This window comes from Leopardus geoffroyi, chromosome X (assembly GCF_018350155.1).
Source record: "Leopardus geoffroyi isolate Oge1 chromosome X, O.geoffroyi_Oge1_pat1.0, whole genome shotgun sequence".
Lineage (NCBI taxonomy): Eukaryota > Metazoa > Chordata > Mammalia > Carnivora > Felidae > Leopardus > Leopardus geoffroyi.
The window spans coordinates 96,232,450-96,376,628 of record NC_059343.1 but is presented as its reverse complement, the minus strand read 5'-3'; the positions used below and the strand labels follow the sequence as shown (position 1 = coordinate 96,376,628).

Below are 144,179 nucleotides of genomic sequence, written 5' to 3'. Positions count from 1 at the left end.
GCTGAATACAGCATCTATTGCTTTCTGTTTTTTTTTTTTTTTTTTTTTTTCTGCCTCTCTCTGACCCTGTATATAAAGAATAGATAGCTGGGTTTCAAATAGAACTTCAGCATTTCTGAAGGATCCGATGTTTGCCGACCCTACTGAAGTACCCCAGAAATCTGGACCAAAGCTCCACTTAACTTTTGCCCCCTTTCAGGACCAAGAAGGCACAAGGGAGGGTTCATTCCACTGGACTTCCGGTGATCACGCTGGATTTTAACAAGTAGAATTGCTCTTCAACTCTCTCCATGTAAGCACACATTTTCTTGGCTCCCTCCTCCTTGAGCTTCCTTTTTGTGAATGCAGAGCTTCATTATTCAAATTCAGACAGATGCATAGAGCTGAATAGTTCTTTGGAGACTTGAAAGTCTAGCCTTTTGCTTATTCTGGAATCCTCATTATAAACCAGACATCACAGCTTAAGAAATATCATAAATGCTCTGTCTCCATGTAAGAGCATCATGAATATTGATGTTTGGTTTCCTTCAATCCTGTGGCTCTTTTTTATTTCATTCAAGCGATAGGATAAAGAGATGGTTCTGCTATGATATACGTAGAATCACAGACTAAAAGTTTATGTATAAGACTTTCCTGGGCTTTACCTTGCCCTGGATTGGAAATACTAGGCAAAAGTTTCTTTGTTCTTATAGTAGCGATTCCCATCTTTAAGAAGAGAAAATTGGGGGGTGCCTGGGTGGCTCAGTCGGTTAAGCGTCTGACTTTGGCTCAGGTCATGATCTCACGGTTAGTGGGTTCGAGCCCCATGTTGGGCTCTGTGCTGACAGCTCAGAGCCTGGAGCCTGTTTCAGATTCCGTGTCTCCCTCTCTCTCTCTGCCCCTCCCTTGCTCACTCTTTATCTCTCTCTGTCTCAAAAATAAATAAACATTAAAAAAAAAAAAGAAGAGGAAATTGAGTCTCGCAGTGTTGGTTTGTCCAAAATCTCACTAGCTAATAAGTAGAAGAGCCACTCTTTGAATCCAGACTTTAACTAACTAAAAGTTAAAAAAAGAAAAGAAAAGAAAGTAATGTGACTTCTCTATGTCTAATATTATGTTAGTATTTTCTCAATAAATGGTGTACGAATAAATAATCGAATAAAGGAACAACTGATCACCCCATGCTGATGGCCTGGGTTGCAAACCAACCAACCAACCAACAAAAACAAATTACAAAAGGTTTTTCCGAGAATTAGGGGATCTTTGGGTGCTGGGTACCTAATTCACACACCATGGCAATGCAGCTCTATCGGCAAGTAATGTATTCAGGCTGTGTATCTTTCTGCCAAAGGATAGCAGTTCTACGCTCTGGGGACGGCCAAGTCCTAGAGGGTATGCCCAAATGGGAACTGATTTGCTATCACTTAGTTTCAAGACAGTAGAACGATTCAGACATTAAATGGAAAATGATAGCTTTTATTAACGAGCGAAATTTGCTCCAAATCAGTTGACTCTGTAGAAACTTACCACATCCAAACTAAAGTCAGCGGTGAAACATTTGTTTTCCAAAACGTTATGTGATTCAAAGCAGTGGATTAAAACCGTGTTTATTTATGTCGAATGCTGCACGGTAGGAAACATTCTAAACGGTAGGTACCGACCGATCAAATTGCACTACTCACCCCAGAGGGACTGGTTGGGACAGGCTCTGAGCGCGCTATGTTTTAGATAGTTTGACACCCTCCCAGCCCCTATAACTAGTATGCTAGAACATCACATTAATTTCCAAGTGCACTTTTGAAGGAAAGTGTATCTACCTATCCTCAATTTGTCCGAGAAAGCAACCTTGGGATTAGTGCCTATTCGTCTAAAAATGTGGAATCTACTTTAGACAAGATCTACCGCGCAGGATCCGAAAGATGACAAGATTAACATTCCAGACCGTTCAGGAGGATTAGAGATTGGGTCTTGAAGCTTCTTGGCGCAAAAAATCCTTACACAGTTAAGTAGGCTTGGGTAGCATAGGAATGTAAAGTAACTGGAGGTTATATATAATGACATCAGATTTTCCCAAGAGATTTGAAAGACCTACACATTAAGCTTGGAGCTCAAAACATTTGGAAACCAAAGGCTACAGTCATTGAACTAGGTCACTAATTCATCTGTGAAATTATGTGCTCCTGTTTCTCCAATAAGGTGAGTTGGAGTAAATGGTTGGAAAAGTCTCTTCTAGCCCAATATTGCTATACTCTAGATCTTTTTTTTTTTTAGATATTTTTAAAAGTATTTATTTATTTATTTTAGAGAGAGAGAGAGAGAGAGAGAGAGGGGAAGGGGCAGAGAGAGGGGGAGACACAGAATCCAAAGCAAGCTCCGAGTGTTATAGTCTAGATCTTTATGCGTGAGGACCCCTTTGGAGTTTAGGTTGGGCTTGATATCAAAATAGTTTGTCTACTCGTTTGCCTTTTCAGGTGCTTCCCATTCCTTCCCAGGGTTCTTTCCTTCTCCCTGGAATCATTTCCTCCGTCTCAAGAACCTCGTTCAGTATCACTGGAAATACAAGTGTGCTGTCAGTGAATTCTTTTGTCTTTTGTGTGTTTGCTAATGCCCTTATTTTCATTTATTTTGAGGGCCACGCTTCTTAGGTTTAGAATTCTGCGTTAGAAGAGTTTCTCTCTCTTGGGGCGCCTGGGTGGCTCAGTCGGTTAGGCGTCCGACTTCAGCTCAGGTCATGATCTCACGGTCCGTGAGTTCGAGCCCCGCGTCGGGCTCTCTGCTGACAGCTCAGAGCCTGGGGCCTGTTTCCGATTCTGTGTCTCCCTCTCTCTCTGACCCTCCCCCGTTCATGCTCTGTCTCTCTCTGTCTCAAAAATAAATAAACACTTAAAAAAAAAAAAAAGAAGAGTTTCTCTCTGCATTTTTAACGATGTTATTGCATTGGCCCTTGGCTCTCATAGTTTCTACTGAGATGTCATTTTTCCATCTTTCTGTTCTTCTGAAGGTCATCTTTTCTCCAAATTCGTTGAAGATTTTACCTTCATCACTGGTTCTCAGCAGTACGACTGGGATAAACGTAAGTTTTTTATTTGCATTTATCCTGCTCCGCGTTTGCAGAGTGTTATAAATCTGGAGAGTGAGGCTTCTTGTCATCTTTGGAAAATTTGGGGCCGCGATCTCCACAAATACTGTTCCTTTCTTATCTTTTCGGTCTCCTCTGTAGGACAATCATACGTATTTTGACAATGTGATTATCTTCTACCTGCCCTGTGTCCTTCCCCCACTCCTCATTCTTTGTTTGTTTCCTTGATTCTGTTCAAATGTAGTATGCTGTGAAACTATCTAATGATTTCCTAATTTAGACATTTTTTTTCACTTCTAGTATGTCCATTTGATTTTTTTTAATATAGATTCCCATTCTCTGTGTAATTATCCATCTTTTCTTCCCTTTCCATCTCTTCCCCCCGCCCCCATCTGCTTTAACCATTCACTCATAGTTACTTTAAAATGCTTGTCCACTGAAACTAACATCTGGAGCCTCTGCAGTTCCACTGTAATTGCCATGTAATTTTCTCTGTTTGCAGAAATAACAAAACATTTTGAGCGCCATTAAAGAAGATTTCAAAAATAGCTATATCGTGCTGATGGGTATATTGAGAATCATCAACATTTCAGTTCTCCTGAATTTGATCTATAGATTCCGTCCGACCCTGTTTAAAATTCCATTAACAATTTTAGTGGCGCTTACTGAGTTACTTCATGTGCCTCGGTGCATATACAAGGCCATGAATGAAAGGCTAAAGATAGCGAAGACATTTGAAAAAAAGGAATGAGATGGAAAATCGTGCACAGTGCGAAGAAATAAAACCCTAACAGATTAGAGAAACCAGGTTATAATAATTGGTGTTCTACCCAGAAACATGAAATTGGACCCTTCCTTACATCATTCACAAAAATCAGTTTCAGATCAACTAATGACTCAAACGTGAATGCCAGCATGTGAAAGTAGTTAGAAGAAAATATAGGAGAATAAATTTCTCAACTCAATACAACCCGCTGATGGTTCCTTTCAAAAAATGATAAACTTGATCGCATCAAAGTAAGAACATTAGGGGTGCCTGGGTGGCTCAGTCGGTGAGGCATCTGACTTCGGGTCAGGTCATGACCTCGTGATTCATGAGTTGGAGCCCCACATCAGGCTGTCGGCTGTCACTACAGAGCCTGCTTCGGGTCTCTCTGCCCCCTCCCCGGCTCACGTGCTCTCTCTCTCAAAAATAAACATTAGAAAAATAATTAATTAATTATGAACATTAGTGTATTTTGGTACATCGAAGTTAATTTTATTTATCAAATTGCATCCTAAAAAGAGCGAAAAAAACAAGCCACTACCCGAGAGAAGATATATGCTACGTAGCTTGATGGGAATGACCGTTATTGTGAATATATTTATAATATGTAAAAATCAACGTAGAAAAGAAAGAACAACACAGTAGAACGCAGGAAAAGATATTAGCGTGCATTTTGCAGATCAAGAAACAGAATGACAGATTGACTTGTGAAGATACGCTCAACTGTGTTAGTAAACAATGAGATACAAATTAAGACCATTACACCTACTAGACTGGTAAAAAATGAAAGAAAGTATGACAATACCCACGGCAAGTGGTATTTCCAGCAGCTTGGTACCATTTTGTAAAGCTGCTCTAAAGCCAAGCTTTCCTTTGCACGTTCATACTTTGGAGAAACGCTTGCACATGTGAACCTAAAGAAATGTACAATTATGCTTCCAACACTCCTGCTCATAAAAGCAAAAAATAAAAACCTAGAGTAGCCCTGATATCTCTCTTTTTCAATGTTCGTTTTTATTTTCGAGAGAGAGAAAGCAGGCAAGGGAGGGGCAGAAAAGAGAGGAAGACAGAGTCCAAAGCGGGTTCTTCACTGACAGCAGAGCGTGCGATGCGGGGCTCAGACTCACGAACCACCGGATCACGAATTGAGCCGAAGTCCGATTCTCAACCTACTGAGCCACCCAGGTGCCCCTGACCGTGATATCTCTTAACAATAGACTAGACAAAGACATTGTAGCATATTAATAATTAAGTGTTGTGCAGCAGAAAAAAAAAAATAAATGAAGAATTACTACACACAAAAGCATAGATGGAACTTAGAAATATCCTACTTCATGAAAAAAAGAAGGCACAGCATAAATTATTTCAAACACTGAAACATATGCAAAACTACATATTTGGGGCATGAATGCAAAGTGGGCAGGAGAATATGAAGTGAAAATTCAGGATCATGGTTCTTTCTTTTTTTTTTTTTTAATGTTTATTTTTGGCAGAGAGAGAGAGAGAGCATGCGCGGGGGAGGAGCAGAGAGAGAGGGAGACACAGACTGGGAAGCAGGCTCCAGGCTCTGAGCTGTCAGCACGGAGCCCGACGCGGGGCTCGAACTCACGGACCTCGAGATCATGACCTGAGCCGAAGTTGGACGCCCAACCGACTGAGCCGCCCAGGCGCCCTGATCATGGTTATTTCTTATGGCAGAAGCAAGGGAAAAAGGTGGAGGAGGACTCATAGGTAGACATGTTGATAATACATTCTAGTTCTTAGAATGGGGTTAGCTCTTAGTTGAGGGTACAAGGGTTTTCATTTTATTGTGCTTTATAACTTACATGTGTTTATATGTACATATTTTGTACGAAGTACTCTGTCAAAACAGTCATTTAAAAAGTCAAACCCTTTAAAAAAAAACAATCTGCAGATACTCATACGTTCGAATGTGGGCTTCCTTAAAAGACAGCTAAGAATAAGGTCTTTGCTGGAAGGGAGCAAAGGACATAATATAGAGGTAGCTAGCTAGCTGGTAAAGGGGTCCATCACAGCCCCCCACCCCAGGCTACACCTCCTTGTTATGCGGACTATTTTGAGCTGAAGGCAATCAAGACCCTGTGAGCTCCAGCGAAACTTTGCCCTTTCCTTAACTACCTGGAAGAATCTACAGTGGGGGTCTGTCCCCAAATAAAGGTTATTACCAGTGATCTGGTTCGTCTGAGTGACCCATCTGCATGATATCTGATAGGACAAACGTTTAATGACCAAGCATTTGCTCTTTATTGCCCCGTGAATTGCCCTCTTCCCCTTTGAAACTCCAAGCCCCTAACCCGTTCCTTAGCTCAGGATGGCATATATACCTCATTTTACCTGTCTGTCTTGGAACCTCTCACGTATGTGGAATGCTCATCTGTACAAAATTAAATTTAATTCCCTCCCGTTCATCTGTCTCACGTCAGTTTCATTCTTAGGCCAGCCGGTACAACTTTGGAAGGGTAGAGGAAAGTCTTTCCTCCCCAACACTAGATAGAGAGGTAGAGAGAGAGTGATAGAGAGATAAGAAACAGGAGGGAAGGAAGAAGAATAGAAAGGGTAATAGGGGACCAATAAAAAGCATTGAGTAAAGAATTTGGAAGGCACCAAGGCCAATTTGCCTCCCATTCCAACCTCCAGTAAGAGCATTATAATTAATTATAATTAATAATTCCACAATTATTAATGGCAAATGAGAACAGTGAGATGCCAGCAAAGAAGATGCATTGTTCAAGAATATAATTAGAAAGAGCTAAATTTAAGGAGATAGAGGAAGACGGCAATGTCGAGCTGTCTTGAATTTTCAATCTGTTGAAACTTCTGAAAATGTGCTTAAGCTCCCAAATGACTTTAATTAGTGAAATGCCAAACTCGATTAGCCTGAAACGAGTGGAGTTAAACAGCAGAGTGTCTTCTAAACTAGACAGAAATCTGTTTTACCAAACTCGTTTCTTAATCAGAAGTTCTTAAAAATCAATCCTGCTGACTTTTCAGAGCTTCTCAGGATTTTGAAATTCTATGTCTTCAAACGTATCTGGGCTTATTTTAGGCCGGGCATAATAGCAGCACACCCACGCACAGATTGCTTTGTGTTATCACGCAGCTCAGCTCTAGGGTGAGAAAACAAGAATGTTCCAGTGACAGGCAAAACCCACCTCTCTTTCTCGCTCTGTCTTCCTCTTTCTCTTGATTTCTGTGTGTGTGTGTGTGTGTGTGTGTGTGTGCACGCACCTCTCTCCTGATGTACCATAAGGATTTTAAAAACTGACTATAATCGGTAACGGAGCAGTGGGGAGAATCGATCTATGCAGTCAATGCTGGTTTAGCCTGCTATTATTCATAACTCCCTGTTGATAGTAGCATGTATTAATCTAAGACAAGATAATGGGTCTCTTTATATTTCTATATTCCCTGAAGACCCACGAACGTGAAGGGAAACTGCCTGGTTAAATATTCAACCTACAAAGGACACCTCTTGGTTAACTTCTGTCCTTTGAACAGTCCCAAATCATTGATTTCTCTCACAGTAGTTGTCACAATCAGGACTCATTCAAATGAGCAGGCGCATGTTTTGGGGTGGCAACTTTTGCCAACTGTTTTAGGCTGATCGGTATATTTTTTAATGTCTATTTATTTTGAGAGAGAGAGAGAGAGAAAGCAAGGAGGGGAGGGGCAGAGCGAGAGAGGGAGACAGAGAATCCCAAGCAGGCTCAGCACTGTCAGTGTGGAGCCAGGGGCGGGGCTCACGAACTGTGAGATCGTGACCTGAGCCGAAGTCGGACACTTAACCCACTGAGCCACTCAGGTGCCCCTGGGCCGATTATTTTTAAGAAATAGTGGACAAAGGAGAAATTCCAGAAAGTGAGTAGAAGTGACCTTTTGTAGGAGACATTTACACTCACAAGGGCAATCTCCATTTGTAAGGGTGTCTTTCCAGTTGTACCAGGAAGAGGAGAAGGACTCTAAGTCTCTAGAAACTCCTATCAGTGGAGAAGACAATTGACTTAAGTCCGCCTAACAACCTTACCCTTGTTTACTGTCTTTTCCTGACAGAAGGCTCTCAGCCAAGAACCTAGAAGGGTAGAGGGAAAACCATGTTTCCTTCCTAAGCAACATGGGCAGATTTCCGGGATCTGCCTCTTGCCACGTCACGCATGTGAAAAGGTGCTCTTGTCACTGTCCAGAAAAAGGCCAGATTGCACCATTTCAGGGTCCACTTGTGTTTTTCTCTACCCTTTTGCAAGATCTGTTTCCAGCTCTAGGTTCAGTTTTCTGCTGTGGAGGGTCTCATCTCATTCCCGTGGAACTTCAAGGCAAATCAATAAAATGTCATGTTCACAGAAAAAAGAAAAAAAAAAGCTTTTCCATGCAAACGGATTATAAATGATTTATACTTTGAGGAGAAATGCCATAAGAAAAATCGCCATTCTGAATACGTAACAATATGTTGCCTTTATCAGACACAGCAACAACATGTAATATTTACAAGGCCTTTTTCCTTTCCCTTCGGCATTGGAAAATCAGCAAACCCAGCTCAGCTCGTTCCTTCTCCTTTTCATTTATTTGGATGCTATCAATTTTATATCTATTGCAAAATAACAACTGTTAAGTCTCTGTGTGCATTTGCTATCAAGAAACTAAATCATGCATATGTATCAGAAATATTACACCCGGGAAGATTAATTGGATCATTTGGCTCTTTTTTGTGTTTGGGGTCAGCAGCAACCAGGGCTGTATAGAAAGGACACAAACTGCATTTATGCGTCCTTAGTGATCTCTGCTGTAGTGGGAGATAAGCAGTTAGAAGAGTGTTCTCTGTCTCCACCCAATTTTATCAGTTTCTCTTTCTCCGCTGGTTCCTTCCACCTTCAAACATATCCAAGCTTCCTCATTCTGTAATTTGTTTCCTTGACCCTAATCTCCCACCTGGTGATTGTTCTAGTTTTCTACGATAAATCTTCATTTCGTCATGATCTATTCCTTTTCAAAAATTGAAACGTGGGGTGCCTGGGTGGCTCCGTCGACTTCGGCTCAGGTCATGATCTCGCGGTTGGCGAGTTCGAGCCCCACATCGGGCTCTGTGCCGACAGCTCAGAGCCCGGCGCCTGCTTCGGATTCTGTGTCTCCCTCTCTCTCTGCCCCTCCCCAGCTTGTACTCTGTCTGTCTCTCTCTCAAAACAAACAGACACTAAAAAAAATTTTTTAAATAAACATTGAGATGTAATTTATTATAACGTTTGCCATTTTAAAGCGTACAATTAATTCAATGGTACAATTCTGGACGTTTCGAATACATGGAATCACACAATATGTGGCCTTCTGTGTTTGGCTTCTTTGACTTAGCATAGTGTTTTCAAGGTTCACCCCTGTTGTAACACCAATCAATACTTCATTCCTTTCACGGTTGAATAATATTCCATCTTACGCATACACGGTATTTTGTTTGTATGTTTATCAGCTGATGACGGTAGGATTGTTTCCACATTTTGGCTGTTGTGCGTAATGCTACTATGAATCTTTGTGGACATGTTTTTGGGTGGACGTGTTTTCAATTCTCTTGGCTGTCATGTGCTAACCAGGTTGAAAATTTAAGGAACGGCCAAACTGTTTTCCTAAGTGTTTGCACATTTTTACATCCCCATCAGCTATATATATGAGAGTTCCAATGTCTCCACATCCTTGGCAGTGTTTTTTATTTGTCATTTTGACAGACGTGCCTGGCAGGTGTGAAGTGAATCCCGTGGTGGTTTTGATTTACACTTTTCTGATGACTAATGATATTGAGCATCTTTTTGTGTGTTTATTGGATATTTGTATAATCTGCTTTGGAGAAATGTCTACTTGAACCCTATGCCCATTGTCAGATCGGGTTATTTGCCTTATCATTATTGAGTTGTAAGAGTTCTTTATATACTCTGGATACTAGATTCTTACTGGATATATGATTTGCAAATATTTTCTACCATCCCAGGGGTTGCCTTTTCACTTTTGTAATAGTGTCCTTCGAAGCACAAAACTTTTAATTTTGAGAAATCCCAATTTATCTATTTTTTTCTTCTGTTATTTGCGCTTTTGGTGTCGAATCTAAGAATTCATTGCCAAAGAAATACATTGCTAAGTCCAAGTTCATGATGATTTCGACTTACTTTTTTTTATTTTTTAAATGTTTAATGTTTGTTTGTTTATTTATTGAGAAAGGGAGAGAAAGAGAGCACAAGTGGGAGAGGGGCAGAGAGAGAGGGAGACACGGAATCCGAAGCAGGCTCCAGGCTCTGAGCTGTCAGCACAGAGCCTGACGTGGGGCTCGAACTCATGAACTGTGAGATCATGACCTGAGCTGAAGTTGGATGTTTAACTGACTGAGCCCTCCAGGCGCCCCGACCCTTATGTTTTCTTATAGTTTTAACTCTTACATTTAGATCTTTGATGCAAATTGAGTCAATTATTGTATATTGTATAGTAATTAATTTTTTAATTTTTTTAATGTTTATTTATTTTTGAGAGCGAAGGAGCACACCCGCATGCAAGTGGAGGAGGGGCAGAGAGAGAGGAGGGCAGACAGAGGATCCGAAGAGGGCTCTGCCCTGACAGTAGAGAGCCCGATGCAGGGCTCGAACTAGGGAACTATGAGATCATGACCTGAAGTGGAATCTGACACCCAACTGACTGAGCCACTCAGGAGCCCTGAGAATATTGTAATTTTTTTTTTAATTTTTTTTTTGACGTTTATTTATTTTTGAGACAGAGAGAGATAGAGCATGAATGGGGTGGGTCAGAGAGAGAGGGAGACACAGAATCTGAAACAGGTTCCAGGCTCTGAGCTGTCAGCACAGAGCCCGACGCGGGGCTCGAACCTACGAACTGTGAGATCGTGACCTGAGCTGAAGTCGGACGCTTAGCCGACTGAGCCACCCGGGCGCCCCCCGAGAATATTGTAATCTTAACAATATTAGTCTTTTAGTCCTTGATTCACAAGCTGGTTTTACATTTACATGTATCTTTAATTTATCTCAATGATGTATTACTGTGTAAGTTTTACATCTCCTTAGTTAAATTCATTTCAAGTATTTCACGCTTTTTGATTTCTTAAAATTTTTTTTTTTTCGACGTTTATTTATTTTTGGGACAGAGACAGACAGAGCATGAACGGGGGAGGGTCAGAGAGAGAGGGAGACACAGAATCGGAAACAGGCTCCAGGCTCTGAGCCATCAGCCCAGAGCCCGACGCGGGGCTCGAACTCACGGACCGCGAGATCGTGACCTGGCTGAAGTCGGACGCTTAACCGACTGCGCCACCCAGGCGCCCCATGATTTCTTAAAATTTTTTTAATGTTTATTTATTTTTGAGAGAGAGAGAGAGAGAGACAGAGCGCGAATGGGGGAGGGGCAGAGAGAGAGGGAGACACAGAATCGGAAGCAGGCTCCAGGCTCCAAGCTGTCAGCACAGAGCCCGACGCGGGGCTTGAACTCAGGAACTGTGAGATCATGACCTGAGACGAGGTCAGACACTTAACTGACTGAGCCACCTAGGCGCCCCCTTTTTGATATTTTTAAATAGAATTTTCATTGTATAGGACTCACACTGGAATACAGTATCGTTGCATACAATTGTATATAGTTGCATAATTTTTTTGTGTATATTGATCTCGTGTCTTGACACTTTGCTGAACTTGTTTATGAGTTCTAATAGATTTTTGTGTGGATTTCTTATGGTTTTTTTTTTTTTTTTTTTTTTTTTGGATACGAGTTCCCGTAATCTATGAACAGAGATAGTTTTACTTTTCTGTGTCCAATTTGGATGCTTTTTATTTATTTTTATTTCCTAATTCTTTCCAATGTGGATGCCTTTCATTTATTTTTATCTCCTAACGCTCTGGCTGGAGCCTCCAGGACAATGTTGAATAGAAGTGTGAAGAATGGGCACCCTTGTCTTTTCTCTGATCTTGGGGGGAACGCTTTTGGCCCTTCACCATTAATTGTGATGGTATCTCTGGGTTTTCCATAGATGCCTTGTATCGGGTAGAAGAAGTTTTCCTTTTATTCCTAGTTTGTCGAATGTTTTTATGACAAAAGAACGTTGGATTTTGTTAAATGCAGTTTCTGAGTTTGCATTACTGAATGCAATAGATCCTGTGTGGCTGTGGTATACAGTCCTTTTTTTTTTTTTTTTTTTTGCATGTTGCATAATTCGGTTTTCTAGAATTTTGTTTAGGATTTTTATGTCTATATTCATAGCGGATATTGGTCTAGAGTTTGCTTTTTTTTCTACTGTGATGTCTTTGTTTGGTTTTGGTACATTCATTCTCTTTTAACCTTCCACTAATAGGTAGCAAAGTTCACCTTTCCATTGAAATTGCTCTAGCAAAGATGATCAAGTTGAATGTCCGCATCCTTTGTCACTGTCTCCGAAGCATGTGTCCTTATGAAACATTATTCGTTTTCACCTCCTCAGAACCTTCTCTTCCATCAGCATTTACCCCGTGGAGAACTGAGCGCAGGGATGCTTCTTACTTGTTCCTCCTCACAAGGAAGGAAGTGGGGGGCGTTGGTATTTAGGGTTAGGAAGGCTTTTTGCGGACCTCCAACCAAATCAAAGGGTCTCTGCAACTATTCTGACCATCAGAACCAAACAGAAAACAAAACGAAAGATGCTTTTATTAGGCAATGACTTCTGCTCCTTCCACACCATGCTATGGAATCGAATTGCCTGGATTCACACCCTGCTTCCTTATGTCTGGGCCGTGTCGCAAGTTATTTGACCTTCGAGTCTTCATCTCTCTCTCATTGGTGAAATGGGAATGATGATAGTGCGTATGTTACAGTGCTGGAAATGTCTTACAAGATGATGCATGCAAGGTCCCCATCGCGCACCAAACACTTCATAAATGATGGCTACCGTTCTCGTAAACACAATCTAAGAGAGACGCGCACGTGTGTGTGGCGCAAATGATGCGATTCAAATGTTCCGCCGTTGCTTCGGTTGCTTCTCCAGCACTGAGTCTCTTCCAGTCTTCTTGTTCAGGCTTCATGACTTAAGTGTCTCAAAAATGTAGGATCACTGTAGTTTTTGCCAGCATGGAGAGAGAGACTGCATGCCTTCACGTGCTCAGGGTAACATTCATTCACTCATTCGTTCAACCGATATTTATCGAGCATCAATTGCGTCCCAGACATTGTGTGAAGGGGAGGGAATACAGGAATGGACGAGATGTATATGGTCCGTGCTGCCATGGAACTGACTTTCTGGAGGGGCAGGACAAGGGTATTATCACGTAGTGTGGAGACAAGGAAGGAAAATATTTTCAGTGTTGCCGGCTAGACGGTCTCTGTCCCAACTACTAAAAAAACCACGCGGTTGTGGCGCGAAAGCAGCCAGAAAGAATACGTAAGTGAACGGCATGGCTGTGTTCCGATAAAACTTTACGCAAACAGGTGGTGGGCTGGATTTCGCCTGGGCTGCAGTTTGCCAATCCTGGCCTAAATACATAATCGTTAAGTAAAGGGAATGGCAGGGAAACAAAATAGAGCTTTTTTTTTTTTTTTTTTTTTCCTTTTCTTTTCTCCATGACGAAAGCAGGGTTACATTTAGCTCATCCTTCGCTCTCTATTTCAAAACCAGAATGGGCCTGCAAAGTCTAGTTCCTTCAGGGCTCTGAATCTTGCGCGGTGGTCGCAAATATAAAACCGCATACTTTTTCAGGATTTAGGGAATGATTTGTGACTAAGGTATGTAAAGCTGGTCACAGAAGATTTACTTTTGTGTTCTTACTACCAAACAAATCGGTCTCAAACTTTTAATAGTCTGAGTCAAAATACTGGTGGCTTTTCACCTTTGCCTTTATGTAGCAAAGTATTATAATGTCTACTCCCTGGGGTGCCTGGGTGGCTCAGTGAGCATCCGACTTCCACTCAGGTCATGATTTCACAGTCCAAGAGTTCGAGCCCCGTGTGGGGCTCTGTGCCGACAGCTCGGAGCCTGGAGCCTGCTTCGGATTCTGGGTCTCCCTTCCTCTCTGCCCCTCCCCCACTTGCTCTCTCTCAAAAAAATAAATAAATAAATAAAAATAAAAACATAAAAAATTTATAATGTCTACTCCCCACCCTAAAACTGGCCTCTGCCCTTTTGTTCCTTTGTGGGCCAGCGGAGACAAAACTCATGTTACATCCAGGGTTAGCTTCGAGAGTACATAAAGTTTAGATTTGCTTTTATTTTTTTCCCACTGGTTATATAAAATACATTATTTGAGTACAGCCGGGAAGAAACAAGCTACCTGACACTTCTGAGATTTTTTGGAAACACTAAAAGTCGCTCTTTGCCCAGAACTGTTGCAGATGATGTGGAGTGTCTGTAAAGGGACATTTTAAGTAAGGGGACCGCAATCATAATTGTAAGATAATTTCTTCTTCAGGGCTTTCTTCTAGATGCTGTCCTTTTGAAGCCACGTGCTTTGTTCTCTGGTAGCTCCTTTCCACACACAGGTCCTATTAGCATGCACAAGTTTCGAAGCATTGCACTTCGTTCTTTGATAAAGCAGGAAAGTCTTTAAGGCACGATCGTCTTTGTTGATCTGTTCTCATTCTTGTTAAAGGTTTGGCTCTCCAGCTGTAGGAGATTTTCTTTCCCCTGTCTCGTTTTCTCTTTTGGTTGTCCTCTTTGAGATGAGCATAAAGCATCTGAATTTTCTTGTTTGATATATTGTGTGATGTAGGGTGGTTTTCTGTAGTGGTTTGACCTTTTCAGTGTTAGGTCTGCTGGTAAAGGTGGGAGCTGCCTACCTTTCAGGGTCCCGAGGAATTAGTTTGTGGAAAGGGTGCCACCTTCAGGTAATGGTAAGGAACAGAAAGAAAGCCTTCCTATCCTAACAGCACACGGGGAAGGGGGGGGGGGACTGTCTATCTGCAGCAAACTTTGATATGAATTCAGGTTTTGTTTTAAGTAATGGTGGTGACCCTAGGCTCCCCATCCTCCAGGCTGCGATTAAAACTTTTTTATTTCTAAAGAAAAGATTGATCTTCCAGTGAATAAGTATTTGTGCCTGTGCTTTGCACATGATGTAAATTGAGGAGACCGTAGACAGGTCTACCCACAGCTACACCCACATAAGTATGAATAATGAACCGCTGAATTTTCTACGCTGTGCCCACTGCCAACATATTAAGAGAGGAAGAATTCAGAAAGTGATTCCAATTGCTTCCTTCCACCTCCTCTGATATTTACCCTCAGAAGAATCCTAATTTTAAATTCCTTATCTGAGACCAGTAATCAGCAGGGAGATTCCCGGGAAGGCAGACACGATCAGTGTGATTAACGAGAAAAAAAAGGTCATGTTGCCTACAATGGACAGCAGAGAAAACAATTTGTAATTAGCCATACGTAGTAGGTGGACTAAAGACAAACGAATGGGACATGGAAGATGAAGAGAGTGCGGGCTCGTAGAGCACATGGAAAGGCCCTGTGTGTATAAGGAAGAGGGGAATGAATTTCCCTCCCACTACAAACCTCACTGTAAACAGTGGCAATCCCAATGGAATTTCCTTCTGAGCAACCTGTCCTCACTTTCTCTTGCTAAACCAGAGGGAATGGAGAAGGAGGGAAATGATCCGTTTTCAGGTCACAGTTGTCCAAATACGAAATGAGTTCCTTCTAAAAGGGGTTGAATTGCCTGTTACCAGTGGGTCCAGCTGTAGGTCGGTGAGAAGCCACTTGGGGGTAGTAAGAGCACATGGCCCGATCAAGCTCACCTCTAGTCTCGGCAACATGAGGGAGAAGCAGCGAATCGGCTACAATCAGAAAGTGGTGGGAGTGAAGTCTTTTCTTAATAGCGACAGGCACTGGATACATTTAAGACTGAATTTAGTTGGTTGGTCCCGAGTAATTTCCTCATGTTCTTTAAGATAGTGGATCGTGAAAAACAAAGAAAAAAACGTGTCTTGCTCCATATAGATTCAGTCTTCTCCTGGGTTAAAAATGAATTTGGGGCCACCTGGGTGGCTCGCTCAGTTGAGCGTCCAACTCGGCTCAGCTCACGATATCGGGGTTCATAGTTCGAGCCCCACGTCGGGCTGGCTGCTATCAACTCAGAGCCTGCTTCGGACCCTCTGTCTCCCTCTCTCTGCCCCTTCCCAGTTCACATTCTCTCTCTCTGTCAAGAATCAATAAAACCTTAAAAAACAGAAAAATGAATTTGATTTAGAAAACCAACCAGTTTTTAAAATTTACTTTCTAATTTAAATTCACGATAAAATCTAATGCACTTTCTAGTCTGATTCTGCTTTTTATCTAGATAACATAAATAAAGAGATCTTAACATCAGCAGACAAATATAATTAGGAATGTAGGATGTAAGAGAGGATGTTTTCCAGTGATCTCACAGGGTATCTCTGATAAGGTTTCGTCTGTACAGAGAGAATCTCAGAATGCAATAAACAGAAAGATGTGATGCACTTAGCGTTTTATTTTTCAAGTATTTTCCAGGTATCTTTTCACCCGTGGTACCGACAATAAATACCATACCATGTAAAAATTCTCTTCTGCTGACATGAAAAGACAATTCTCCAGGGCAGATGCATACATGGCCAAGAAACGCACCAGAAGATGCTCAACATCACTAGTCATCGGGGAAATGCAAACCAAAGGTACAATGAGTTAGCACTTCACACACGCTAAAGACGTGGTGAATTTAGAACAAAAGACAAAAAGACAGACAGGGAGAAAGGAAGAAAGAAAGAAAGGAGAGAAGGAAGGAAGGAAGGAAGGAAGGAAGGAAGGAAGGAAGGAAGAAGAAAAGGAGGGAAGGAAGGAAGGAAGGAAAGGAAGGAAGGAAGGAAAGGAAGGAAGGAAGGAAGGAGAAAAGGAGGGAAGGAAGGAAGGAAGGAAGGAAGGAAGGAAGGAAAGGAAGCAAGGAAGGAAGGAAGGAAGAAAAAATAACAAATGTTGGCAAAGTTGTGGAGAAATTGATAACCTCTTACCTTGCTGGTGGGGATGTAAATTAGCGAGGCCACTGTCAAAAACAGTTTGGCAGGTCCTCAAAGTTAACTGTAAAGTTGCCATGTGACCCAGCAGTTCCATTCTTTGTAGATTTTGGATACTAACCCTTTTTCCGATATGTCATTTGCAAATATCTTCTCCCATTCCATTGGTTGCCTTTTAGTCTTGTGGACTGCCTCCTTTTCTGGGCAGAAGCTTTGTATCTTGATGAGGTCCCAATAGTTCATTTTTGCTTTTGCTTCCCTTGCCTTCGGAGACGTGTCAAGTAAGAAGTTGCTGCAGCTGGGGTCGAAGAGGTCGTTGCCTGTTTTCTCCTCGAGGATTTTGATGGCTTCCCGTCTTACATTCAGGTCTTTCATCCATTTTGAGTTTCTGTTCAGGTATGGTGTAAGAAAGTGGTCCAGGTTCATTCTTGATGTTGCTGGCTAGTTCTCCCAGCACCATTTGCTAGAGACTGCTTTTTTTCCTTTGGATACTTTCTGGTTTGTCGAAGATTACTTGGCCATATATTTGTGGGTCCATTTCTGGGTTCTCTATTCTATTCCATTGGTCTGTGTGTCTGTTTTTGTGTCAATGCCATACTGTCTTGATGATTAAACCTTTGTAGTACAAGATACAGTCCGAGATTGTGATGCCTCCAGCTTTGGTTTTCTTTTCCAACATTACTTTGGCTTTTTGGGTCTTCTGTGGTTCCATAGAAATTTTAGGATTGTTTGTTTGGGCTCTGTGGAGAATGCTGGTGCTATTTTTAACTTTTTTTATGTTTTTATTTTATTTTTGAGAGAGACAGAGAAAGGGAGAGAGACAGAGAGAGAGAGAGAGAGAGAGAGCATGAGCAGGACATGAGCAGGGACAGAGAGAGAATGAGGCACAGAATCTGAAGCAGGCGCCAGGCTCCGAGCTGTCAGCACTGAGCCTGGCCTGGGGCTCAAACCCACGAACTGTGATCATGACCTGAGCTGAAGTCGGACGCTTAACCCACTGAGCCACCCAGGCACCCCGGGAGTAGACATTATAATACTTTGCTACATAAAGGCAAAGGTGAAAAGCCACCAGTATTTTGACTCAGGGCATGGCATGTTTTTCCATTTCTTTGCGTCTTCATCAATTTCTTTCATAAGCTTTCTATAATTTTCAGTGTACAGATCTTTTACCTCTTTGGTTAGGTTTATTCCTGGGTATTTTATAGTTCTTGGTGCAATTGTAAACGAGATCAATTCTTTGATATCTCTTTCGGTTGCCTCATTGTTGGTGCATGGATACGCAACTGATTTCTGTACCTTGATTTTGTATCCTGCAACTTTGCTGAATTCATGTATCAGTTCTAGCAGACTTTTGGTGGAGTCTTTCGGGTTTTCCACGTATTGTATCATCTGTGAAGAGTGAAAGTTTGACTTCTTCTTTGCCAAGTTGGATGCCTTTTATTTCATTTTATTGTCTGACTGCTGATGCTAGAACTTCCAACACTATGTTGAACAACAGTGGTGAGAGTGGACACCCCTGTCGTGTTCCTGATCTCGGGGGAAAACTCTCAGTTTTTCCCCCTTGAGGATGATATTAGCTGTGTGCCTTTCATGTATGGCTTTTATGATGTTATGTTCCTTCTATCCCGACTTTCTTGAGGGTTTTTATTAAGAAAGGATGCTGTATTTTGTCAAATGTTTTTTCTGCATCCATTGATGGGATCCTATGGTTCTTATCCTTTCTTCTATTAATGTGATGTCTCACATTGATTTGCGAATATTGAACCAGCCCTGCAGCCCAGGAATGAATCCCACTTGATCATGGTGAATAACTCTTTTTATATGCTGTTGAATTCGATTTGCTAGTATCTTATTGAGAATTTTTGCATCCGTGTTCATCAGGGAAATTGGCCTGTAATTCTCCTTTTTTTGTGGGGTCTCTGTCTGGTTTGGGAATCAAGGTAATGCTGGCTTCATAGAATGAGTCCAGAAACTTGCCTTCCGTATCTATCTTTTGGAACAGCTTGAGAAGAATAGGTATTAACTCTGCTTTGAATGTCAGGTAGAATTGCCCTGGGAAGCCGTCTTGCCCACGACTCTTAATTGTTGGGAGATTTTTGATAACCGATGTAATTTCTTTGCCGGTTATGGGTCTATTCAAATTTTCTACCTCTTCCCTTTTGAGTTTTGGTAGTGTGTGGGTGTCTAGGAATTTGTCCATTTCTTCCAGGCTGTCCAGCTTGTTGGCATATAATTTTCCATAGTATTCTCTAATAATTGTTTGTATTTCTGTGGGGTTGGTTGTGATCTCTCCTCTTTCATTCATGGTTTAATCGATTTAGGTCCTCTCTTATCAAGTTTTTTTCAAATTTTACTGGGATGATTAGGGATGACTTAGCAACCAATTGACCCATAATTATTTTCTTTTAATTTTTTTTTGTTTGTTTAGAGAGAGAGAGCACTAGTGGAGGAGAGGGGTGGAGGGGGGGAGAGAGAGAGAGAGAGAGAGAGAGAGAGAGAGAATATCTCAAACAGGCTTCATGCTCAGCGCAAAGCCTGACTTACGACCCTGGGACCAGGACCTGAACTGGAAATCGAGTTGATCAACCAACTGACTGAGCCACCCAGGTGCCCCCCATCATTTTTTTCTAATTTGGCATAGACCTCAATAAAGGTACAGATTATATAGATAAACAGAAGATAAACATTCTTCTTTCAGTTACACATGGATTTATTTTAGTTCCACAATACATAAATATTTTCAGTCCGGTATCACAAGGTCCCTTCATTGTTATTTTATTTTTTTCCCTTTCATTATCATCTTCAAAATGATCTTAGCAACGCAACGAAATTAGCACTTAGAGATAATATTTATAACCTGCTCGTCACATTCTCTTCCTGTCAAACAATGTCATACATCTTTTGATTTATTAAGCATTTTCTCTTTTATTTACCAAAAATAAAGTTTGATGGTTTACAGAGAATCCTACACAGTTTCCCAAGTTATTCTGAGGTATTTTGTAATTTTTGTTGCTGGTGTAGTTATTTTTTAAAAATATGTCCTTTTCTGTTGATATTTAATATTTGAACAGAATATGTGTTTTCTGGGACAATATTGTATATTTTAGAACAAGATGATTAAATTAATTTTCTAAAAGCACAAAAATCTTATGCATTTTTAGTTACCTTGATGTGTTCAATTCTAAGAAAAAAATCTATCCCCTGATGTAGCTTTTTCTGCTGTTTCTTCTTGTATATTCACCTGTATTTTTTTATGTAATCTGAAGTGTATTTTCTATCTATAATGTTTTTTTTTCTTATGAACTTGAAATATGGCTTTTGGCCCAGTTTACTCTTTGACTTTTTTGGATACTAACATCACAACACCTGCTTTCTTTGTGTTGTCAATTTGTTTGTACTTTTCTCACCCCTTTATTTTAAAACTTTTTGTTTATCATGCTTTAAGTATTTATTCTTTATTAAAGAAGAGAAGGAGATAGATTCACTGTGCCATTCGAGGGAAAGATATTAATAAAAATGACTTTTGGTTTTTAGACCGACTAATTGGGTTAATGCGACACCAGTTACTAAGCGAGGGGACACTTCTAGAACAATAGGTTTTGGAAGGCCAGATATAAGACTGTTTGGGACACTCTAAGCTGGCGACAGAGATGTTGAGTAGACAATTAGATCAATCTGGTGTTCGAGGTTAGAGGTTAGGGCAGGAGATATAATGGCTGTTATTTGAACACACGAGACTTCGTGTGATCACCTAAGGTAAGGTATAGAGTGAAAGGAACAGAGGTTTTGGGATTAAGCTATAAGACATTCTAACATTTTTATGATGGAAAGAAAAGACTCCACCAGCAGAGACCATGAACAGGCAGCAGTAAAGTAAGAGGAAAACCAGGAGAGTATATTTTCGTAGAAGCGAGGAGGGGAAACTTTCTTTTATTTTTATTTAATGTATTTATTTTAAAATTAATTAATTCATTATTATTTTCCTTTTTTTTAGAGAGAGAGCATGAAAGTGGGGGAGAGAGGCATACAGAGAGAGAGAGAGAGAGAGAGAGAGAGAGAGAGAGAATCTCAAGCAGGCTCCACACTCAGTTTGGAGCCCACATGGTACTTGATCTCAGGACCCTGGGATCATGACCTGAGCTGAAATCAAGAGTCAGATGCTTAACCCCCTGAGCCACCCAGGTGGCCCAGGTTTGTTATTGTCATTGGAATGATGGAAAGCTGGAGTAGAGTGGGCTGAGGTGTGAATAAGAGGGAAGGCACAAATTCAATGTCACCTGAAGAAACAAAAGCTGAGATGGAAAACTATGTGCAGAGAAAGCTCTCCATTTTCGAATAGCATAGAAAAGTACAGAAAAGCTGAAAAAGAGATATAATATACTAAAAATCAACAGGGGTTATGTTATCTCTGAGTAGCGGGATAATGCTTGATTTCTATTTTCTTCTTCACACAATTTTCATATTTTCTAAATTTTTACAACAGTTAGGTGTTATTTGTGTCACTCTGAAAATGCAATAAATAGTATTTGAGATGCAAATCTCAGACATTGAACAATTTGAACGAATTATTTCATGTTTGATGAAATTGAGGTATTTGAATATGATTATGTCAATGATCCTAAATGTATTAGGCCAACACATTATGCTTTTAGAAAAGAGAACTAGAGAGAAATTCAAACACATGGTAAGATCTTTGACCCGTCATTAAATCATTAGCTGAACAGAGTATGAATCTTTCTGAAGTGAAAAGGCTATTAATGGACATTTTTGTACATAGATTCAGTATAATTAAATTTTATAGTTCCCCTGACAATTTTTACTCTAGATCTAACTTGTGGTGGTTTTATTTTTCTTTTTCTTTTTCTTTCTTTCTTCCTTTCCTTTTTTCTTTCTTTCTTTCTTTCTTTCTTTCTTTCCTTCTTTCTTTCTTTTTCTTTTTCTTTTTCTTTTTCTTTCTCTCTTTCTTTTTCTTTTTCTTTTTTTTTACAAATATGATGGTTTAGGAACTGATCCCATATTTAAATGTATTTAAATATAATTACAATTTTCAATTCCTGAGAATTCTTGACAACTCTTAAATATGAAGTAAGGTTAATATCCCCATAAATTATGGAGGCTGCTTTTAAACAAGACTACAGCTGATTAGCAGTTATCACCAGAGACCAAAAATGTCTAAATACCCTAAGACTGGTATTCTATACACAGACGTTACTGTTGATTAAACTCTAATCTTTTCCTACTTTTTTTTTTTTTCAGTTTTATATTTGTCTCCATTTCCCTGAGCACTGGTATACTTTTATACGAAGTGTAATATTGCTTTATTGCCTATGATATGAAAAGGAAAAAATTGAGATTTGATTAATTTTGTGGCCTTTTCCTTTGCGAATCTGCCATAGGGGTTGTTCTGAGATTGTGGGCAAAAGATGTTTGGCTTCTGAATATTCCGAAAGATTTTGGTTTCAAAGCCATTGAATTCATTTTCTCTTTTTTACATGCTTATTTATTTATTTTGAGAGAGAGAGAGAGAGACAGAGAGAGAGAGAGAGAGAGAGAGAGAATCCCAAGCAGGCTCCACAGTATCAGTGCAGAGCCCAACAAGGAGCTCGAACTCACGAACTGTGAGATCATGATCTGAGCTGAAATCAAGAGTCGGACTCTTAACTGAGCCACTCGGGCCCCCCTCATCTTCTGTTTATGGTCATTTTAGGCAGAAATGAGAGAATGGCATCAATTCGGGTCCAATAAAGGAAAAGTTTAGACCACTTCGTTGTGCTTGTGCACAGCATGGCAAATGTAAGTTAACTTTGTCATCATTCTTCACATTCAAACTCCAGAATCCTCACTGCTACTCTGGCTGGATCCTAAATTGCACAGGAAAGGGGAGTGCTGTCCATGACTTCTCAAGAGAAATCTCCTCACAGATTGTTAGACGTGAGATAGAAGAAAGAGCACCATCCTAGGGGTAAGGACACCCAGATTATGTTGCTGTGCTTCGGCTTGCTTCAAGCGTATGTGACGATGGGCACGTGATTAGATCTCTTGGCACTTTGGTTTCCTCATAGAAATATATGTGCCTGTGAAACGGAGGCCATAATGTTTCTTACTTCATGAACCACGGTGATGATGAAATTTGGAGACGATTTTGTAATATACCTAACAAGAGTTTCTACCTGGGGCATCTGGGTGGCTCAATCAGTTAAGAGTCCAACTCTTGGGGTGCCTGGGTGGCTCAGTCGGTCAAGCGTCCGACTTCGGCTTGGGTCATGATCCTGTGGTTCATGAGTTGGAGCCCCGTGTCGGGCTCTGTGCTGACGGCTCGGAGCCTGGAGCCTGCTTCGGGTTCTGTGTCTCCCTCTCTCTCTGCCCCTCCCCCCCCCAAATAAATAAACATTAAACAAGTTAAAAAAAAAAAAAGAGTCCAACTCTTGATTTTGGCTCAGGTCATGATCTCATGGATCAGATCATGGGATCAAGCCCCACGTTGGGCTCTGCACTGACAGCATGGAGCCCGCTTGGGATTCTCTCTCTCTCTCTCTCTCTCTCTCTCTTCACCCCTTCCCTCCCTTGGCCCTGCTCACACACACTCTCTCTCTCTCAAAATAAATAAACTTAAAAAAAAAAAGCCCAGAGTTTCTAACTTATAAGAGGTGTTAAATAAACATCATCTCGCTCCTGCGAGAAAGACCCATGGAGCTCATCAAATCCAGGATCCACTCCCACTGTGCCCCTTTCAGCTCCTGTGGTTGAGTAACTATTTAAGTTGAGCTATTTAGCTATTTACGTTGAGCTATTTAACTCCTCCAGCCCCAAGCATTCTGTTAAAAGAAGATAATACGGTTACCTACCCATTGACACTCTCCTGAGGATTTCAGCATAGTGTGGTATAACATATATATAACATGTATCGCCAAGTTTCTCGCAAGGCGATAAGTACAAAATATTATTATTAATGGTTTATCTAAAGCTTCCTTTAAATAGGTACCAACACTAATATATGCAGGCTGTGAGCTATCACAATTGTTCCCATTCCGCCTTCTTTGTTTTTTTCAGCAAACATTGTGAAGCCACCCCAAAGCTTCACGGAAAGGCACAAAAGAGCCGTCACAGTGTATCGATTTGGGCTGGATGGGGACAATACTTTACAGATGATTGTCATGATCCAAGGAGAGAAAGGTACAGAAAATAAGTTAGCGATAGGAAACTCAAAACCCTTCCTCTTCCTTTGAAAGATCAAATACGTTCCCATTTTGAGTGAATACAATGGGACGAATGGGTCAACTTCCCGGTTTATTCATATTCTATGACAAAGTGTTTCTCGTAAAAGGCTGTGTGCCCCGGGGCACCTGGGTGACTCATTCGGTTAAGCCTCGGACTCTTGATTTCAGCTCAGGTCATGATCTCCCGGTTCCTGAGTTCAAGCCCCCATGCTGGGCTTGAAACAGTGCAGACCCTGTTTGGGATTCTCTCTCTCCCCTCTCTCTATGCCCCTCCTCCCCCACCTCTCTCTCAAAATAAATAAATGAACTTTAAAAAAGAAAAGTTGGGATGCCTGGGTGGCTCAGTCAGTTGACCGTCCGGCTCTTCATTTTGGCTCAGGTTGTGATCTCATGGGTTCATGAGTTCAAGCCCCGTGTTGTTTTCTGTGCTAACTGCAGAGCCTCTTTGGGATTCTCTCTCTCTCCCTCTCTCTCTGCCCCTCCCCACCTCTCTCTCTCAAAATAAATAAACTTAAAGTAAGAAAAAGGGTATATGCCCATATATGTCACATATGCAGTCAAGTGAAATGCTGAAGTACTTACATGGAGCATTCTGGCCCATTCTCTTATGTCATTAAAAAAAAATAAATATATAGCTACTAACTTAAAGGGAAATCTTTCAACCTGAACTTTGTAAAAGTCTGCCTCAATTTTTTCTTTTAATTTGCACGTTCAGATACTTCATAATGAAAAGTGGCTTTAAAATACTGACACTGCGGAATGACAGAGATTTTAAAAGGATGAGTTCGACGGCAAAATGAAAAAGAAATTCAGCAATTTGATTTTTCTCCAGCTTTGCTGAGGTATAATTGACCAAAAAAAAAAAAAAAGGTATTTATTTGAGGCATGCAATGTAATGGTTTGATATGTGTATACACTGTGAAATGATTACTACAATCATGTTGACTGACACATTCATCACCTTACATAGTTACTGCTTGGGGTGTGTGTGTGTGTGTGTGTGTGTGTGTGTGTGTGGTGTGGTGAGAACACTTAAGAAGTACTCTCTTAGCAAATTTCAAGTATGCAATCGAGTATTGTTAATTACAATCACCATGCTGTAGATTAGATTTTCAGAACTTACTCATCTTATAACTGTAAATCTGTACCCTTTGACCAACATCTGCCCATTTCCCTGCCCCCAATCCCTGGTAACTACTGTTTTGCTCTCTGATTCAACATGGTTGACTTTTGCACCTTCCACCTATGAGATCATCCAGTATTTATCTTTCTCCGTTTGACTTATTTAATTGAACTTAATGTCCCCGTATTTATCCATGTGGTCACAAATATATATATATATATATATATATATATATATATATAATTTTATCCATAAAAAAAGGAAAAAATCCTTCTATTTTTTATGCAGGATTATATTATATATATATATATATATATATATATACATATCACATTTTCTTTATTCAGACACGTAAGTTGATTCTGTATCTTGGCGGTTTTGCATAAGGCTGCAGCGAACGTAGAAAGGCAGTTATCACTCTGAGATATTGATTCTATTTTCTTTAAATTTTTTTAATGTTTTATTTTATTTTTGAGAGACAGAGACAGAGACAGAGCATAAGCAGGGGAGGGGCAGAGAGAGAGCAAGAGACCCAGAATCCGAAGCAGGCTCCAGGCTCTGAGCTGTCAGCCCAGAGCCCGACGTGGGGCTCGAACTCACGGACCGTGAGAACATGACCTGAGCCGAAGTCGGACACTTAACCGACTAAGCCACCCAGGCACCCCTGCTTTTATTTTCTTGAAATAAATACCCAGGAGCACTTGGGTGGCTCAGTCAGTCAGTTGAGCGTCTGGCTCTTGATTTGGGCTCAGGTCGGGATCCCATGGGTTCACGAGTTGAAGCCCCATGTCAGGCTCCCTGCTGACAGTGCAGAGCCTGCTTGGGATTTTCTCTCTCCCTCTGCCCCTCCTCCACACAAGTGCTCTCTTCTTCTCTCTCAAAATAAATAAATACACTTTAAAGACATACATACATACATACATCCCCAGAAGTGAGACTGCTGAATCATATGGTAGTTCTGTTTGTAATTATTTGAGGAGTTTCCATATTGTTCTCCACCGTGGCTGCACCAATTTACCTTCCCACCAACAGTGCACAAGGGGTCCCTCTGTTTCACAGCCTCCCCAACATTTGTTATTACTTGTCTTTTTGATCATAGCCACCCTCACGGGTGTGAGGTCATATCTCATTGTGGTTTCTATTTGCATTTACCTGACACTTAGCGATGTGGCGTACCTTTCCATGTACCTGTTGGTCATTTATATCTCTTCTTTGGAAAAATAGTCCGGTCCTTTGACCGTTTTTAAATCAATTATTTGGTTATTATTAGTATTATTATTTGCTATCGAATTGTATGAGTTCCTTACCTATTTTGGGTATTAACCTCTTACCCGATGTATGGTTTGCAATTTTTTTTTTTCCCATTTGGTAGGTTGCATTTTCATTTTGCTGATGAATTCCTTTGCTGTACAGAAGCTTTTTAGTTTGATATAGACTCATTTGTCTGTTTTTGCTACTGTTGCTTTTGGTGGCATACCCCCAAAATTATTACCAAAACCAATGTCAGTGAGGCTTTTCTCTGTGTTTTCTTCCAAGAGATTTGAAGTTTCCAATTTTACATTTAAGTCTTTAACCAAGTCTGAGTTGATTTTGTACGTTATACGATAAGGGTCGTATAACAAGGCTACAAAGGAATTTCCTTCCTCTGTATGTGGATATCTGTTTTCCCAGCACCATTAATGAAGAGACTATCCTTTCTTCCATCATGTATTTTTGGTGGTTTCATCACAGATTAGTTGATTGCATATTCATGGGTTTATTTCTGGGTTCTCCATTCTGTTCTCATGGTCTATGTGTCGATTTTTATGTTTTGATTACAGTAGCTTCATAATACAGTTCGAAATCAGGAAGTGTGAGGCTTCCAACTTTGTTCTTTCTCAAGATTGCTTTGGCTATTCAGGGTCTTTGTGGTTCAATGTGGAAAATAGAATCTTTTCAAATAACGTTGCCTTGTTCTACTGTTTATACACACTTGGTGAAAAAAATAATAGAAACTGAAGAGTGTGAATGGAAAACATCACTGGCAAGTCAGTGATACCTACCATTAGCGTAAAATATGTTTAGAAAAATAAAAAAGCATTAGTTTGCATTTGTTGACAAGGCAACTATAATTGTATGGATGATTCGACAAATTACTACACAGAACTCATTCAAATAGGCAGTGGTTGTGCATAAATTCCTCCTGAAGTTAATAAAAACAACTTTAGTGGTGCCTGGGTGGCTCAGTCAGTTAAGCATCTGACTCTTGATTTCAGCTCATGTCATAATCTCACCGTTGGTGAGTTCGAGTCCCATGTCGGGTTCTGCACTGACAGTGTGGAGCCTGCTTGGGATTATCTGTCTCTCTCTCTCTCTCTCTCTTCCCCTCCCCTGCTCATGCTGTCTCTCTCTTTCTCTCTCTCTCTCTTCTCCTCCCCCTTCTCCAAAACAAATAAACATAAAAAAACAAAACAAAACAAAAACAAAGGGCCGTCAGGAATATTCTAAGGATGTTGAATTTTTTGATTTGTTGCTGTCTTGATTCTGGTGATGGCTTTATGGATGTGAACATATGGCAAAACTTACCAAAGTGAACACTTTAGAAGCAAACATTGCAGTTTATTACCTATCAATTATACCTCAATAAAGCTATTAAGAAAAGAACGTGTTCTATGTCCTGTCTATATTAGTGAACCATAGCAACATGGACCCCAGATGGTATGGTTCACACTTGATAGACAGGATTTCCTTAATGTACCTTATAGTAAGGCACCAGAATTCTATTTTCAGGGAGTCATTATTTCAGAGTTCAATAACTCCTCCATCTCCTAACACAATCTAAGTCTAGAAATATCTGAAGAGCAAAGGAATAATTTGTGGAGTGAAATTTTCAAGTAATTGTGTATCTGTCATTGGCCACAATCTATGTGTGAGAAATTTGTACATATTTGGGGAAGTGATAGGTAGGAGCAAGCCGTCGTAGGAGCAAATGCACCTATTTAAGAGCAAAGTATTAGTTACTCATGCATTACTGTTTCAACAAGTGTTTGGTCAGCACCTACTATGCTCCAGCCTGTTCAAAGCACTGGGGATTCAAAGTTGCAAGAAACAGGCTAAAACTTGGTTCGTTATAGGGGATTTTTTAAATGTTTATTTATTTATTTCTTTATTTATTTAGAGAGAAAGTACAAGCAGGGGAGGGTCGGGGAAAGAGGGAGACAGAATCCCAAGCAAGCTCCACGCTCTCAGTGCGGAGCCCAAAGTGGGGCTCCAACTCACGGGCTATGAGATCATGACCTGAGCCGAAATCAAGGGTCGGTTGCTTGACCGACTCAGCCACCCGAGCGCCCCCAAAATCGGGGATTTTGAATACATCCCGTTTTCCTCGGAATTTTAGGCTAGGAAAAATTAAATAAGAAACCAACCCCATAAGAGGCGAGGTCTTGAGGATAATCAGAAAGGCAAGGGTTGCAGCGCCCGAACAACCCGAGTTTGAAATCGGCCTCCATTCGCTACTTGGGTGACTTTGGGCAAGTTAGTTAACCCATATAAGTTAGTTAGGTGCTTTCTCTAAAGCATCGACTTCCTTACCCATCAATCAGAACTGATAATGATGACTTGGAAACGTTATTGTGAGCGTGTAATGAAGGAACGTCCGCATCTCATCCTTTCCTTACGGAAATAGCAGAGGCAGCCATACTTCTGGTGCTTTGGCACAGGCCCTCTATCCTGTCACCTTTGCTCTGAACTGGAGACCTCTTTCCCTCTGAGTTTGCTGAATTCGTTGTCACTGCGTTTTTAGGCCTCCAAATGCAGTGTCCCTCACAGGTATTTATTGAGCATCTACTCTCTCCCAGGACACATGCTAAATTTCGAAAAACACACACGTAAAAAGCTCATTTCTTCCCCCAGGTTCCCCACGGTCTAGGAAGAGAAGCAGGCAAAACAAAAGTAAACTAAACTAAAAGCACCTCGCCCCAATCCTGTGCGATATGGTACCTGCCGTGGTACACAGAAATGCAGAGTGCTGTGATGAAACACGGGAGGGGCATCTAAGCAAGACTGCAAAGAAGGAGGTTCAGTGATGGCTTTCCGAAGCAGACGATATGAAGAACAACCAGTAATTTTCTACCAAATATGGAGATTCATGAAGCCAGAAGTCGTCTCGTTGTAAGCCAATGGCTAACCATTTCATGTCTGGGACAGCACCCCAACATTCTTTTATAACCATTCCATTTGGTAGCAACCCCTGCAACATACTTAATCAAGAAAAGGTCTTCTTAGATTCATTCAAGAGAATAGGCATTTCCAGTGTAGCCTCAAAGTCAGGGATTTACGTTTATAGAGAGGCACCATCACCTATTTTGGTGGTTCTCACTCATGGCTGCACACAATTGCCTATGTGAGGGGCTTAAAAATACAAATTCCTTGCTCTCACCCCAGACAGATGAAATCAGATTCTTAGGGGATGAGGCCCAGACATCCGTATTTTTAAGAGCTCCCCAAGCAATCCCAAGGCACAATGAATGTTAAAAATAAATGCTATAGTAGGATAAACAGCTTTCACAGGACATGTGTTCTCTTCTCATGGTTCAGTCCTGAACTTGCCCTGTGACTTGAGTGAATCATTGCATTTTCCTTGTCCTTAATTTCCTTGCCTGCAAGATGAGACAATCTCCAAGGTCTAACATCCTCATACCATGGCTCTCTTACTTTATTTCTGGACAGTGTTTCTTCTGCTCGTTTACCAGAGTACAAACTTTGGTATTTTGATTGCTGTTCTATTTACTTTATACAAACACATGGAGATTCTCAAATTGATTTATGCTGTGGATGAAAATTAACATTCTCAAGGAAAAGATTGGGCCAAAGAAAATTTTTCAAAGGCTTATGTAATGAAATCAAATAGAATAACACTTGAGAGAACAGTTTTTCATGTAATGAGAGAATCCAGATTGTGATATATTGGAAGGGGTTACTCTCTAAGGGGCAGCACAGTGATAGATGGGGGAGCATTAGAACAGCCAGACTCACTACCTATTTCGAACTTAACCTAAAGGAAAACTGAACTTCTCAGGTGCTACATATGCTTTGTGTTTATATCTCTGGAAAGGTCAACTGATAGACCCCGAGAGGACTTGTTGGTGAGGACCAATTTCAGTTTTACTTCTCATAAAAATACACCTGAAATAGAGGCAGCGTATCACAGACAGGTCATTGTGGCTATAATTCCGTAGAAGAAATTAGAATTATCTTAAAACCGGAACCTCTGTGGCCTATAAAGTGCTGTCAGTGTTACGAACATCATCACCTGTACTAAAACTTTTCACAAGACAGTCGAATGCCCTGAAATGGCCAGATCATCGTTAATATAATCCCAAGGGAAGTATGGTTGATGAGTCAGAATGCCTGTCAGTCATTCTAGTCTTTGAGGTCAATAGTCAGTGAGGTTCATACACTGATCGCAGGGGAAATCATGGATGGGACCTGCAGCTTGACTGGAAAGAAAGAAGAAATGTCCAATCCCTTAATTTGCCTTGGTCCCTTCATTCAACGTTATCCACACTGGAAAAAGCACAAGAAACAATGGAACTGAAATCCAGGATAATTGAGGAGATAGGAAGTACCTGGCTTCTTGAAGGGAATGCAAGTTTCCAGGCCCAGAGAAATTGGTTCCCAGCTTGAGAGACCAGCTGATGGACTACGCAAGACAGGTGTAGATGCTGAAGGTCACGGAGAAGTTTAGAGGGTTGAAAAAGAGTGAATACATGTTCTCATTCTCTTCTGCCACAGGGAAAAGAAAACATCCAAAGCTATATACACTTAGGAAAAAGTTGCCCAGTAGAATAAGAATGGACTTTGGAATGGCTTCCAATCTCCGCCGCATCACGGTGGCCTGGAGGGGATCTTTGCTCTGTCACAGTTTTCTCGATTGTAAAATAAAGATAAAACATCAATCTTACAGTTTTGTGGTGAAGATGGAGGGTGCTGTATGAATGGCTCAGCAGAAAGCTGGGTGCCTCATAGGTGTTCAATAAATAACAGCCCCTCTATTACTAAAACAGATTGTGCCTGAGGCTTGATTATTTTGACACTCATTCTTGGGTTTCTGGGAGCCTTGAAGAATAGCTTTATTGTGAAGATACGTTGTATCATCACCAATGCTGATACCGTCCCGGGATAGGTAGATTTTCACCTTCTGGGGACAGACATTTTGAGAGAGGTAATTTTTTTTTTTTTATTATTAATAATGCTAAGCGATGTAATGTTTTGGATTCTGTCTGTAGTGAAAAAAAAAACAAACAAAACAAAAAACCAAACCCCCCCCCACAAGCTGCCTGTTTAAAAGAAAACAAGAGTTAGTGTTTGTTTCATGTTTGTTTCATCTTGTTTCGTTTTCTAGGTGACCTCACAACTTCTTTTGCCATCCTTTTTGGCTGGTTTTTTTGGACACCTGTGCGTCCTCTATCCCGTAAGGATGGCACTCAACGGTGGTGATAATATGCGTGTATTTTGGAAACTGAGCTGGGAGGAAATGGAAAATAAAGATGCAAAATATTGCTCACGGTAATCTCATTCTGAAGCTGTAAGGCACACAGGTCTTAATGACACAGTACAAGAAGAGGGTTCACAGCACAGAAATAGAGGTGATGGGAAACATACTGTGTTTTTTGTTCTCTAAAGTTTAGCTCTGTAACTTGGGCCGAGGGCTAGAAAACTCCTTCCTTCTGAAGTGGAGGTAACTTGTTATTGAACAAAACAGGCAGGCACCCCAAATAAATATGCATTTAATATATACATGAATGAATGAAGAATATATTTCATAATCTGGTGCAAACATACACAGCGTGTACAACAGGGTAGGAGGTCATCGTTGACTTAATTTAAAGGCACTATTTAGTGCCCAAACCTAGTAAACGCTCAACATACTTTGACGTAAGGATATTGATAATCTAGATAAGTTGCCCCTGAATTAAGGTAAGCAAAACAAATTATTCGAAACATTTCTTGGGATACATCTGAATTCAAGACATGAGCACCTGGCATTCGTATCTCGAAAAAGACAAACTACCAATAGTCCTAGCCTTTGCCAACAACTGGCTTTGTAGCGATTCACTCAATATCTGAGCCTCAGAGTTCCTATCTATAAAATTAGGGACTTTCCCTAAATCATCCTTAAATTCCTTTCTGGCATTCTTTACAAGTCTATAATTCTATGTAAATAACACATAGGCTTAAATTTTATATAATTTATATATGCAACCCCCTCAAAGCAACACAATGTCAGCTAACTTTTCTCAAAAATAAATTTTACGTATATATGTGTGTGTGCGTGTGTATCTATATGTGTAGATATAGATATAGATATAGATGTAGTTATATCTACGCTATACGGATATAGATCTATATCTACACATACAGATATAGGTATGTTTTAATTCTGTAATACCACGAGGTAAGTGTTGTGTACTTGTTTGCATGTCATCAAAAATGAAAGCTAGGGGTGTCTGGGTGGCTCAATTGGTTAAGTATCTGACTTTGGCTCAGGTCATGGTCTCACAGTTCGTGAGTTCGAGCCCCGCGTCGGGCTCTGTGCTGACAACTCAGAGCCTGGAGCCTGCTTCGGATTCTGTGTCTCCTTCTCTCTCTGCCCCTCCCCAACTTGCGCACGCTCGCATGCTCTCTCTTTCTCTCTCTCTCTCTTTCTCACAAAAATAAGTATTTAATTTTTTTAATTAAGAATTTAAAAAAATGAGAGTTAAAGTTTCTGATGATTCGGCCTCCAGTCAGTACGGTGTGCCCACGTTTATGGTGATGGGACTACATTGGCCTCACGAGTCTAAAACTGAATAAAGTCCAGAAGCCTGCTTTTTTGGCTCCTTCCAAACAAGGCTAAATTAGATGTTTCATCTTATAACTCTAATGTGAGGAAGTGAGAAGCAGAAGTACCACCTTCTGTCTGCTCACGCCTTCTTAAACCAAGGTAACAGACCAGAATTAAGGGTTCTGATGGCTCTGAACCGTCTACCCTTTGTAAATGCGGACAGGACACAAGTGGGCACTATGCTGATAGATGTGTCCACCGACGGGTATGGAATTTTCCTAGTACATAAAGTACAACAGAGAGGACACCTTTTGATAGAGTCCCGTGACAGTTCATACAAGTCTGATGAAAGCAGTTACAAACAACGCTGCTTTTGCAAAAGTATTCTCTTTGTTGAATCAGTAAAGAAGTTGGAAAATGGTTTTGGGTCCATTTCGTTGAGTGTTGGCTCTTAACAACAGTCCTGGGATCATAATAACAATGGTATTCTGGGGTGCTTGGGTGGCTTAATCTGTTGAGCTTCTGGCTCTTGGTTTGGCTCAGTTCATGATCTCAAGGTTCGGTTCGTGAGTTCGAGCCTCGCATCTGGTTCCGCGGGAGCCTACTTAGGATTCTCTCTCTCTCTCTCTCTCTCTCTCTCTCTCTGCTCCTCCCCCGCTTATTCTCTCTGTCTCTCTAAAAATAAATAAATAAACTTAAAAAAAATAAAGAAACCACAACGGTATCCTAATAAAACATTGGACATATCCATTAGTTATAGAACGTTTGTCGTTTTTAAAGAAAAAAATATCAAGCTTAAAGAATCATATGCTTTGAAAATACAAATGCAGAGTAACCAAATACTGTTTAAATCTTCCATTTTACCAAGGAAGAGACTGAGGTCTAGAACCCTTTAGTGATACATGTGAGACCATATGGGAAAATACTTTATGGGGATTTTTTTTTTCATTACGCATATAATGGACATAGCTCTCATTCAAGGAAACAATACGTCTCAAGTCATCGCTTGGGGAACACAAACATCTTAGACGTCCGAACCTTTTAATTTAACATGCAAAGGCATTAACTATACTTACATTCCAAAAGCTTTTATTTTTGATGTTCTAATTTATTTGTTGTATACAATTCGACCGTATATGATTTGATAATCGTCACAAAGATTCAAGCTCACAGCTTACTCAAGTCATATTTCTCCCTATGATGAGATCAGTGTGGTAGGCTTTGAGGCAGATATTTTCAATTCTTGACTCTATCTGAAATATATAATCAGAAACATAAGGGTTTCATCCGTTCACTGCTCTGAAACGTGTATAGTTTCACATACAAAATGACAGGGAAGTCATCGTTTATATGTTCATTTTTACTTATATCTTTATCTTTTCCTATCCACCATTTCGTATTTTTTTCCTCATCAACAAGCCCACGATAAAAACGGATATTTGGAAGCTGGGTTTTTCTATCTTCTCTATATTACTTATTTCTAATTAAAGTGTCTCCTTTTATTGACACGTGCATTAATCTTACATGCTAGCCAATAACAGAACTATACCCACGGAGATGGTTCATGAAGAGGTGGCTTTTCCCCTGAAACATACCTATGAAATATTCAGCCCTCTCTTATTTTTCTTTTAGAATCATATACAAAATAATCTTTGGGGAGACGCAAATTAGCTCAGGTACAGAGAGCGAGCACCTCATTAAAATGTTCCTGGGTAATAAGCATGCTGAAATGCCTCATGTGTAAGTAGGTGGCACAGATGGGTAATTTGAATATGCATATATTCCTGCCTTTATGTTGCTCTGCCCTACTTAAACTACCATTCATTTGAGTTAATGCCACAGCGTATCTATCCTTCTCTACACTGCATCCAGAGTTCAGGCGGAAATTATTCCTCTGTGCTGTATTATGGATGAAAGATTTGAGTAGGATTTTTTTTTTCCGGTGCCAGTCTTAATAACATGCAACGGAAGCATCCACACTCACCATTACACCTAGGGAGCGTGGGTGTTCTCAGATCATCTCAACACCGCCTGGTATCTCTTTTTAGCCCATAAAACATCTGGCCTGGCTGTTGATTACCATGGTTCCAAACCCACAAACAAACCTGATGAATTCTCTGCATGCTAGATCATGTCAGATTTCAGTAAATTATCATCTTGTGACACGTAGTCATTTCCGGCTACCCAGCAGCGATTAAATCCCAAATGAACCAGCTCACGGAAGGAAATTAGCTTAACTCTTACAACATGCTGAATTCCTCAAAGTCGTACAATTCTTTCTAAAACAAACAGACACAAGACGATGGCATGAGTGTACAAAAAGAAAAAAAGTTGGGGGAGCACATATCCCTATATAACAAATTACGGAGTACCTTTTCTTTGTCTTTCCTTTTCACAACATGAAGAGAAAAGAACATTGCTCTGGCTCTTCTCGACATTTGTTTTTCCTTGCGATTTCTAGAATTCCTACCGTGAACCAGAATGGTGAAACAATTAGCGTGCACACTTTTGTTGTACACGGTCTCACATTTCATTAAATCAGTGTCATTATCACATTGTGGGATTTGTCTTTCTGGAAAATTTCTGTCTTTTCCTCCTGTTCTCCTCTGTCTTTTATACTTTTCCTAATGCTGATACACGTTTCTACTTAGGTCTCAGGTTTTAATCCAAGGTTGAACAGGTATTGGTGAAGATTGCTGTTTTGTTGGGGCCCCTGGGTAGCTCAATCGGTTAAGCGTCCCACTCTCGATTTCGGCTCTGGTCATGATCTCGCAGTTCCTGAGTCCCAGCCTCACACTGGGCTCTGTGCTGACAGTGCAGAGCCTGCTTGGAATTCCCTCTCCCTCTCTATGTCCCTCTCCCACTCTTGCTCTCTCTCTCTCTCTCTCTCTTTCTCAAAATAGATAAGTAAACCTAAAAAAAGATTGTTGGGGCGCCTGGGTGGCTCAGTCGGTTGAGCGTCCGACTTCAGCTCAGGTCATGATCTCATACTCTGTGAGTTTGAGCCTCGTGTCGGGCTCCGTGCTGACAGCTCGGAGCCTGGAGCCTGCTTCGGATTCTGTGTCTCCCTCTCTCTCCGCCCCCTCCCCTACTCATGCTCTGCCTCTCTCTGTCTCAAAAAATAAAACATAAAAAATAAAACATTTTAAAAAAGATTGTCATTTTGTTGGTATTTTTAAAAAATTTACATTTTTTTAAAGTTTATTTATTTATTTTGAGAGAGAAAGAGAGAGGCAGAGGGAAAGAGAGAGAATCCCAAGCAGGCTCCACACAGCACAGAGCCCATTGTGGGGCTCAAACCCACGAACTGTGAGGTCATGACCTGAGCCAGAACCAAGAGTCGGACTCTTTTTTTTAATTTTTTTTTCAACGTTTATTTATTTTTGGGACAGAGAGAGACAGAGCATGAACGGGGGAGGGGCAGAGAGAGAGGGAGACACAGAATCGGAAACGGGCTCCAGGCTCCGAGCCGTCAGCCCAGAGCCCGACGCGGGGCTCGAACTCACGGACCGCGAGATCGTGACCTGGCTGAAGTCGGACGCTTAACCGACTGCGCCACCCAGGCTACCCCAGCTGTATCTCAATTTTAAAAAATACTATCAAGGGGCACCTGGGTAGGCTCAGTCGGTTAAGCGTCCAACTCTTGATTTCGGCTCAGGTCATGATCTCACGGTTGGGGAGTTCAAGCCCCGCCTGGGGCTCCGCGCTGATAGCGTGGAACCTGCTGGGGATTCTTTTTCTCCCTCTCTGTCCACACCACCCCCCCGCCCCCTGCCTGCTCACCCTCTCTCAAAATAAACATGAAAAACAAGTTAAAAAAATACTACCAATAGCTATTTTTTAAATGTTTATTTATTTATTTTGAGAGAGAGAGAACCTGAGCAGGGGAGAGGGGCAGAGGGAGAGACAGAGAATCCCAAGGGGGCCCCACGCCCAGCATAGAGTCCAAGGCAGGGCTGGATCCCCTGAGCCCACGACCTGAACCGAAATCAAGAGTCGGATGCTGAACCGCTGAGCCACTTGCGTGCCCCTCTATAGCCATTTTTTTTCTCGTTGAGGTATACTTGGGTGTGCAACATGGTGATTCAACGAGCTTATACCTTGTGCTCTGCTCACCACACACGTAGGTACCATCTGCCCCCCATACGACACTGTTGTAATATCATGGACCGTATTCACTATGTTGCACCTTTATCCCCATGACTTAATTCATTCCATAAGTGGAAGCCTGTACCTCTTCGCCCGTTTCGTCTTTCCCCTACTCCTCTGGCCTTTGGCAACCATCAATTTGCTCTCTGTACTTACGACTCTGTTTCTGCTTTTGTGTTTGTTTATTCATTTGTTCTGTGATATTGATCGTATTTCGGTTTCGACACACAACTCTGTGGTTTTAGTTGCAAAAGTATTTTCTAGCAAGTTCGGTGTTAAAGACTGCCCTCAGCCAGTGCTAGTAATTCATCTACAATGAGAAGTCAGGTGACAATTCTGCTGTGGGCCTAATTAAAAATGTTGTTGGGGAAATTGATTTGTAAAAGCCTAACCTTGCCCCTCGCCTCTTCAATTTTTTAAACACATGAAAATATGATAAGAGATTAATTTCCAGTGTTCCACATATGCCATTCTGTTAATAAATTTCAGTGAGCCTATGATTCAATCTCATATACGAGAGAATTATGAAATCAACCAAAAAAAAAAAAACATACCCGCGATTTTAATTAATATTCTCCCGCAGGGTCTTTATGCTTGCACCTTTCTGCACCATCATGTACCTTTTTGGTTTAAAAATAATTGCACAACCTTACGTCTTCTGAGGATACTGCAAGAATAGCAAAATCTCATGGTAAAATTCATTCCTTGTTTAATGTAACACACATTTATTGAGTGCTTATGTATTCTTTGGGGGGGGGGCTGTGGATGTTAGAACAGCCCTATACTAGACATAATTACAGCATCATTTGGGTAGCTGGGATCACTAGGTGAAGATCACACTCAGCACCTTAGAAAAACACCCAAATATCTAAGCAAAACTGAGGCACGTAGCTATATACGAGCTTTTATTGTAGAGGAATAACTATACGACACAATAACCATCATTCCAAAGGTTCTATGAGTATGGTCAATAGAAATCACTTTTTCTCTAGCATACAGTCAAAACCATAAACCTGCTTCTCTGTCACCTGTCCTTCGTCTTCCTTATAAACATTTATAAATGTAGTTTGCATACAGGATAATTGCATTCATCAGTCACTACAGGCAAAGGACCCAGGCCCTACTAGTTTTTCAAGAACTCCTCAAATTTATTTGCAACATTAAAGATAAAAACTCTTGGCACCCAATGAAGAAGGAAAAACTTCACATCAAGATGATCAAATGCTTAATTAAAACGTTCACAAGGTAGAGAATTAAGTCAGCTTTATTAATTGTGAAATTTAGTATTCATAAAAATTTAATTGTGTTTGAAAAAAACTTTATGGGTTAGATCTTCTCTAACCCATTTGCAAGTGTGGATAATGATTGCAGAGAAATCATAGTCAATAAATAAATGAATCATTTGCAGGTAAATCATTTCCATGCAAAATTAGTTAAAAATTCTTTTAAAATTTAGAGTGTTTGGGCTCCACAAAAGTATTAAAATTATCCCGTATGCGTGTGCAAACCTGTTCTAGATAGCTTACATAGATTATCTCATTTGGTCGTAACACTTCAATTTAATTCAGTTTGAGGAAACTTTTTGGGACACCCATTAGAATTGCAAAACAAGCTCTCCAGGTGTATACGTTATCTCAACTGAACTTCATAAATTCTTTTTAATTCAATTGAACAGCAATGTATTATCTACTCTGTGTCTGGCACTGTGTTAGTTACTCCAGGTACAGAAACAAAATGGTTATACACCCTGCTCTCAAGGAGCTCAAAGATCAACAAGAAATGAAAGCAAGGAAGTAGAAATGTACATGAGCATGTGATAAGTGCTATTGTCTAGGTAAGCATGGTGGTCTGTGCCATCATCTAGGAAGGAAACTTATTCCAGATTTGGAGGAACAGAATAAGCTTCATGGAGGAAGTCCCCTCTGCAATTGAAGCCAGTAGGAGAAACTGACGGTAGTCAAGGAAAGGGAGTCAGAACAGCTCGAAATTTCCAGGAAGAGGCAGGGAGAACATGTGCCAGTCACAGGCCAGAGAGAAAAGGGAACACGGAGATAACAGAATGATCAGTAATAAGGTGTGCTCCTGTGTCCTCTAAATAGATACAAGGGGTGCTGACCATGTGACCAAAGGCGAACAGAAATCCCTGACAACCCATCAAAAGATTTTTGCATCAAAAACTGCCTTCGATCCAGCAGAACCAAGCCTGTTAGAAGAAAACCTGTCAAAATCGGCATCGGGCAAATAGATTTTCGTAGCAAGAAACTAATGTCTCCACCCATGTATCCAAATTTGTGCCTTCTCACAATGTCAGCTGTTATGTAAACTTGACCTTTGGAAGAAGTGATTTGACTAAGGATTTCAAAATCATTCAGTGAAACCATGATACAGCTGCATCATTGGAATGAAAGTGAATGGCCCATGCAGAGCCACTAATATAAGCCATTAGCCATATTGTGCCTTCAGGAGAATTATGTGACTTTCCAAAGTCAATCCAAGTGTTTAAATGTTCTAGGTGCCCATCATGTAAAGCGTTACTGACAAACAGCTTGTCTAAGGCAACAGGGGCTCACATTCTTAAAAAAACATACTTAGATGGTGATATCTGATACGAACCAAGTTGTTTATATTACAATGTCAAGCTTTAAAATAGCAACTTGAAATAAATATGATTAACAAATGACCGCCGGAAGACAATTCTTCATGGGTCCGTTGCATTTCTGCACATTTTGAGAACCGAGGAACGATTGCCTTTGATCTATCTATACTATCCTTTTTTTTTTTTTTTTTCCAACGTTTATTTATTTTTGGGACAGAGAGAGACAGAGCATGAACGGGGGAGGGGCAGAGAGAGAGGGAGACACAGAATCGGAAACAGGCTCCAGGCTCTGAGCCATCAGCCCAGAGCCCAACGCAGGGCTCGAACTCGCGGACCGCGAAATCGTGACCTGGCTGAAGTCGGACGCTTAACCGACTGCGCCACCCAGGCGCCCCTATACTATCCTTTTAAATACGTTTGTTTAGCAAATATCTTTAGAAGATAGTTTCTCCCTCCAGAGCAAAGGGCAGGTTTGTTTACTCTCCAGTAGCATAAAGAAAATGTCTTTCTCTAAAGCAAGTTGGAGCAGGTTTGCTTGCAGCCAATTATAAATGATAAGGGCTTCCTAAGCTTGAGGTTCCTCTGGTGTGAAGGAAAATCACTATGTGGGCCACCCTGTGTTCACTCCTGTGGGCCTCGGGTGGAGGGCAATGGGCAGTGAGGTGAACAAGATGCTCATGCTGCCTCCGGTATGGTGACTTAAAAAGTCCTTTGTCTTGGGGCACCTGGGTGGCTCAGTGGGTTGAGCACCCAACTTGGCTCAGGTCATGATCTCGCGGTTCGTGAGTTCGAGCCCCACAATGAGCTCACTGCTGTCAGCCTGTCAGTGCAGAGCCCGCTTCAGATCCTCTGTCCTCCTTCCCTGCTCTCTGCCCCTTCCCTGCTTACACTCTCCCAAAAATAAACTTTAAAAAAAAAGTCCCTTGTCTCTGACCCAGGAATCTCATGTCTTCTATCAGCATCAGTGAGACAGTAGCAGGCTAACTTGTTAGCTTGCGTGCAGGGTAAAATCTCCGACACTTCACCATTTTCAATAATAACCTTTTCATTTTGCATGGGTTTGTTAACAAATCCATATTGATAGGATTCATATATGTTAATTAAAACTTGTGCTCGGTTTAAATAGGTTAAACCTTTGCCTGAGCTGAACTTTATGACGTCACAGTTTGCAAATGAGCCTTATCTAAGGTGATTAGATATTCATTATAATTGGACAAATTTATTTCTGCATGGAGATAAATCATAATTAATAGCAGTATCGTGAAGTAATGGTTTACCAAGATCAAGTTGTAATTTAAGAAAGAATTCTTGCTTTCTCCTGCCATGGAAGGATTCTTGGTGTCACATATCAGAATGATTCAGAAAATACTTCTTGAAATTTAATTTCTACTCTTAAATCAGGTTGTACCACGACTGTAATCAAGTTCTAAAATTTTATGGGATTTTTTTTTCCCTGGGGTAAATCATGGGCTTCTGAAAAACAAAACCAAATTAGCCCAGGCTCTGAGTTTTTTCCCCAAATTTCCAGTCACTACTTATTTTCTAATACGAAGTATCCAGTCAGTTAGCTTATTTTCCAAGTTGACTTTAATACCTTAAATCTACGCATAAAGCGGTGACCGATCTGAGGGATCTTGTTGCGTTCTGGAGCGTATATCCATCCTATAGCGGGTCCTAGCAATGGTATGAGACTCTAGTTTATGTTATAGGGTAGCTGCATACCAAAACTTCCGCATTGTATGAATCGTATATCAAGCAAGATGCACAGTCATAGAGGAGCGGCCAATATCCTATGGGAGAATAAAATCTTCACACAGGAGTCAAAATGTGTGTCTCAGGCTACTGGCTTGGGAGCTAATAAGCACCCTCGCAACTTTGATCCTGACCTTCTTTCAGAGAACTGAGTTTCAACCTAATTTTGAAAATGACATGAAGTGGACTGAGTACATATCGATGTTAAATACCTAAAGCCAATGAGGTGTTCATTATTTCATATCCAACAAGGTGCTGATAAAAAGAACTCCAGCCCAATCACTTTATGACAAAGCCTGAAATGTTTAACTTCCAATAGTTTACTCATTAAATACGTCTGCCTGCCTTTCTCACATCGCAAATAGCTTTGTTTTAATTAGTTACCTTGAAAAAGTCTATATAGACCAAAGCTGAAATCGTTTTTAAATAACTTTTCAATTGAGAACACAATTATGGTATTTTGAATTGAAGCACAATTTCTCATCTCATTACCTTTATTTAAAAGAGATATGGTGGGATCTCTGGGACAATAGTTACTAAGTTTTTTTGACACGAGTAGCTTGCATTTAAAATTGGCCCAAGAGTATGACAAACTTTGAGGTTAGGTAAGCTTATCAAATTTATTCTCTGAACAACTGGTCCAACATTCATATAAACATGCAAAATGTACAACTTCTGGGTCAATAGCACATTCTAAGCTTTCACAAATCGGTATATGGTGATGGTATGAGTTAAAATTTTTAAAAAATATGGGGCTCCTGGGTGGCTCAGTCGGTTAAGCTTCCAGTCGGCTCAGGTTGTGATCTCGCGGGTCCTGAGTTTGAGCCCCACATCGGGCTCTGTGCTGACAGCTCAGAGCCCGGAGCCTGTTTCGGATTCTGTGTCTCCCTCTCTCTCTCTCTGCCCCTCCCCTGCTCATGCTCTGTCTGTGTCTCTGTCTCTCTCTCTCAAAAATGAATCAACATTAAATTTTTTTTTAATTTAAAAAATACAACTCAAGTGGCTGAATTCTATGGGGTAATATATTTTATTTGCAATGCAAAATAATATCTTTTTAATTCATTCAACAGCTATTTATCGGATATCTGCTGTGTGCCGGAAACTATACAAAGTTTTAAAGATCTAGACACTGATGAGCAAGGCACTGAAGATACTCTCTTGTCCTCAAGGAGCTTGTAGAGATTAGGACAACGATAGAGGTATGATCATTGTTTTTTAGATGTTTATTCATCTTTTAGAGAGAGAGGCAGAGCGTAAGCAGGGGAGGGGCAGAGAGAGAGGGAGACACAGAATCCAAAGCAGGCTCCAGGCTCAGAGCTGTCCGCGCAGAGCCCGACGCGGGGCTCGAACTCACACGCTGGGAGACCACGACCTGAGCCAAAGCCAGATGCACGGCCGACTGAGCCACCCAGGTGCCCCAAGAGAGGTATGATAAAACGCGCTTAGGAAAGCATGAAGTAGGGTCACCCAACTCGGCCTGGGGTAATCAAATGAATGGTTTTTGCGGCTGAGTCTTTAAGGGTGAGTTGTTGTCCGGCAGGCAAGAATGGACAAGGAAGCATAAAGGAGTATCCGTGCAAGAAAGCAGTTGAATCTGTTTTCAGTTAACAGCCTAGCTTACCTCGGTAAAGTAGGGGTGAAGTTAACTCCTAAGAAGTAGGAGGCTGTGTGTTGTCTAGTGGGGTCCTCTGAGGAATGGCGTTGGCTAGGGTCTTCAAAGACCTATTAATCCCTTACCGAAAGAAACGTGGTTGCAGAGTATATCTGCCAATACGTTTTAAAATATCGTCGATTTAAAATAAAGCTGGCCTCGCTCATAGAGTTGGGAGAAATGAACTCTGCAAAGAGAAGGGCTCTTGCAATATTAAGTAATTAAAATGCCCGTAATGTTTCCAGGTTCGCCTCCATCTAAATTGATGTGTGCCCTTGCACAGATCATTTAACCTCGCTGCTACAGATGTCATCGGTAATTCGGGAGTAATATCACAAATGTTACAAAAATGTGAGGCTTCATAAAGCACTCTGAGAGACTCCTGTGAAGGGATTATATATGCATAAAGTGCATTATGATTACGAGAACTAATAATAAATCGTTGCTTGGCACTTTGCACACTAATTAGAAGTGCAACCTGTTCCAGAGTATTAGAAGAGTAGAAACTAAGTTGAGAATTCTGTTTCTCATCCCCTTGTGGCTTATAAGTAGGGTGATCACATAATTTCTGCCCGAATTGGGACATTGTTGGTAGTGCAAGGGTACCCGAAGCAGGTAGGGCACTCAGACGACAGGCAGGAATTAGGGCTGTCCCAGGCAAATCAGGATGTAGAGTCAGCCTACGTAGCGATTTATCCCTTCGTCGTTTGCACATGTGTAGCATCTCTTCTAAAGCTCCAAGGTGCTCCCCGGGAAATTCCAAATGGGATGGTTGCCATTTGTGGAAGTGTCCATGATGGTGTCAAAGCCAGTGCAAGGCAACTACGGACACAAGTGGCGGAGGCGTATTATCGCCCTCCCCACCCTTAGCCCAAGCTTTGAAATGGAGCTCTAACAACGATACAGTCTCTAATCATGCATTCAGCTCACCCTCGTTTTCGGAAAAGTCCCTTGACCTAACAGATGCATTCAGCGCATGAACATAATGCATCTGCTCTACCCTCGGTATATAAAATCGTGGCATATTTGAGCTTCAGTCACCCCACGTGAGAGTCCACACGTTCTCTAAGCCTCCTAATGGCTGCGACAATGCTGGATTTTGTGTTTATTTATTTATTTTGAGAGAGAGAGAGAGAGCGCACGCACACGCATAGGGGAGGGGTAGAGAGAGAACACTGGGCTGTCAGCGCAGACCCCCCACTCAGGGCTCAGTCCCTCAACCTATGAGATCATGACCTGAGCTGAAATCAACAGCCGGTTGCTCAACTGACCAAGCCCTCCAGGCGCCCCTGTGATAATGTTGGATTTTATGTTTTCTTTATATGTAAGGATGAGAAAAAAATATAAATAAGGAGATATATATATATATATATATATATATATATATTCTGTTTAGCTTGCAAATTCCTACAGGTTGAAGACCTTGTTTTTCTCACTGCTTTTCCTCTCCCCCCAACAGACACGCGCACACACACACACACACACACACACTCACCATATTTAGAAGCAGCAGCAAGGCAAAAAAGCAAGATGGCAGCAGGTAGTGTTGGGCAGGTGAATGTGCTCTATAAAAATGGAAGGAGGAAAAGAAGATCGGGAGGGAAGGAGAGGGAAGCAGAGTCATGCACAGTACAGTGGGACACCTGCATTGTCACGCACATTCATGATTGCTGGTCATGGTCATGGGCTGTGAAGGCAAGAAAAAAGAAATGCCATTAAAAGTCATTTCCATTTTACACTCTCAATCTGTAAAAAAAAAAAAAAAGTTTAATGATGTGCAATCAGTCAATAATTTGCAAGATCATTAAACTCCTACAATGGAAGGAAAGAAGTCGTTAAGTCTCACAGATCCTCTTAGCGGCAATTCTCCAAAGAACAAGTAATAGAAGGTGGTTACGAGATGCGGCCAGCAAACCCTGAACTCAAGTTCAGAAGACGGCTCTCACCAATGTTCTTCCAGGGTAACAATTGCCGGGGCAATTCGAGTCATGGGCTTGTTCAGATTAGAGTGATCTGATTTCTGTTCCAGAAGCACAGTTTTCACGTAATGCTAAATCACAAGACGTGGAAAATGGCATATAATGCTATGATTTGATCAAAGAGATAAGCATGTCTCATTTACTTGCTTCCAGGCTAACCATTCACTATTGTTTGAATAGAGCTGGTAATCACAGACTAATGAGCCTTGAACTGAAGACCCAAAGGTAGAGAACTGGTTTGGCGTTGAAGCATGCTAATTAAGAAGCAGGACCGAGTAGGAAAGAAAAAAAAAATACATACAATCTGAAGTCTGCCCTGTATAGCTGGCAAGATAAACATAGCAAACGATGCTTTGAACTAAGTGTCAGGGTACCTCTGCGTTATACTTGGTTCCTTAACTTAGTCAAGAAGTGCTTCTTCAACACCTAATATGTGCCAGACATGATGTTTCGTGTTAGGGAAATAAAAAGTAATGGGATTTGGCTAAAAGCATAGAATGGATGGGATGGGGGTGGGGAAGGGAAAGGAAAAAGCTGGCAAGGGTACTAGTTGGTGGCACATACCTTCGTAAAGCCATTTAAGGGGGTTGAGGGTTTATTCCGAGAGGATCAGGGTGTTGCCGAATGGTTTGTAAGCAGGTAAGCAGCAATTCTTTTTGTATATTTGAAGGTATTTCTCCAGCTAGAGTATAGAGGAGGTATGGAGGGATAGAGTCTGATATTGTACGGTAGGAGGCCAATCAGTAGGTGATTGCAGTGGTACCGGCAAGAGATGATGATGGCCTGAAGTAGTTCCCACAGATCTTGCTGAACAGTTGGACGTTTGGGGAGGGTGGGAGCAGTAAGAGAGAAGAAGGGGTCAGAAACGATTCCCGGGTTTGCAGTTTGGTCAGCTGGGTTCAGTACGTGAAGCCGTGTACCGAGATGGGGGTACGGAGAAAAAAGAGAAGCTTCTTGGTGGCCCAGTGAATTCAGTATTGGAGCCACTGACACTCAGGCGTCTGTGGGACCCTGAGATGGAGTTGTTGAGTAGACATTTGGACATAAGGAAAAAGCTCACAACCTAAAATGCAGATTTGGGAGCCATCTGCAGAAGGATAATAATTTAAGCCATTAAGGGGTAGTTCAGGTGACCAAAGAACCTCGCGTAGAGTGAGAAGAGAAAACAGGCTAAGTCACAATCTGGTGGACACCAGCATTTAAGAGATACGCAGAGGAGGGGCGCCTGGGTGGCGCAGTCGGTTAAGCGTCCGACTTCAGCCAGGTCACGATCTCGCGGTCCGTGAGTTCGAGCCCCGCGTCGGGCTCTGGGCTGATGGCTCAGAGCCTGGAGCCTGTTTCCGATTCTGTGTCTCCCTCTCTCTCTGCCCCTCCCCCGTTCATGCTCTGTCTCTCTCTGTCCCAAAAATAAATAAACGTTGAAAAAAAAAAAAAAAAAGAGATACGCAGAGGAAAACAAACCTACGAAAGAAACCGAGAAGGAACTAGAGGAGAACCAGGTGGGTGTGGTGTCATGGAAATCCAGAGAAAGGACTGCTTCAAAAAGAAGCTAATCCAACTTTTCCGTCCACCACTTTCCTTTCTTGACCTCGCTATCATCTCTGTACAATAAAAAGATTGGACTAGATGTACGTCAAAAGTCATCCCAGAATCATCTCCCGTTTTTTCATAGGAAATCTGAAATGTTTCCCCTTAGTTTGGCTAATTCTTTTGTTTTTAAATGTTTATCTAGGGGCGCCTGGGTGGCGCAGTCGGTTAAGCGTCCGACTTCAGCCAGGTCACGATCTCGCGGTCCGTGAGTTCGAGCCCCGCGTCAGGCTCTGGGCTGATGGCTCAGAGCCTGGAGCCTGTTTCCGATTCTGTGTCTCCCTCTCTCTCTACCCCTCCCCCGTTCATGCGCTGTCTCTCTCTGTCCCCCAAAAAATAAATAAACGTTGAAAAAAAAATTTAAATGTTTATCTAGTATTGAGAGACAGAGAGAAACAGAGCATGAGCAGGGGAGGGGCAGACAGGAGGAGACACAGAATCCGGAGCAGGCTCCAGGCTCCGAGCTGTCAGCACAGAGTCCGATGCGGGGCTCGAATCCACCAACCGTGAGCTCATGACCTGAGCTGAGGTCGGACGCTCAACCGACTGAGCCACCGTGGGCGCCCCTGAAAGCCTCACCTTGATTTCGTTTTGTAGCGGGCAACTCTCGGGGTGTCGACCTCTCTACTCTGAGGACTCTCCCTCCACACGGGGGAGGGAGAATGTTTGCAATTTCTACTCTGTGGCTCTGTCCCCCCCACCTCTGACCATAGCAAGTGGTCCAGGGTGGACACAGGATCCAGGGGTTCGTGATTAATTCCTCTCTCCTGATTCTTTGAAGTTGGTATTCAAAGATATTCATCTCTATTGATTGCTCGAACTGAGGAAGCAACAGCCTGTAAGCAGTAGGTTGGCCATCTTATGCAGGAAGGTGGAGCAAAGGTAAATCTGCCAAAAGAGCATGAAGCAGGCGAAAGGGCAGAATTTAAAAAAGAGCCCGTGAGATGTGGGGAAGCGTCTTAAAGAGACACAGTGGCCCGAGAGTGAGTGCAAGGACGACTACCCTGGTTCCTAATAGCAGGCTCATTCTTGGTTCCCATCCCTGTTAAGGCTGAAATGCATCCTCGACCTTGGTTCCTTGTAATAATGTTCCTCATTTTTGCTTGCACTCGTTTGGTTTCACTTCTGCCACTTTTGATCTGAAGTCTCCTGGCTTAAGGTAACGAATTATAACTTTTCTGCCTCATCTACACTGGAACAGCAACAATGTGGATTCAAATGAAGGATGACACACCAGGGATATCTTAAAGGTGTAACTGCAGGAACTGATCTCAGGTTTAGAGTCTCCTCAGCACCCTGTGGCCCTTTCACAATGTGTATGTATTTATACTGTTGTGTGTTTAACGGTGGTCTTTGGCCATTTCTCCTCTTGGCTTGTTGAGGAGAAGGATTACGTCTGTGGACTGTATTCTACATATAAATCCTTTCCCTAGAAGGAGGTGGTCAGTGAATGCCTAAACATCCTTATCTGGTATGTGCATTTCCACAAACCTGGGAACTCTATTTTGTGGCTATATCAGAGCATCCTAGAGGATACGGAAAACTGGAACTTCTCTCTTCATGGCCAAGAGAACCCATGAAATCACAGTTGAAAGAAAGAAAGAAAGAATGAAGGAAAGAAAGAAAGAAAAAAGAAAGAAAAGAAAGAAGAAAGGAAAGAAGGGAAGAAGGAAAGAAGCAAAGAAAGAAAGAATGAAAGAAAGAAAGAGAAAAAGAAAGAAAGAAAAGAAAGAAGGAAGGAAAGAAGGGAGGAAGGAAAGAAGCAAAGAAAGAAAGAATGAAAGAAAGAAAGAAAGAGAAAAAGAAAGAAAGAAAAGAAAGAAGGAAGGAAAGAAGAAAGAAAGAAAAAGAAAAGGAGGGGGAAGAAGAAGAGGGGGGAGGGGGAAAGGGAGAGGGAGGACAAGGAGGAAAAAAACAAGAAGATTCAGATGGATTGCCTAGGTCAATGCCTAACTTAATTTATGTACCTCATCATTACAAGTGAGTTCTGACCCAGTGACCATGCTAGCCATGAGGTAAGGGCCTGCCCCAAATGCGGTGTCCGCCTGTGTGTGAGTCATAACCTGTTAAGGCTTTTGGAAGCAGAAAGCGAGTTTTCTCAAATATAAATACTAGTACGAGCATCTCTTCCAACGTCTCTCACTCACTTGAGATGCTGTTTTGTGCTGACTGGGCTTTCAGTGAATACCGTGTCATGATGTCGATGTTCTGTGTATGACAACAACAAAATTAAAGGAAAAAAAGTGAAAATAATCCCCGGAATAAAAAAAAAAAAAAAAAAAAGGGAGTGACAAAGTAATAAAGTTCGCTATGTCCCAGAGCCAGATTCGCTTTGGACTTCCTGCCCTTCAAATCTTTTTCATCGTCATGGGCCTTCACTGAATATAGAAGCCATTAATCGGACCTTAGTTCCAGGCACCAGGGACCAGGCAGGTTGGGCCCCACGCCAGACAGAATACGATCTGACCTATAGCGGCTGATCCGTCTACTTGCCACCCGACGTGCTGGAAATAATGGGGTCAGGTTGACGGGTGACACAGGGGGCGATCCCGTTGAAATCGGCAATGGGGCAAAAGGAACCACTTCTGCCTCCTTTGCCTTTCCCGGAAGCCTGGACGCGGGGCACAAAGAATATAACCGGAAGAATTCAGGGTCGCAAGGGGAAACTGAGCAGACCCCCACGGTGTCCACCGGAGGGTGCCTCCTTCGTGGCAGAGTCCGTCAGATGTGTTAGAAGCAAGTGCGTGAAATGATCTTCACTTCGTCTTTCCAGCTCCCCCTCCGAGGGAGATGATCCTGTTTGCCAGGTCCCTGGTCTTAATTTCCACAGCCACGTCCTTCGGTCAGGCTGTCATCCCCTGCCTCTATTATTCTAGCAGCCTTCTGCTGGGTCTCCCTGCCTCGTGTCGATCTCTCTCTCTCTCTCTCTCTCTGCCCCAGTCAATCTTGTTTCCTGTTCCTATATTCAGTCTTTCCGAATGCCATTTTCTTTACGTTTATCCCATCTGAAATAGCCGACAGCAGACTCTTCTTATCCACTGAATCAAACTGAAAGTCTCCCCCCTGCTTCCTTTGCCTGGGCCCCTGTCCTACCCACACCCCATCACTGCTTTTCTCATCTCGTCTTTTATAATGTCACAATCAGCCCTCCCCTTTACAGTGAGGCAGGTGCCCTGTTTGTAGCAGAAATTGCGCAGGTGTGTACAATAGGATCTATACGAGGCAGTTCCGTTATTTTTTTTAAATTACTGTCTTTAAAATAGAGGCTGAGTGGAAGCCACGTTCGAGACCTCCTACTGATGAGGTTTGAAAGATTGGGGTTTGGAGCCAAAAGCCAAGAAATAACGCTTGAGACGTCTTTGGGTCAAAAAGGTGGCTTTTTGCTTGTTTGTTTGTTTTAAGTTGATTTATGTGTTTTGAGAGAGTGAGAGAGAGACACAGAACATGGACCGGGGGGAGGGGCAGAGAGCGAGAGCGAGAGCGAGAGAATCCCAAGCAGGCTCCACACAGCCAGCACAGAGCCCGAGTCCGGGCTCGAACTCACGAACCGTGAGATCATGACCTGAGCCTAAGTCAAAAGCCAGATGCTTAACAAATGAGCCACCCAGGCACCCCCAAAATGGTGGTTTTATTAAAGCACAGGGGAGGGCATGTGGGCAGAAAGAGATGCACTTGGGCTATGAGGAGTGCCTGATTATAGAAGATTTTCTATCCCATGGAGGGGAGGGTGATGTTAGGGCTTCAGGAAATTGAGTGTAGAGGCTTCTGGAAGTTTGGTTGACAAAATTGCTTTCCTCCTCGTAAATCATTAAGACCATGTCCTACATGACTGTGATCTCCATCAGTTACCTATTTTTTAAAATTTTTTAATGCTTATTTATTTCTGAGAGAGACAGAGACAGAGAGAGACACAGAGAGACAGAGTGTAAGCAGGGGAGGGGCAGAGAGAGAGAGGGAGACACAGAATCCGAAGCAGGCTCCAGGCTCTGAGCTGTCAGCACAGAGCCCGACACGGGGCTCGACCCCACGAACTGCAAGATCATGACCTGAGCTGAAGGAAGTCAAATGCTTAACCGACTGAGCCACCCAGGCGCCCGTTACCAGTTGACCATCTGTTTTTCCCTTTCCTTTGCTCTTGGGCAGCCAGGAGTGTCTGAGAAATGTCACGCATCTCTCACCCGGTGGGGGGAAGGGGGAGTTGCTGGGTGTTAGCCTGTACTTTGCCCTCAGCTTTCCTTTTGCTCCCTCATCACTCTTGCCACCAGGCGATTGTCACCCACCCTTTACAGTGTTGTTGTGGCCACTAAGCAAAGACAGCGTTTGTTAAATGCCAACTATAATCCATACTTCAGATGTTCCATCTCATGGACGTCTAATGGCCTTGGGGGCACGTACTGAAGCCCTACACCTTGCAGATGAGGAAACTAAGTCTCAGAAGGGAGATAAGCAAGTGAGCCAGGACTGTCTCCGAACCCAGCGCCCTTCCCTTTATTGTGCTGTCTCTCTTTAGTTGAGGTAACGTGAAAGTGATCTATATAGATTAGATCCCCTCCCCAACCCACCTTCCTCTTTAGGGAAACGGTCAAGGGAAGGTCATGAATGTAATCGTCTCCCTTTGAACAGTGCCTATAGAGGTCCCTTCCATGGATCCAAAATCGGGAAACCCTTGAGCTCACACATTCTCACCAGTAGCAACCTGGACCTCACAAACACCCCTGCGAAGTAAAATCAAACTAGAATGATTCTTTTTAAAATCGAACATGCAAATGAATTTCCTTCAGGTTTAATTATTTTAAAACCTAAATCTAAAATGTAATGCACTAATAGCAAGAGAGACTGAAAAGGGCTATTGGAGGTTATTTGATCTTTAACGCCCCGTGGAATATTCCTGCCATTTCTGAGTGTGGCTGCTCTCTTCCATAGCAAATCCTACTTCCCCGCAAATTGTTCAAGTGTGGCATCGAGAGCAGATTGAGCCCATCAGCTCCTCACTCTAGATTTTCTTCTGTTGATCCAACTACGGGTACATACTGAATTTAAAAATCAGGCAAAAGCACTAAAGAGGTTGCCGCGTGTTCCTGCTAAGTCACGCCTCCTGCAAATGCGTGTTGACGGAGCTGGGTTGCTCTCTTGGGTTGGGTTTTGGGGTATCCTCGTGCAATATCTTATGGTTATCTCTGCTAAAAATGTGTCTTTGTGGCATGCAGCCTGTCAAGACGCTAGTGAAGGACGACACCCAGTCTTCTGGCTTTGGTTGTTGACCTGGAGCTGTGCAAATCCAAATCTGGGGCTCGGATACAGGTCTAGGAACCATTAGCTAATTGGTAGGAATTTAAGCAACAGGCATGGTTGAAGTCTTCCAGAAGATCAAATGCTTGGGAATGCTACATCTAGGGTACCGTCTATATTGGTATAGGGGAACGAAACAAAGTTGCCAGGAGCTGTCAGAGGTAGAGAACATGCGATGGAATCACGGAGCAAGAGTATTTCAAGAAGAAATGAAAATGAAATCAATTGTGTCAAATGCCACCCATGGTGGATTCAAAGGATCATTGCTTTTGCTTTATCTAATAAGAGTTTATAAACTACCCCTTTCTTTTCTTTTCTTTTCTTTTTAAAGCTTATTTATTTATTTTGAGGAAGAGAGAGAGTGAGCAGGAGAGAGAGAGATTGCTTACTACTATTGGAATGATAGTTCCCCATTCGACTCTTTTGGTACATCCTCCCATTCTCAATAATCAACAGGCTTGTTGAACAATCTTATCTATAAAATCTCTCAGAACCCTGGTGTGTGATACGTCCAGAACAATGAGCTGTACAGTTACTTAAGAAGAAAGAGGTGTCCTTCAAAAAAGATTTTCCCCACATTTCTTGGACTTCTGTTCCCCCTTCCCAATATCCCTTCTACCATTTTTATAAAAAGATTATTCCCTTCCACATAAGCAAAATAGTTGGGCTTTTATTTTGTAGTGTTTATTTTGAGAGAGAGAGAGAGAGAGAGAGAGGTGGGGTGGGGGTGGGGGTGGGGGGGGGGAGAATCACCAGTAGGCTCCGTGCTGTCAGCACAGAGCCCAACATGGGGCTCAAGTTCATGAATGGTGAGATCATGACCTCAGCCAAAACCAAGAGTCAGACACTTAACCGACTGAGCCACCCAGGTGCCCCCAAATAGTTTGACTTGTAAAAAAACTCAAATGCCATCAAAGCAATTTAGTTAACTTGCCAGTAGAATAATGCCAGTGGGTCTCAAAATTCTCAAGGCAAAGACATAGTCAAGTTCCTTCCTCATAGACTGCAAAGAACCGTTGCTACTCGCGTTCCATTAGTATAATAGGGACACACACCTAATTCCATTCAGACTGCCTTGAAACTTTACTACCTCATGCCTTCAGACAGCAGACTTTTATCGTCACGCTTAATGCAATGAAATCTTTAAGCATTCTCAAAAATTATAAAATGGGTGACATTTCTGGTTTAGCCAGAACCAGAACTATGAGACATTTAAATTGCAGCTATGAATAGTACTGAAGTCAGAATTAAAAATACAAGATGCGATTGCACCTATTGACCTATATAAAGCCTAGAGAAACAGCAATCCTGTTTGAAGGCAAATTTGCAGATTAATCCAGAACTCACAGATGTGAAGAAGAAGAGAGGCCAGTAGCTTTCCGGCCAGTTCCTTCTGGCTGTTAGCAGGAGATCTAGTTGCCACTTCTGAGAACTCCCTCCTTATTTCATACCCCTCTGCTTGTACCAGAAAAACTGTCTCTCCTCATGCCAGAATTGTCTTCCATGTCAGGGGTCTAAAGTCCTTCTTCCTCCTCCCCTACATATGGTTGTCGGAAAATCCCCACAAAGAGATCCAGCTGGATGAATGAATCACCCTTTAGACACACAACGCTTCTCAGAGGCACAGATCTTTTGCAAGCGGATGGGGACATCTGTCTCCGCAGCAACTCAGGAGTTAATCCTCAACCAAACAGTCCTGTTAAGTAATTCAGAAGTACAGGGTTTGGTGGGTTTTTTTTTTTTTTTCCTTCCAAAAACGGTAGGGAAAATGTGGAACACAGTATCTACATATCACTCTATGGAAAACTCCAGAGATCCCTCTGTTCTCCAAGCAGATGGAGATCCCACTCTATCAAAGGTCTTGTCTGTTGGCTGTTTTAATGTGGCTCGTTGCTGCTGACTCTCACAGAGTGAAAAGGAGAAAGGTAAGAATTTTGCTGATTCACAGCTTTCTGGTGTTTGTGCCGCTCGGGGCCTCTTTTTTGAGAGGGTCCTATTTTGATGAGTTTTATTTAGTTAGTCTCAAATGTAAGTAAATTTCTATTCTCTGAAGTGTAATGTTCCATTCCCAGATGACTAACTCTTGGAAAGTCATTTTCGGGATCTTGAATGATAAAATGCCTATCTCTCATGATGGCACCAAATCCCAGAAAAATCCAAGCGAGTTGAAAAAGAGTTATAATATATACTTTGTTACAGAGTCTATGGAAGGCAAAGAAAAAAAAGGCTTTAAGTTAGGCTCAGCAGGGAATTTAAATAGTGTTTTAAAATTAATCACAGAAGATTGTTTAAAGCCTTCGGATTGTTAAAAAGTTAAATAAGGGGCGCCTGGGTGGCTTGGTCGGTTGAGCGTCCGACTTCGGCTCAGGTCATGATCTCACGGTCCGTGAGTTCGAGCCCCGCGTCGGGCTCTGTGCTGACAGCTCAGAGCCTGGAGCCTCTTTCAGATTCTGTGTCTCCCTCTCTCTCTGCCCCTCCCCTGTTCATGCTCTGTCTCTCTCTATCTCAAAAATAAATAAAAGTTAAAGATTAAAAAAAAAAAAGTTAAATAAGAACTGAACATTGCCCAAGTCATAAAAAATTCACCATTTTAATTCTAACTTCTAATATTTTCAGGAAAGAAGGTCCCAGATCAACCATTATATAAAAACATTCACCATGACTAGTATTTCTGGCCGTTAAAGATCAAAATTATTTTCTCTAAAAATGTTCAAAAAATATTTCTGGTTTTGACTCGGGATCATTTTGTATAATAATTAAACCAACTTGCATCTGTACAGCATTTGTAAAAGGCTTTCTTTTTTTCCCCCATTTTCCATTTACATCTATACTTGTGCATAAGTGCAGATGCGGAAGTGAAAGCAGAGAGGTGAAGTGATTGTGCTTAAGGTCACGCCACAATTTCATAACATGGCAAGTTAAAAATTCATCCTGTTTGATTATTCACAGCTTTTTCTCCCCTGCCACCTCTTAAAAAGAGGAATATGCCTCTTAGCTCCTTCCTTCTCTGCACCCTCCAAGGAGGGTCCGGTCTTGCCACATAGGTCTTTGGGCTTTAGCAATGGAAGATCGGAAGTAAAGGAAGACGAAAGGAAAACTGGAACTGGCATTTAGAGCTGAAGGTCAAAGCTAATTTGCACTGAGTGGGAGAGTTGCGAGGAAATAGGGATAAGAGGAGCCAAGATAAAAGACAAGTGTGTAGGACAGGAAGAAGCAAAGAAATTTTTAGATGCCTTTCTGGAGACTTTATGTCCCATCAATAAGATTCGGGAGCTACAAGTAAAGAGATGAATTGTTGGGGCACCTGGGCGGCTCAGTCGGTCAAGCATCCAACTTCTGCTCAGGTCATGATCTTGCAGTCCGCGGGTTCAAGCCCCGCATCGGGCTCTGCGCTGACAGCTCAGAGCCTGGAGCCTGCTTTGGAGTCTGTGTCTCTCTTTCTCTGTGCCTCCCCTGCTCACCCTCTGTCTCTCTCTCTCTCTCGCAAAAATAAATAAACATTAAAAAAATTTTTTTAACGAGATGAATTATTGTAAAGTTTCTCTTGGTCGAATGGACTGTGTTCCCTATGCCTTTAACATCGCTCCAAAATGATACCGTGTGGTTTTAATGCCTTCAAAAGCTTTTTAGTGACATACCTTTGGCCTTTACAATATTTTTTTTCCATTTTATCATAATAACTCTCTATCATGGAAGAAATCCTCTTTTTTGCTGCCACAAGACAATGACATTTTTAAAAGTATTTTTTAAGTTTATTTTGAGAGAGAGAGAGAGAGAGAATATGAGGGGAGAGGGGCAGAGAGAGAGAGGGAGAGGGAGAGAATCCCATGCAGGATTCGTGCTGTCAGTGCGGAGCCCAACGTGGGGCTCCAACTCATGAACCGTGAGATCATGACCTGAGCCAAAATCAAGAGTCGGACGCTTAACTGACTGAGCCACCCAGGCGCCCTGGTCATGACATTTTTTACTCGAAGTGACTGATTAATTAGAAGTCCAGTGAGAGGGAATGAGAACTAGATTGGGAAGAGGGAAAGATTAAACTCATACTAGGTGTGTTAGTACATCTGAATAACCCGGCACCACCTGTTAGATACAAGCAGTAAAATGATTACTGAAACACTATCATTGGTTACACTAATCAATTAATAAATACATTCATTTCTTTATGCGATTCTACAGCAGCTCAAAGTAACAATCCAGGTAAACTCGGTATGATACTTGCATCTAGGAGTTCCAAATGGAAAGAGAAGAAGGTGGAGAGAGAGACATCCATATAATTAAAATAATGGGATCTAACACACTTTCGGGTAGAATAACATATACGTAGATGCCATAGGAATTCAAAGCATGGAGAACTGAGCGAGCAAAATAAAGGAAAGCCTCACCCCTGATGTACGAGCTGGGTCCACAAAACCAAGGAGGTAAGAAAATGATGGAGCGAGTACACTCTATAGAATAAAGGCTCTGCCTGGCTATGGCGGCATGGTGCGTTCGTAAAAAATTGCATAGGACCGGAGAGTGCGTGGGTTATGGAAAAGGGTGAGAAAAGCAAGGCTGGTGTTCATAATTTGCACGATACAAAGCTGGAAACGTGGATTGAGACCAGATCGAGAAGAGTTGCAAACTTTTGCAAGTATATGCAGAGGTACGTTGTCTTTAACGTGCATTCATAACTTCCGTGAATTCTCAAAGACCTCGTGACCACCCAAGGTTTACAGGTCACTGCCAAAGGAAAAGGAGAACCTGTATATTCTTCTTTAGCATATATATTTGTAAACTCCTTGTATCGATGACTATGCCATTAACAACTTTTCAGATCGTACATACAATTTTAATCCTGCCTAGAATATGTGTCTCAATATGTAGCTGGGTCATAGTTTGTCCACCCTCCTAATGTTGAACATTATTATTCCCATTTTTCTGTAAGTACGAGACACATCCCTGCAGCTAAACTCTTCGAGAGCGTTTGTAACAATTTATTTAGAATAGACTCCTGGAAATTTAATTGTTTGATCACATACTGTATGCCTTTTTAAGGTCACTTGCAAATGCGGCCAAATGTTTCCCCCATAAAGATGGCGCTGATTTGAACTATTATTCACAGTGTGTATGGTGTCTCTGTATATGCTGGACTGTAGTCAAAAAAGGAAATTACACTTTTCTCTTTCACATTTTGATGTCCACTCGCGTTGTCATCGGTTGTGTCCCTGGCCCTTTTTAGATCGGGGGGCTTGTCTATTACCTAAGGAATTGTAGGAGCTTACTTCTGCCTCTACTAACGATGTGAATTATTGGTCGTTCATGTTTGTGAATATTCCCTCTATCACGGTTGCCTTTCTCTTTGTTTCTGCAGTGTTTGACTTGCAGAAGTTGTAAGATTTCACTTAGACAGATCTATCAGTGTTACCCTGGACGAATTACAACTAATATTTAGGAAGTCCAGAACCATCCCACGATAGTTTAAATATCTACCCATATTTTCTTCTAGATTTTATTTTATTTTATTTTTTTTTTTTTAATTTTTTTTTTTTTCCAACGTTTATTTATTTTTGGGACAGAGAGAGACAGAGCACGAACGGGGGAGGGGCAGAGAGAGAGGGAGACACAGAATCGGAAACAGGCTCCAGGCTCTGAGCCATCAGCCCAGAGCCTGACGCGGGGCTCGAACTCACGGACCGCGAGATCGTGACCTGGCTGAAGTCGGACGCTTAACCGACTGTGCCACCCAGGCGCCCCGATCTTCTAGATTTTAAAAGAAGCATCTGTTGCCTGCGGAATTAGTGTGGTATGATTTTCCAGGTGTCCCACTGAGCTTATTTATTTATTTATAATTTATTGTCAAATTGGCTTCCATGCAACACCCAGTGCTCACCCCAACAAGTGCCCTCCTCAGTGCCCATCACACCGAGCTTCTTGAAACATCCAAACGGGACTCCCCAGCTTCAAATGTCCCCTTATCTCTCAGGTCGATCTCTTACCACTTTTCGCTTGCTAACCACACCCGCATCCTCTCTAATCTTTGAACGTGCCAAGCTCAATCCCACCTAAGGACCTTAATGTGTGCTCTGTTACCTGGGCAGCGAAAAGAGCTCACTCTTTTACTTAGGTCAGATCTCCACTCAAGTGTTATGCACTCATAAAGCCTTTCCCTGAACAATCCGTCTAAATCAAAACACCAGTCCAACCCATCACACTGTGTCTCCTTAGTCTGCTTTATTTTTTTTTATACTACGTAACTCTACCTAAAATGATATATTTACCTCCATACTCATTTATTGTTCTGTTCAGCATCATAGGTTTCACATGAGCAGATATTTTGTCTTCTTTTTCAATCTCTATATCCCCAGTGCCTAAAGAGTGACAGGTGAACAGGAGGAGATCAATAAATACTTGCTAAATATAGAAATGAACATCAAATATTCATACCTATTTGTACCTTTATGAAATGTCTAGTGTGTTCCTCTGATTTATCCACCTATCTCAATACCCATGCCAACATATGTAGCTTTATAATATATATTAAAATCTGGAAGGACAATCTTTATTTCTTTCTCAATATGTCCATCTCTAATCTACTGCATATATTCTCCCAAATGAATTTCATTTTTTCTATTTCCAAATAAACGATATTTGAATTGGACTTTCACTAAATCATGGATTTATAGGAGGAAAATTGACAACTAATATTTCTAACCACGAATAATTTGACATCTCTCCATTTAGTTGATTCTTCCTTTATGTCCCTCAGGAAAGTTACAGTGTTCTTCATGTAAATTTCATACATTCCACCTTTGTTTTATTTCTAAGGAGTTGATAGTCTGGTTATCATAAAGGAGATCTTTCATTCTCATTGTTTCCTACCTGGTTATAAAGGTAGTGTAAACATATCAACGGGTATGTTATATTTATTGCACAACTCACATGTATAATCTTAGGACTATCACATCTACTTAATCTACCGATGACTAGAACTCGTGAAACATATGCCAGACTAATGCATTAGTTCCGTCTGTTTATCTTTTCATTTCTAATAATTTTGCTGTTTGTTTTTACATGTTTTATTTTGCCCATTGGTTGCAAAAGGTTAGTGGCTGGTATAAAACTACTTTACCTTGTATAACTGGGAAGTCAGTACAACCGTATTGTTGGTTTCCTATATGATTTAAAGCACCAACACACAAAACAATAATGATAAATCCATGTTAATGGGCAAATGATGTAACAAGGTATGATTGATAACAACAGAAAGGGGAAGCAGAGATGTTTAGAAACAGAAGTAATGTATGAGGTTGAAGCTAAGTTCACATCAATTCAAAATAGATAGTTATAAGTTTAAAATGTTAGCTGTAATTCACTTGGTAACCAATAAGAAAATAACTAAAAAATGTACAGAAAAGGAAATTGGGCGGAGTGAGAATGGCACACCCGAGAAAACCAAACATGAAAAAAGGCATGACTGGAAGAACTGAGACCAAAAACTATATAAGGCATATTGAAAACAAATAGAAAAATGACAGAAATACGTTCTTCATTGTGAGTAATTACTTTAAATATAAATGAAATCAATTCACCAGTTAAGGACAGAGATTGGCAGATTGATCACAATAAAGTGATTTTTTTGTTGTTGGTTTTTTGTCTTTTTGTCTTTTTTGTTTTTTTTGTTTTCTTTCAGCTCTAGAATTTCTTTCTGGTTCCTGTTTATAATTACTGTCTTGATTGATATTATTTATTTGTTCATACATTGTTCTCCTGGTTTCACTTAGCTCTATACCCATGATTTCTTTTAGTATTTAAGCCTACTTAAGACAAGTGAATTAAAGTCTTTGTCTAATAATTCCAATGTTTGGGTTTCTCTTAGAGCAATTTCTGTTAATTTTTTTTTTCTGTGGATGTGCCATACTTTCTTGTTTCTATGCACGCTGCATAATTTTTGTGTTGGAAACTGGGCACTTCGAATATTATAATGTGGTAATTCTGGGTATCAAATTCTCCTTCCTCTCCGTGGTTTTTTATCGTTGCTGTTTTTCATTTTAGTTGTTTATGTAGTGAGTTTCCAGAATTAGTTCTATGAAGCATGTATTTTTTGAGTGTGGCCTCTGAAGTCTCAGCTAAGGGTTGGACAGAGATTTCCTTAAATGCCTAAAACCCGTAAGTCTCCACACTTTGTTTTGGAGATCATTGTGTGTGTTGATGCATGTTTATATATATATATATATACACATATATCTATATATAAATTTATAAATTTATATGTTACGTGTTTATACTTATTATAAATTATTATAATTTATATATATATAATTTATTGTCAGGTTGGCTAACATACAGCACATACAGTGTGCTCTTGGTTTTGGGGGTAGATTCCCTTGATTCATCACTTACATACAACATCCAGTGCTCATCCCAACAAGTGCCCTCCTCAATGCCCATCCCCCATTTCCCTCCTCCCCCCCCCCCCAATCAATCAACCTGCTTTTAGCACTCAGCCAGGCAGTTGACTCTTAGCCTCAACTCTTTGCCTTTACTCCCTGCTGGTGCAGAGCCTCAAGATCAGCAGACATGAGAGCTTAGGGCCTACAGAGATATTTCCTGAGCATGCACGGCCTAGACACTCACACAGTCCTGCACATGTGTGTGGATTTCTAGAGTTCCAGGGAAAGTTGGAGATTTTTTTTTTTTGGGGGGACAGAGAGAGACAGAGCATGAACGGGGGAGGGGCAGAGAGAGAGGGAGACACAGAATCGGAAACAGGCTCCAGGTTCCGAGCCATCAGCCCAGAGCCCGACGCGGGGCTCGAACTCACGGACCGCGAGATCGTGACCTGGCTGAAGTCGGACGCTTAACCGACTGCGCCACCCAGGCGCCCCAAGTTGGAGATTTTTAAAGCCTCTCATGTTTCTCTGTCTCTTTTGAAAAGTTGTCGTTTGCCTCAGCTATTATCGCAGCCCCACGCAGCTGTGATTTTAATGTTTATTTATTTCTGAGAGACAGAGAGAGACACGGCACGAGCAGGGGAGGGGCAGAGAAAGAGGGAGACAGAATCGGAAGCAGGCTCCAGGCTCTGAGCTGTCAGCACACAGCCCGACCGCAGGGCTCGAACTCACGAACCCGGAGATCATGACCTGAGCTGAAGTAGGATGCTTAACCAACTGAGCCACCCAGGCACCCCAGAGGCAGCTGGGCTTTTAAGCGATTTGGATTTTTTGTTTTAGACAAATACTCCCAAGGTAAAGGCTATCGGCACCGGACTGTCTATGTACCCGATCACATAAAGATAAGCCTAGCATGTGAGATTTTCTAGAAAACTGTCAGGTCAAATAATGGCAATTCACTACAAATGGGGCTTTGGAAAATCTTAAACTCCCCTCTTACCACTCGAGGGACCATTAGGCTGCTGATTTCCACCGTGATTGTGGACCATTTTTCTTGACCCAGCCCTCTCGTGGTTGTTGCAAGCCTTTGGTTCATTCCTAGAGTTCTGAAAATCTTAAAATTTTTGATACGTTGAAATTTATTTCTCATTTGGCTCAAAATATTTTGAATTTATAGCTCTTTTTACCCTTTGTGGTTTTTTTTTTTTTTTAATAATTGTATTTCTTTTGTTTTTAAAGCTCGTGTATTTATCTTGAGCGAGAGAGAGAGAGCACACACGTGCCAGCAGGAGAGGGACAGAGAGAGAGGAGAGAGAATCCCAAGCAGGCACGGAGCTCGATCTCACAGACCATGAGATCATGACCTGAGCAGAGATCAAGCGTCGGCTACTTAACTGACTGCACCACCCAAGTGCCCCTATAATTGTATTTCTTAATTCTAAATGTACAAGTATTTCCCGATTCTCTATTTGATTTTTAATATACCCAGCTCAACAGCACTTTGATCAGAGAATATACTTTTCCTAATTTCAAAATTTTATTGTTTCCTTGAGAGTTCAGCTATCGTCTGATGTTCCTCTGGAGGCAATATATCTGTATTTTCCTCTGGATTTAATATTTGCTGTTTCTCTATTGTTCTCATCAGCTTTACAGAACCTAGACGTGTTTCATTAGTATTTATCTTGTTTTGTGTTCATTGGGCTCCTTGAACAAAAAAATATTCGACGAGCCTCAAAATCATGCTGAGAAAAAGATTACAGATGCAAAAGAGTACATAGCACATGATTCCATTTATATGAAACTTGAGGAAACACATATCCACTCTATGGAGATAGACTGAAGATCAGCGGTTATCTGGGGGCCAAAGATAGAGATTGACCACAAAAGGGAACAAGGTATCTTTTGGGGTGATGGAAATGTTCTCTCTCTCTCTCTCTCTTTTTTAATGTGGTGGAGGTCTCATAAAATGTTGTTTGAAGCCACTAAGCTTTGGGGTGGTTTGTTACTTTGCTATAGAAACTTGTATGTAGAAGCATGGTGATGTAATAAAACACTAAAAGATGTAACACTGTCTATGGGACCAGGAACCAGGCAGAGGCTAGAAAATCATTGGGGAGTCTGTTAGCAAAGGCTTGAGGAATGTCAAACAGCTAATGAAAACTGGAAAGGCAATGAAGAACTGTTACGTGAATCTGGGAAAAAGAGAATCCACTTTGTATCACAGCAAAACAAATAGCAAACTGTCACCTGAGTAGTGTTGGAGAATAGAAAATACACATAAATGAACTTACAGCTGGGCTAAAGACATGTCTCAGCAGAATGTTGAGGGTGACAATTGGCTTCTAGCTATGTAGAGCGAAATACAGGAAACAAAAGATGAATTTGTTGATGAGTTGCAACAGTTTTTGGTGGAGTCTTTTGGGGTTTTCCATATATAATATCAAGTCGTCTGCAAATAGAGATAGTTTTCCTTCTTCCTTTTTGATTTGAATAACTTTTCTCTCCCTGCTCCCCTCTCTCTTTCACTCTCTCTCTCTCGCTCTCTCCTAATTGCTCTGGCTAGGACTTCTGGCACTATGTTGAATAAAAATGGCAATAATGGGCATCCTTGTTTTTTTCCTGATCTTAGAGGAAAGCTGTCCACCACTGAGTATGATATTAGCTGTGGGCTTGTCATATATAACCTTTCTTATGTTGAGATACGTTCCCTCTATACCCAATTTATTCCCTCTATACCCAGTTTGTTGAATGATTTTTTTTTTTATCGTGAACGGATGTTGGATTTTGTCAAATGCTTGTTTCTGCGTCTGTTGAGATAATCATATAATTTTTATCCTTCCTTTTCTTTCTTTTTTTTTTTTTTCAACGTTTATTTATTTTTGGGACAGAGAGAGACAGAGCTTGAACGGGGGAGGGGCAGAGAGAGAGGGAGACACAGAATCGGAAACAGGCTCCAGGCTCTGAGCCATCAGCCCAGAGCCCGACGCGGGGCTCGAACTCACGGACCGCGAGATCGTGACCTGGCAGAAGTCGGACGCCTAACCGACTGCGCCACCCAGGCGCCCCTATCCTTCCTTTTCTTAACATGGTGCACCACATTGATTGATGAGCATGTGTTAAACCACCCTTGCGTCCCTGGAATAAATCCCACTTATTCGTGATATAGGATCCTTTTAATGTACTGTTCAATTGGATTTGTCAATATTTTGTTGAGGATTTTTGCACCTGTGTTTATCAGGGATATTGGACTATAATTTTCTTATAGCATTTGTTTCTGGCTTTTGTATCAAGTTACTGTTGGGTTTGTAAAGTGAGTTTGGGAGTGTTCCTTACTCTTTATTTTTTTGGAAGAGTTTAAGGAGAACTGGAATTAATTCTTCTCTAAGTGTTTGGTAAAATTCACTAGCGAAGCTATCTGGTCCCAGGCTTTTATTTGCTGGGAATTTTGGATTATTGATTCAATCCCTTTAGTAGTAATCGGTCTGTTCTCATGTTCTATTTCTTCATGATTCATTCTTAGTAGGTTATATGTTTCTAGAAATTTATCCAGTTCTTCTAGAGTGTCCAATTTGTTGACACATAATGGTTCCTATTTGTCTCATGATCCTTTGTATTTGTGTGGTATTAATTGTAATGTCTCCTCTTTCGTTTATTATTTTTTAAAGTTTATTTGTTTATTTTTGAAAGAGAGAGAGACAGATCAAGTGGGGGAGGGGCAGAGAGAGAGGGAGAGAGAGGATCCCAAGCAGGCTCCGCACCGTCAGCCCAGAGTCCAACGCAGGGCTTGAACTCACGAACCATGAGATCATGACCTGAGCCAAAATCAGGAGTTGCAGGCTTAACCGACCGAGCCACCCAGGTGCCCCTCATTTATAATTTTATTTATTTGAGTCTTCTTTTTCTTTTTTACATGGTTAAGCGTAGCTGAAGATTTGTCTATTTTGTTTATCTTTGGAACTCCTTTTTTTTTTAGGTTTATTTTTGAGGGAGAGAGAGCGGGCGGGCACGCGAGCAAGTGGGAAAAGAGCAGAGAGAGAGGGAGACAGAGAATCCCAAGCAGGATCTGTGCTGTCAGCACAGAGCCCAACGCAGAGCTTGAACTCACAAACTGTGAGATCATGACCTGAGCCCAAATCAAAAGTTGGACACTCAACCGACTGAGCTATCCAGGAACCCCTGGACCTCCCTTTTTAAAAATGAAAGTGCCTATTGTAGGTATCCTAGCCTTATCTTACCTTTGGATATGTCTGAGGAAGGCAAATAGCATGACCTTTTATCTGACAAGTCTTAGGATCCAGAAGAGCTGCCCCTCCAGAAATATATTAGATGAACTACATGTCATGAGTCTAATCTACATCTAGATCAGCCTTAGATAATGACATTAGGACTTTGAGCCTGAGCCAAATGTCATAATGAGATTTGAATTTGGGAAGAAAGGACAAACTGTCTTACACAAGGTGGGACTACAAATAATTGTGCCTAGAAGAGAACCAAGGTAGACTGAAAACTATTGCCGTAATACTTTACAGCTCCTGCTATCGACAGGTAGCGTGTTTTGCCCGAGCGTTTTGAGTTTCATCTTCCTTTGTGAGTTATTTTGACTAATAGGACATAATAAGTATGGCATTGTATGAATCCAGAGCCAAAAGCTAAAGAGAAGTCCTTGAAAATTTTGCCTTCAATCACTTAAAATGCTGCCCTGAAATTGACATGCTCTTGAAAAAGACCAGCGTTAAAGACTGAAGGGAAAGGTCCAGCCATCCCAGATGTTCCAAATGACTCAAGCCCCCTGACACCTTGTCGGCTGAATGCAGCCACTTGAGTGAGCCTCAGCTGATCAGAACAGCCCAGCCACTGCACAGGGTCATAAAAATAATGAATAAGGCCTCGTTGTGTGAATAATAAATAAGTTTCGGGATAGTGTTATACAACGCTTATGTTATGTATAATCGTTATACAATACTTAAAATAGCAAACATTTATCGTATATCACAGTTTCTGAGAGGCTAGAGGCTTGGAGGAGCTTAGCTGAGTTTTCTGGCTCAAGGTCTCCCATGAGGTTGGAATCAAGCTGTCGGCCAGGGTTGCAATCAATTCAGATCTTGGCTGGGATTGGAAAATCTGCTTCCAAACTCACTCACATGGTTGTTGGCGGGTCCCTGCTCCTTTCCGGCTGTTAGCCAGAGGCTTTAGTCCCACACCCTGTGGGCCTCTCCACGGGCTAGTTCACAGCGTGGTAGCTTTTGCTTTCCCCAGAGTGAGTGACCCAAGATGGAGAGAATGTGTACACGAGAGAACACGCAAAATAAAAGCCACAGTCCTTTTTTTTTTCTTTTTTTGAACCTAATCTTGAAGTGACATATCGTCAGTTCTGCTGTATGCTATTGGTCGCACAGACTAATTTGGAGGCAATATGGGAGGATACTATACAAGAGTTTGAATACCAGAAGGTGGCGATCATTTGGGGACATTTTGGGGGCCAACTGTCACACACAGCCATAGGGAACTGGAATGGATTTCACAGAATCATTCTTAGTTTGGCCAGCGATGAGAATTACATTGTGATTTTCTTTTTTCTTTTTTTTGTTTAATTTTTTCATGTTTATTTGTTTTGCGAGAGAGAGCACGAGAGAGCGTGTGCACATGAGCAGGGGTAGGGGCAGAGAGAGAGAGGGAGACAGAGAATCCCAAGCAGGCTCTGTGCTGTCTGTGTAGAGCCTGACTCAAGACTTGATCTCACGAATGAAATCATGACCTGACCTGAGATCAAGAGTCGGATGCTTAACCGACTGAGCCACCCCACACGCCCCGCATTGTGGTTTTCTTCTATAAAGTTCATACTTTTAGAAATGCATAGTGAAGATGGGGTACATAGTGATATGACTTATAAGATTTATTTAAAATACTTCAGGGGCGCCTGGGTGGCTCAGTCAGTTGGGCGTCCGACTTCGGCTCAGGTCATGATCTCGCGGTCCGTGAGTTCGAGCCCCGCATCGGGATCTGTGCTGACAGCTCGGAGCCTGGAGCCTGTTTCAGATTCTGTGTCTCCCTCTCTCTCTGACCTTCCCCCATTCATGCTCTGTCTCTCTCTGTCTCAAAAATGAATAAACGTTAAAAAAAATAAAATAAAATACTTCAGCAAAAACAGTAATAACAGAAGGAATAGATAAAGCAATATCTTAAAAATGTTGGGGGTGCCTGGGTGGCTCAGTCAATTAAGCGCCCGTCTTCACCTCAGGTCATGATCTCACGGTTGGTGGCTTCCAGCCCTTAGTCGGGCTCTCTGCTGTCAGTGGGGAGCCGCTTAGGATCCTCTGTCCCCCTCTCTCTGCCCCTCCCCCACTCGCACGTGTGCACGCACACATGCTCACTCTCTAAAATAAAAGATATTTTCAAAAAATTGGTGAATATGGGTTATAGGCAGAGGGAGTGCATTATCTTATTCCTGGGGGCCCGAAATAGTTCCTGTAAAAATTTAAAACCAACATTTACAATGCACAGGACCTGGAACCCTTGGCAACTTTTTGAACTTGGGGAAATTTTAGACAGCAACTTAAAAATGCCCGAGGGAGAATGCCTCCTTCTTTCAAATTTCTTTTAAGTTATGCAAGCAAAATACAAATAAACTGAGACCACTGACATTGGAGCTTACTGAGGATGACTTTTAACTTTTGCCTTTGAATTAGTATCCGCAGCCCGCAGCTGAGAACAAGGAATGGTTAAACTCTTCGCGTTCTGAAGCGGCCTCCAAGGCCCAATCAATAATCGGGTCCAGACCTCTCTCTCTCTCTCTCTCTCTCTCTCGGTTATTATAAAGAAACTGCTGAACTGACTCGAGTAGCCTCAAGTATCTCTGCAGGCCACTCCCAAAGTCTATCGAAGCAGAAGGCTACCGAGAGGGCAGGCAAGCCAGCATTTAGTAAACACCCTAATGGCAAGTTACGGCGGGCTCTTTTCTCTGCTTCGTCGGCAGGATTAGGAGATAAGGATCTCACTGTTGGCGTGATGCTTGTTAAGACCTGCCTGTGGCACTCACAGGCGTGTAGTAGTGGGTAGCGAGGGAGCCTTCGGGAGACATTGACATGTACCTCCCCGGGGCTTCTTGTGGTTCTACGCAGACATAGCCACTGTCGCCTGGTTCTCCGCTTAGAAATGTCTGAAGGCAAAGGACTTTGCTGGTCCAGCCAGCGGAGGCAGGTCAAGGAAGGAACCCTCGTGCAAAATACTCCCCAGGACTCCACAGCGTGGGAATGGGCAGGAAAGAACCTCGGCCATTCCCTTAAATCCACATGAAAGGGTGTGCGGTATAGGAGGGACAGGTGCGGTAGGGTCGTATAAGGCAGGCAAAAATCGAGGATGCATTTTACCTTGGGGGGGGGTGAACTCTAACATATCAGTCAATATCAGGAGGATCACTGAAGATTACTCTGTACGGTGCCTACCCCCCCCCCGCCCCCCAAACAAACAAGACGTCTCTGGTAGGTACTACCATCCTTCTCCCATATCCAAACTCTTTCTACCTTTCAATAGTTTCCCATTGAAGCCATGTGATGCGGCCATGTGGTGCGATCTGACCAATAAAATGTGGCCAAAGTAGCGGGTATTAATTCCATAGGGAAGTATTTAATCACCAACGTGTGGTGCTCCAGCCTACGCTTTCCCATGGCTTTCCCAATGCTGAGCCAACATATGGAAAAATATGAATGGAAGAGTCACCGAGATCCCAGAAGACATTGGAAGGTTGAATCTTGAAAAGTTCTTTTTGGAAGCCGCGGAGATTTTGGAGCTGTTTATTACTGGTCGAAAAAAAGTTCAGGTTTTCCGTCCGTGGTGGGGAGGTATCTCCTGATATCACTCTGGAGAAAGCTTTGAATCCCAAATGAGATTGAATATTGAACTCTTTAAATTATATGATTTGTTTAAGAATGAAATCTTGCCATTTGCAATGACGGGATGGAGTTAGAGAGTATTATGCTCCTAGAAAAATAAGTCAGAGAAAGACAAACACCAAGCAATCATACGGTGAAAAAAGAGAGAGGCAGACCAAGAAACAGACTCTTTTTTTTTTTTCACGTTTATTTATTTTGAGAGAGAGAGAGAGTACAATCAGGTGAGGGGCAGAGAGAAGGAGAGACGGAACCCCAAGTAGGCTCCACGCCATCAGCACAGAACCCAATGCGGGGCTTAAACTCACAAACTGTGAGATCATGACCTGGGCCAAGATCAAGAGTGGGTCATTTAATGGACTGAGCCACCCAGGTGCCCTGAAACAGACTCTTAACTATAGAGAACAAACTGATTACCATAGGGGAGGTCGGGGGGGGGGGGGAGGGGGTTGGGTGGAATAGGTGATGGGGATCAAGCAGGGTACTTGTTGTGATGAGCGCCGGGTGATGTATGTAAGTGTTGTTCAATCATATATTGTACACCTGAAACTAATATTACACTGTACGTTAACTAACTGGAAATTAAATAAAAACTTAGAAAAGTAAAACACTTATATATGAATGAATGAATGAATGAATGAATAAGACTTTTTTTAATAACTAAAAGTAACCAGTAGCCAGGAAGCCATGGCATCTGGTCAAGAGAGTTTTAAGATATTGGTTACCTAGGGGCTCCTGGGTAGCTCAGTCATTGAGCATCCAACTTTTGGTTTCAGCTCCAGTCATGATCTCATGGTTCATGGGTTCGAGCCCGGCATCGGGCTCTGTGCTGACAGCCCGGAGCCTGAAGCCTGCTTCGGATTCTGTCCCCTCCCCCCCGCCCCCCTCCCCCCCGTCTCTGCCCTTCCCCACTTGTGGTTGTCTCCTACCTTTCCCTTTGCTACTTTCTCAAGTATTACAACAATATAGCCACTAGTGAAGACCTTTTCTGTTGAAAGTCCACATATCCAACGTGGTGTTTTGTATGTCGTGCCTACTTACATAAATGTTTGTTTGTGGCATATTTTACCAGAGGACAAGGGGGTCTCAGGGTACAAGCCATCTATGGAATGAGACAAATTATAGGCACAGCATCTCACTTACTACGCACGCTGGACTGACTTCATGTAAACCCTCACTCCATGTTTTCTGCTTTCAATACTTGGTTCTCGTTCCAGATTTTCCTTTCGGCCTCATCCGTGGGTTTATACTGTCCTCTCTTGATCATGGAATCTTATTTGTATTTACGGAGCTATTTACCTCCTCTCCTAGGATCCATGAGCAACGGTGGTCTTTCCTGAGTGTCTGCCCCTCACCGCTGCCACCGTTTCAGGAAAACTCCTCTGGACTCAGTATGGAATATCCCTGAACTTGCCTCTTTGCCTTGAGACCAATCTCAGCTCCCCTGGACTGTCTCTTTTCCATACATCTATGTATCTCTTCTCCCTCGCTAGCAATCTTCCCAGCTAGCAATTCTGCGGCTACCTCAGGTACACGCATACACACGTGCTCTGGTCCTATCCCAGCTGAGGTTGCTCACAAAATGACATGCGCTTTTAGGGCAATAGTTTATGGATCCCAGCCAATAATAAAAATCGCTCATTATAGCTAATCAAAAATGGTATGGAAATTTTCAATTTGCTCTGTCGTTTCACAGTCCCGTAGTTTTATTTATTCATAGAGATTACAGCATATTCTGGAAGCTGATGTATACCCTTTGAAAAGACTCCAGCTGTAACATGAAATATATCTAAACTAAGTGTTCGCTTCCAGATACTCGCGTTGGTCATTTCACTCTGAGTCTCTCTATATTTGTACTTTAGAAAACCATTCTAAATAATTTGTAAATATTCGTTGTGGTCTTCACGCAGTTTTAGTCAGCTTACTTTCAGAGTTACTCACATAGCTTTACTGAGAAGTCACTGACTTATGGGCACCTGGGTGGCTCAGTGAGTTGAGGGTCCGACTTTGGCTCAGGTCATGGTCTCACAGTTCGTGGGTTCGCGCCCCACATTGGGCTCTCTGCTGTCAGTGCAGAGCCCGCTTTGATCCTCTGTCCCCCTCTCTCTGCCCTTCCCTTACTCATTCTCTCTCTCTCTCTCTCTCTCAAAAATAAATAAAACACTTAAAAAAAGAAGTCACTGACTTAAAAAATGGCAAATATAGACAATTTTATATCTGATTTGTTCATTTGTTTTCCTTCCTTTTTGAAATTCTCTCCTTCCTCTGTTTTGGTAACCCAGGCATCCCTTCTCTACATGTGTGGTCACTTATCCATTTCAGTGCGTTGTTTTCTCTCTATTCATCTCTTTCCCTCTCTCTCTCTCTCTCTCCTTGAGAGGCAGAGAAAGAGTGTGAGCAGGTTGGTAAATACAAATATGATTCCATGATCAAGAGAGGACAGTATAAACCCACAGATGAGGCCGAAAGGAAAACCTGGAACGAGAACCAAGTATTGAAAGCAGAAAACATGGAGTGAGGGTTTACATGAAGTCAGTCCAGCATGAGTAGTGAGATGCTGTGCCTATAATTTGTCTCATTCCATAGATGGCTTGTATCCTGAGATTCCCTTGTAATATTTCATAAACTTAATCAGAACTATTTAGAAGCCTCCTCTGAAGTTTCTTAATATCCTTGCTAATGACGCCTACAACTTACACATATGAATACATATATCAAGTGCACTTTTTATTTTTTATTTTTAATTTTTTTTTCAACGTTTATTTATTTTTTTGGGACAGAGAGAGACAGAGCATGAACGGGGGAGGGGCAGAGAGAGAGGGAGACACAGAATCAGAAACAGGCTCCAGGCTCTGAGCCGTCAGCCCAGAGCCCGACGCGGGGCTCGAACTCACGGACCGCGAGATCGTGACCTGGCTGAAGTCGGACGCTTAACCGACTGCGCCACCCAGGTGCCCCTCAAGTGCACTTTTTAAATGCTGATCTAAGAGTGTAGGGGCGCCTGGCTGGCTCGGTCAGTGAAGCACGTGACTCTTGGTCTCAGGGTCACGAGTTCCAGACCCACATTGGGCCCAGAGATTACTTTAAAAAAGAAAGAAAAACATTAAGAGAATCAAAACGCAGTTGCAGGAACGTGAATTCTTAATGGCCTACTTAAAACTTGTCAACTTTTAACGTCTCCTTGGGTCTCCTTCATTTTCCAGATATCCTCCAGATATCTACAGGACTCAGTTTGTCATCTCATTCAAGTCCCAGCTCAATGTTATGATCCTGCTGAAGCCTTCAGGGACACCCCTATGTAAAATAGCACCTTGATCCCTCAACTTGCTTTATTTTTTTATAGCACTTATTACCAATCGATATATTTATTTGTACCTTCACTAACCAGAATCCAAACTGAATGAAAGACTTGATTTTGTTTATATATCTATTTCTAACAGTAAGACTTAACGATTTTAAATGTTGCCTAAGTATTTAAGGGGATTTACGCCAATGTCCAAAGTGGTTACTTTGGTTTTTTTTCAGGTAGATCATTGTATTATTTTCATTTTTACAGATGAGGAAACTAAGGCAGAAAAGCATTCATTATCTTGGCAGTCTGGTTCCAGAGACTCTGCTTTTTTTTTTTTTAATTTTATATCTTATTTTTTTAAATTTACAATGGAGTATTACTCGGCAATCAAAAAGAATGGAATCTTGCCATTTGCAACTACGTGGATGGAACTGCAAAGTGGTTACTTTTCAAAGTTTTGCTAATCAATATAGCTTCATACTATCAATAGCTAATAGCTCAAGACACAATGTACATTTAGAGTGGGACCCGTTCATTGTTAATGATAGCGGAGGTACATCTGCATTCCACGTCGTTTCCAGAAAAATTTCAAAGTATATCTTGGCCACCTTCCCACCAGATCTGTTTGTACCTTCATTTTTACTCTGTTTTTGGTTAAAAAGAAAACCAGCAAACTGGTTCCAGAACTGTCAGCCTCATCTTTTCTTATTGGCTTGCGCTCACATTTTAGTATTACCTATAACCAGTCCCCTTAAATAAATAAGCAACTTGCCCGCTGAAAACTGCATGACGTAATCCACAAAGGCACTCCGATGAGCACACAGAGATTGTGACAACATGGCAACATGTGTTGCCACATATGGCAACATGGCAACATGGCAAAAGCAGCAGGGCCCTACCACCCCCCCCCCCACGTGGTATGACGCCCAGGCCTCCCGGAGGCAGGTCATGTACTCAGTGTAGTATCTGATCATCTCACGTGTCGATCTAGTGAGGGTGCCTGTGTCAATCTAGAATACTATAAATCTTGGTACACTTTAGCTTTTACTTAAATATATAATATAAAAAAATTGTAATGTGTATTGATTTTTGAGAGAGAGAGGCAGAGAGTGAGAAGGGTAGGGGCAGAGAGAGAGGGAGACACAGAATCCGAAGCAGGCTCCAGGCTCCGAGCTGTCAGCACAGAGCCCTACGTGGGGCTCGAATTCCTGAACCGCAAGATCACGACCTGGGCCGAAATCGGATGCCCAACCGACTGAGCCACCCAGGTGCCCCTTAAATATATAATTTATTATTAACTTCCAGAACCCAAATGAATCTTCTTACACACTTGCAGCACGCATGTATCCACTGTTTTAAAAAAAAAATTAATTAACGAATTACTTAATTTTTTAGTAATCTCCACACCCAACACGGGGCTCGATGTCACGACCCTGACATCAAGAGTCGTGTTCTCCTCCAGCCGAGTCAGCCAGGTGCCCCGTGCATGTATCCACTCTTAAGATCATGACTTTGGAGCGTGGATTTACTCCAGCAGATCTGGGTTTCTATCCGTGTTCCACCGCTTACCAGCTCCATGACCTTGGGCAGGTGCAACTTCACTAAGTCTCATTTTTGTCATCTATAAAATGAAGATGCTAAAGTGTGTATTTATTTCACAGGGTTGCAGGAATTAAATGAGATCATTTGTGTAAGATGATTGCAGTCAAACTCAGCATATAATTAATACACGGTATATTTTGTCCATTATTAGCAGGGTTACTTTTCTAGGCTCAGAAGCTCCAGAAATGCATCACTGAGAAGAGAAGGGAAATGCCTACTAGGTGATAGAATTGTCTCAGAGGACAGCCATTGGTGATGAGACTCTCTCCACAATTGGCCATGCCTAAGGAAATCAGTGAGCTCACAGTGAAAAAATCCATTGGGTCTTGGCGACAAAATTTTCATTCGTGTGCGCTTTCTGGGATATCCTACATTTCTCCAGCATGTTCATTGTCTGGTTGATGCTTCTCAGAGAGGCAAATTTACACTTACTCGCTTAAGCTCGTTCCTCATCTATGCTTTCTATTTGAAACCCAAGTTTTAGAGATGTGGCAAGGGTTAGGACACTAAGTACGGGAATTTCAATCGTTTTTTTTCTATATATCCGTTATAACTGATGACCCATTTTTTTTCTCGATAAACTTTCAAGCTGTGTAGCTCCGTATCATATGTAACACCAGTGGAATCGGGGTTGCTGTTGCAATTTAATTTTTAAAGTGCTGATATTCCTGTTGCCGATTTATGACTTTCCCCGGTGCATTTCGCAAAGATCACCCCGATGGAGAAAACACGACTCTGTTTTACGCAAGATGTATGTTAAATTATTCTGCCTTCCTACAGTGTATTATCGTCAAACGCTGCGTATGCTGTTTTTGTACTGCTGCTGATTCACTGGGATTTAGTCAGACAAAAGAGCGAACATCTCACTCTCATGAATTGTTAAATTCATTTTGAAAACTAGGGGATTTTTGAAAAATTAGAGGGTATAAGTTTATTTATTTTATTTTTGAGATAGAGACGGCGTGAGTGGAGGAGGGGGAGAGAAGCTTAACCGACTGAGCCACCCGGGTGCCCTTAGTGTCTCCCCTTTAAGACACCTACCTTGGGGCGCCTGGGTGGCGCAGTCGGTTAAGCGCCCGACTTCAGCCAGGTCACGATCTCGCGGTCAGTGAGTTCGAGCCCCGCGTCAGGCTCTGGGCTGATGGCTCAGAGCCTGGAGCCTGTGTCCGATTCTGTGTCTCCCTCTCTCGCTGCCCCTCCCCCGTTCATGCTCTGTCTCTCTCTGTCCCAAAAATGAATAAACGTTGAAAAAAAAAATTTTTAAGACACCTACCTTTCGGGGCCCCTGGGTGGCTCAGTCAGTTAAGCATCTATCTGACTCTTGATTTCGGCTCAGGCCATGACCCCACGGTTTGTGAGTTCAAGGCCTGCGTCGGGCTCTGCGCTGATGCACGGAACTTGCTTGGGATTCTCTCTCTCCTTCTCTCTCTGCCGTCCCCTGCTCGCACGTGCGTGCTCTCTCTCTGTCTCTCTTAAGATAAATAAAAACCTTATATATAAAGAAAAACTTCAAGACCTCTCTCTTGTAATTCAGGATTGTTCTGTCCGTCCCTTCCTCATCAACCTTGACGTTGGTATTCATCGCCAATGCTGCCTCAGGTATCACTATGCCACTGTACAAAGTTGTGGGGTTTTGAATACACAAGGAAGAAAAAAAAGAAAGAAAGAATCAGAAACATTTTAGGGAAAATATCTCGAGAGAGCTAACCATTCAGGAATAGCTAACCTGTTCGGTGGCCTCCAGCTCCGAAAAAAATTTGCCTGCACTGGTTGAATATGCTTACCTCATGTTATTAACACGAATGAAGCCTGCTGATTAGCGAGATCTTTGGATTAACAAGAATTCTCTTTAAATAATTCAAACACCGATGCCAACAAAGAGGGATTATCAGTCATCCATGCCTCGAGAGGGATTTAAACCAGGTTGTTTCCTTCTTGACATTGGGGTATGAGATGAATTATCTGAAAGGAACACATGACAATGTTATTGTAGGCAAAGAAAATAGATAATTTTGGATTCTGTAGCACTTTAAGAAGCAGGTCAGGCCTGCTTGGAATCCCACAGTACTGGGCGGGGGTGCATTTAGGGCAGCCTGAGGGCATTGAGTGTTACGTGACTCTGAGGACCTTGGTATGTGTCCCAATCAAAGACCCACCTTGCTTGTCTTAAATATTTACCTTGCTAGAACCGACCATTCACCCTGGAAAGAGGGTGAAAAATAAGACATCCATGACCCTTTATTTCATGACCCAAAAGCAGGATGTAAGACTGAGTTTAACATTACATTCTGGGCTTGGAGAGCGACCTGGCCACTCATTCTGTAGATGGTCTTTAAAGGAAAACGTACGATGAATGCTAACCAAGCGGCATACATTTTCTTGTGCTGAGGACTACCTCAATTCCTACATCGTGATCTATATTCTATATATATATATATATATATATATATATATATATATATATACTCTCTGTTGGTATTCTAAAGGTGAATATTTAAGGTTGTTTTAGCCATTAAAAAACTGTACTGAGGCCATTAAAGTCACAATTGCTCCCAATTCCGCCTACTGAAATTTTCCAACAAGTGTATGCGGAGTGGTTGAATAATTCCTTTCAAATGTTTTATCCACTTGCCTCAGATTGCTAGTGGCCTCGTTCTCCCTTCTAATGAACTGTGACCCGAGAGGCTGGGGAGATTGACTCTGTTCCCTTGCTGGGCACAAGCTAAGAAAGCCTGCTGAGAGCCTTCGGGACTGTGTATCATTTTGATGTTTGAGGTAAAATATCAAAATAAATTGTTCCCAAAAGAAAGATATCAAGTGCATACTAAAAAACTCTTGCCGTCTGCCATTCCCATCAGACCCCAAGCAACATGGCAATAAAAGTGACTGATCTGCATTCCCTTGGATCATCTTGGCGTATTCTCCCTCTCCGCTTAGACCATCTGGTGGGTTCCTGCAGACAATACCCTGCATGGTTACTGTGAATGGAGCCTGGCCCGTTGGGGAAGAAAATCAATTATCAGCTTCTTTTTCTCTTTCGATTGGAGGCAGGCTTGCTCTGCTCCATTGAAGAAACCTTCCAGTAGATTACGTTGTAGCTTTCACTGCGTTAAGCCTTTTGTAAGACTTAGCCTATAATGCTTCTGGTTTCCTCATTCAATTTGGTCCTCATTCCCATTGTTCTCTCTCTCTCTCTTTTTTTGTCCCCCTGGTATACTCCTAGACAATATTTCTTCAATATCGTAGGTACTGTCTCTATTTCTTTCTGTCTAGAAACACTAAACCACGTGGTAGCATTGTAGCACCATCTTTTTTTCCCCTCTTACGTAACGACCGCAAGAGATTCTTCCCCACCCCACTCGCACACACCAGGTTTTGTTGGTTTTTCTGTGCGTGGGTGGTAACGTCTTAATGACCAAAGTGCATTATCCCCACGGAGTCTTCTATCACGTTTTCAATGGTATTCTTTGTTCACGACAAGAATGGGTGTTTAGCTAACTTGGTTTATGAAATCCCAGCTCTCGGCGAGTCCGCGCCTATAGACTTTGATTAGGGGCTGGATTTAAAGAGATAGTTCCACCCTGAACATTTCAGCAGAAGGGAGAAACTGAATGACTGGGAAGCTTGGGGGAAATAGTCGTGATTTTTTTTTTTTTTTTTCAGCAAGAAGCTTACCATTTTACAGCTACATGTTTTTATCGCAGCCAGAACTGCTGCTCTCTCACTTGGCTTTAAAAAAAAAAAAGGAACGTGTGCTTAATGGGGATAATTTTTCCCTTGTAGATGCTCAAGTTCTAGAACTAGACAGCAGTGATGCTGGTACAACATTGCAAATGCACTAAATACCATTGAATTGCATGCTTTGAAATGGTGAACTTCATGTTCCGTCTATTTTGCCACAATAAAGAAGAAAAGAATGTGGGGAAAAAGAAGACGACAAAAATTACAACGAAGACCAAGTCCTCCTAGGTGACTCCCAATTGCCCTTTTCCTTTTCGTCTGCCAACCTCTAGCCCTCCTTTCCCCTAAGTGTGTGATAATCCTTGCTGTACTCGGTCTATCCCGGGCTGCTTTTTTCTGCTTCTTTTAGGTCTGCCTTTCTGAGTCAGGGCTGTAGGTTGCTCAAAGCAGATCTACATGGTCTCTTCAGCCTTGCCAGTAATCACATAAATTCTCATTCTGTTTACGGTGTAGACACATACCCCTATTTTGGATGAAAATGTTTCGACTGAAATTGCTCTGTCTTTCCCAGAAAGTTATCAGCATGGAACGCAGTAGTGGAAACCAGGAGGATTATGGTACAGCTCACTGTCATTAAAGAAGCATGGGGTTTGGAATCAAATAAATCAACCTGACAACTTAGTATATGATATAGGAAAGGTGAATCACCATGAGCCTCAATCTTTTATCTATAAAAATGGGATAACACCTATGGCACAGGGGGAGTTGGGACATTTAAGTATGGATATGTTTAAAATGGTGTTACACACAAGACACGTTCGATAAATATTAGCTCTATCTCCTGTGTTGTCTAGCTCTGTCACTAATTAAATGTAGAATCGTCACCGAGTTCTTTAACCTTTTTTGCTTCTATTTCCTCTGAGAGACCGAGGGAGAAGAACGATGGTTTAACAGTAAGTCAGAAGATGAGTAGATCCTGAACAACAGCAAACAGCTTCACCCCTGTAAAATTCCTCTGCGTTATTTTCATTTTGGACCACATAAGACACAGTAGCGTGGAGACCCATATCGTTATCATTTCACGAAGAGCCGGTTCGTTATGTAATTCCATTCGATTTTATAGAAACGAGCAGGGAAGGGGCAGAGAACGAGGGAGACCCAGAATCCGAAGCGGGCTCCAGGCTCCGGGCTGTCAGCACAGAGCCCGACGCGGGGCTCGAACCCACGAACCATGAGATCATGACCTGAGCCAAAGTGGGACGCTTAACCAACTGAGCCACCCAGGAGCCCCCAGAGAGTCTTTCATCAAACTAGCCTCCTCAATTTTTTTTTTGTCCCACTAGGTTGACAGAAAGTGCATAATTTCACCATGACATATTTTGAAGTACTCGGAATAAGAACGTATGCGGTTGCCGTTGAACGTCTCTCGTGTAGGTATTTTTTGTGCCAGTAACGTGCACTGATTGCTCCCAGTGAGTCACTTAAAAAAATCATTCTTGTATCTACTCAACCCAACCACTCGTATGGAAAAATCAAACCAACAAAAAATACGCATTGCGTGCTTGTGATTTGCCAGGCATTGTGTTTCTCTGCCCTCATGGACTTTGTGGTCTAACGGGGCACATCGAGACGGGAGTGTCATACAAATTAATGTAAAGTTACACTCTATGATATGCCACAAGTAAAGGTCCACGGTGCTATGAAACTGTATAATACGGAGATGAACCTAAAGCCATGGGTGTTGGGAAAGGGTTATATTAGGTTATCTTGGCCCAATGACGCACAGAAATCGCCTCTTAATTTGTGTACTCTAAGTTGGATAATGGTACCGCTGTTCACTCAGTCACCTAAACGTGAATTTCACAATCATCGTTGAGCTGGCCTTCTTCCTAGACTTCGGCTACGTTCAACCACTGTATCTTATCCTCCTTCCGAGCAATATCTCACGCATCTGAGCCTTTCTTCACATTTCCATTGTTGGTACCCACAATCATTGGCCATTGCCTCCTTGTTGGACTACAAGCAAGGTGTTCAACTTTAGTGGGCCCACTTAGACCATTTTCACTATCCAGCCGTGATCACTGAGGCCGGAGTAATCTTTCTTCAATCACCTCAGTGTCTGCCTTAGCAACCTGTCCCAAACTCGGTCTCAACACGCCTTTCCGGTCCCAGTTCCCTCTGCTTCCCTACGCATCAACAGCACTACAGCAATTTCTTAAATACCATCTGCCTTTTCCGTTTCTTTGGACGTAGGCTGTACTGTTCTTTCTGCTTAGAATGCCTTCTCCTCACTTGTCGGCCAATTGCAACCCTTGTTTGTGAAGGATTCATTCCAGGGCCACTTCTTCCATTGTACTTTTGGGACTTCTCCCAAGCTGGAACTGATTTCTCGCTCTCTTGAGAACTCCAGGAACATTTTGTTTATAACACTTATGTGTTCTATTAGAATGTCTTGTCTCCCTTACTAGACCATAATCACATTAAGGCGTTTTCTTAGATTCTTTATACCCACTGTAATGCTCCATTTAGTTCTCCGGGCAAAGTAGGTGATACCAGACATATTTGAGAAGAGAATGAAACAAATTGCACTATTCTGCAAAGAGCAAAATTGCCTGTGAATGTACTGTTATCAGGACATCTCCCCCCCTTCACTCCAAAAGTTCTTGAAGTATCCGTCGGCAATCCAGGCTTTCCGTAAATGTAAATTTAGCTATAGATATGAGATATATAGGTATATGAACTCATATGGCTTCAATATACACTATTTTCATGAATGGAAAATCTATACTATTTTTTGTCATTCACTCAATCTTACTTCCCAGGCTGACTTTTAATCCGCCCATTTTCAAATAGTAAAGGAGAATGATATAACTTCTCTAGAGACAGCGCTGATCATGCCATGCTGTGAATCACTGAGAACACAGCATTGGAGCAGGGACTTCTTGGGATTTCTTCAAGTAGACTTTCCAAGGGTCACTTCTAAAGTTTGATGATTTTTAACTGGTTCTCAGCCAGTGAATTCGCCGACACTGTGGATGAAAGTTCAAAGAAGAAAACAAATGGTCCTGCTTTACAATTAGCGGTATGATTATTAAAACTTCAAAAATATTTTGGTTTATGCAAAGACCTATGTTTCGTTGACCGGATGCAATCAAGTACCTTTTGACAAATAGGATGTGAAGCCAGTTTTCAGGAATAAGGCTTTCAAAGCAGCATATGCCCCAGATTTATAGATAGGTCTAGATTATTATAGATTTATTTTGTCCTAGAAATGATCAGGTATTTTATGCTTTGTAGGACGAACGTGAGATAACAGGTGCATTTGCTTATGGTTCCAAAGCCCCTAAGAAGTTTTATTAGCCTAGAAGTTTTTCTTTTGAATTAATAAATATTTAAATAAAAAGGAAAAAAAAGTGCTTATAACATTGAAGCTCTCTGTTGCTCTGTTTGTTTGTTTGTTTGCTTTGTCTGATTACCAATTGTCCTTGTCATGAAGGATACGTCTCTTTAGGGATTGTGAAATAAGTTGCATGTCTCCTCTGGAACCTTCTTTCTGCCTCGTCTCCTTGGTGTGTTTGTCTTCCTGCTATCATCTGACGTACAAGGTCCTCTACCACGATCATCTTTTTCTCTCCTGCCCCGACTTAAGCAAGCCGCTTTCCCACTTTAAAAGTTATCCCATTTCTTCAGGAGTCATAAAGATAAGTGCTTCCCAACCTTATTTATTTATTCATTCATTCATTTATTTTGAGAGAGAGGGAGAAAACGCATGCATGCACAAGTTGGGGAGGGGCGGGGGGGGGGGAGAATCCCAAGCAGGTTCCATGCCCAGTGCAGAGCCTGACGTGGGGCTCGGTCCCAGCCCCGTGAGATCATGACCTGAGCTGAAATCAAGCTTAACCGACTGAGCCACCCAGGTGCCCCAGTGCTCCTCGACCTGTAATGTGCATACGTCTCACTGGTATCTTATTAAAATGCATACTGTCATTCAGTAGGACTCGTTTGCAGCCTGTGGTTCTACATTTCTAGCAAGCTCCTTAGCGATACTCACACCTGCCAGTGTGGAGACAGCACTTTGAATATCAGGGTTTTAGGTGACAGAAAAACATTTCAATCAATTTAACTTTGACGATCTAATCACGGCTTCAAAAGTTTTACTCTGCTCAGAAAAACCTATGGGTTTAAATAAACCTTCAGTAACCCATATGGAAACACAATAGGGAATTTTTAAATTCTACAGTAATACCCATAGGAGAAATACTTAGGGGACAATCATCGCTGAATCTCTCAAATCATGCGGCAGAGTAGACAGAGGCTTGCCTTAAAGAAACAGCAAGGCCTACCAATTAGAAGACTCAGGAAGTGGATGTTCATTCCCCCACTTTACGGATGGGGAAACTGAGTTCTAGTGATATTAAAAAACTGGTCTGAGTTCATGAAGACTGTCATTGAAACCAAGAGGCTTTGAGTACTGAGTCTCGGGCTGGAAAGATCTATGCTTTTTCTACAATGTAACTGTGCCTACGTGGTAACTAAAGAAATATGCCAGAGTCATAGACAGACTGAAAAATCCTTCAGGGGATTTAAGACTTAAAATTTGACTATCAAGTTCGTTCATGTTGTAATCATTCACACATGCACCCACGTGTGCATAATATTCCTACAACCAAAAGGGTGAAACTTTGTATTCACATACATCTCTAAACTTTCCATGCGGTAAAGTTGATTCAAAAAAAGGTAGCAATGGGCATTCAATCAATGTAACTCATAGCTGAATTCAAGTGAAGAACTTGCTGGAAAGATAGTTTTGTTACTGTTTGTGGAGTGTTATGAATTTTTGCCCAACATTTAATTTCACCAGATTTTCTTATCAATTTGTAGAATTTCATTATTTATTTATGTATTTATTTACTTATTTAAAGCTTGACTGCTCTCCTCCGCGTGTAATTTTAATATCCTCTCTGCTGAATGTGTACAATGTAATTTGGAATAAAATTCAAGGAACACTAACAACGGTAGGATGCCAAGCTATAGGCTGATCTTCAAATAGAGGCCAGAATAATAGTCCCCATTATCAGCTTTCGGACTGAAAGCGACCAAGAAATAAATAGGATGTAATGGGACGAAAAAAATCTAGTTCGTCTTATGGTGTGGTTCCTACTTCTCTGCATTCAGCCAGCCACCGCCATTTCTTAAACCTGAATAAATAAAGCGAAACATAAGAATTAGCACCTTATCGCATGTACAAAATTCAGTAATAATCATAAGCAAGAATATTCTTTCAAGTGAAATGACTATAATTTTGTTGAAATGGGTTTTTCTCCGCAGTTGAAAATACCCATATTTTAAACCACTTTTCACATTCGGTCTGTTCTCCTATGATTACAAGGCTACATTCACGGGGAAACAGGAGGACAGCAGTTCCTTTCAAATTGATTATGTGACTTGGGTCAGGGCCTTCGCTCTACCTTTGTTGGGTTCAGCTTCTCCTCTGCTATCCAGAGCAGGCTCTCATGGAGGACCGCTGAATCATGTCAGACCTGTAGAACTTAACGCGTGTGAAGCATGATCTGATATTTTGTAGAGACCGTGCTTTCCAAACAACAGGAACGGTGGGCTCGCCCTCATCCTCACACCTCAAGATTGCTTGGGGCAGTTTCAGTTCTATCTGAGACAGAATCCAAAATCCTTTGGGGCGCCTGGGTGGCTCAGTTGGTTAAGCATCCGACTTCAGCTCAGGTCATGATCTCCCAGCTTATGAGTTCGAGCCCCGCATCAGGTTCTGTGCTGACAGCTCAGAGCCTGGAGCCTGCTTGGGATTCTGCGTCTCCCTCTCTTTCTTCCCCTTCCCCACTTGCACTCTGTCTCTCTCTCTCTCTCTCAAGAATAAATAAACAACAACAACAAAAAAAAAAAACTAAAAAAAAGAATTCACAATCTTTTGATGAACGAATCACCCATACTGGGTCTCCTTTCTGTGACTTACCCCGGTCATTCTGTCCAGTGTCTCACTCTATTTGCTTGCTTCTTTGATTTCTCCAACTTGCAAGGGTGCCTGGTTTGACACACCAATGATTTTAAATCTCCAGGCCATTGAGTGGAGATGAACAACCTCAGAAAGTTTGTTTGTTTGTTTGTTTTGAGAGAGAGAGAAAGCAGAGGGGCAGAGAGAGAGAGGGAGAGAGGGAATCCCAAGCAGGCTCCGCCCTGTCCGCGCAGAGCCCAATGCAGCACTCGAACACGTGTACTGTGAGATCATGACCTGAGCTGAAATGCAGAGTCGGATGCCCAACCAACTGAGCCACCCAGGCAGCCGACCAGGCGTAATTTGAACTAAATTAGCACCCCACCCCCACCCCCCGGGGAAAATAAATGGCCTACGCTTGAGAAATGTGAAAGCAAATCACAGGTTATCTCACTCAAACAAAGATACACATGCTATGTGACATTTGTTCATTATAGAAAACTGATATGAGGAATGTAGTCAAACATGCCCTCTGCTGGTCTGAATATTAGATCCCTAAAAGCCATAAGGTTTATCTGCAGTGTTTGTAGTGGAGTATACATGTGTAGGTTCATATGTTTCAGACTGAATCAGAAAGGGCTCCTTTTATTTTCTGTGAAATGGTAAAATAGACACATCTCCTAGTAAATGATCATTAAAGCAAGAAGAAACGCCTACCAAACATACCTTCCCAGTGTTGCATGGAATCATCGTTATCTGAAATACTTGAGAACAGTGGCCTCTTAAACTACAAAAAGTAACATATGCAGTAGTTTCATCAGCATAGCAAACTGACCTAACACCAAACTCTGTTCCAAGGACATAAAAACCCTGAATAAAAATATAGCTATTTTAATAATCATAATGGATCTTGAAAGAAAAGTTCCCAGCTGACAGAAGTATAAAAAGAACTCAAGCTCTCTGCTTCTCCCTGTACAACAGAAGCCGCATTTTCTGGAGTGGTGCCAGCTCATCCCGAGATGCGATGGCAAAGGTTGGACTAAACCGATTTGGCCATATTGGGCACCTGGTCGCCAGGGCTGCTTTTAACTCTGGCAAAGTGGATATTGTCCCCATCAATGACCCCTTCATGGACCTCAACTACATGGTCTGCATTCTCCAATACGATTCTACCCACGGCACAGTCAAGGCTGAGAACAGGAGACTCGTCATCAATGGAAAGCCTACCTCCATCTTCTAGCGGCTAGATCCCATCAACGTCAAATGGGGTGACGCTGGTGCTGAGTACGTTGTGGAGTCCACTGGGGTCTTCACCACCATGGTGAAGGCTGGGGCTCACTTGAAGGATGGGGCCAAGAGGGTCATCATCTCTGCCCCTTCTGTTGATGTTTGTGATGGGCGTGAACCATGAGAAGTATGACAACTCCCTGAAGATTGTCAGCAATGCCTCCTATACCACCAAGCGCTTGGGCCCTCTGGCCAGCGTCATCCATGATGACTTTGGCATCATGGACCACAGTCCGTGCCATCACTGTACCCCAGAAGACGGTGGATGGCCCCTCTGGGAAACTGTGGCATGATGTCTGAGGAGCCGGTTGTCTCCTGTGACTTTCACAGTGACACCCACTCTTCCATCTTCGACACTGGGGTTTGCATTGCCTCCAATGACTACTTTGTCAAGCTCATTTCCTTGTCTGACAATGAATTTTGGCTACAGGAACCAGGTGGTGAATCTGATAGTCCACAGGGCCTCCATGGAGTAAGGGCCCCCTAGGCCACCAGCCCCCGCAAGAGCAAGAGGAAAAGAGAGTCCCTCAGCTTCTGGGGAGTCCTTGCCCCAAATGATCCCCCAACACACTGAGAATCTCCAGACCTCTGCACAGTTTCCATCCCACAGCCCCTGAAGAAGGGGAGGGGCTTGGAGAGCCCCATCTTGTCATGTACCATCAATAAAGCATACCGTACCCAGCCAAAAAAAAAAAAAAAACAAGAAAAGAACTCAAAACAAAAATGATAAGTAAATTAGCTGGTATTATGGTGACCTAAGGGCTATCTGAACTAGTCATATACCTTGATAACTTTGGATTAGGCCTTTAAGGCCCTTGCAGGAAAGGGAATCATGACCTTGTACTTGCCTAAGGCAGATAGCTCCAACTGAGGAGGAGCGGTAAGTCAACGGCACCTTGTGACTAGAGGACTAGGGAAAACATACCTCTGCCAGATGGCCCAGGGAAGCCTCAAGGAAACATGGCTCTCCCTTCATCTCTGGGTGGGGAACAGGCAAAATCGGTATACCATGAGAAATAAAAGCTTTAAGTTTGTGACAAATGCCCCTGTACCATCTGAGTTTATAGTACACACGTAGTGCCGGAATGCAAAGGAAAACTTAACATCGAAAACTGTTTCCCGTTATGTGAAATCCCTCGCGTCTCTAGCAGATGCAAACGCAAAAATTATTTTTGGAGCTATCTTCAGAAACTAGGGAGCCAGGGACTCCTACAGGAAAAAAAAAATCCTGCCTCAATAAGAAGCAGGCATGTGTGCATGCACACTCATATAGTAGACACATCATACAAATCACAGAAGTATACAACCTATCCTTTTTTAAACAATGTTTATTTATTTACTTTTGAGAGGAGGGGAAGGACAGAGAGAAGAGAGAGAGAGACAGAGAGAGACAGAGAATCCCAAAGCAGGCTCCGCAATGCCAGCACAGAGCCTGACCTGGGGTTCAATCTCACGAACCCGAGATCATGACCTGAGCCGAAATCAAGAGTCCGATGCTTAACCAACTGAGCCACCCAAGCGCCCCATAGGTAACCTATCCTTAAGAAGTTCTGCATATATAACACACAGTAGATCAGAGATAAAAGAACAATACCAAAAAAAAGAACCCTAAAAATAAATATATTTAAAATGATTAATGATATTAAAGGGAATAGAGCCACGGGGGTGGGAGTGGGGGAATAAAAAAAAAGGCATCAGAATCATCCAATAAAAATTCTAGACATGAAAGTAAGGTCACAGAATTAAAAAACTAAGCTGATTCAGAATTTAGGTAGAAAATCTTATGGAGAGATTAAGAAACATAGAAGTGTGAATGACACATCTAACAAGCATTCCAAAAGAAGGAAATAGGAAGTGGAGAGGAACAATAGTGAAAAAAGAGGAGAATTTAAGGAAGACGTGAATACTTAGATTGAAAGAGCAAAGCTGCCATCAAGATAAATCGAATTAAAGTGACATGTTGGAGGGGCGCCTGGGTGGCTCAGTTGCTTAAGCATCCCACTCTTGATTTTGGCACAAAGCCTGCATGGGATTCTCTCTCTTTCTCTCTCTTTCTCTCTCTTTCTCTCTCTCTCTCCCTCTGCCCCCCCCCACCCGCTTGTGCACTCTCTCTCTCAAAATAGATAAATAAATATTCTAAAAAATGCTTACGATCCTCTCTTTCTCTCCCTCTTCCTCTGCCCCTCCCCACTTATGTGCTCTCTCTCTCAAAAATAAATAAGTAAAGTTGAAAAAATAAAGTGGCGTGTGGAAACAAGGGAGGAAAGCTATAGAATGACAAATGCAAAGAAAAAGGCTAGAAGCAATCCGAGGAAAGATCTATATTCTGCCCCTCCCCCAATAAAATGGCGATCACGCGGACAACAGATTTCATACCAACAACGCGGGCCAGAAGACAGTGAACATCTATCATCCAACAGCTAAGGGAAAATAGCTGCCTACCTAGGGCAGCTAAATATCCAAGAGTGAATGTGAAAAAAGACATTTTCAGACAAACATTGGAAGAGTTTACCACTCATGAATGCTTACTGAAAGTGTGACCCAAGACTATACTAAAATGAGGAAAAGGCTGAACCTTGAAGGAAGTAATGGAAACGCAAAAGGCAATGATGAACGAAGAAGTGGGCATATATGTGAGTAGAGCTGAAGAGGCATTGCTTGTGGAATGTATAGTACAAGGAACACTTTGGGGAAGTGTAAAAACAAGTTGGGGGAGGGGGGCGGCGCCTGGGTGGCTCTGTTGCTTAAGCTTCCCACTCTTGACCTCAGCTCAGGTCTTGATTTCCGAGACGTGAGTTCACGCCCCACATTGGGCTCCATGCTAGGTGTGGACCCCACCGAAAACAAACAGACAACAAGCTGGGACTTCTACTTCCTGGAAGATGGAGATGTGTTTTCCCTATTCTTCCTGCTAAGTAACACCGAAAATACTGGGCGTTATATATAAAAAACAGACATACAAAGACTCTGCAAGGTGGAAAAGAAAGCAAATCAACTATGGACTTTTGGGACCAAGGAATGATACATTGGTGAGTTCCCAGACAGGGAACTGTCTGAAGAAAATATATCTTCATCCCACGAATATCAACAGAAGACAAAAAAAAAAAAAAAAGCAAGCTTCAACAAGACTTATCCTCTCTAGCCAAAGAACCAGGAAGGGGAGAGCTTAACAAGACAAAAACCAGTCCACTGCACTCAGACAGCACAGAAAGAGCTGTAACCTGACTCCTACCCATGAAAGAAAAGCCAAAGGGGCAACTTAGACATCCACTCTCACAAAGCTGCAACAAGGTTCTCTAACAGCCCCGATTATTAGGTGGTTCAGAGGAAGCCAAATTAAAAGCAGGAACTTTCATCCCCGCTGCTTGGTAATGAGCCCCACCCCCCTTGGGATCAGAGGATACCACCGGGGGGGGGGGGGGGGGGGGGGGAGGAAGTGACGCCCCTCCCCCACCCATGGTATCCGTGGAGACCACATGGAGAGCTGGAAGTCCACTTCTTTCCAACAGAAATGAGTTCGCTCCACTCCAAAACTCTGGTGTCAGTGGAAACCAAGCTGGGAACCTTTATTTCTCCTCCACCTTGTGGGAATGAGGCAGCTCATTCTGAGTAGTGTCAGAAAAGAAGAGAGAACGTAAGCAAGCAAAACCAAACAAAGCATGAAGATTTCAACAAGATCCAGAGTCTCATGAGATAATATGGAAATATCCAGCTTTCAATAGACAATCATTCAAACAATCAGATTGTCAATAGACAATCAGATCTCAAACAGAATGAGAAAAGGCAATCAGTAGATGTCAATGTCCAGACGAGAGAGATGTTAGAATTATCTGAAAGGAAAAAATTGGCATCCCCTTGAATGTATACCCACCAAAAGTACCCTTCAGGAATAAAGAGAAAATCCAGCATTCTCAGATGAAAGACAAACTAAGAGAATTTGCTGCTAAGAAACACACCCTAAAAGAATGGCCAAGGGGCACCTGGGTGGCGCAGTCGGTTAAGCGTCCGACTTCAGCCAGGTCACGATCTCGCGGTCCGTGGAGCCTGTTTCCGATTCTGTGTCTCCCTCTCTCTCTGCCCCTCCCCTGTTCATGCTCTGTCTCTCTCCGTCCCAAAAATAAACAAACGTTGAAAAAAAAAATTTTTAAAAAAGCTTTTATTTTAAGTGATCTCTACACCCAACATGGGGCTCAAACTCACAACCGTGAGATCAAGAGTTACATGCTCTACCAACCGAGCCAACTAGGCACCCTTAAATAGCTTCTTAGGATAGATTTCTGGTGTGGAATTACAATTATATTAATATTTTAAGGCTTTTGATACATATTTTGCCATATTGCCTTTCAGAACATTTGGGTTAATTTGCATTCATGTCACTAAAATGAGTAGCCACACTCACCACTGAGGATTGGTATCTTAAAAATATTGGTCAAACATATATACCTCATTTTAATTTTTGTTTCTTTGATTGCTAATTAGGTTGGGCATTACTATTATTACAAAATTTTGGTCAATTGTTTCTCTTCTTTTTTACGTCCTTATCAATTTTCTATCAACATATTCATCTTTGTTCAGAGTTTCCCAGTTCTCTTTCCATGTCGACATCTTCCCGTTCGAACATCACGTTGTTTTCAAAGTGTTTCTTTGATACATTTTTATGTAAGCAAATATCCTTTCTTTATTTTTGTTGTTCAAAACTTTCTTGGCTGTCTCATGTTTTAAAACTTCCAGATGAGTGTTAAAATCCTTTTCTCAAGTTTCAAAAATCCTATTGGGATTTTGATCTGAATTACAATAAACTTACATCTGAATTTTGGAAAACTTGGCGTGTTTATACTGTTTAGTCTTCCTATCCAGGAACATGTTATTCTTCCACATTTACGTAAATCTTGTATCTTTCCCAGTGCAGTTTTGTAATTCTCTCCAGCCAATTTTTAATTGTTTGCTTCTGGTTATTTTGCATATGATGTTGCCATTTTAAGTGGTTTTCTGTCTCTACTATATTTTCTAACTAGTTATTAGCAATATGTGAGAAAGCTCTTCAGTCTGTTCATTTCCTTTGTATTCAAGCATTTGACTAAACTCTCTCATGAGTTTTAAGAGTTTTAATGCAGAATCTTCTAGATTTTCTCTGCAGATATTTCTAACTGCATTCACTGGAATTTCTATGCCATTACTAAACAATTGTAATGATGAAGCATACTTGTCTTGTTCTTATTCTTTAGTATAAAGCCTCTAGTATGTCACTGTTACAGATGATGATGGTTATTGTTTTCATCTGAATATCATAATACTAAAACCTATTCTTTCACGCATAGGCTTTTAAAAAATTAATGCTTAGCTGTGTTACTCCAGAAATGGGCGTTGAAATTTAGCAAATGCCCCTTTGGGCCATATATTGAGATAGTTTAGTAACTTAGTTTTCTTTGGCCGATGGATATGACATAGTAAGAGATTTCCTGATGTTGTCACCCTGACCTTCAGGAATAAACTGTACTTGATGATAGTATTTTCTTTTTAATACTGTCCATATTTTGTTGGCCTAGTGCTTTATGTTAGTTTTTTTTTTTAAGTAAATCTGTCTTTAATTTTTATGTGCTATATATCTTGTAAGATTTTGTATCAGGGTTAGATTAGCTTAAAAAAATGTGTTCAGGAGACTTCTCTCTTTTACCAGGATGTGATTTTTTTTTTTTAACAAAACGACTGGCTATTCCATAAAAATATGAAAAGAAAACATAAATAATGAGTCTGGGATTTGGAATATAGCTTCCCAATAGAATATAAGCTGCAAGAAGGATTTTTGTCTGATTTGTTCATGACCGGATTTCTACTGTCTAGAATGGTCCCTGGCATAGAGTAGATATTCAGTAAACGTTTGCTGAATAAATGTAGCAAACAGTATCCTCTTACCTATTATAGTATTGTTTGGAAAGTTTCTTTTTTTCTGATTTATTCTGTATTTTGCTCAATAAAGCTCTTCTAGAGTATCACTTAACACACACACACACACACACACACACACACACGCACACACACACCTCAAAAAAACTGGTCTATTTTAGACAACTGAAGCATAGGTGTGATAGAAAGATAGTGTCTTGTACTTAAATCCCCCACTGATATTAAGAACAATTATCAAAAATGTCCACACTTTTCTAACACTACAAGTTATAACAAGGCTGTAAATTATTAAGAAAATTTTCAAGTGGGCATTTCAATGTTTCGGCGATAGACACAATGAATCGTTAGTCTCAATTCGAGATAGACGTGTAGCTCATTCTCTTAGTAAAAAAGCTAAAAGCAATTTCTCTTCCAAGTTCCTTAATACTTTCCAGAACATATTACAGATCGAAAGGTCACTCACAATAGGCTCTAAATGTCACTTAAAGTAAAACGATGTCACTGAAAATTAAATACCAAATTTCAGCATCGCCGCTCAGATTATGTAATCTTTTTATTTTGCCTATATTAGAACAACAGGGGTGGTCTAATACTTTTAACTCAAATATGATTAATTTTCAAAACCATGACTTAGCAAAATATATTCTGGTAATTTTTATGTAGTGACTTCTGGATTACGGTGTCATAGCTCAATGATCTGTGGGATATTTCGCAAATACCACATTCCACTTATTTATTTGACCCTGGATATTATGGTGCATTTCCAAATGAAAAGAAGCTGTGATTGAAAAGTATAGAGCCACCAAAAAATGAAATGAATCTACAATGCCCTCTGTTGATGAAATGTGTGATTAGAAAATGCATGATCAGAAAGGAAAAATTCGGCGTATGTTCCTGAGTTCATTTTTGTATCAGTTTAAATTAGTTTCTCTAAAGTATGTCTTAATTTCATCAAATGAATGTTCTGCTTTTATAGCAGTGAGCACAGAATTATATATATTAGTAAGGAAAACAAATCAGGGGCGCCTGGGTGCTTCAGCTGGTTCAGCGTCCAACTCTTTTTTTTTTTTTTTTTTTTTTTAATTTTTCAACGTTTATTTATTTTTGGGACAGAGAGAGACAGAGCATGAACGGGGGAGGGGCAGAGAGAGAGGGAGACACAGAATCAGAAACAGGCTCCAGGCTCTGAGCCATCAGCCCAGAGCCCGACGTGGGGCTCGAACTCACGGACCGCGAGATCGTGACCTGGCTGAAGTCGGACGCTTAACCGACTGCGCCACCCAGGCACCCCAGGAATCTGGTATTTTCAAGTTTAATGTTGTATGATGTATATGTCAAGACTTGGGGATAATTGTAATAAAATTTACACGTAATGTCCTCAGTATCCTTTTTTTCCCCCTCGTTCTCTCCTACTCCTTTACCCTCACACAACTCTATTAAACCTATTTTCTCATTTTACTCCCTTCCACCTGCAGAACCCCATCAAGTAACTAACGTAATCCAGGTATTAAAAAATTGATGTCGAGTACATCTTAGCATAAAGTCAAGTCTCAGGAGGGAGAAGACTTTCAAGTCTTCTCTCTAAACTGCGGAGTAAACAAAAGCTTTCCCAACCTCCTTCCCTACGGGTTTCAGCTCATTGGTGGGGGGATTAATCTTCTTCTATGTAAAAATGAAGTGGCAAAGGACCAGCCCATGGACTTCAAAACCACAATAAGTCAGTCAGAGAAAAATATCATAGGATTTCACTCATATGTGGAATTTGAGAAACACAACAGATGAACACAGGGGAAGGGAAGGAAAAAGAAGGTAAAAACAGAGAGGGAGGCAAACCAGAAGAGACTCTTAAAGACAGAAAACAAACTGAGGGTTGCTGGAGGGGAGGCGGGTGGGGAGATGAGCTAAATGAGTGATGGGCATTAAGGAGGACACTTTTCGGGATGAGCACTGGGTGTCCTACGTAAGAGATGAATTGCTGGGTTCTCCTCCTAAAGCCAAGGCTACACTGTATGTTAGCTAACTTGAATATAAATAACATTAAAAATAAATAAATACATAACCGCCTTCTGTAAGCATATGAGATAAGCCTCATTCTGATGGGAAATCAAGATCGAAACACACTTTTTTCCATCATATCCCAACAATAAGATAGCCCTCTGTAATTCCTATCTGAACCACGTAGCTTTACAAAACAGAACTTATAAGACTGCACCAGGTTAGCTTGTTAATAGTAATTAACTAAGAAGCAGAGTATTGTTCATTTCCTATCTTTCCCTTATTTGGGACAATTTGAGCTGCCTCTCTCTCTCTCTCTCTCTCTCACACACACACACACACATACACCCACAAAACCTCTCATCTCTCAACCATCCTTCTAAACCACACTTACTTGACTTGTTCCCTCCTAAAGGGTTTAAATTTTCCCATTGCACCAAGAGGCACTCATCCCATTATTGAAACCATATATGTATAATGCATCTCTATCAATGCCAACAACCTGCCTGTGTCTAATGCCTACCATCCCACTTCATAATATCAAACGTATCCTTTCTGAGATATTTTCACAAGTACTAACAGGACTACAATATCAGTAACCTTTCGTATTTCCTAAAATCCAGAAAATCAATAATATTTCACATTTCACCAAGTTTCTGGTAGTCACAGTACTTAAACGATAGCCAAAAGGATGAGATCTTCATTATAAAGGAATAGCTACTTGGAAACGCATATGTTCTACACAGTGTCAAACTGAACTCATGTTGTTAGGGACCCAGAGAAGGAATAGTCGTTAGCAAACAGAAAGACCTGGAAGGCACCTTTCTGTACTGTTTATAATACCCTTCTTGCATCTATAAATAGGAAAAGGCACAAACAGGCAAATACAAATTTTTATTTTCATCCACAATTGTTCTCAAAGATAACAGAATAGTCAGAAACATCATTTCATAGCACAAACCAAGATTTTTTGGGGGGGGGGCGGGGATTGGGGTGGATTTTCATTTATGCTAGCATAAAAAGTAAAATGCTTACAAGGGGAGAGAAGTCATCGTATAGATATATGACCATTAAGTTAAATAAATTTGCAACAGAGACCGTTGCATAAGCACATTCCTGCCAATGGCCAAGATGTACAAATCTTGAAACGTTTGTAGCGAATATTTTGGAAACACAGTAATAACCAACAATAATTATTAGGAACTTAACTTTTTTCCCCAAATAAGGAACTTTTAAAAAGATGATTTAGTTATTTAGTTATTATTATGATTTAGTTCTTTTCTGTATATTTTAATGTAATAATTTCCAGTAAAGGACTCATAAACCACCTTTATTTCTAATCCTAACTAGCATTATACGAATGTGTTTATACCTGTATAAATGTATAGTTACATGATAATGCGAAACTTCTGATCTTATTTTTAAAATCTAATTAACTTTACAAGCATATTAAATAAAACACTGTGCAAGGAATGTTGAATTTATCATCTTAATAAAACTGTAATCATTTTTCTAATAAATAAATAAATTATATACATGATCTCATATGTGTTCATTCCTCTCTAACCACGATACCTAGTCTAAACTCAACCATTTATCTTTACTAGAATCAACCATTAAAACTTCTTTCTGGGGAGCCTGGGTGGCTCAGTCAGTCATGCGTCCAACTCTTGATTTGGACTCACGGCCATGAGATCAAGCCCCATGTCAGGCTCCGCTGGGTGTGGAGACTGCTTGAGATTCTCTCTCTCCCTTTGCCCCTCCCCATGTTCTCTCTCTCTTTCTTTATCTCTCTCTTTCTCTCTCTTTCTCAAAAACAAAAACAAAAACTTTCCTTACAGAGAAAACTAGAAGCCAGGAAGTCAAGAACTGTCTAGTTCTTTTTATCACCATCATACATTTCATATTACTTATAAAATTTTTAAGTAACAATGAACATATATACTAATACCATCCAAAGACTTTCTTTATCCTATTAATTTATAGCTGTTATAGAAATAAGGAACAAGAGCAAATGAAAAATTCTGTTTACTGACCAATGCTTATGCACTTTTCTTGCTGAGAAATTGTTCAGATAGCCAAAGAATATTTACTAATTAGCTCAATTTAATATGAATTTAAGGGCATAAAGTTCACTAAAGACATGGAATTTATAATTTAAGCCAACACATTAAGTCTTGATAATTTGTGGCATCATAAAAATTCACAAGAATATGCTTTTTAAAATATACGCATCATTAGAAATTCATTTAGTTCACAAAGTTTTATATATCAGTAGTTTAAAAGTATTTGTGGAGACAATAATAACAATTTATTTGATCTATAAAACAAAGCAGCAAATGTAAATATTTTAAAATGTAAATTACATTCTTGAACTATCTAGAATATCACATCTTTATTATTTTTACATAATGGTGAAATCAGGGATCAGACAAAAAAATTGTTATTAAGCTGAAAGGAACTGACAGCGATTTGTCCAAAGTGTCATCTACTTACTTATTTAGAATATAACATGAACTATTTTCTGATACAATTCATAAAACTCTTTACTCTTGAAGTCACCCCCAAAACTGAGTGTCTCATTTTTCTGCTTATTTTGTTACCCACCAACCTATGCCAATGTTTGAAGTCACAGTTAAGTTTTTTCATCTGACTTGCAGTTTTAGCGAGAAGAAAGGAAACTCCAGAAGCCCACATACTCAATGGAACAAAACACATATGCTTAAATTTACATTTTGTTTGGAGGTTCTTGATTGTTTATCTCCAGATAAATATATTTCTGTAGTGTTCACATAATGACAGAACAAATTTTTTGATCAATTAAACATCAATATTTCCCAAAAGGGAAAAAGAGAAGAGGAAGAAAAAAAGAGAGAAGTGAGTGAACGCCCGCTCCAGATATGTATAAAATTATCACAGTAAAAATCTAACAGGGTTGGGAAATGGTAAAGAGTCAGGAAACCTCAATTTGACACATACATACAAAAAAATGACCATAGCTGGTTGAAACAGTAAGTCAGATGAGTGACAATTCTAAGTTCATACCTTAGAAAAATAGTTATTTCCTGAAGTATGGAAACAAAGGAGGTGGTTTTTAAGTTACTAATGATGAATGGAAAAGGAAAGAAAAGAAAATTTGGCATGTCATGAATAGGAGGTAACAAAATTGAAAGTTAATAATACATGTGGCATTCATTCCATTATTTGAGTTTGTTTTTGTCAGTGTCTCACAGGTGGAGACGCTCTATACTTTTAATTATTTCTACCCGTTGTCATATTTTAAAAATCAATTGTTGGGGCACCTGGGTGGCTCAGTCAGTTGGGCGTCTGACTTCGGCTCAGGTCATGATCTCGCGGTCCGTGAGTTCAAGCCCCGCGTCAGGCTCTGTGCTGACAGCTCAGAGCCTGGAGCCTGCTTCGGATTCTGTGTCTCCCTCTCTCTCTGCCCCTCCCCTGCTCATGCTCTGTCTCTCTCTGTCTCAAAAAAAAAAAAAAATTTTTTTTAATTAAAAAAAAATTAAAAAAAATCAATTGTTAGTGCGTGATATCAACAAGATGGCAGACCAGGAAATTCCAGACTTCTACCCTCTTTTCCGCATGGAACTATCAAACAATGATAGCTTGACTAAAATAGCTTTATAGAAGCTCTATAAACCAGTGAAAGATCTATACCAACCAAGTAATTGTCCAATCAAGAAAAAAGCACGAGGGGCGCCTGGGTGGCGCAGTCGGTTGGGCGTCCGACTTCAGCCAGGTCACGATCTCGCGGTCCGTGAGTTCGAGCCCCGCGTCAGGCTCTGGGCTGATGGCTCGGAGCCTGGAGCCTGTTTCCGATTCTGTGTCTCCCTCTCTCTCTGCCCCTCCCCCGTTCATGCTCTGTCTCTCTCTGTCCCAAAAATAAATAAATGTTGAAAAAAAAAAATTTTATAAAAAAAAAAAAAAAAAAAAAAAAAAAAAAAAAGAAAAAAGCACGATAAAAACAGGGGGAAATTCTGCAGCCTTTTGCAGCCTTTTGGCTCACTCTTGCTTCACCCCTCCCTGGTGGGGGCATGGTTGAAAAATAGCAGACCGATTCCTGTTACAACAGGAACAGTAGAAAATTTTGGATCTCCGTCTGGAAGTCATACAAGACAATGGAGAGTATCTATCTCGGCACGTGAACACTACAGGGGGACCGCAGACCTGTCGGTGTCTGAGAGCAAGAGATTGTAAGTAGAGGAATCCAGTGGAACTTCTAAGGCCTCAACGAGAAGCTAGAATGAGACTGCTTGGAAAACTGAGACATTTAAAAGCAGCTGGGAAGGGGCGCCTGGGTAACATCCAACTCTTGGTTTTCGGCTCGGGTCATGATCTCACGATGATTCATGAGTTCGAGCCGTGTTAGGTTCTGCCCCTCCCCCCTCTTAAAATAAATAAATAAATAAATAAATAAATAAACTTTATAAATAAATAAACAAACTAAATAAATAAATAATAAAAGCAGTTGGGAAATAAAAACCAAAAATTTAAAAAGCACACACACAGACCCACAAAAGAACACATGTCCAGAAAAGACCCTGAGCTGATCCTAAGACTCGGGGAGGAGAGTGGGGGGGGGGCCTCTAAAGGGTGAAGGTCCTCTATGTCGGTCTTTAAAGATGAGAAGCGGTGGGCATTTTTCTCAAACGCCGGATTTTCCACAAGGTATCAAAAAGCATACAAAGAAACAAGAAAACATGGCCAATTCACAGAAACAAAGTAAATCCACAGTAATCATTCCTGAAGGAGCATCTACACAAAGACTTTTCAAAAACTATCTTAACTATGTTCAAAGAGCTAAAGAGAAACATGGACAAAAACTACAGGAATGCAGGGAAAAGATATAAACAAAATGAGAATATCAACAAAGATAGAAATAATAAACTATCAGGTTCTGAGACTGTAAAAGACAATAACTGAATTGAAAAACTTACTGGGGGGGGTCAAAAAAAGACTCAATCTTTATATTTTCTGAAAGAAATCTTTATATTTTCTGAAAGAAATGAACTGTCAACTGAGAATTCCACATCCAGCAAAGATGTCTGTCAATAATAAGGGACAAAAAACAAAACAAAACAAAACAAAAAACAAAAAAACGGGGCACCTGGGTGGCTCAGTCGGTTAAGCATCCAACTTTGGCTCAGGTCCTGATCTCACGGTTCGTGAGTTTGAGCCCCGACATCAGGCTTTCTGCTTTTAGCACAGAGCCCACTTCAGATTCTGTGCTCCTCGTCTCTCTGCCCCTCCCCCGGCCATGCTCTATCTCCCTCAAAAAACAAAATAAACGTGTTTTTTTTTTTTTTTAAATAAAGAATAAGGGAGAAATGAAAACATATCCAAACAAAATCTGAAAGAGTTCATCACCAATAGTAATGTTAAAAAGAAATACTAAAAGGAATCCTTAAGTTGAAATAAAAGGACACTAGATGGTAACTCAAAGCCACGTGAAAATATAAAGATTTCTGGTAAAAGCAAATGCACGGGCAAATGTAAACACACACACACACACACACACACACACACACACACACAACAAAACAGTATTATAGCAATTTTGGTTTGTAATTCCACTTTGCAATTTTCTACAGGATTTACACAGGCACAATCGTGAAAAGTAATTATACACCTATGTAAGTGGGTATCCAACATCTAACGATGTAATTTGTGACTTCAATAACATAAAGCGGAAGCAGGAAGCAGAGTTATAAAAGAGTGAAGCTTATGTATGCAATTGAAATTAATTTTGGTATCAATTTAAGACAGATGATCATAACTTTAGGATGTTCTATGTGGTTATATATAACCACAATAAAATACCTATTGAATATCTACAAAAGGAAATAAGAAAACAATCAAAATGTGTCGCTACAAAAAAATGAACTGAAGATAAGTCGGCAATAATGGAGAAAAGGAGGGGCAAAAAAAGCTTTAAGAGGTACAGAAAACAAAAAAAATAAAGTGCTAGAAGTAAATGCTTACACCTGTAATTACTTCAAATGTAAACACACACCCCAATCAAAAGCTATATATTGGCAGAATGGATTAAAAACAGAATCCAAGTATATGTTGCCTAAAAGGGAGCAGTTTTATTTTATTTTTTAATTTGCTTAGATGTTTATTTATTTTTGAGAGAGACAGAGACAGAATGCGAGTGAGTTGGGGCAGAGAGAGAGGGAGACAGAATCCGAAGCAGGCTCCAGGCTCCCAGCTGTCAGCGCAGGGCCCCACGCGGGGCTCGAACTCACAGACCGCGAGATCACGACCTGAGCCGAAGTCGGAAGCTCGACCGACGGAGCCACCCAGGGGCCCCAAAGGGAGGAATTTTAGATATAAGCACATGCAGAGATTGACAGTAAAAAGATGGAAAAAGGTATTTCATGCAGCTAGTAATCAAAAGGGAGTGTAAAGTTAAGTTGTTGATTTAAATCTTTTTAAAATGTATTTGAAATCTGTTTTTCTAATATTTATTTATTTTGGGGAGAGAGCAAGTGGGGAAGGGAACAGAGGATCTGGAGTGGGTTCTGCACTGACAGGCTGACAGCTGCGAGCCCGAGGCGGGGTTCGCATTCACGAGCCACAAGATCGTGAACTGAGCCACCCAGGTGCCCCAAGTCCTTTTTTAAAAAGGAAGCACTAAAGCCCATAAATTTCCTGCTCAGCACTGATTTCGCTGCATCTCGCAAACTTTGGTATACTGTATTTTCATGTGCATTTGCACCAAGATATTTCCTAATTTCCTTTCTAATTTCTTCTTTGAGCCATTGGTTGTTTAACAGCCTGTCGTTTAATTGCCACGTGTTTGTGAATTTGCCGTTTTCCTTCTGCTGTTAATTTCCGGTTTCACCCACTGTGGTTAGAAAAGATACTTTGTATGATTCGGTGTTTTTACATTTATTAAGACATGTTTTGTGACCTGACATATATGGCCTATCCGAAGAATGTTTCACGTGAACTTGAGAGAAACATGCCGTCACCTATTCTTAGGAACAATAACAGAGCGAGAAAAAGAACAGACTAAATTCAATGTTGGCAGAAAGATGAAAATAATAGATATTAGAGCAGAAATGAAGGCAGTAGAGAATATCAAAATAGGGGGAAAAAACCTAAACCAAGGATTGTGGATTTGAAGAGATCTAGATGACCCTGGATTCGGTGATGACTTTTTAGATTTAACCCCAAAGGCCCTACTCACGAAAGAAAGAATTGAGAAGCTGGATTTTCTTACTACTAAACATTTCTGTTCTGTGAAAGACCTTGTCAAAAAAAAAGTGAAAATACAAGCCATTTGACCGGGGGCGGATATTTGCAAAAGCCGTATCTGGTGAAGGACTGTTATCTAAAACATACAAATAACCCATGTTAATAGCAGCATTATTTACAAGGACCAAAAGGGGGAGGCGACATAGTGTCCATCAGTGGATAAATGGGTAAACAAACTGTGAAACATTCGCCAGCCTTAAATGGAAAGAAATTCTGACACATGCCCCAACATGGATGGAACTTGAGGACATTATGTTAAGTGAAATAAGCCAGGCACAACATGACAAATGTTGTGTCACTCTACTCGTCTACTCACTCTACTCCCGTGTGGTAGCTATGCTACCTAACTTTGGAGGGACAGAAGGTAAAATGGCGGTTTCAAGGGGCTGGACGGAGGGGACAATAGGCAATTGGTGTTTAACGAGTATAGATTTTCAGTTGGGGAAGATGAAAGAGAGATGGTGGGGATCGAGTGTACTTACAGCCACAGAAGTGCACGCTGAAAATTGTTTAAAATGTGGGGCACGTGGGTGGCTCAGTCGGTTGAGCGTCTGACTTCGGCTCAGGTCATGGTCTCACGGTTTGTGAGTTTGAGTCCCGCGTCCGGCGCTGTGCTGACGGCTCAGAGTCTGGAGCCTGCTTCGGATTCTGTGTCTCCCTGTCTCTCTCTGCTCCTCCCCTGCTCATGCTCTTGTCTTTCTGTCTCTCAAGAATAAGAGACAGAAAAAAAAAAAAAAGAATTAAAAAAGTTCGTTAAAACGTGAAATTCCCTGTTTTGTATATTTTACCGCAATACAAAATAAATGAAAAAAATCAATGATTAGCAACAGGACTGTAATGTGCTTTATGAGAATATTTTGTAAGTGCTTCGAAGCGTTCCCTTGGATTCCAGTAGGATCAAAATTCAAAATGCTTTGGTCAGAGACAATGTTACTGGGCTACACTCCATTTTTTTTTTTTCAACGTTTATTCATTTTTGGGACAGAGAGAGACAGAGCATGAACGGGGGAGGGGCAGAGAGAGAGGGAGACACAGAATCGGAAACAGGCTCCAGGCTCTGAGCCATCAGCCCAGAGCCTGACGCGGGGCTCGAACTCACGGACCGCGAGATCGTGACCTGGCTGAAGTGGACGCCTAACCGACTGCGCCACCCAGGCGCCCCATGGGCTATACTTCATTTTATTTGATGAAACGAAGGTGAACAGAGACCTTATTTTTGCTCATATTTGTTTCCCCAGAATACATCACGGTGCCCACCCTTGACATGGGCGTTGAAGAAGTAAAGCTTCGAAACCGTAACTGGGAAATACGTTGAAGGTGAAAAGTGTATAGTTCCTCTCCTTCCTATCGATATGAAGATGTGAGTTATTCCCCAAGCAGCTAAGGGTTGGAGGGTGACACTCATCTTGAGACGACCCTGGCTATTGCCTTTAGCTCTGAGTGTTTCGTTCCTTGTCATCTTGTACATCTACCCGAATTTCTTGTGCATTTCCTGTCAGGTACAGTGATTTCTCTCCCTATCGGCTAGCACTAATATCAATCGGAATATACTGTTCAATTCCTTGAGTGGGAAATATGAAATACTTGATGCGCACAAGTCAGCAAGTGCGGGCAGAGGTCCTGAGGATCCGGATGAGGGCAAGCGAATGGGGGTGGTTATCTCAGGACTCAGCTCTATGGATTCAAGTCCTGCTTTCCCTCCTGGTTCCCAATGAGTTTACTTCATGCCTGAACCTGCTTCTGCACTTCTGAAGTGGGCACAGTCTGAAAAAATTCCTGTAGCACGAAGTTATTGTAAGAATTACATGGGAAGATGTCCCTGGAATTACTTTTTAGACGGTACAGCAACACAAGGGCACATAATTAGCCCAATGTGGCTAGGGTTGGAACGACTCCTAAAATGGCAATGGGAGTGTGGAGGAGGTTTCTGGCAAAGACTTACACAGTTTGTGGGTAACTGCTTCTCACAGTACCTCCAAATCTTTCTGGACTTGCTTTTGAAATGAACGGAGTGGCTTGCAGCAAAGACAAACCTGTCTTAAGCGAGAAAGAAAAGGAGGGACGAGCACTGTTTAAAACTCGTGTTTCATCAGTCAGTTTGGCGTCTGTGTTTCTACCATGTTTCAGCTGCCCGGAAATCCCAAACGCCCCCGTTGCCTCTCGCGGCCCTCGCCAACAACCTGACGCAGCACCCAGGTAGGCCATGGCAGGTGCCGCCTGCTTCCGGGTTTGACGTCATCAGATTGTGACGTAGCGCCCTCGCGGAAGCGCTCAATTGTGAGGGCGGCACGCGCCGGTTAGACTCTGTGAAGCCAAAGGCTGAGGCGGCTCCCAGTTGCACCGAGCGGTGCGGGACGCTTAGTATCGTGGCCCGCGGCTTCCATCCTCGGGGGGACGACTAGGGTCCCCTGCTTCCCAACTGCCAGTCTTGTGCCTCCGTGGCCTAGAGGGGAGGAGAGGCCGAAGAGAAAACATGATCATGCTGTTGCTTCTACTGAGTTTTATCGTGTTCGCTTTCCTGCTTGTCGTCTGGAAGCGCTGCTTTCAGGTACAGTGTGTAAGAGAAATTGGAATTGGATGCAGTCAGGTGGTCGGTGGAGGGGGTGGGAGGTGTTTGTGAATAGAAAGGTACTAAAACAGTAAACTAAGAGTAAGGGGAGGTCGCCTCATTCTTCTCTTTGAAGAGCCCCGGATGTTTACCCCCGCACTTCCCTCTTCTTGACCAACCATTCGACAGCCGTGGTCTGTTGGAAAAAGCCCCAAGTCACTAAGTAACATGGTCAGCGTTTCATCCACTTGAAAAGTAGAGCTGAAAGGGCCCACACTCCGCCATCGCCTCCTATTTTAAGAATCTATTCCTGGGGCGCCTGGGTGGCGCAGTCGGTTAAGCGTCCGACTTCAGCCAGGTCACGATCTCGCGGTCCGTGAGTTTGAGCCCCGCATCAGGCTCTGGGCTGATGGCTCAGAGCCTGGAGCCTGTTTCCGATTCTGTGTCTCCCTCTCTCTGTGCCCCTCCCCCGTTCATGCTCTGTCTCTCTCTGTCCCAAAAATAAATAAATGTTGAAAAAAAAAAAAAAGAAAAAAAAAAAAAGAATCTATTCCTTCTCTAGCTTCTACTACCCCTTAGGTTGGTTTGCCTCTTTCTCCCCTGGTTTCAGCCATCTTTATGACAGGTTTTTGGGCATTCGCAAATAATTCAGTTCAAACTGTGGGTTTCCTGGTGATATTTAAAGTTGCAAATGACTTTAGGGCTTTAGTGGTCCTCTGAGATAAGGATCAGGGTCCAAGTATAAACCTACTGGACTGTCCAGGAAATGTAAGCCCAAAATACAACATTTTGATATTAAAAGGCTACTTTATACAAATTTTTTTTTCAGTCTTTGGGAAGAGCGTATTTCCAAATCAGTGTTGTTGTTCAACGGATTTTCAATCACTTAGGGGGGGACAATCAGTTCATTTTGGTACCCAAGACTAAGCATCTTATTTGATAGTTCAAGTTGACCCTTGCACAACATAGGTTTGAACTTCGTGGGTCTTTATACTCTGATTTTCTTTTGATACAGTACACTACTATAAATGTATTTCCTCTTCCTTACTATTTTCTTTTTTTTAATTTTTTTAAAAGTTTTCTGTTTATTTTTGAGAGAGCAGATGCACGCTAGCAAGCAGAGGAGGGGCAGAAAGAGAGGGGGACACAGGATCCACTGGGGGCTCTGCCCCGACAGCAGAGAGCCAGATGTGGGGCTCCAACTCACGGACCGTGAGATCATGACCTGAGCCGAAGGCAGATGCTTAACTGACTGAGTCACCCAGGCGCCCCCCCCTACAATTTCTTAATAACATTTTCTTTTCTCTAGCTTACTTTATTGTAAAAATACAGTATGTAATACAGACACAAAATACATGTTAATCGACTATGTTGTCTGTAAGGCTTCTGGTCAACAATAGGCTATTAGTAGTTAAGTTTGGGGGGAGTCAAAAGTTCCATATGGGTTTTTGACTGCCCAGGGAATCAATGTCTTTAACCTCCCACTGTGTTCAAACATCAGCTGTATTTGGAAATTGCTAGACTCAATAACCTACATATGTATAATTTCCTTCCCTTACAGAGCAGCGTTGGTGAAATGTCATCCAATTCGACCTCTCTTGCACTAGTAAGAGCATCCTCTTCTAGTGGGTCAACTAAGAGCAATACTGATAAGAGTCTTTCAGTCGACAGCATCTCTCATGGTATCTTAATTAATTCCCCACACACGATAGCCATGCAGAAGCGAATATTGACAAACCTCAGGATCGTGGAATACAAGCTGGCTGAATTGGAACATTTACTAATTATCAAGGCTTTAAATGGTACATTAGCTAACTGTAAATCCACTGACAGGCTTAGAGAATGTAATGAGAGTGAAGGCAATCATTAAAAGCACTTTGAGTGAATTCACTTGATTATATGTATTCATACCAAATGAATTGTTGTTTAGAAGGGGAGGGGTTGCCAAGTCAGGTACAAAATCCAGACATTTATCAATTCACTTTTACTGACATTTAAAGAATTGATTACATGTTTTATATATGTATACATCTATATATATATATGTATATATATATATTATATATATATTATATATATGTAAATATGTTATTTAATATGTATAAATGTTTATTATATATTTATATAAAATATACAAATGTTGTACTGGGCAAGGAATGAAAGCACAATAGAGAATAACAGTTCCAAAGGTTTGCTTTAAAAGAAATAAGCTACAGTAAAAATATAGTTAAGATATAGTGATTTTAATTTCATTCACGTGTGAAAAAGAGTTTTGGTGTACAATGAAATATTGCAAATGTCTTTTTGCACTAAAGAAAATGGGATCTTGGGGCGCCTGGGTGGCTCAGTTGGTTAAGCCTCGGACTTCAGCTCAGGTCATTACCTTGTGGTTCGTGAGTTCAAGCCCCACGTCGGGTTCTGTGCTGACAGCTCAGAGCCTGGAGCCTGCTTCGGATTCTGTCCCTCTCCCTCTGCCCCACCCCTGCTCGCACTCTGTCTCTCTCAAAAATAAATAAACATTAAAAAAAATTAAAACCAAAAAGGAAGTAGGATCTGATGGAACTCTATCCTATGGGATACTCCCTCACCACTGTTGAATCTGTGTTAACAGGAGCTGTCATTGAGCACCCTAAAATTTGCCAGGCACTGTTAAGATCTCGTTTTATACACTTGCCAAGATAGTCACACAAACTCTTTACTCCTTGCAGTCAGCTCTTGAAAGGGATTGCCTCCCCATCACCCTCTCCCCCACCAATTTGGTATCATTTCCTTAGAAATGTGCCTAACGCTTCCCTGAATTGCAAGATTCACCTATAGAAAATGGCACGCGTTTTTCTATTTGGTGAAAAATCGACGCCTCTGATGGCACCAAAACATAATGATGGGATGCATGTAGTGTAATATGGACTAAGGATCAGAAAAAGTATTTCTAAACTCTCATCAGCCATCTATTTCCAGTATTTTATAAAATCCAGTGTAACTGAGGAATTAACCTGTTGAAGTTCACTAACAGCATTTGACTTACCCTCAAAGAAAATCCTTAAAATACCGAACACAAGTTTATGTTATATGTTTGTACATAGCTCCCTGAGACTTTTCAATCATAAGCCTATCTGTTTACCTACTTCCTGGCCCTTCCCCCCAAATAAATTACCAGTCTAAATTCAATACCTTAATCTCTTCCTCCCTTAATCTTCAGTAGAAAAGAAGAGGAAAAGGAATTTAAAATGTATCCGAAATTAAGGCGTAAAATGATTCCTTTCCTTCTTCACTTGCCAACAACAAAAAAGCCAGAAGAAATAGTGATGCGGTTCTTAAACTTTTTTGAACCACAGATCCCTTTGGTATTCTGTTGAAAGCTGTAGATTCTCTCCCCAGAAAAATGCATGTACACATACACATAGAAAGATACTATGTATAATGTCAGTTTTAAATGTTCTCTGAAGCCCTAGTTAAGAACCTTTAAGAATAGCTGAAAAGTTTCTTGCATATTTCAGCAATGTTCATCATCCCAGGCTGTGAGGTTTAAACCAGTGGTCAGTAATACCTAATCGATATATGAACCTGTCAATGATATGCTTTCATTATCTTCTGTAAGGAAACTGGGACATAGGACTTTCTAATTGCCTTCCTTCATTCTTGACAAGTTTGGCAAATTTATCTCCTATAAGTATGTAAATAAGTTACCACGTGTACATAGTAACTTACTCAAATAAGACAAACATTTTGCTTCATCTCTTAACTATATATTACAATCATAAGATCTTAGATTTGATCGGAGCCATTGTATTAAACTACAGTGCTCATATACACAGTCCATTTTTCTCATATGTGTATAGTATTTATAGTTAAATAAGGCCTTCAACTTTAATACTTTCTTTTAAATATACTGATTTTATTTTCCCCAGCTTTATGGAAAAGAAAGCTTGTATACTAAGAAAATATAGCAAACAATTTTTTAAAACTTGTATAATAGAAAATATAACAATTTTCTAAATAACCGGCTCAAAGTAAAGTCTTCAGCATATTAGAAAAATATTATGGTAATATTTACAAAAGTGTTATTGTGAAATAGAGACAGCTGCGTATGTGTTATACAGATAGATGATCTAAAAAGAAATATAATAATCACATTGTTAAGTATTAGTAGATTCACATTATATCACATTCCTGCTTAAATGGGAAAACAAGTTTATACTATTATGGACATAGTATATACATTTTTCTACTCAATTAACATACAAATAAATAAAATTTTCCTTGATTCTAAAGTTATCACTTTACATGACCACATCTGTTTAAAACATTAGATCTCATTCTGGTTTTCTACTGCCGCTGACAGTAGGTATTTCATGGTCAGTCTCTTTTTTAGGATCTATCATGTCTTTGTATCTCTCCCCACGATGTCGTTCCAGGTACGGACCCCAGTTAGAAGCTGGTCTACAACAGCTTACAATGCGCTGAAAAGAAAAAAAAAAAAGCATGTTTTAGACCATATCAAATATCAAACCGTATTTCCTTTGCAGAATATTAAGTTTCCTCGCTAAGCAAAATGACATAGGAACCACAGAAAAGTCAAAAGTGATCATCAAAATTCTTAATATAGTGTGCTAAAAAAAATGATACTCAAAGTTAACTAGTTGTTAATAGAATTACATTGACTACAAGACAAAAATAACCGAGCCTACAAATGATTTTATTTATTTATTTTATTTATTTATTTTTTCAACGTTTATTTATTTTTGGGACAGAGAGAGACAGAGCATGAAGGGGGAGGGGCAGAGAGAGAGGGAGACACAGAATCGGAAACAGGCTCCAGGCTCTGAGCTATCAGCCCAGAGCCCGACGCGGGGCTCGAACTCACGGACCGCGAGATCGTGACCTGGCTGAAGTCGGACGCTTAACCGACTGCGCCACCCAGGTGCCCCTTTTAAATTTTTTTTTTTTCAATACAAATGATTTTAAAAGGAAGTGTATGAGCCCATTACTCCCGTCTTTTCACTGAATTCTCTGACATTGCTGTCCTTCCCTGAGAGTGAGAGTCAGGTGAGGATTTAATCCAGCGTATGCCTGCGAGGTTTCGAGGTTTCGAGAACCAAAGAAAGAGAACCCTGGGGTCAAACCATTGATCTGGATGGGCTTGGGAAATTATTTAAAACCTGACTCCTGACATTTGTCCCAGTCATTGTCCTAGCGAGATGTCATAATCAACTCCATCCCCCTGGGCCTCCGTGAGGGATCACTCAGGGTCTAGATGGGGTGCGAGATCATTTACCAGGCTTTTTTCAAGTCTGCACACGCTATTAGGACATGCGTTATAACCAGACAATGCTTTTAAAGTGAAGATCGTAGATCTAAAGCAAAAAGGTCATTTGCCTTGTGTCCTCTTCAGGGACAACTCAGCACAAGTATAAATGGCATAACTTGTACGTGCCGAACACTCTTAATAGGGCCTGAGGATACAGCAGCAAGCAACATTAAGACTCCTCCCTAAAGGAGCTTATAATCTAGTACAAGACACGCAGATATATAAATATAAAGCAATGTTATGTACACAGTAGTCAGATGATTGTATCAGGCTTAGAAGTAGCCTAAAGGCTCATAATCCCCTCTTACCACCGTATGAGTAATCTTCATGTGGATCATAAGTACTCTATTTAAAGAATAAATAATATAAATGTGCTTACTTGGAAGATAGTTCCTTCAGCTTGAATTATTTTTACGACGGCCATAATTGGAATCCAAATAATGCAGAAAATAATCATACACCAGCCTAGAGCAACTCCCCAGTCAGGGTACGGAATTTTGGCATAATTAGGCCTATGAAATTTCACCAATGACCAGATCAAAATTGCCTGTGAAAATTAAGTATGAAAAAACAATGCTAAAGATTAGACTTTATTGCATTACTGCTTTCTGTTGCACTAACTGTGAGGAATTTGATCCCCTTCCTTGGAAATAATCCATCAAAAGCAATTACAATGAAGATACACTCAAGCGACTAAAATAACCCAGTAACCAGCCAGAAGATAATTCTAAATGAACCAATCTAAGTAACTTGCATTTGACTTTGAATAGATTCTTCCAAAATGAGCACCTCCATATCTGTGCAAAAGGTGCAAATAAATACTTGTGCCACATGTGTTTCAATGCTCAGGAAATATATCAGGCTGAAAGTAAAATAATACCTGAAAATTTCTGTCCTTGACCTTTTAACTTGAATTTATAATAGGATGGTTTTATTCTGTGCCATAAGCTAGCCAGCGTATAGGAGAATGTAAAGTACCCTTTAGTGAACAGGCTTTGCTCCCTTGCTTAGCAATTGTTTCTATTATCTCCCACTGCACAGGGCAGTCCTTACGCCACACCTGAAACACACACGCATTCACACACATTTGGTACATATTTACCAAAGCACACGTCCCCTCCAGCCTCTCTGGCAGAGAAAAACAAGCTCAATGTATGTATGGGCAAAACAGTGAAATCGGAACCTTAACAGTGAAAAGACTGAAGTTGAGGTCAAGTTAAAAAAAAAAATCTTTAAAAAAATCTAGACGTGTTGCCACATTAAATCTAACTCTTTAGAAATCTGTAAAGCAAACAAAACTAAATAAACAAAAGCCAGAGTCACCTCCTAGTTTCTCTAGATTTAGCTGTCTTTGTTTTACTAAAACCAGTGGAGAAATAGAATGTAAGAATCTTTATCAAATAGCTATTCAAGTTTACTATTAAAATTAAATAGATTAATTCCATTCATTTAAGTAATTTAAATGTATTTCCCAGTTGCCATAATTTTTTACATAACTACAAGAGAATGGATGAGGGATCCGGGAGAGTATCCATGACCTCACATGACTTTATACAAAATAGATGGTAATGTATAACCCTTAATATTTAATACTTTTGCATTTGAAATTAAATCCCATTGTCAAAGCTGTGTAATCAATGAAAACTAGCTGGCTAAAAAGTATAGTGAGGTCTTCTAAATTGATAAAGGGCTTATTTGATTATGGAGACTTGAGTCAGATAAGGAAAACAATATTTAGTAGCACAGTCAAAATCGTTTAGCTAGAATATGGGGCGTCTGAAATATTTTGATTCAGTACATCCAGTCCCAAACTGCTCGCTACTTGAAACTGACCTTATGAAATGTAAATAAATAAGTAAGTAAGTAAATAAATAAATCTTAACACCCTCTAAAACAAACATAACATTTCAGATGCGAAGCAAATTCTGGATCAAATTATTTAATGCATGAAGACAGTGAGAACCAACAGATGTCCTCTTATGAATTTTTGCCACCTCCATCCTCCATCCTGTGAAATGTTTTTGTCAATCAGTCATTTACTGCGCTGAACTGTTCTTTAAAGGTTTCCTGTTTATATGCCGTGTCTGTCCAGTAAGGTATCTTTTGCTTTCCCTCGGTTCTTAAATAGTACCCATTGTTGAATTTAACATGAACCATTGCCTCTGTTGACAGCGGTGAGTTTCTTTTAGCCATGTCAGATCGTAAATACCTTCCCATACAGAGAAAAATGATGCATTAAAATCTGAGTGTTGCTTCTTAGCAATTTGTACATTTAGATCGCATTCCTTGAAGACAAGAGCCTGCGTCTTAGCAGAGAGGTTAGGAACATTGTAGATGACTCGGCATATTTTTAGGGAACGAGCAAATGAACCATTTTTACTTATTCTATTGAGAATTTTTAAATATGTAAGATCTGTAAGTCTATAGGAGCCTGTTCTTTTTCTCAAATGGTAAATGTTTAAACCTATAGCCTCAAAAGCAATATTGCAAAGGCATTTGAATTTAGGCCACTTGCAGGTGCCAGTCATAAAGCAAAAGTTGGAAGCCATTAATTTATGACATTAGTTTGCTTTATTGTCTCCGATATGAATTACTCTTCAAGTTTATATTAGAAATGTTATATATATATAACATTTACATATATATAATAATATATATATTATTGATACCAAATTCATGGCATATTAATACTTACAATCAGAAGAAGAGGTGTAATGACAAACCAGCAAGCTCTCCACCAAAGCCAGAATATCCACCTTTTTGCTCCAATCATCATTTCTATATCTTCAATGAATCTGTTCCCACCTTAAAAAAAAAAAAAAAAAAAAAAAAGCGCGTTCAGCCCTTGCTCACATTTTCTTCCTTTAATCATTGTGGCCCCAAATTATCTTTCTATCTAAACATTTTCCTATACTGCAGCAATGGAGTATACGCTTTTAACTACAGTTGCTTCATTATCAATTTTCCCGGTTATATTATACTCTACTATTACGGTAAACATAATGAAAAGGAACCAAACTAAATTACTGTAATGAAATGTGTAGGTAATTCTGTAGTTACTATTTACCGTAAATCCAGATGATCCCTATTATTTCCAGTATAGCCGCAATCAAAATGCCCCATCCAGCGCAGAAGTGGTCAATCAGATGAACCCAGTAAATTCCAGCCTACAAAAAGAATACCAAATCACCTCTAAGTATATTTTAATTATTTTTATGACTGACGAAGTCTTTAAAGTGAATCTATTCATTTGATTTTCACAAATGCTCCTTGGTTTCACCTGTGCTAAGATGTGAAACAAGAACATTTTCAAATGCAAAGACAAATGTGGCTTTAAATATCTCAAAAGGGATATGTGACTTCATTGTAATTGGGGAAGTTGTCCATTATTGGGTCTCCTCCCCTCTTCAAAATAGACTGCCCATTGAAATTGTGCTATAATGGGGAAAAAAAACTGGGCTAAAACTCAGAAACCCTTGATCCAAGGCAGACTTAGACTTGTCACGGAACATCCTCTTAAACCTTTGTTTCCTCATGTAGATTATGAAGTACATTCCAACGAATGATTTGTCTGTGTAAAAATACTATAGTATACCTGAGTCACACAGACGAGACCAAGGAGAAACAGCACCAAGCAGCAACCCAAAGTTATAGGAACCCTCATTTTCTTCATCACTTTGGGAAATAAATCTTGGATCGTTGTTGTAATCGTTTCTTCAGAAGGGGAGAAAAATGGCGGGTTAATGTCAACTCACTTGCCAATAATTTTAATCCAAGAATTCCACTTCTATTAATCACATTTACAAATATATGAAGAGAATATACTCTGGGTCCTACTCCCGGCTTTTAAAAATCCATAGTGTCCTTTCTCTTTGCAGTCACCACTTGGTTCTGATAAAAAACCAAACGCGGCCCTCTTCATTTGTTGGTTCGAGTCTGTTTTTTAAGGCTTTTCGTTGGTGGTAACTACAAGGTAACAGATCTCTGGGGCTGAAGTAGGTTGCAAGAAGGTTATAGGGAAGGAAGAATTCTAGAACTTTTAAATAAGGTGAATATTTGAATAAATACCATGGAGACAGAAAGGCCTTCCAGGTTTAAGAAATAAATGGGTTCGTGAAACAATCCTGGCTAAAAATAGAAGGTTGTATGACCGAAAGGTTTAAGATGCAGGTTTAAAATGTTCAAGGGCTTTGAAAGTCAACTAGAGAAAGCCAGACTTTATACTGTACAGAGTTAACTATTAAAATATTTTATGTAAGAGTGATACGATGAAGAATGTTCCAGAATTTCTAGCTGTGTACCCTAGGGAAAATCCCCATGTGTACGCAGAGCCATGTGCCAGAGTAATCACTGCAGTAGCGTGCGTGAGTTTTAAAAGTGGAAATAATTAGGGGCGCCTGGGTGGCGCAGTCGGTAAAGCGTCCGACTTCAGCCAGGTCACGATCTCGCGGTCCGTGAGTTCGAGCCCCGCGTCGGGCTCTGGGCTGATGGCTCAGAGCCTGGAGCCTGTTTCCGATTCTGTGTCTCCCTCTCTCTCTGCCCCTCCCCCGTTCATGCTCTGTCTCTCTCTGTCCCAAAAATAAATAAACGTTGAAAAAAAAATTTTTAAAAGTGGAAATAATCCAAATGGCCATCATTATGGGGACAGATTGTGAATTAACTAGATCTACATGAGCACGTGTCAACAAAGGTTCACAATACATGTAAAAAAAACAACCGTCAGGGTGACACGTATGCTATGAGACTTCACGTTTATGTGACAAAATTTTATTTAGGTGTTATTTATGGATACATATGTAGCGTCTACAAACATGGACTGAGTGCCACACATAATCCGTGGTGACAGTTGCTTCTAGGAAGGAAGAAATGTGAATCGTATTCGGGACAGAAACACAGGGAGCTTCAATTTCATTTCTGAAGCAAATATAAAGTATTAAACGCCTGTTCCTTTCGGGTGTCTACGGCGTGAGTACTTTGTATTTTTCTGTATTTAAAATTAAGTTTAAAAGAATTTGCAGACTCTAAGAGTAAAAGCTGACGAGGACAACAAGGATAGGAAAAGGATATTTTCAAGCAGAGGAAACATGAGTAAAATATAAGAGGGATATGTTAACCCTGGAAGGATTACTTACCAATGGATGCAAACTGAGAGTCGAGACCCAAAGTCAAAAGCATGAAGAAAAATAATATGGACCAAAATGGCCCACCTGGGAGTTGGGCTAGAGCTTCTGGATAAGCAATGAACGCCAGATCAAAACCTAAGAAAAATGTATGACACGGAATTTAAATTAGTTGCCAAACAGTTCACATATTTGGACATTTTCAACATAAGATACTAGAAAACTTTCATTTTAATTTGGCAACCCGATCCATGGTATACATTCTTGAGCAACTATTTCATTTCCATTTTTAAAAATATTTGACTTGGTTGTTCAGTCGATGCAATAACACGAGCACGTGACAAGAACTACGCTAGTGAGAAAAATTTTCTAAGCGGCACATGTCTCACATAAGAAATCTTAACTATTTCAACGATTTTGTTTAACCAAATTTCATGTTTTTAAAGATTCGTGAAGAATAACGACGGTCTTACACTCCAGGAATCTAAAGGAAGTCGCCTTAGCCTAGAAAGTCTGAAAGAATTACGCTATCGAGAAAGATATGTTTATGGAACTACCTTTCTAGTCTTCGGCCGTCTCTCCAAATGTTCACCTGGAATCACTATTTGTAGCGGCATTTTAATTAGTATACGGACACTTGCAAGATTGTATGTAACTAAACTAGAAACTGACTCTTATTTCATATTTGATGCATATTAATTTTAGAGGTGCTTTTGAATTTTTTCCAAGTAGGTGGTACTTAGTTTTAAGTATGTTGAGTTTCTCCAGACTCCCAGAGGACTGGCCTTGCATTCAGGAGAATTAGCTGCGAGCCTGTACTGTGTCACTATCCGTCCCTCCTCTGGAAGTGAGGAGCTGGACATTAGATTATCCATAAGGTCCCTTCTAGTCCTAACATTCTATTCTCCTGCATTGGTCTCTCCATCAAGTGCTAGCCATAAATAAAAATTTAAGGAGGAATTCCTGCTACTAAGGACCCTAGAATTCTTTTCCTGAGAATCTCAGCCAGATAATTAAGCATCCCTAGCTAATGGCTTTAAAGTTAGGAAGTTCATTAATCAGATTCCTTTAAAGCTGAACACTCAAAGTCACTTGGGTTTCTATCTATACGAGATCTGATGTGTCTTAAAAGTTCAGACACGGGGCGCCTGGGTGGCGCAGTCGGTTAAGCGTCCGACTTCAGCCAGGTCACGATCTCGTGGTCCGGGAGTTCGAGCCCCGCGTCGGGCTCTGGGCTGACGGCTCGGAGCCTGGAGCCTGTTTCCAATTCTGTGTCTCCCTCTCTCTCTGCCCCTCTCCCGTTCATGCTCTGTCTCTCTCTGTCCTCCAAAAAATAAATAAACGTTGAAAAAAAAAAAAAAAAGAGTGGGCTAATTAGGCATTGTAAGGAAAAAGAAAGTCATATATATGAACACACACACGTATATATACACACACATACATGAAGATAACACAGGTAAAGGCACGCATGACGCCTGAGACTTGTAATTGTACAATAAGTAGTTCATGTTAAGGACTAAACAGAATTCAATAAAAATATCTTCTTAAACAATTGTTCCCTAATATAGTCCTGTTTTCCGAGATCATCCGAGAAGTACCACATCATTAAAACGATCAAATTACCTAAGATGAAATGAGAAGGAAAATGCAACGCCCTAAATCTGCTTGAGTGCTTTCAGTAAATTGCTATAAAACGTATTAGTGTTTCCTAAATGAGCTGCACTGAATTAATCAAAGTTATTAATACATAGCGTTACATACCTGATTTTACAACTTGAGAGACCTCCTTTCCCGATATATGAGCCATGTGTCCCAATATAGAAAAAATAGCAAATCCGGCGAACACGCTGGTGAGGCAATTTGTCAAACAAACTACAATAGCATCTGAGAAGCAGTTGTTATTGAACTTATTGTAAGATGATAGAGCAACTAAGCCGCCCCAAGCCACCGAAAGGGAGTAAAATATTTGAGTGGCCGCGTCTTTCCAAACCTATAAGAAAAAGCAATTTAGGATTTCAAAACATGCACTTTAAATGCTATACTTCTGTAAAATATTTTTATATATACAAATGAGTGAATATGAGTAGTCAGGAAGTAAACGCCACCTACCCACTGCTCAGCTTAAAAAGTAAAAAGTTACCAGTGTTCGAAAGCCTCCAAGCACCCTTTTCTGACATCACCCTTCAACTTCCAGTGGTAACTGCTATCCTGACTTGTGTGTGTATGACTTCCTTGTTCTCCTTTATATTTTTTAACTAGATAAATGTGTCTACCCAAACAACACGGCATTTAGCGGATTTTACAGAAAAGTTTTCTTAATGCCTTGGAAACTTGCACAACTTGCCTTTTTTCATTCAGTGTTGTACGAGATTTCTCCATTATCAATTTGAACCAAACGCAATTTCAATTTTGTGAGTCAAAACTGAAAGCATATTGACAGATTCATATGGTTTAGTTAAAGGTACATGGTTTTGAACACTTGTAAACATATTTTTAATGTTTATTTTTGAGAGAGAGAGAGAGGGAGACAGAGTGCAAGCGGGGGAGGGGCAGAGAGAGAGGGAGACACCTAATCCGAAGTAGGCTCCAGGCTCCGAGCTGTCAGCGCAGAGCCCGACGTGGGGCTCGAACTCACAGACTGTGAGATCATGACCTGAGCTGAAGTCGGACGCTTAACCGACTGAGCCACCCAGGCGCCCCTGTTCATGAATCTATTTCTGAGACTACTGTCCCACCTGGTCAGAAAGAATGTGACCAGAAACTATGGAACAGCACGTTGTTTCAATTCCTATAGCGTTATGATATTGTTTCGTATCTGGTAGAACGGGTGTGCCTTCTTCAAAAACACCTTTCTTCTTTTGCCTTTTTCTCCTTCACATACGCTTTGCTATCGGCTTTCCAGGTCTAAGGAAGACCGTGCTGCAATCCTGATGAAAATTCTACTGACTCTGCACATCAATTTGGGGACAACAGAAACATATCAATTCTTAACAAGGCATCCCTTAGATCACCAATTCCCTTATCCTGTGTTTGTTTGATTAGAGCCTCATGTAGCCGGCCTCAAGTCTTTAACAGCCTCCCCCTCACGTCATCTAATCCTACCCCTTTACCAATCTGCCTTTCACAGTGTACCCCTCCTAGATCATTGCTAAAGGACAATAATTAATCATAGAAATGAATCGAAGTGAATCCATTTTAACAGTGAAATTCTGTAGATCTAACACGACCCAAAGGAAAAAAAAAAAACCCCTAATTGTGTAGATTTCAAATAATAAGACCGGCCAAGATTTGGGCAAAAGTGGGGGTTTTTTTAGTCCATCTAAACACAGGACTGCTCAGTGAAAGGCAGGCACTAGAATATGGTGACGAAGAGCCATAGCCCTGTAGTCACAAAGAATGAAGTTTACATCCAATATCTCTCACTCTCCTTGACTTCACTTTATATAATGTTTTTTTTTTAATTTTTTTTAACGTTTATTTATTATTGAGAGACAGAGACAGAGAGAGAGAGAGCACAAGCAGGGGAGGGGCAGAGAGAGGAGGAGACACAGAATCCGAAGCAGGCCCAGGCTCCGAGCCATCAGCACAGAGCCTGACGCGGGGCTCGAACCCACAAACTGTGAGATGGTGACCTGAGCCAAAGTCGGACGCTCAACCGACTGAGCCACCCAGGCGCCCCTATATAACGTTTTTAAGCCTGTTTGTTCATCTGTAAAATGGAGATGGTGATGAAGATGATGATGATGATGATAAAATAAATCAAAAGAACAAAATATATACAATTATTATTATTGATGTCCTAGGGATGATGTGTGAGAATTTACTAAGATAGTATCTGTAAAGCAATTAGGATGCTCAATGGTAGCTATGATTGTTATCATGGAAAATAATCATAAATTGATACTTGGTTTCTTTTATGGAAATTAAAAACTCTAATTCCCCCCTTGAAAAGGATGTAATCTATTTCCGATTTCAATAGGAATAAAAGTTGTCAGGGAGTAAAATATTACTAGGTCTTCAGAATAGAGTTTGATGTTAGATAATAATCTATATTATAATTACTTTATAATGGCAGGAAGCCAGTAGAAAGCAAATGGATGGGTGGATGGATGGACGGATGGATAGATGGATGGATAGACAGGATAAGATAGATAGATGGTAGATACATACATAGATAGATACATAGATACATAGATAGATGGTAGATAATGGTTATTTCAAACAAAATCATTAGAAATGAAATGCTCATTTCTTAGGCAGCTGTACATTTTAAGAGATGAACAATGTGGTTATGTTGATCTCTCAGCTGCTTTTACTTGACACATTTTGTATGCATATGTGAGTTAAAGGGATCTTAGAAATGAGTGTGGCAGGTCTGGGTTCTATAAAAATGCTAGACGTGTACCTAAGGTTGCAAATAAGAGTGAAGCAAAATTCCAAACATAGTTATAATCTCCATATCTATCAATCTCATAGCTATCTACAAAATTATTGATTTTGGGATTCGAAAACCTTAATTCAAGATGCACCAGCTGGCTGTGTAAACTTAAGTAAATGTGACTCTTTCTGGGTTTTAATTTCATCACTATAAAATGAAGGAGTTAGCAAAATCATCACTGAAGACCAGAAGAGTCTTCTAGCTATGAACGTGTGTGGTCCTCTGCTCTCCTAAAGACTGTAACAGAGTTCAGATAGCCAAAGAAAAGGAAAAATATATATATTTGTGATCCCAGGCTCAGAATACAGATTATGAGAAATAAAAAAAAAAAAAAACATCTAAGAAATAATTCTCATCACCAGCAAACCCAAAGAAAGAGTGAAGGTACTGTTTGTACGGGGGGGGGGGGAAGAAGGGGGTTCAATTGTATGTTTCACAAGGAGCTTTAGGTTTAGGTCGGATATTTTAAAGGTAATAGAGACAATGAAACACAGACCAATATGAAATAATCACATACATTTTTCAGGCTTGTAAACATCTCTTAAAGAATATCAAAGGGGCTTTTCATCGGTGCTCAAAGTTATGAAGTTTACGGAAAATGGAGGGTCCACTTCTTAGGGAAAATGTTGCCATCTATAATAGTACAATGTAACCTAACAGCAGTGATTAAAATCATTGCCGATATTTAGATAGCAGTTTACCATTTTGAAAACGCATTAATTAATATTTTATCTTTTCTAACAACCTAACAGAGAGAAGATGATGAGTACCAACTTCCATTTTATTTGTTTCTTAATCATCATCAAAGATGGCCCTTGAGTTGGAAAGATATTAACAAACAAGGTTAAAAGACGTGAGACTCAAGATAAATGAAGAAATAAACAAATGGCCTGCGGACACATCAAGCTACATCTCCAAGACTAAAACAATAAAAGTTCATAATTCTAAAAGAACGTAAGGCTGTTGTGGTTAATTATTGAGGGAAAATTATTTGGGCACAGGAAACCAAAGGCCAGAGACTGACATCTCAATTTTCGAAAAAGGCAAAGGATACATAGATTTCCATGACTCAAAACTGATAAATTTGACTGGATTACCAGAAAGATTCTACAGCAAGTAATTAAATATCCAGATTGGAAGTATTTAGAAGATAGCAAGCTGCTCTCTGGCAATGGACGAGAGCTAAAAGAGGGTTTACCCAATTCGCATTCATGGCACATGGTTAGGTTTATAACAGTCTTGTTTATGGAATGCTTCATTCACTTCAAATTTGTGTTGTAACAGCATAATCCATGAGGTGCATTTTGATTTTAATTTGGGGATATTCACTTGGAAGACCATTAAAATGCACATTAGACCATTAAACTCGCGGCTGTCATCTTGAAATCTAGTGTATCCAAGAAGTCTCACGGTCTCACGGTCCTACTCGGCAGCTTGTAGGCATTATGACACTCCTGTTCAGTGTTTGCTTTTAAGGTTTACCTCCTCGGATAGTTTGAAATCCAAATGGAGGCTTACCTCAGCTTCCCGAAGTTTGGTAAAGTTGGACTGTGCTCCAATATAGTATGAAATGCCTTTCGACGCACCCTCCAGAGTCGCACCTCGGATTAAAAGGATGAGTAGGACGACATAGGGGAAAATCGCTGTAAAATATACCACCTACCAAGAAAAACAACCAGAGGTTAAGAAGTTAGATTTTTCAGCCGTGGTATTGAATTGTATGCAAACAAAGCTATTAGCCAGTCGAGATCAGCAAAATACAGTATCAAAGACTTCATAAGTTACTAATGAATCTGGTGACACCCCTACCAAAGTTGCCATCATTTTGTCTTTCTGTTCTCCCCGCTCTCAAATGATCCATTTTCAAAACACTCCGATGTATGAAGCGATATTTCCTGGGTTCATGTTGTGAATACACAAGAGCTCAGCAGTAGCAACTTGGAATCTAGGTAGACTGCTTTCTTAAATATGTCTTTTTAAATGTCTGAGGAGACAGTATTGCTTCTTGGTAAATTACTACATTGAGATGGGAAGGGAAATGGTCTTAAACCCTGCGATGGTTTGTATATATTCATTCCCCAAGGAGAAGGAACATAATCTCCCACGAGATGGCCAAATCTCATGAAGGCTGATTAGAGCGAATACCGAACCCTTGATATTATTATCCTTAAAGCTGCCATTAAGAGATTTGATAGCACAGATACAAGTGCGCTGCTCGTAGCCTAGATAACACATGGTTCCAGATGAGCAGATTGCCTCTGAGGCTGGCTTTTCATCAATGCGGATGATTTCTTTGATCCATAGATGTCCTATGTTTGACAATAGGCCCAAGGAGACGATTTAAAGCCAGCCAGAGACCAATAACAATTAACTGCCTAGGCAAATGGCCTTTCAGGGATTATTTAAATATTAACGTCAAAAAGGAGCCACAGATTTCAAAAATGTGCAACTGAAACATTATTTTCGAAGGTTTCCACGGACTTTCTGAGGGGCACAGTATTTGTGTGATCTAGTGGCATCTCATTGTAATTTTACGTTAACTGAATGTGCTAGATATTCTACCGGGAATTTCATAGAGAGAGTCCACAGTTATGCCTGTCCTCCATCTTTAGGAGATTTCGGCCTAGCAGTTACAAACACATAAATATTCACTTCTCTGGGTGCTGCACAACTGTTCATGGAGAAAATTTCACGTTGTGCCCGGAAATTGCCAAGATGCTCTCTGAAAGTTTAAAACATAAAACCATACAGAGGGACAATACTAATGGTTTTTCAGAAGAGGACAAAAAGAGGGTTCTGAGTCGTTCTGGGGAAGCTGTAGAACAACTGCGTCTTTGATTTTTTTCTCTCTCTCTCCAACTGAAGGATTCCTGACGCTAATGCTATATAACAAGGATCTAGACTTTTCCAAACGCAACACTGCAATACATAATTCCATTCAAGATGCTTATTTATGTAATAGGACAGACCATTTAAAAATATATGCCCAAGCCTCAGAATGCTGTCTTGACTAGCAGGGTCCAACTTCTGGGTACAGCTGACCCTTGAACAACACAGGTTTGAACTGCACGGGTCCACTTATATGAGGATTGTTTTCGATAAATCCAGTACCATGAACGTATTTTCTCTTGCAATTTTCTTAATAACATTTTCTTTTCTCTAGCTTACTTTATTGTAAGAATACAGTATATAGTATATGTAACAGGGCGCCCGGGTGGCTCAGTCGGTTAAGCATCCAACTTTGGCTCAGGTCATGATCTCGCGGTCCGTGAGTTCGAGCCCCGCGTCAGGCTCTGGGCTGACAGCTCAGAGCCTGGAGCCTGTTTCAGATTCTGCATCTCCCTCTCCCTCTCTCTGCCCCTCCCCCGCTCACGCTCTGTCTCTCTCTCTCTCTCTCAAAAATAAATGAACATTAAAAATATACACATAACGTACAAAAATAGGTGTTAATTGGCTATGCTATCAGTAAGGCTTCTGGTCAACAATAGTAGGATTTTCAACTGCACGGGGTGGGGGCGTTGGCGCCCCCCACCCCAGACTTGTTCAAGGGTCAGCTGTCATTGTACTAGTACTCTGTACTAGTACTAGTACATTGTACTCTAGTACTAGTTTTTGCTTGTTTTATTTATACCAATAGCGGGGATCTTATGTATTTTCTTACAGCCAGGCCGCCTCCTTAGAAAGCTTTTCACGCATTTGAATTGTTCCCGTTATAGAAAAAACATGCATTTGATTATGCTTGCCACTGAACTTCAACGAAGTTGGAAAAGAGCTACATCACTATCTAATGTGTTTTCCGAATTACCTTGCCAGAAGACTTGATTCCTTTAAATAGCGCTGCTCCGACTATGAGCCAAGCCAGAAGAAGACAAAGTGCTAAATACCACACAATTACCCCAGTCTCATCCATTCCACTTGACCGCTGGAGCGCCACTTTGCTGAAAGCACACAAGTCCTTCTTATGAACACAGAATCGCTGGTCCTACTACATCGAATTCTGCAACATCCGTCATCCAGGAGGATGTTCCATCTATCTCAATACATCAACGTCATGGGACGTTTTTATTGATACCATTGTAAAGAGGGGCAAACGTCGTTCAATGAAAAGCTAGGCTATGCACGTGAGCGTTAACCGTGGCCAGTGCAGAGTTCCAAACCCTCGAATAAAACATCTACTAGTTCCTGTAGCTATCGTTTCCCCCCTCGTATTTCAAAGCTCCTTTATGTAAAAATAATAATAATAATAATAATAATAACCTTACATCAGGTTATTTCTTTCATTCGTCACCGTATTTTTTCTCCAAGTAAAATGATGAAGAAAACCCCGAAAATTATATTCAATTATTCATCGCGCTTTTAGTTAGCATCAAACCTAGACTGGTCCCCGTTTGTATGCCTTTTTCAAAGGCTTTCTGTAACATTCAATGATTTCTGTTAGAGACGTGCGTGGATCTAGGATTTTAATTCTGCGCTTTATGTTTGGGAACATTTTAAGATCCAAATTTTAAAAGGGCCACAGAGCATTAGCACATCGGTGAGGAAGAACTCATTACAGCGTTATTCAAGGAAATCTGGTAAGGGTCAAAGGTAGGTAGAAGTAAGGAGAGTAGGAAGAGATCATTTAAAATTAATACAAGTAAATATATATATATATATATTTCTCTATAATATATACATAACATATACATAATAATATATATAATCTCACATATCTATTTTTACCATGTAATGACAATTATAAGTAAAATAGACAATGAAGAATTTCAGCCTTAAATAAATAGCAATTTTACTCCAAATATTACTCATCACCCAGCTGTTTATTATTAGAATTTGCTCATTGTAGTCCAAAATGTGAGTATTTTTTTCTTCAAAGCAATGCCCTAACTTAGACCTAAAAAGCAATGAGTAATCCATTGCTGACAGTATTCTGCTCACTTAATAAGGAATTTTTAAATGACCATTTATTGACTATGAGCTGATTTTGCAGGTTACTGCTACTCACACAGGCTGGGTAAGCATTTGAGTCAAATGAAGCATAATTTGTTCTGATTCCCCTTTTTTTCCTACTAACATGAGGTAAGGAAAGAACTGATCACTATTTTACTGTTATTTACAAAAATTTTATGTCACCTCTGTTTAAGAAGCAGATCATCTGGGGCACCTGGGTGACCCAGTCGGTTAAGCGTCTGGCCCTTGGTTTTGGCTCAGGTCACCGTCTCACGGTTTGCAAGTTCAAGCCCCGAGTCGGGCTCTAAGCTGGTGGCACAGAGCCTGCTTGGGATTCTCTCTCCCTCTCTCTCTGCCCCTCCCCTGCTCATGCTCACTCTCTCTCTCTCTCTCAAAATAAATCAACACTGAAAAAAAAAAAAGTAGATCGTCTAACATACTTACTTCCAATACTGTTCACTGGGAAGCTGTCCTGGCTGATAAGCCTCACTTCCATTGATGCAGGTCAAATTGTGGGTGCTTAACCAGCTTTTATTTACTCGGATGATGTCCCCCATCGTTATACTCACATTACAATGAGTAACTAAAAATTACAAAGAAGAGCACACACAGACACACGTACTTAGTTTTAGAAAAGTATTTTCCTGGAAAAAAAGTATGAATGGTAAAATAAACTGTTTAGATTGTTACTTGGTGAGGGCAGAGGAGAAATCTTACAAATGGAATAAACCCTGAGTGCTCGGCATCTTCAGTCTTCTCTAATACTAAGCTTGGGGTGAGTATGAAAATGTCTGCCCCTTTACTAGGATTGTGTTTATAGTAATAACTGCCATAAAGTAACAATCATTTCAGATGGGATTTAGTGCTCTAAGGAATTTTTAGGATGTAGACTTATTGAACCTATATAGATAAGTGATACCTTTAAATGGCTAAGAAGCATGAAAGCTTTATCACTTTATTCTTTGATAGACATAGGCAATCCCAGTAGTAATAGCCTACAGTCTCAATATCACGTGATCCCAAAGACCAGCAACATATGATGGAGATGACGGACATCCTCCAGCTGCTGAAACACAATACAAATCTTGGTTTGCCAGCAGAACTCGTTCCGGAAACATGCTTGTAATCCCAAGCACTCGTATATCAAAGAGAGTTTCGAGAACCATTGGCTCAGTTGTGATCACGTGACACTCGGTGCCATGTACAACTCATATGGCAAGACGTCGCTCGTTTACCACGTTAAAACTTATCGGAAATGTTTGCTCGTCTTGTGGAACGCCCGCAGGACGAGTTACTCGCAATCCAAGGCTTCACTATAGTACTATCATGGATAGAGCTTTTCTCTACCACTTTCCCATTTTCTTCCTTCTCTCCTGCCTACTCCAGATGATGGCTTAGTTTTTACTGGCTGCCCTCAGAAATGAACGGATTGCACTAATCAATTTTCAAGTTATCCAGGCTTTATTCTGCTCTCAGCAATAACCCATGGCTCACTTTGAATTGCACCTAAATTGGTTAGAAAATAATGTAACCCTTTAAGCTTATTAGAAAATATAGAAGAACAACGCTCAGTTCACAAATTTTTTAAAAAATAAATGTAGCTTACCTATAGGCGACCTGCTACAGTTATCATCTGCCCAAACCGAACAATTTTTCCATGGTAGCTCACTTTGAAAAGAAGCAAACATGTAGAAAAGACTATAGGCAATTATGACATTGTAATAGATTGTCACAAAAATGGATATCAGGACCATCGTAATTCCCACACCTGGAAAAGAGAACAATTAAAATTTTTGAAAAAAGTGAAATTTCTTTTGCTAATTCGTTAAGAAAACTGCATCTCAATTTCCCCAAATCTATTTTATTTATTTTATTTTATATTTTTGTTAACGTTTATTCATTTTTGAGAGACAGAGAGAGACAGAGCATGGCGGGGACGGGGCAGAGAGGGGGAGACATAGAATCTGAAACAGGCTCCAGCCTCTGAGCTGTCAGCACAGAGCCCGAGGCGGGACTCAAACTCACAGACCGTGAGATCATGACCTGAGCTGAAGTCAGACACTCAACCGACTGAGCCACCCAGGCGCCCCTCCCCAAATCTATTTTAAAATGAGAAGTCTGGTTCAGACATCTTCTTTGCCTTTCCTTGTTTTGAGCAGGAGGGGGGAGGCAGTCTAACTACTGTCTAAATAGCTTTCTTCTCAAATTTAAAATTATGTTGGTGATTGGCTTTCTCAGACCGGTTTTTCAGTTAATTAGAAAATGGTACTAAGATCAAGGGCAGAAAACCTCTATTCATCCATCAAGTTCACATGAGCAATCACCCATGGCCATTACTCTCTTATTCAGTCAGAAAACTCTTGTCACCGTGGGTCCTATTCTTAAAAACAAACAGAGGCACCTGGGTGGCTGGGTTAAGCGTCTGACTGTTGATTTCAGCTCAGGTCATGATCTCACGGTTCGTGGGTTCAAGCCCCACATCGGGCTCTGGGCTGACAGCGCGGAGCCTGCTTGGGATTCTGTCTCCCTGTCTCTCCACCCCTCCCCTGCTCATTCTCTTTCTCTCAAAAATAAATAAATAAATAAATAAATAAATAAACATTCAAAACCAACCGACAAACACTAGTTATGGCTCAGATCCTATTGACTCACTGGCCACTACTTACGCCTTCATCTATAAACCAGTATGTTAACAAGTGGAAGACAAAGCCTCCGAACTAATGCACAAGATTTCTCCAAGTACACGTAAAGAACATCCAACAACTCCGTACCCATCTGAATTTAAACTTCCGAAGTTTCTTGAACTCTCCGGTGTCAAACTGCAGTGTAACATTGAATAGAACTCGAACGCTCAAGGCTAGCTTCTGCGGTGGCTTCCTCAATATTCCAGCACAACTGTTCTAGGCACCTCACTATCAATTTATTTTTGACGCTGCATTGAGGCTTTTGCAAATAGTTTGCAGCCGTTGAAACTACTCTTCAGGCAGGAGGGCTGTTTGATGTTTAATGACAATCAAGGCACTTTGAAAAACTTCCCGGGAAGTTAATACGCAACACGACTACAATTGTGTGCCAGAGGAATTTAAAAGGTGAAAATAGGAGAATAATGACACCCTTAAACACCCTCTAGCATCCTCCCCCCCCCCCCCCCGCCCGGTCCCTTCCATACCATCAGCCCGAGAGAAACAGAACTCCAAATTAACATTTGGTCTGTAAATTCTATGCTGGCAAAGGTTCAGAGGAAAAAAAAACGGATGCCTCTTTTGCCTTTCCCATGTCCAAATTGGAAACATTTTAACACCACATAGTGGGGACAGCTCTATACGCCAAATAGGCCAATAAGCACCAGAGGGAAAACGTTGTGATACCAACCTTGAAACAATGGAAGAATCCTCCAAACTGAAACTGGACCTAAGCTAGCAAATTGTCCCAGTGAACACTCCAGAAAGAACAAGGGTAAACCAGCCAGCGCGAGCATGATCGCATAAGGTATCAAGAAGGCACCTGAAACATGCAAAATAGAACCAAAGCGCCATTATGTCACAAAACCTCCGACGACCGTTTGACAACCAACATAACACTCTGAAAGCATTCTGATACAGTGGGTCCTGTATCGGTCCTGACGGGGTTTAGTCCCCAGATTTACTACCCTCTGTGAGAGAGTAGTTGATGCTCTAAACCTTGACCTCCTCATCTGCGAAATGGGAGTCCAGTGTTACCTAAAGACGCTGCTGGGGTCATTAAAAACAATAGCCTAGAGGGATGCCTGGGTGGCTCAGGGGGTTGAGCATCCACACCTCTTGATTTCTGCTCAGGTCATGATGTCACTGCTGGGGATCGAGCCCCTCTGCCCCTCCCCCCCCCCCAGCTTGCTCTCTCTCTCTCTCCCTGTCTCTAAAAATAAAAATAAATAAAAATAAAAATAAAAAACTATAGCCTATAAAAAGCAATCCAGAGGAGGTGAATGATCACAGGCTTTGGAGCCAGATACACCTTGGTTTATACCCTGACTCCACCATGGGCTAGTTATGAGACCTGGGGCAATTTACCTAACCTCCGGACCTTGGGTTCCTCATATATGGGGAGGACAAGAATAACTCATCAGTATGTGGTAAGGGTTCGATTACAGAGCCTATGTGAAAACACTTGGCAAGATGGCACACACATCGTAGATGTTCAAAGTTAGTTTCCCTCCTTTGTCCTTTCTAAATAAGTAGTCTATTTTTTTTTTTTAAGACTTCAGGTGCAAATGCTAAATGTGTTTTAGAGCAGAAGTGTTTGCAACTAAGGATATTATTCCCCAAAGAGTCGTAAGAGTCTTTCCTCAATAAGAAATGTCCTGTTTTTGGTAAAAGATTCTGAAGGTTTGAGGTCTACTCATAGTTAACTTTTCTATTTTATTCTTATTTCTTTTAATGTTCATTCATTTTCGAGGGAGAGAGAGAGAGAGAGAGAGAGAATGAGCAGGGGAGGGCCAGAGAGAGGGGGACAGAGGATCAGAAGCAGGCTCAGAACTGTCAGCACGGAGCCCAACGTGAGGCTCGAACAGACAAACTGTGGGATCATGAACTGAGCCAAAGTTGGATGCTCAACCGTCTGAGCCACCCAGACGCCCCAACTTTTTTATTTTATACAGACTAAATCTCCTACCGTTAGAGTATCCAGATCCCTTTTGGCACTGTAAGTTAAAACTTTTATTATTTTAGGGGCGCCTGGGTGGCTCAGTCGGTTAAGCGTCCGACTTCGGCTCAGGTCATGATCTCACGGTCCATGGGTTCGAGCCCCGCGTCGGGCTCTGTGCTGACAGCTCAGAGCCTGGAGCCTGCTTCGGATTCTGTGTCTCCCTCTCTCTCTGACCCTCCCCCGTCCATGCTCTGTCTCTCTGTCTCAAAAATAAATAAACATTAAAAAAATTTTGTTTAATAAATAAAACAAAACTTTTATTATTTTACTTTTTTTCTGCCCACACCTGGGGCATAATATTGCTCATTGGAACGTTTGCCAGATTGTAGGCTGAAGCAGGGACAAAGTATTAAATTTATTGATCAAGCACTCTAGAAGTCTTAACAAAGTTTAATAAGAAAACATGGGGATCAGTGAATTAAAAAATGGGTTTTTGAATTATGTACATTTCATGCACCCATGTTACACTGTTTTCCTCATGTATCTTTCATATTACGATATTGTAACATCATACCTGGGGATCACATTTTCCCAACCCTCAAAATTTATTCTATTAAAAATAATGAGACAATAAAATACTTGTTATGTACAAGTCACTAGTCACTAGAACATAGAAACAAATATGTTTTTATAGATGTTGCAATGTACATGGCATCATTACTATGACTAATAGAAGTGTAAGTCCCACCAATGATAAATATAAAGAGAAGTAATACAAAATATCCCTGTCCAAATACAATAATAAGGTAAATTTTACTAGCCCATTATATTTTTTTCAAAAAAAAAAAAAAGGATTGTTCTCCTCAGTGGTACATATAGCTTTTTACTTATTGTATTATTTTTTTAATTAATAACAACCACAACTGGTAAATTATGAATAAAATACAGTGGCCACAAATTGTTAACGCTGCTGACCTGGACCCTACGGTCGTATGATACCTCTTTTTCATAAACTGGTAAGAAGAATCTACAGATAACAATGAGTCGAGATTTTAGCAATGGTTTTCCAAACCTGACCATATTTAAAACTCTGATCAATACTTGACAAATCTGAATTTCCTGTTCCTCTCCTACCCTTGGACCGAAGAGCGAAAAAGCAGTCGAAAGAGCCTAGATCCCCGTTACCCAAATGATACGATCTTTAAAAACTGAGAGCCGATGTGATATATTAATATTTGGAGGAAATGAGGGCGAAGATGATAGCATATACACTAATAGCATTTGGGGGCCTACGTTTAAAACTCTCTACTTGACCTTGTTTAACATAGTTCCTGGAAATGCATGGCAACTACTGGGTTTATAGATGATATCAAGTCACAGGGAATTTCTGAACCTAGGGATAATCTGAACCTGAACACCAGAGGCTAGACGGGAGTCTGTACGCTCTTCACTACGTGTGACCTGAGGACTTAGACGCCAAAATGATTGTATTCCTAACTCATTTTCAAGTTCAAACTTAGACCAAGCCCATGACTAAACAACGTAGGCTCCAGAGAGGGGAGTTTATGCCACCAACACTTGAAGTGTTTGATAAACAGACCTTGCTTCTTGAGGCTCCAAAGGCCCATATGAATGTTCTAATGCAACCAATTAACAAGGAATATGAGATTGAAACATCACCACACAAAATCCTATTATACCAAGAAAAATAATTATAGTGGCACAGTTTCACTGGTTCCCAATTATGAAATCTAAGGGCATGGAACCTCTACACTTCTAATAGAACCTGTAATTACAAGTAAATAAAATATGGTGTAAGTGAAAAGTTGTTTCGACATTACTAGAGAATTGTGCAATTCATTTTGTTTCCCTCTGTGTGTCACCTCAGAGTTATTTTATTCTCTTGGTTCTAATTGAGTCTTCCCTAATGATCTATAGGTATAAACAGTATCATTTGGCAGAAATTGAACATCGGGTCTTGAACTAAATTCTCATTGCATTTTGGAAGGATCTTCTACATGGCCCATCCAGTCTGGAATACATGTAACTGAATATTGCAGCTTAAAATACTAAACCTTTATTTTTTAATCAACTCCTTCCACACTCGTGTTTCCAGAATGGAATGCCTTACGCTATTCAAGCAAACAGTGTATTTGAACTTCGCTTTAGAATGAGAATTCCCCGCCTTTCGTCTAGATTCAGCCTTACATTAAGCCAAACACACTTAAATCAGAAACTCAGAAGTTGCCACCTGCCCAACTTGAGCTAGCAACTCGTAGTCTGATGAGGAATGAAGTATGCTTATTCCCCATCTTCCCACTACTCAAACTATCACCTGCCTTTCCTCAGTTCTCAAAATAGCCTCAGAGGCCACACAGCACCCCATTTAAACCAGAAGGGAAAGAAGTTGGGGGGTGGGGGTGAGAAATACCTCCGCCATTGTTGTAGGTCAAATAGGGGAATCTCCACACATTTCCCAGGCCCACTGCATATCCAACCATAGATAGAAGATAATCCGATTTTTTGGACCAGTTACCACGGTCCTGATTCTCATCATTTTCACCAACATGGAAATTCTCAGATGAAGCTGTCACTTTCTGGTAGAAGAGACGATATCAAGAGTTTGTCTTTATGCTATTAAAAGTCCACAGAAGCATAATTACACACACACACACACACACACACACACACACACACTCAAAGACAGACAGACAGACAGACAGACAGACAGGGGATGAACCCAGAAAGCCATAGCCGAGGGAAACACTTTTCAAAGGTTGAGGACATTTCTGCTAATGGCTGTTTTTACTTTACAACATTTACCTCTTAAAATGAAAAAAAAAAAAAAAAAAAAAAACCTCTTTAGGTGGAGATGTTTACTCCTTTTGGGGGTAAGATCATCCAAATGTTGATGGAAAGGTTACACGGGGTACCCAGCATGAAGGGCAAAAGAAGGTGGACGAATCAATAAGGTTTCAAATACAAAAGCCTTAAAGATGAATTAGGTAAAATGAACACCCTGGAGATTGTATGGGACCTTTGAGAAGAAGGATCCAATTTAGCTTCCACTAAAACAGACAAACGAAAAGAATTTACAGACTCTCTTTCCCATGAGCTGATAGTTTGGGATGTTTGGAGTTAAGGGAAGTTTAACTTGTCTCCTTGTCTTGGAGAGTAAAATCAGTGCTTTTCTGAAAGCCCCAGTATAATATTCCTAGACAAATTCTCCCAACCTGTTAGCTGCTCTAGGGTATAGAAGTTTCCTCAGGTCAGATAAGGACAGTGCATTTCCTCATTTCCCTCCAGCATATGGACACAGTCCGGAGAGGGACAGAAATCAAGATTCTGTGGGCGTGCCCAAAGCACAGGTTGAGGTGATCCTAAGTCTTCTGGCGACCCCAGTAAGACCTGTTCTATTTTTCCCGTACTCTATGGGGACATCTCAGGCACACTTGAAGGCAGTCGAAGAGAAACGTGGAGAATAAGGAACAGCCACAGACGGCAAATACAGGGACTGCTTCCCCTGAAGTTTTTCCTTCCCCGGCCCCCCACACCTCCTGCCGCTTCCAGACTCCTACCTCCTTCCCTCTGCACTTGAAGAAGCTCGGGCACTTCAACTTGTCCATGGTTGACTCACTCCCTCTGCTCGCTCCACCTCGTCTCGCAGTGCGGCTGAGCTTGACTGCTGACAGGTGCACACTCCCCCGTTGCTACCTGCCTGAGCGAGCCACCTTGCCCAGGGGTGGGACCATTTATGGAGGGAGCTCTCCCCTCCCCTTTCAGGGCGCCCTGTCGTGTCAATTACCGGAAGGGACCAAAGTGAGGCTCTGGTTTTTCCCCAGGTAAGCTGGCGTGTAGCAATCCCCTGCCCTGGCCCGGGGAAAGGGCTGGGCTGTGAGCGAGCGGCGGAGCAGGGAGCAGCCTGAGCCCGAGTGACTGACAGCCTTTGACTCAGAGCCCAGCAGGTGCCTTCGCAATCTCACCTCCTTTCCCGGGTTCCCTGCTTCCTCCTAGCCTCCTCTCTTAGTCTGGTCTCTGTCCCGATGCCACAGGCTGATCTCCACTGGCGTGCGGGGGTGGGGGTAGAGAAGGGGAAGAAGGACACCGTCTGGGGGCCCATTCTGTTCCCCAAGATTCTTCTGAACAGACCATATGGTCCTGGGCCCTGGGATTTCTCAAAGTTTTCCCCTCACTAGAAAGCACTTGATCTCCTGGGGCAAACGCTGCTCCCGGAGGCAAAGGCTCCTGAATCGGGCACCTTGAAAAGCAGCCACCTGAGATAAGATTACTCAGCTGGCTCTGCCTGAAAAGAGCAACCTGGAGCCGAAGTCTCGGGGACCTTTCTCAGCCTTCGGGACAGCGTTGCCCTTTACAGGGATGGCTTTGTGTAGCATTTCAAAGAGGCCAAACAAAAACAAATGATCGAGCGGGTTTCTGGGAAATTCTAGCCCCAACAAAGGACTCCACTCTGCAAGAGTAGGGCCTTAGAAAGTAAACTATGAGGAAGCATCCCAGCTTGGCCAGGGAGGAAAAGAATTATCATAGTGCTGTTTACCAGCGTGGCACCTCGTCATCAAAACGCACAGGGTATTTAATCGGACTCGGGTTACAAGATGGTGGCAGTTGCATGGAACAGCGTGAGTCGGTGCCCTCAGAGGAACCAGCAGAGGGTCAGATTCTGTACGGTGTGTGCGGCTCCTTTGTCCTTTGTCCTCCGTTGACCGACATGAATTTCCCATTTACAGAAGAAATATACCCTGAGGAATCTGGGCAGGTAAAGCAGAGGAAAGCTCACGAGGGAAGTGAGAAGGTAGTAATGAGAAGGCATCAATGAATTCCACCTGGCTTTGTCTTGAACATGGCACAGGCTGGTGTGTGTGTGTGTGTGTGCGCACGCGCGCGTGCACACGCGTGTGCGCACATCTATTAGTATTATATACTACCTATTATGTACATGCTACTAGGTGTGACCTAAAGGCTAAAATGAAGGGATTATTCTCCCGTCTCAGATATAGAAGAGAGGAGAGGAAAAGGGGCGTATAACCCTCTCTGTAAAAGGATGAACTGAAAGGCAAATCTAAGAGCATTTCCCAAACGATCAACATCTCGTAGAAATTAAAGGCACCCGGCAAGGGACAATGAAACAGATGGCGACTGTGGGAAGAGAAGGAGAATAGGAGTCTTAAGGATAGATACATTATGGGGATATCGAGGCAGGAGTAGGGGGGGATGCAGAGGAAGTAGCCCCCAATGCTCCCTGCCTCTTATGCAGTAGAGGAGCTTCTAACGACAGTTTAGAGCATCAAGGCATAAACTTTAAAATAGAGGGTATTTAAAAAAAAGGGGGGGGCGATTGGGTGGCTCAGATTCTGTCTCGATCTCTCTCTCTGTCCCTCCCCCACTCGCTCTCTCTCTCTCTCTCTCGCTCTCTCAAAAATAAATAAACATTACAATAAAATAAAATAAAATAAAGTATTTTAGGGGCGCCTGGGTGACTCAGTCGGTTAAGTGTCTGACCTCGTCTCAGGTCATGATCTCACAGTTCGTGAGTTCGAGCCCCGCGTCGGGCTCTGTGCTGATGGCTCAGAGCCTGGAGCCTGCTTCAGATTCTGTGTCTCCCTCTCTCTCTGCCCCTCCCCCGCTCGCACTTTTTCTCTCTCTCTCTCTCTCTCTCACACACACACACACAAATAAATAAAACAAACATTACAAAAATAAAACAGAAGGTATTTTGGAGGATGTATCATTTGTTTTTTGTTTGTTTGGGGGAAATGTTTCCGTTGTCGTGCATTTCTTGCCATCCACCGCCCCAGACTGTTAAGCTTGTGTGTCCTTTCCTGTGCGTGCGCATACATATTGTTTCACACCTCTGTGCCTTTGCTCATGCTACTTCTCCTTCTGGAAATTCCCGCCCTCCTCATTTGGCTAACTACTACTCATCCTTTGAGACTCTGCTTAGATGTCACTTCCTCCAGATCTTTCCACAATGGTTGCACCTCTGTTACGGCGGACCCGGTTTGGGTGCCTCTCGGTAGGCCTACGCTACCTACCGTATACTCCGTTTACGCTGTGAGGGATTATTTGCCTACAGCCTTTGAGACTGCCACTTCTCTGAGGAAGGTCAAAGAACCTGTCTTAATCATCCCTGTATTCCCAACACCTAGCACGAAACCTGACACAGACAGGCAACTCAGTAAATGCTTATTAGAACATTTGACTCAGGGAGGCCACGGAATAACTCCGTGGTCAAAAAAAAAAAAAAGGGAAAGGACAACTGGTCCACAACCCATCCCCGAGAGAGCGTGAAATATCGGGACTGCATTTCCTTTTCTTTGGGTTCTGCTTTATGAACGGATAAGTTGTGTTTACAATTTTTTTTTTTTATTCGAGCATTCATGGGAGAATATGGAAAGACTCTGTTCATTGATAGGATAATAAGAAAGAGGGTTGGAGAGAGAATGTGCATTGAAATCTAGGCCAAAGCCATGATCTAGTAGGCAATAGTAAAGTGATTGTTAACTTGCAAATGACACATAGTACACTCTACTTTAGTTGTGCAAAACACCTCAAAATTATACTTAACTATCTCCATGCACCGAGGTGTGCAATGCTGGACTTTTAACTGTGGGTCATCTCTTCCAAGGATACCCACACTGCGGCCACGAATCTGCTTAGCTTTAAAAAAAGAAAAACAGCATTGACAGCAATTTTTTAAAAATTTTTTTTAACTTTAATTTATTTTTGGGAGACAGAGACAGACAGAGCACAAGCAGGGGAGGGCCAGAGAGAGAGGGAAACACTGAATCCGAAGCAGGCTCCAGGCTCTGAGCTGTCATCACAGAGCCCGACGCGGGGCTTGAACCCACGAACCCTGAGATCATGACCTGAGCTGAAGTCAGGCGCTCAACTGACTGAGCTGCCCAGGCGCCCCGAGAGCAATTTAAAGATTTATTTAGTAAGTCACCAGCAACTAAAGATCATCTTATAACTGATTTGTCCAGGAAAAAAAATTAAATAAAAACCAATCCAGTAGTTATGACTAAGACTCAATTTATGTCATTATTCATGGAAGTCCCTTCAATATTGTTTTTCATCACGAAGAACAAAGGAGACTCATTACCTAAAGCCTTCTTCTAGCTATCTGGATGTGAAAAATTCACACTGTTCACAAGGCCTTTGAACGATCTCACCAACCCAATGCTTTATTGAGCAACCACACATTGAACTTCACCAGCTGAAAGTCGAAGAAAAGGAACCCTACCAGTCTATTGACGGGAAAAAGAAATAAAGCTGTATTTTAAAAAATCCTATCGGGGCGCCTGGGTGGCGCAGTCGGTTAAGCGTCCGACTTCAGCCAGGTCACGATCTCGCGTCTGTGGGTTCGAGCCCCGCGTCAGGCTCTGGGCTGATGGCTCAGAGCCTGGAGCCTGTTTCTGATTCTGTGTCTCCCTCTCTCTCTGCCCCTCCCCCGTTCATGCTCTGTCTCTCTCTGTCCCAAAAATAAATAAACGTTGAAAAAAAAAATTTTTTTTTAAATCCTATCATAGTAAATGCGTGCACATGAGTTATCCCTTTAAAGTCTACAGTTTCAGACATTTCAGACCACGTCATTAAAAAAATCAGACTCGGGGCGCCTGGGTGGCGCAGTCGGTTGAGCGTCCGACTTCAGCTAGGTCACGATCTCGCGGTCCGCGAGTTCGAGCCCCGCGTCGGGCTCTGGGCTGAGGGCTCAGAGCCTGGAGCCTGTTTCCGATTCTGTGTCTCCCTCTCTCTCTGCCCCTCCCCCGTTCATGCTCTGTCTCTCTCTGTCCCCAAAAAAATAAATAAACGCTGAAAAAAAAAAATCAGACTCTATCTATTAATAAATAATTAATAACTTACTTCTTTGAAAAGGGTCTTTTCAATTCTAGGAAGCAAGACTTACTTAGGAAAGACAATTGGACAGATGTCCTTGCTGCCAGCCAAGGGGATAATGATTCTCGAGCTGGAAAAACCAGTGGAGGGACATAGAAAATACGCATTCTGTTCCTACAGAATATTAGAGGGTACCGTGCCAGAGGACCTTGAAAGGAAACAACAGCTCTTAAGTGTAATTTCCCATGAGTGCTTTCTTTTTTTAATGTTTATTTATAATTGAGAGAGAGGGACAGAGCACGAGTGGGGGAGGGGCAGAGAGAGAGAGGGAGACCCAGAATCCGAAACAGGCTCCAGGCTCCGAGCCGTCAGCACAGAGCCCGACGCGGGGCTCGAACTCACGGACCGCGAGATCGTGACCTGAGCCGAAGTTGTGCTGACAGCTCAGAGCCTGGGGCCTGCTTCGGATTCTGTGTCTTCCTCTCTCTCTCTCTGCTCCTCCCCTGCTCTCTCCCTCTCAAAAATAAATGAAGATTGAAAAAAAGAAGGTCCTTGTCAAAGTTACACAGCTACTAAGTGACAGGTCTGATATTTGAACCCAGACTCTCCGACTCTGATGTCTGTGCTCCCAAACGACCTTACCACAGGAGCACGACCACTAGATGTTAGACGATGTTTTATCCGTGGGGCTCCTGCCACGTCGGACGACGTACTGCATTAGCATGAATGATGATGTTGTACAATCAGGCATCATTTGACCCTGGTAGAGCGGTCCACAGAGAAGGAAACTTTTTAACGCCATCTTCGGTAAGATTGAATGAGCTTTTCCCGTATGGCCTCCTTGAAAGAGAAGTCTGACTTAGACACTGGTGACGCCTTCCCAAGTGAGTCTCACATTGTCAATTTGCACGAGTCACCATCGGGACACTTGCATTCAACTGACTCACAGTGAGGCTAATCAGTTCTGAGTGTTCAGGGCTGAGGGCTGGATTTCCGTAGCTAGAACTTCAAGACAAAGAAAGACATTCAATGCTCTCGCTGTCACAAACACACAGGATTTGGAGCCTAGGGAACCAATGCCCCTTTTTAAAAAGATGTATCTTTAGGGGCGCCTGGGTGGCTCAGTCGGTTGAGCGTCCGACTTCGGCTCAGGTCATGATCTCGAGGTCCGTGAGTTCGAGCCCCACGTCAGGCTCTCTGCTGACAGCTCAGAGCCCCAAGCCTGTCTCGGATTCTGTGTCTCCCTCTCTCTCTGACCCTCCCCCGTTCATGTTCTGTCTCTCTCTGTCTCAAAAATAAATCAACATTAAAAAAAAAAAAGAAAGATGTATCTTTACCCAAACCAATCCTTAATGTAAGAGATACGTGAATCAAACTAGGCAATAGAGCTAACGTGAATTGTTTTAATTTTAACATTCTTATTTTATACGATGTATTCATTCTTTCTATCACCCTGAAACATTGACTGTAGCCGCCAGAGGTACTCTTTACACTGTTAGCAACCGTGAACAAACATTTTAATTTGAGCCACTTCTCTGATACTATTGTAATGAAGCGTTAAAGGAGAGAAATATTTAGGCTTGCTCTCAGCTTGCATTTCCAAGGATAAACTGTATTATTACAATAATAAACTGTGCTATAACTCTTATACATGCAGGCCCTTTATAAAAAGATCCAGTGCCCGATCTTTTCCTTTCCCACGTAAGGAAATCGTTCCCTTCATTTAAGCCACAGAACAATTCCTCTTGTTAACTTCTTAAATAAAAGCAACCCTTAAAAAAAAAAAAATCACTTCACGGGGCGCCTGGGTGGCTCAGCCTGTGCTCAGGTCACCATCTCGTCGTTCCCGAGTTCGAGCCCAGACTCGGGCTCTCTGCTAACAGCTCAGAAGCTGGAGCCTGCTTCGGATTCTGTGTCTCCCTCTCTGCTCCTCCCCCCTCTCGCACTCCGTCTCTGTCTCTTAAAAATAAACGTTAAAAAAAATTAAAAATAAATAAACATTAAAAAATCATTTTAAAAAGCGACGTGCGATAGAATGTCTGATATGTGAACAACTTAATGCCCTTCTCTCCCTCCCTCGCCAACACAGTGATGTTCTAGCTTCTTTTGCTAAAACTGACATCTGGAGAGCCAGCTGAGGTCCTCTTCGTCTCTGCACTCTCTTTTATTTTTGTAAATGTGTATGTATTTATTTTTCGAGCGAGACAGAGAGCAAGCCGCTGAGGGGCAGAGAGAGAGAGAGAGAGAGAGGGAGAGAGCAATCCCAAGCAGGCTCAGAGCTTTTAGCGCAGAGCCTGATGCGGGGCTCGAGCTCACGGACTGTGAGATCGTGACCGGAGCCCCAAACCCAGAGTCAGCCGCTGAACTGACTGAGCCACGCAGGCACCCCTGTGCACTCTCTTTTATTGATGAATAGCATGGCAACTGATCTGTTTGTGTTGTATTACCGTCCGATAATACGGCCACTGACAACGTCACCGCCTCTAAGAATAACAACAATAACCACCTACAACGGTAATAATATCAGGTACCCCGTGTTTGAGCAGCTGCCATACGCCATGCACTTTGCGAACGCGCTTTTCAATCTTTGTAACAACTCTACCCAATAAGTGCTACTCTTATCCCCACTTTTATTATAGATTCATAAAGGGGCACAGAGGGGTGAAATCACTTGTCCAGGGTCGCGGAGCCGGGAAACGCCAGTTCTGTTAACCAAATCCGAGCTGTCCCCCACCGATCCTTCTTTGAGGCTTCTCCTTCCCACCGCAGCCTTTCTTGATTGTTCTCCAACTTCTTTCTCTCTTCCCAGCGTTCCACCCTTTCGCTGTTTCTTTCTGTGACTGCGTCCTTCACCCTTTCTCACGCCTAACCCAGTCCTTCATATAACTCGTATTCTCACTCTTGGCAGTCTCCCTCCCTCGACCCCTCCCCTCTCAGGCAGTCTCTCTTTAAAACACAAACAAAGGTTAATCGGTATTCATCACCAGCCTGAAGAGATGACACCTTAACACCTGCCAGGTATCCCACCTCTCCAAGCTGGGGATCTCTTTTGGGAGACCTCTGAAGAGAGGAGGGGTGACTCAGTGCATAAGCCAATTGGATCAGTTCCACGGGCTTAACCTACATTCAGAGACCAGTTTATGCAACCAGGCCCCTGCCGATACCAAGGGAGGAAGGGCTTAGAGATAAAATGGAGGCGGCTCTATTGTCAGTTTTCTTACAGTTATTAACATCAGGGCGCAGCAACCGGCCCCTGGTGGTCAGGATTTCAGGTCGCCCACGACCCTATGTTGTTGGGATGCGGTTGTTTTGGGGCTTACGAGCGGTGATACACCTGTTTCGTAATTACCCAACACCAGCCAGTGCCTCCGTGTGGGTTACAGACTGACTCACTTGTTTAGATCTTTTGTGTCTAGAAATGAAGACAGCTATATGATTAAGACTTACTGGGAAATATCATTGAAAAGTGCAGGAAAAATGAAAACACAACCTCTCACGTCATGCTTTTCCCTGAAATCATTTTCCCAATTTGAGCTGCTCATGCCAGTGAGGTGTATCGGGTGAAGTAGGTACTATGCGTATTAGCCTTCTTTTTCTTTTTCTTTTTTGTCTTATTTTTCTATACGGTTAACTGAAAAACTCTCGCGTTGTAGTTTCAGAACATCGTGCTGCAAAAAAAAAAAAAAAAAAAAAAAAAAAAAAAAAAAAAAATTCTGTGAAAATTCTAGAAACAATGGCAACATCTCCTGATAGAGATACTAAATCCTATTACCCGTTCTGACTAACATATCCTTTAAGACATAGAACACATAATCATATTGCTATCCAGTTTATTGAACAGTGTTGGGTAAACACATAGCTTCCCCCCCCCCCCCATGACTCCCTTGAACCACGGTGTGTTGAATCTCCACTTCCTGAACCTTAGAAACACCTCAGGAGTAAAACCGTACCCATTTACAGGTGACATGGTATCATATATAAAAAACCCTAAAGACTCCCCCTCAGAATTGTTAGAACTAATAAAACACTTCAGTGCAGTTGCAGGATAAAAGAATCAATATCCAAAACTCTGTGGCTTTCCTGTATGCTAATGACATCCTACCAGAAAGAGAAGCTAAGAAAAAGTTCCCAGGTACAATTGCCTCCAAGAGAATAAAATACCTAGGGATAAATGCAATCAAGGATGGACAAGTTCTGTACACTGAAAACTCTAAGACGTTGATTAAAAAAAAAATTGAAGGGGCGCCTGGGTGGCACGGTCGGTTAAGCGTCCGACTTCGGCTCAGGTCATGATCTCGCGGTCCGTGAGTTCGAGCCCCGCGTCGGGCTCTGTGCTGACAGCTCAGAGCCTGGAGCCTGTTTCAGATTTTGTGTCTCCCTCTCTCTCTGCCCCTCCCCTGTTCATGCTCTCTCTCTGTCTCAAAAATAAATAAACGTTAAAAAAATTAAAAAAAAAATTGAAGAAGATACAAACGGAAAGATATTTCCCGGTTATGGATGAGAAGAATGAATATTGCCAAAATCTCCATGCTACCCGAAATCATCTACAGATTCAGTGCAATCCTTGTCAAAATTCCAATGGCATTTTTCCACAGAAAGAGAACAAAAAATCCTAGAATTTGTGGGGGAACCGCACAAGACCCTGAAGAGCTAAAGTCATCTTGAGAATGAAAAACAAAGCGAGAGGCACCACAACCCCTGATTTCAACTATATAAGAAAGCTATAGTAATCAAAATAGTATGGTATTGATATAAAAATAAACACATAGATCGATGCAACAGAATAGAAAGTCCAGAAATAAACCCGTGCATAAGTGGTCAACTGATTTATGACAAAGGAGGCAAGAATATGCGATGGGGGGAAAAAAACAGTCCCTCCAGTAAGCGGTGCTGCGAAAACTGGGCAACCACATGCAAAAGAATGAAACTGGACCACTAACTTATATCATACACGAAAATTAACTCAAAATAGATTGAAGACTTGAATATAAGACCCCAAACCAGAAAACTCCAAGGAAAAAACATAAGTGGTAAGCTGCTTGACATCGGTCTTGGTGATGACAGTTGAGACCTCACATCAAAAGCAAACAAAAGAGGGGCACCTGGGTGGCTCAGTCGGTTGAGCGTCCAACTTCAGCTCAGGTCATGATCTCACGGTTCTTGGGTTTGAGCCTCCTCATCGGGCTGTCTGCTGACAGCTTGCTCAGAACCTGAAGCCTGCTTCGTATTCTGTGTCTTCTTCTCTCTCTGCCCCTCGCCCACTTGCTCACTCTCTCTCTGTCTCTCAAAAATAAATAAATGTTTAGAAAAAATTTTTTGAAAAAGCAAAGCAAAGAAAAGCAAAATAAACAAGTGGGACTACATCAGACTAAAATGCCTCTGCAGAGCAAAGGAACCCATCAACAAAGCAAAAACACCATACTGATGGGGAGAAGATACCTGCAAATCATATATCTGTTAAAGGGTTAATATCCAACATATATAAAGAGCTCCTACAACTCAATAACCAACCAACCAACAATCAAACAGTCCAATTTACAAATGGACAGAAAACCTAGATAGGCATTTTTCCACAGAAGACATACAGATGACTAACAGCTGATTAGATGCTCAACATCATTAATCATCAGGGAAACGCAAATCACAACCGAAGTGAGATGTCACCTCACACCTATTAGAATGGCTATTGTCAAAAAGGCAAGAAATAAGTGTTGGCAAAGATGTGGAGACAAGAGAACCTGGTGCACTATTTGGTGGAAATGTAAAGTGATGCCACTTTGGAAAGCAGTGTGGAGTTTATTCAAAAAATAAAGATAAAAACAAAACTATCAATTTCACTTTTGGATCTCTATCCACAGAAATCAAAAACTAACTCAAAAAGATATCTGTACCCTCATGTTCACTGTGGCATTATTTATAGTCACCAAGATTTGGCAACAATCTTGTGGACAAATGGATAATGAAAGTCTGGTATATATACATATAATGGAATATTATTCAGCCGTAAAAAGAATAAGATTGTGGGGTTAATGGGTGGCCCAGTCAGTGAGGCACCTGCCTCTTGGTTTCAGCCCAGGTCATGATCTCAGGTTCAGGAGTTCAAGCCCCACATCGGGCTCTGCGCTGACAGCACGGAGCCTGCTTGGGATTCTCTGTCTCCCTCTCTCTCTGCCGCTCCCCTCATCGCTCTGTACCTCTCTCGAAAAAAAATAAAGAAAACCAAAGAAACATTTCAAAAAAATAAAATTGTGCCATTTGCCGCAAATGGACACGGATAGGCCTTGAAGACATCATGCTAAGTGAGGTAAGTCAAACAGAGAAAAAGAAATGCTGTATGACATCATGATGTCACTTATATGTGGGACTTACGAAGCAAGCTCCTAGATTCAGAGAACAGATTGGAGGCCGCTAGAAGTTGGGAGGTGGAGGGGGTAGACAAAAAGGGTGAAGAGAGTCCAAAGGTACAAATGTCCAGGTATAAAATTAATAATTCACGGGATATAATATATAGCATGGTGACTATGGTTAATAATACAGAATTGCACGTTTGAAAGTTGCTCAGAGAATAAATCTTAAAAGTTCCTGGCACAGAAAATTCTAACTATGTGTGGTGACAGACATTAACTAGACTTACAGCGGTCATCATTTGGGAATATATACAAATATCAAAGCGTTATATTGTACACCTGAAACTAACATGCTGTGTGTCAATTATGGCTCAAAACAAAACAAAACAAAAAAAGCAAAGGACACACAAGGAAAACATCCCCAACTCCTCAGGCACATATCACAGCTCTTCGGTCACTTTAATACTTTGGTATTAAAAATTCCACCTAGTCCAACCCATTTTAACGCTCCAACTCATAGGGCATCTGGGTGGCTCAGTTGGTTAAGCGACCGACTTCGGCTCAGGTCATGATCTCGCAGTTTGTGAGTTCGAGCCCCGGGTCAGGCTCTGTGCTGACAGCTCAGAGCCTGGGGTCTGCTTCGGATTCTATGTGTCCCCCTCTCTCTGCCCCTCCCATGATCATGCTCTGTCTCTCTCTCTCTCTCTCTCTCTCTCTCTCTCAATAGTAAACCAACATTAAAAACTTTTTTAAAAAAAAAGAAGAAAGGGGTCTTATTGTGGTGATCACTTCACAATATATGCAAATATTAAATCATTACATTGGACACATGAAACAAACCTGCTATATGTCAATTACATCTGAATTTAAAAAAAAAAAAGAAATCCAAAGAAAAGGGGAAAACTATACCACTTCATACATACAGCTTTATACACATAATTTCTCAAAGGTCCCCTATGCGAGGGGCAGATCCAGGAACCGGCTCTGATTCCCTGATTCCCAGGCCCCTGCCAGTTGCTGGAGCCCCCCACCCCCACCCCCACCCCCCCACTCTAACACTGACTTCAGAGGCTCTGCCTTATTCTTGCAGCCAGACTGACACGAAGACTCTCGGGCAGAGTTGGTCCAAGATAGAGCAGCCTTACTCAGGATTTCATCTTGATGACGAAAGCCAAGTTCTGGTAAAGAAAGGGTTACCGACTGCATCCACTACCCTGGGTGCTGTGGGCAAGCTTGCATAATTGAGCTTGGGGTCTTTTCTCACGAGGGTATTAGGGAGTTGAAGGAGACAATGAGCCGTCAATTGTGAACACAGATTTAAGCGCTCAGATGATAGGAATAGCTGGGGAGAGTTTCACGGCGGGGGGGACTAAGGATAAGGCTTGACGGCCAGGATCAGTGCTTATGGGACAAGAGAACTGTAATCAGGCAAGAAGGGGCATAAAGCAGGTCTGACTAGAGCACAAGATTTTGTGTTGGGGAGGGAGAGTGGAACAAGTGGTTGGTTCAATTCAGTAGAATTGCCAGACCCCAAAATTCGTGGAAGCACCTTGTCTTGTCCACCCGTGTGTTAGGAGGCCTGGAGCGTGACAGGCTCCATGAATATTTAGTGCTTGCTGAGCCAGTAAAGATCCTTGAATCTGGATTCCATCCTGTAGGTAAGAGGGAGCCTTCAGCGTTATCATCAAGAACAGAACCACTTAAGCGTTTTCCAAAGTGCCTTGAGAATTAGTTCAAGTTTCATTTTGTATCCAATCTTCACCATGCTGCACCTCTAGCCTACGGAAGGATATCTCCAAGTAAAGAAGGGCAAACCAACAGTCCCCGCCCACGAAATAAGGCTGAGGAGTGACCAAAGTAGTGTTCGTTTTTATTTCTTTGGCTGTCATCAGAATAGAAGGTCTGATGATTTTTGTGTCACTTCCTGTGGTTTGAAAACGCAGATTCACATTCATTTGCGTAGTTGATAGGACGGTAAATTTGCGCAAACTTCTGAAAGGCAGTTTGGCAACACGTATCAAACGTTTGAAGAATGTTCATATACTTTGACTCGGTATTTCTTAATTCTAGAAATGGAGCCCAAGGAAACAAAGACGTAAACAAAAATTGAGCATAATTGAGAAAAACTAATAGGACACTGAGTACCTAAACGTTTGTGAATGTTCAAGTAAATTTCATACTATTCAACCAAGAAAATGTCTGTCGTAGAATAATGACATACAAAAACGTAAACATATCCACAAAATAGATTGGAATAAGTCTGGAAAAAATAATGCTAAAATATTGGAGGGTGTTTGCTCCAGGCGGCGAGATTATTAATAACTTATATTCCAAGTTATCATGGATATTTTTTATAATCAGAGAAAAACTACGCTTGCTGAGTTTATTTCATAATCTATCTTTGATTTTGTCTTCTTGTACCTACTGCAGAGGCAAATGGAAAAATGGAAAGGGACGGAGAAATGGAAGTAACAAAAAATTCAGTGCAGTTTAGGAACATACCAGTGGGTCTTTAGGACTTTGCCTGACTACCCTAAACCCATTCCCAGAGTAAACCTGCAAATTCCTCCCTTACCTTCACGTTCTTGCCCCAATATGGCTGCCCATGCAAATAACAAAAAAAAAAAAAAAAAAAAATTCTTTTAATGAAAAACAAAAAAACACAGTTCAATTCAGATGGTTCTCTGCTGTGTGAGGTCGCAGCGAGGAAAGAGAGTGGCGTGTGTAGCTCTAAGCCTGGGATTCTCTTTGAAACTCTAGCCTAAACCTCCATTCTTCTGCTGCCGGTCCTTAGAGTTGGTCTAAAATTTGGGTTTTTTGGAAGTTTATTTATTTATTTTTGAGAGAGAGAGAGAGAGAGAGAGAGAGAGAGAGAGAGAGAGAGAGAGAAAGCATGAGCATGAGCAGGGGAGGGGCAGAGAGAGAGGGAGACACAGAATCCGAAGCAGGCTCCAAGCTCCGAGCTGTCAGCACAGGGCCCAACGCGGGGCTCGAACTCAGGAACGGTGAGATCATGACCTGAGCCGAAGTCGGATGCTTAACTGACTGAACCACCAGGCGCCCCTAAAATTTGCTTAAAAAAATGAAGGAAATAGAATATAGAAGTTTTGACACTGTTTACTATACTCCACCCCCCCCCCCCAACTTTGCAGTAATTATGAATCTCAGGAAATAGGGCTACAAGTCTCACACGGGCAGTTCCCTGCTTGGGGACTTTTCTGCCGCCATCATCCAAAGCAATGCCTGCGTAGCAGCCGGAGTGGGTGGTTCTTTTCTGAACTCCGTGCCCTATGGCCCACAGTCTTTCCCCTTTCTTTCCCCCTTATCTCCACCCTCGGGGCCACATCTACTGCTCACACACGCTCAGTCAGCCCCCTGAACTGCACAACTACGTACAGAGCTTGGCAATTTGAAGCTATCAACTATACGCAGCTTAGGTCAATTGCAGGTACACAGGCCTATTATTTAAATTAGCTAGACACAGCTTACTTGTTAATTAGGCCCTTAAAGAGGCTGTTGCTCCAGATTTTTCTCCAAGGCTGGACAGCTCACACATTTGGCCCTCTTCTTTCCTGACAGACCAGCAGGCCCACCCCTCAGGGTTGAGGTAAAATTGCACCATCGTTAAATACACCAAAACTGTACGGCAGATAGTATTTAGTGTACCTACTGATTGTAAAAGGGATATTTTTGTTTAAGAAAATCACGGAATAAGAAAAGTATAGAGTAAAACAAAAATTATCCGTAATACCTCCACCCAGATGAAACCAC

General features: G+C 41.4%; 2 protein-coding genes, 1 long non-coding RNA gene and 1 pseudogene across 4 annotated transcripts; 2 read left to right on the top strand and 2 right to left on the bottom strand.

The window, feature by feature from the left end:
* Positions 1-34,030: 34,030 nt before the first annotated feature.
* Positions 34,031-53,583, bottom strand: LOC123595061. Its single transcript, XR_006711007.1, has 3 exons — positions 53,309-53,583; positions 35,064-35,237; positions 34,031-34,211 (listed from the first exon to the last, which is right to left on the bottom strand). It is a non-coding gene; the product is annotated as an uncharacterized LOC123595061 (long non-coding RNA).
* A 146-nt stretch (positions 53,584-53,729) lies between these two features.
* CT83 (cancer/testis antigen 83) lies at positions 53,730-104,072 on the top strand. 2 transcript variants are annotated; one of them, XM_045471609.1, is made up of 2 exons: positions 53,730-53,886; positions 103,333-104,072. In XM_045471609.1, exons 1-2 carry the CDS (start codon positions 53,797-53,799, stop codon positions 103,639-103,641), a joined length of 399 nt encoding a protein of 132 aa, XP_045327565.1. In that variant the 5' UTR covers positions 53,730-53,796; the 3' UTR covers positions 103,642-104,072. The 2 variants fall into 2 exon arrangements, with proteins under 2 accessions (XP_045327565.1, XP_045327566.1); XM_045471610.1 differs by lacking the exon at positions 53,730-53,886 and adding an exon at positions 101,491-101,771.
* Positions 83,751-84,346, top strand: LOC123594705 (annotated as a pseudogene).
* Positions 104,073-104,262: 190 nt separating the features above from the next.
* Positions 104,263-130,044, bottom strand: SLC6A14 (solute carrier family 6 member 14). Its single transcript, XM_045471782.1, has 14 exons — positions 129,786-130,044; positions 128,639-128,804; positions 124,957-125,088; positions 123,191-123,352; positions 122,029-122,167; positions 120,443-120,575; positions 118,156-118,296; positions 113,961-114,189; positions 112,212-112,337; positions 110,675-110,793; positions 110,147-110,246; positions 109,775-109,884; positions 107,459-107,626; positions 104,263-106,231 (listed from the first exon to the last, which is right to left on the bottom strand). The coding sequence occupies exons 1-14, from the start codon at positions 129,831-129,833 to the stop codon at positions 106,085-106,087; spliced, it is 1,920 nt and encodes a 639-aa protein (XP_045327738.1). The 5' UTR covers positions 129,834-130,044; the 3' UTR covers positions 104,263-106,084.
* Between the last annotated feature and the right edge of the window lie 14,135 nt (positions 130,045-144,179).

Bases quoted from the DNA above. Each gene is read 5' to 3' on its own strand.
- CT83 (XM_045471609.1), top strand. From the start codon at position 53,797: ATGGAGATCCCACTCTATCAAAGGTCTTGTCTGTTGGCTGTTTTAATG. The intron at 53,887-103,332 runs GTAAGAATTTTG...CTTCCCTTACAG, and splicing joins ACAGAGTGAAAAGGAGAAAG to AGCAGCGTTGGTGAAATGTC.
- SLC6A14 (XM_045471782.1), bottom strand. From the start codon at position 129,833: ATGGACAAGTTGAAGTGCCCGAGCTTCTTCAAGTGCAGAGGGAAGGAG. The intron at 110,794-112,211 runs GTAAGTAATCCT...CCCCTTCTGAAG, and splicing joins CTCTCAGTTTGCATCCATTG to AAACGATTACAACAACGATC. The intron at 110,247-110,674 runs GTATACTATAGT...TTCTTTTTGTAG, and splicing joins GTCTCGTCTGTGTGACTCAG to GCTGGAATTTACTGGGTTCA.